This window comes from Molothrus ater, chromosome Z (assembly GCF_012460135.2).
Source record: "Molothrus ater isolate BHLD 08-10-18 breed brown headed cowbird chromosome Z, BPBGC_Mater_1.1, whole genome shotgun sequence".
NCBI classification, from domain to species: Eukaryota; Metazoa; Chordata; class Aves; order Passeriformes; family Icteridae; genus Molothrus; species Molothrus ater.
Genome location: NC_050511.2, coordinates 9,720,939 through 9,842,589, shown reverse-complemented (window position 1 = coordinate 9,842,589; position 121,651 = coordinate 9,720,939). Strand labels below are relative to the sequence as shown.

General features: G+C 54.7%; 11 protein-coding genes and 1 long non-coding RNA gene across 13 annotated transcripts; 4 read left to right on the top strand and 8 right to left on the bottom strand.

Moving 5' to 3' along the window:
- Positions 1–1,704: 1,704 nt before the first annotated feature.
- On the bottom strand, positions 1,705–36,593 carry TLN1 (talin 1). The gene is made up of 57 exons (XM_036403087.2): positions 36,554–36,593; positions 30,346–30,509; positions 28,031–28,128; positions 27,668–27,797; positions 27,283–27,435; positions 26,861–27,003; positions 26,330–26,457; positions 25,789–25,849; positions 25,414–25,518; positions 24,917–25,072; positions 24,577–24,678; positions 24,276–24,352; positions 23,947–24,127; positions 23,175–23,288; positions 22,738–22,846; positions 22,349–22,557; positions 22,133–22,231; positions 20,013–20,180; positions 19,459–19,753; positions 19,196–19,362; positions 18,706–18,834; positions 18,289–18,402; positions 17,967–18,080; positions 17,675–17,809; positions 17,404–17,532; positions 17,204–17,306; positions 16,924–17,132; positions 16,723–16,842; positions 16,367–16,564; positions 15,897–16,036; positions 15,700–15,793; positions 15,456–15,545; positions 15,163–15,285; positions 14,839–14,982; positions 14,381–14,542; positions 14,150–14,290; positions 13,738–13,919; positions 13,257–13,389; positions 13,035–13,136; positions 12,773–12,943; positions 12,459–12,608; positions 12,227–12,328; positions 12,005–12,124; positions 11,565–11,711; positions 10,657–10,823; positions 10,237–10,420; positions 9,871–9,996; positions 9,462–9,578; positions 9,197–9,382; positions 8,991–9,098; positions 5,952–6,057; positions 5,686–5,810; positions 5,267–5,392; positions 5,081–5,143; positions 4,667–4,849; positions 3,875–4,000; positions 1,705–2,931 (listed from the first exon to the last, which is right to left on the bottom strand). The coding sequence occupies exons 2-57, from the start codon at positions 30,473–30,475 to the stop codon at positions 2,800–2,802; spliced, it is 7,626 nt and encodes a 2,541-aa protein (XP_036258980.1). The 5' UTR covers positions 30,476–30,509; positions 36,554–36,593; the 3' UTR covers positions 1,705–2,799.
- Positions 36,594–36,858: 265 nt separating this feature from the next.
- CREB3 (cAMP responsive element binding protein 3) lies at positions 36,859–44,141 on the top strand. Of its 2 annotated transcripts, none has more exons than XM_036403287.2 (11): positions 36,859–37,129; positions 37,573–38,020; positions 38,638–38,848; positions 38,931–39,189; positions 39,402–39,514; positions 39,731–39,823; positions 40,328–40,434; positions 41,778–41,846; positions 42,002–42,086; positions 42,208–42,289; positions 42,704–44,141. In XM_036403287.2, exons 3-11 carry the CDS (start codon positions 38,711–38,713, stop codon positions 43,042–43,044), a joined length of 1,287 nt encoding a protein of 428 aa, XP_036259180.1. In that variant the 5' UTR covers positions 36,859–37,129; positions 37,573–38,020; positions 38,638–38,710; the 3' UTR covers positions 43,045–44,141. The 2 variants fall into 2 exon arrangements, with proteins under 2 accessions (XP_036259180.1, XP_036259179.1); XM_036403286.2 differs by having other exon boundaries at positions 36,864–37,129; positions 38,711–38,848.
- A 3,103-nt stretch (positions 44,142–47,244) lies between these two features.
- On the bottom strand, positions 47,245–48,744 carry LOC118699543 (avidin-like). Its single transcript, XM_036403607.1, has 4 exons — positions 48,673–48,744; positions 47,943–48,153; positions 47,708–47,840; positions 47,245–47,294 (listed from the first exon to the last, which is right to left on the bottom strand). The coding sequence occupies exons 1-4, from the start codon at positions 48,742–48,744 to the stop codon at positions 47,261–47,263; spliced, it is 450 nt and encodes a 149-aa protein (XP_036259500.1). The 3' UTR covers positions 47,245–47,260.
- Positions 48,745–50,682: 1,938 nt separating this feature from the next.
- On the bottom strand, positions 50,683–52,332 carry LOC118699488 (avidin-like). The gene is made up of 4 exons (XM_036403524.2): positions 52,255–52,332; positions 51,527–51,740; positions 50,992–51,112; positions 50,683–50,832 (listed from the first exon to the last, which is right to left on the bottom strand). The coding sequence occupies exons 1-4, from the start codon at positions 52,330–52,332 to the stop codon at positions 50,733–50,735; spliced, it is 513 nt and encodes a 170-aa protein (XP_036259417.1). The 3' UTR covers positions 50,683–50,732.
- Positions 52,333–57,289: 4,957 nt separating this feature from the next.
- On the bottom strand, positions 57,290–59,475 carry LOC118699494 (avidin-like). The gene is made up of 5 exons (XM_036403531.1): positions 59,368–59,475; positions 58,391–58,483; positions 58,075–58,288; positions 57,563–57,683; positions 57,290–57,472 (listed from the first exon to the last, which is right to left on the bottom strand). The coding sequence occupies exons 1-5, from the start codon at positions 59,440–59,442 to the stop codon at positions 57,439–57,441; spliced, it is 537 nt and encodes a 178-aa protein (XP_036259424.1). The 5' UTR covers positions 59,443–59,475; the 3' UTR covers positions 57,290–57,438.
- Positions 59,476–64,939: 5,464 nt separating this feature from the next.
- Positions 64,940–66,331, bottom strand: LOC118699061 (avidin-like). The gene is made up of 4 exons (XM_036402722.1): positions 66,233–66,331; positions 65,936–66,149; positions 65,409–65,529; positions 64,940–65,082 (listed from the first exon to the last, which is right to left on the bottom strand). The coding sequence occupies exons 1-4, from the start codon at positions 66,302–66,304 to the stop codon at positions 65,040–65,042; spliced, it is 450 nt and encodes a 149-aa protein (XP_036258615.1). The 5' UTR covers positions 66,305–66,331; the 3' UTR covers positions 64,940–65,039.
- A 9,816-nt stretch (positions 66,332–76,147) lies between these two features.
- LOC118699612 (non-lysosomal glucosylceramidase-like) lies at positions 76,148–77,448 on the top strand. The gene is made up of 4 exons (XM_036403711.1): positions 76,148–76,213; positions 76,367–76,756; positions 77,101–77,203; positions 77,363–77,448. The coding sequence occupies exons 1-4, from the start codon at positions 76,148–76,150 to the stop codon at positions 77,446–77,448; spliced, it is 645 nt and encodes a 214-aa protein (XP_036259604.1).
- A 9-nt stretch (positions 77,449–77,457) lies between these two features.
- On the top strand, positions 77,458–78,230 carry LOC118699062 (uncharacterized). The gene is made up of 3 exons (XR_004982019.2): positions 77,458–77,520; positions 77,623–77,807; positions 78,148–78,230. It is a non-coding gene; the product is annotated as an uncharacterized LOC118699062 (long non-coding RNA).
- A 716-nt stretch (positions 78,231–78,946) lies between these two features.
- Positions 78,947–80,912, bottom strand: LOC118699613 (avidin-related protein 7-like). Its single transcript, XM_036403712.2, has 4 exons — positions 80,823–80,912; positions 80,520–80,727; positions 80,018–80,138; positions 78,947–78,992 (listed from the first exon to the last, which is right to left on the bottom strand). Exons 1-4 carry the CDS (start codon positions 80,895–80,897, stop codon positions 78,947–78,949), a joined length of 450 nt encoding a protein of 149 aa, XP_036259605.1. The 5' UTR covers positions 80,898–80,912.
- Positions 80,913–83,093: 2,181 nt separating this feature from the next.
- On the bottom strand, positions 83,094–98,356 carry LOC118699059 (non-lysosomal glucosylceramidase-like). The gene is made up of 17 exons (XM_036402717.2): positions 98,175–98,356; positions 94,269–94,360; positions 93,946–94,061; positions 93,623–93,841; positions 92,608–92,847; positions 92,161–92,263; positions 90,736–90,889; positions 90,329–90,454; positions 90,042–90,226; positions 89,597–89,701; positions 88,842–88,949; positions 88,220–88,371; positions 87,962–88,068; positions 87,676–87,818; positions 87,265–87,380; positions 85,269–85,460; positions 83,094–85,184 (listed from the first exon to the last, which is right to left on the bottom strand). The coding sequence occupies exons 1-17, from the start codon at positions 98,327–98,329 to the stop codon at positions 84,957–84,959; spliced, it is 2,541 nt and encodes an 846-aa protein (XP_036258610.1). The 5' UTR covers positions 98,330–98,356; the 3' UTR covers positions 83,094–84,956.
- A 287-nt stretch (positions 98,357–98,643) lies between these two features.
- Positions 98,644–109,624, top strand: RGP1 (RGP1 homolog, RAB6A GEF complex partner 1). Its single transcript, XM_036402721.2, has 9 exons — positions 98,644–98,843; positions 99,483–99,622; positions 102,929–103,065; positions 103,414–103,497; positions 106,996–107,145; positions 107,225–107,371; positions 107,747–107,874; positions 108,116–108,293; positions 108,517–109,624. Exons 2-9 carry the CDS (start codon positions 99,507–99,509, stop codon positions 108,738–108,740), a joined length of 1,164 nt encoding a protein of 387 aa, XP_036258614.1. The 5' UTR covers positions 98,644–98,843; positions 99,483–99,506; the 3' UTR covers positions 108,741–109,624.
- Positions 109,625–110,496: 872 nt separating this feature from the next.
- MSMP (microseminoprotein, prostate associated) lies at positions 110,497–111,949 on the bottom strand. The gene is made up of 3 exons (XM_036403895.1): positions 111,838–111,949; positions 111,087–111,195; positions 110,497–110,686 (listed from the first exon to the last, which is right to left on the bottom strand). Exons 1-3 carry the CDS (start codon positions 111,947–111,949, stop codon positions 110,497–110,499), a joined length of 411 nt encoding a protein of 136 aa, XP_036259788.1.
- Positions 111,950–121,651: the final 9,702 nt, after the last annotated feature.

Here is a 121,651-nt window from a genome sequence, read left to right as displayed (position 1 = left end):
GGGCAAACATAATGATGGGCATGGTGCAAGCAGCAAGAAAATTGCCCTGGAACCAGGCCAGCCCTCAGACGTGCCCCCAAAAGATGCTGTTCTCCCTCTCTGCTCTCTTTGCTCCAGGCATCATAGCCATGTCTGATGGACACTGCTGGAATCATCCAGGAGCCAGGCTCCATGACTCTGCCCTTAAGCCTGACCTTTGTAGTAACTTGTGAGAGAAGAGAGTGCAGAGAGGTGTGGGTGCACCTCCCTCCCTTTGCTGCCCCATGCCCAGGCTTGTCCTGGGCTAAGATCTCCAAGGATGGCAATCCCCTCCATATTTCACACTAGGGTCACACCTCACTCCCAAGGAAAAGCTTGTCCTGACAACTAATGGGACCTTTCCAGGTGCAATCCCCCATCACCCTATCCCTGGGCTCCCAAGAAGTTGGGATGTGGTTTGCCCATTAACCTCCAACTTAGCTGAATTTGGATCCCTGTGGTGGCTTGGTACCTTATGACTGGGTCATCCCCGCTCAAACTTCTGCCTGCCAAAATAACCCTTTGATCAGTGTGTAAGACTGAGGGGTGGTGGTTAATCACACCCCCGTGTCCCTCCCCTGGTATTTATGCCACCGCCTCTTGCTTGTACCCAAGCTGGAGGACACAGCAGTGGATGTGCTTACAGCCCTGTGCAGGGGGTGCTGGAGCTCCCTTGTCCCCGGGATGCCAGGACAAGGCCAGAGCTGGTGCCATGCTGTGCCCGCTCACTGTCCTTGCTGGACACTCTGAAGGGCCCCATGTGCAAGCCTGTACCTGGGTGAGAGCCTGGGTCAGGCCAGCGCAGATTGTCAGGGGACAGCTGGGAGGACTGGGATGCCTGTGAGAGCCACAAATCCCCCCTGGAGCCTGGCCAGGGGTAAGTGTCTTAGGAGAAACAGCCCCTCCACACCCCCAGGGACGTGACCACAGGGGGATGGGGGTTGCTGTTGGGGATAGTGCAGGATGCTGTCCTTGCCACTGATGTTTGTAGCTCACAGTGCCAGAACAGCCCCAGAAGCAAAGGACACATGCCAACCTGCCCGTGCCCCTGCTGCACCCTGCAACGTCCCTGTTGCACCCCACATCACCTCCGCCTGCCCTGCCACTGCTTAGGCCCCCCAAATCCCTGCTGAGTGACAGGGTGGGAACAGGTGGGGACACGCTGGGGCAGCTGCTGCCCGCACAGGTTGGCTCTGGGGGGCTATTTCGGGGCGTGAGATCAATGCTGGCAGCCGGGAAGGCTCCGGCCACATTCCCAGACCCACACCACAACAGACTGCTGCTTCCCCACTGATGGCCCACCAGTGACTATGGGGTGTGAGTCGCCCCACCTGCACCCCTACTGCACCCTACCCAGGAGTATATATGGCTGGTAGCAGGAATGGGGCCAGGAGCTGAGCTCCAGACACAAATACCCCCTCTGCCTTCCCTGAAGCCCAAATCCCCAAGAAACAAAATCCCCAAGATCCCCTCCTGCAGTGGTGGCCCCCCGGCAGCACCTGCGAGGCCAGCACATGGCTGGCAGCGGGGGTCCGGCCTGCCGGGTGCCTGGGGCTGGACGTGCCTCAAATATTTTCCATGCTGTATAAGCACCCGTGGTACACTCCCCCCGTCCCTTTGCTGGGAGGGAAGGCGCCCAGGCCCCCCTGCCCTCCCCTTCTCCTGGAGAGGCCCTTTGATACCCAGTTGGCAAGAAAGCAGGAAAACCAGATTTTATTGATGAATGCGTCTTTCTGAGGAGACACTGGCATCCCCCACCCCACCCCGGGGTGGGAGGGAGCTGGTTTCCTTCAATCTTTAATATAGGATGCTTAAAAGTATCAAAATGGTGAGAGAAGCCTCAGCAAGTGCAAAGGGGAAGGGACGGGGGTCCCGGAGCCAAGGAGGGGTGGGATGCTGGGCTACGGGACCCCGGCGAGAGCTGGGTGTTAGTGTGCAGGGCATGAGCAGGCAGGGAAATAAATGAACTTTGGAAGCTGCAGGCTCAATACTAGAGAAATGGAAAAGTTACAAAAATACTGCAAATCTTGGAAAACAATGCAGGCACTTGGGGAGAAGGAGGAAGGCAGAGCTGGCTGGGGCCGCAGTCGGGGGGAAGCCCTGCAGGAAGGCAAAAACCAGTTCTGGGAGGGAAATCATCACATCATCCCCCATCCTGAGTGGAGGCACTGTGGCTTCCAGCCCTGCTGCCTGCTGGCCCAGAGGGGCCTGGGCTGTAAAAAGTACTCATATTCATGGGGTGGACTCAGGGTCTTCCAGGATAGCTGCAGAGGAAGATTCAGCCAGCAATAAGGCATTGGAGGTGAAAGGCAGCTCCACGTGAGAGCTCAAAGAGGGGTGGCTGCTCCCAGCATGCCATGGCACAGGAGAGGGTAAGCCACTCGTCTGTCCCATCCCGCGTGGAGGAGGGAAAAAAGGGGGCATGAGAGGGAAGGAAGAAGGCACAAGTAAATATCCCCTTGCAGTGGAGAGCTCTGTGGGCCCGCACCCCGGGGCTGGCGGGTGAGCCCTGAGCCAGTGCAGCCCCGGCTCCCACCCCAACCGAGTCCCTCCGAGTGCTCTGATTGTGCCTTGGGTGTGCATGGGAAGGTGGCTGGGCAGCGAAGCGGAGTTGCTGCTGCAGCACTGTCTTAGAGGGGCAGCTGAGTTAGTCCCGTTGCTCTGGGTGCGGGCAGAGCTCTGGTCTAGCCCAGACAGCCCTTCGCTTGTGGCGGGTCATCTTAAATAGGAGCAGGCAGGTGGGCAGGCGGCAGTCTGTGCGGTGAGCGGAGGGCGCGCGGCTCAGTTCTGCTCCTCGTCCCGCAGCTCCGAGGGCAGGAACTTGTACTGCTGCTGCCGGATCATTGCCAGCTTCTTCCGCGCCTCCTCCAGCTCCCGCTCCTTGCGCAGCATCTCCTCCTGGGCGGCGATAATCTGCCAGGAGGAGAGAGCCCCAAGGTCACAACTGCCTCCCACAGGGATGGCCAGAGCCTCTGCCACAGCAGTGCCAACGCCAGAGCTGCGTTCTCTGGCTGCTGCTGCCCTCCCATCACAGGCACTGCCTCACTGGGCATGAGGACTGTTTGTCCCTGGGGTGGGAGCATGGTACTCTGGACATAAAGCAGAACAGCACAGCTTCTGAGCTCTGCCCTATGTACTGTGTAAAGGATCTCAGCTGCAGGGAGCCAGCACTGGGACTGTGACAGCCCACACTAGGTAGATGTCATCCTCTCCCACTGCTCTGCTTTTTCCTTGTGTCACAAAGGATACTGTGGGCTCTGCACCAAGGAGAAGCCAGGGCTTTACACTCCTGGGAGCATGCACCATCACCCACTGCTACTTGTGGCAGGATAAGGTGAGGCCTCATTGTTTAACTGGTGCTCAGTGGTGTGGCAGCAGCTCTCTGGCCACAGAGCAAAACACAACTTTCCCAGGCATTGTTCTGGGAAAGTCTCTGAGAAGATCAGAGAAAAGAATGAGAAACAATTCTTAACTTGCTGCACCTCATATTGTGAACATGTGGAATGTGTTATGGAGATTTGTTTACCAAAGGGTGGTTTCTTTATTAGCCAATGGTGATGGTGTTTGGACTAAAGGACCAATCAAGTACACCTGTAGCAAACTAAGGTATAAAAGTATGGGTTTCTTAATAAAGATATATTAATCAGCCTTCTTTAATACATGGAGTCTATGCCAATTATTACCCGGCCAGGGGCCCATTGCAATGATACAGTGGGATGGACTCACAGCATTTTTGTGAGGCGCTCTCAAGACATGACCTGTACTGGTGGGTGGTAGGACACGCTTCTGAGACTGGCACACACAGGTTGTGGTGGCACCTAGAGCTGCTCCAGCCCTGAGCAGCCTCACTCCTCACCTGTGCAATTCCTCCGACCATCTTCTCCTTCACCACCACCGTTTCATCATGGTCCTGGAAAGCAGCTGCCTTCTGCGCTGCCTTCACCAGATTGTCTGATGCCCTCTTCACGGCATTTCCAGCGGCCTGCAGCGGGGAGGAGGAGAGCATCAGTGTGAGTCACAGCCCCAGAGTATGACTGCTGTCCAGGGGTGTGAAGGAACTCCTGCCCCAGGCTGGGCAGCAGGCAGGACCGGCAGCCAGGAGCGCTGGGAGCTGCAGGCAGGGATTCCTTTACATGGCTTGCTGCCTTGTCACCCGCTTATGACCATTTCAGGTGTTTCTGCTCCCAGGCAGGCTCTGGCTCCTCTCTGAGCAGCAGGGCAGGGACTGGGAGGCAGCCCTGCTGCCTCTCCCCAGCCCTTGGCCCCAGTGCTGAGACCCCATGTTAACCCCCCAACACACAGGCATTAACCTCTTGTGTGCCACAGCCTCTGAGGATTAACGGTGCTACAGAACATGCCCTCCACACATTAACCTCTTGAATATCAGTGAGGAAGTGCACCCATTTCAGATATTCCTGTGCCAGGTCGTTGTTTCTGAATGCTGTCGGGCTGAGCAGCCCAGCATCACTCACATGCCTGGCACACAGCTAGCAGTGAAAACCAAGCAACTTGGAGCCTGTGTTCCAATGAACTTCCCACTGATGGCATGCAGGCAGGGAGCATGAGCCCTGGAAAGCATCCACGTGCCCTCACGCCACTCCCAGCCACCCTTCAAACAACCGGGCTGAAGAGGCAGCCTAGGACTCACCTGGAGCCGCTTCATGGCCTCCGAGTCATGATCAGCCTTCACCTTGCAAGCCACCAGGAGCTGGGCTGTGGAAGCAGCCACCTGCTTGGCAGAGGAGATGAGCTTCTCCTCACTGGCATGGCCCTGCACTGCAGCGTTGGCGGCTTCGCACAGGTTGTTGGTGGCAGCTGCCACCATGCGTGCCTGTGGCAAGAGAGGCTGTCAGGGGAGGTACAGGAGCCCTGATCGGCTCCAGGGAGGTGGTGGGGCATGGGATGGAAAGAACCGGCTTCTACAGCATGTGGGAGAGGGAGGAAGAAACACGGCTGCTTCTTCCACTGAGGACAAGCAAAAGGGCAGAGCATCCTTGTGTTTGCAGCAGGAGTCAAGAGGAAAGTTTCCCCCTCAACCCCTCAGCATGACCTTGATACTCACGGCTGAAATGAGACCCTGGGACCACTGTCCATCATCCACTGCGTTGGCTGGGATGGCACCCACCTATGAAGAAGGAGGGGAGGAGTAAGGGTCACACCTCATGTCACAGGCATGAGGGTTACAAGCAGCCCCAGAAGAAGGAAGAACCCTTCTCTACATTTTCTTCTTCCCCTCCTATGGCCTTACTTTTCCTTGGGCCACTAATTCCCGCTGGGCTGCTGAGGCTGCCTTCACCAGGGCACTTGTGGCTGCAGCAATGGATTTGGCAGCTTCCAGGATCTGCTCCTCAAAGTTCAGGCTCTCATCTGCTTGCTGTGGGCAAAAGCAGAGTGTGAGTCCCAAGCAGGAGTTCTGGGACACATGGAGCAGAACAGGAGGATGGCTGTAGGGGGCTGAAGGCAAACATATAAAGCTGGATTAAGGGCTATGGGGTGCAGCGGGACATGGGCTAACCAAGGAAAGTACAGCTGGGGATGTGGGAGGTAGCAGGAGTACAGGAAGAGGGACCAGCTGTCAGACGGGCCTTCAAACCTAAAGCACAGACAGGGGAGCCCCAGCCCACCCCAAGCTGAGCATGAAGGTCAGACAAGGCTCAGCACTGCTACCTTGGGCTTGGCTCTTGGTTTCAGCTGCTCCAGCTTCTTGGCTGCAGCCTCAATGGCAGCTGCTGCCCCCAGCAGCTCATTCTCAGCGATGACAGTGGGGTCTTCTGGGTCAACCCACTCTGTCCCTAGGAACACCGGGAAGCCAGGCAGGTTACACCTGCATGCAGTCTCATTTCTCAGTTTCCCTGCCTCCTCCAGCAGCTGCTGAGCCCTCCACCCTAATCCCAGCCCTTGTTTACGCCCCTCTGAGCAGGATCTTTCCTTACCTTTCATGGCCTCAGCTGCCTGGATGAGCTCAGTGACAGAGCTGGCCACGCGCTTGGAGAAGCCTGCCAGCTGCTGCTTCAGCTCGTGGGTTGGCTTCTGCAGGATCTGGGGAGAAGGAGCAGATGTAAGCACCTGGAAAAGGGGAACTTCATGGGTCTGTTTGGGGTGCACTCCCCAGGGAAGTAGGGTGGGATCCCCCAGCCCCCTCCCACATGTGTACATGTCAGGCACTGTCTGAGATGCTTTCTCAAGTGAGTCTGGCTATTCTCTTTGTGCCACAGGATAGGATGAGCTTCCCTTCTGCATTACAGCTTCTGGGACATCTTACAGATACAAGACCCTCAGCACAAGCCTTTCTGCACTCAGCAGCTACCCACACCAAGATTTCTCCCCTGCAAATCACTTCAAGCTCTGTATCTCCTTTGCTGTCCCCATTTTGGAGGTTTGTTTGCAAACACAAGCTGGGCAAAGGGGCAAACCGTGGAGTGACATCCCAGCCAAGGAGGGCTGGCCCATTAGGATGAGGTGGCAGGCAGTGCCCTAAGGGTCCTCCCCTGGGGTTGGAGGGACACATGCACACACCACAGCACACGTGTGCACGCACACAGGGTCTGTATGCACAAGCAGAGCTCACTGCTGGCCCAACTTGCACCAGACAGGCAGCAGCTGCCCATCAGCTAGAGCGGGGGTGAGTACACAAACACAAACACAAGGACCCCAGGGTCCCTGTGGACACACACAAGTCCCACCCCAGCACTGGGCTGGGCACACAGACACGCCATGAGCAAGGCTCATGCTGAGGTTAGAGACCAGCAGGCACTCTAGTGTTGCCTTACTCACCGGCTGACAGAGAGGAAGGAGAAGAGAGAAAAGAAAGCAGTGAACACCCCAGCCAGAAGGAAAGGGAGGTAGGGGAGGGGAGGGGAAGGTGGGTACTTTTTGGTAAGGGGTGAAGGGCAGCCAAGAGGAGCAGTGGGAACAAAGGATCAGAGATCCTGGGGAGCTGTGCTGCCAGTATTAGCTCTTACTTCAGCCTTGCAGGGCCAGGCAAGATGAGGCACACAGGGCACCTGGATGAGGCTCCCACAGCCAGAGGAGCCACCTACACTCAGAGTAGCCATGGATCCTCTCTCCTCCTCACACCCTTTGCACCTTAGTTCTCCCCACCCTGAATTGCTTCACTGCAGTTTTGAGCCACGGAATCTCTCTGCTTTTGGTGGGAGAAACCTATTGTTACCAAATACCAAGTCCCCATGGAGGCTCAAATTCCTACCCCTCCCCAGTGAAATATGCAGGCTTTCCCACTCCTCTGCCGGGAGCCATGTTTTCCAGCCTGAGACAAGTAACCCTTATTCTTGAACCCTAACCATACTTGTTCATGCTCTGCAGAAGGCACTGGTTCCCTTGGGGACAAAGTGTACAGCAATGACCTTGCTGCTGCTGGGGAATGAGGCAGCACCTCATCTGCCATCTGCCACCTCCCCTCCCATTCCCCTAGATCCTTCCTGCTTGTGGTTTCCCAGGAACCTGCTGTCTTTTGATAAACAGGACCCGTGAGCTTCACTCCTGCCCTCACAGACCACAGTGCTGTGGAGACTGAAGTAAGTCATGGCTTTTTCCTGGCCTTGTGTTGGGCCATCCCAGCAGAGAGACCAGAGCAGCATGAGGCTCAGAGTGATGGCACAGAGTGATGGCTGGTTTGCCCTCATGAGCACATCTAGTCTAAATGCCTTATTATTAAGCCTGCTGTCTGCTCTGACAATGTGTTTAAAACTGCTAAATGATCTCTGTCTGGAGCTGGAGACACCCCGGAGGCTACAAGCTTACTAAGAGGCACCTCCAGTGAACATTTTTAAGGATGTTCCAATGTATGATAGTCAAAACATTGCAGAGCAGCAGGATGGTAACACCCAAAATACAGGGGAATGGCGTGTTCCTGCAAGTAGGCTGACCTCGGGCACTGCCACACTAAGTCATTAGCCTAATCATCTGTTAACAACAGGTCAGCCAGAGAATTTCTACTCAGCACTCCAGCCTTGGCTGCCATGATTCATGTGTGCCTGAAGCATCTTCCAGGCAGACATTTGATCTAGATGCAGAGGATGGAAAACTCACTGCTCCCCTTGGAACTGTACCCCAGTGGTTGCCTCCCTTGAATAAAACCACCCTTTGACTTCTCCTCTCCGCAGCTTCCATTTCTAGCCATCAATTCCTGCCCACCTCCCCCTGCTGCTGCCAGTGCTGGTTACCCTCTGCCAAAGGGGGCTTTCCCTGCAGGAAACCACAGTTTGGGCTCCACCACTTTGTAGCTGGTGATCCCAGACAGCAGACTGTCACTAACCAGCTTAGTGCAACCTTGACACAGAGCTGAATCACTGTCAGTCTTTGTCCTGTTTGAGAGATCTCACAGCACCAGGGGTTGAGTGTGCACATCCCCACAGTGCCCCTGACTCCACTTCTGTGGTCTTGCCAAGAATGCAAGCTGTTGGAAGGACTTCGCTGGATCTTTCCTACCATGCTAGAGGCTTAATTTACTTCTTGTAAACTAATGTTGCAGCTGAAGTCCTTGGGAGGACTCAGGCAGAGGGAGACTGGATCAAAAGGGTGCAGTGGGCGCTTCCAGTCATTATCTTTGCTATGGCAGGCACTGTTCATCTCCCACACATAGTGCTGTGAGCGTGACACTTTGTTTTCCCACTGCTTGAGGTCCATTATTCCTATCACTTTTACTGGAAGCTGTATTTTTACAAGATTATGCTACCATATTATTGATTTCCAGCCTCCATCTGTTTGCAGTCAGTTAATCTCCATCTGTTGCTAGCAAAATACCTTTCTTAGAGCCTGTTGAGCTCTCTGACATCTGCTTCCATGGCAGGGGCATGGACACACGCTGTGCCAGCACAGGCAGCAATGTGGGCTGTGCAAAGGGTTCAGTGGGAAGAGGTGAAGAGTCCAGAGGACCTTGGGGATCTGGGGAACACCCAGGCAATCCACGGTCAGCCTCTGCCCACCCTGGAAACCGGAGTGGGGACACTCACCACCAGCACGTGCTCCAGCAGCTCCAGGTAGCCATCAGCACACTCCTTGCCGAAGCGCAGCGCCCGTTGCCGCACGTCCCCGCTCACCTCCGGGTGGTAGGCTGCTTCCTGCAACCCAGACACAGGGAAACCCCTATTCACATCCAGCACCATCCCCCTCCACCCACAAATCCGCGCTAGAGATCCACCCCCACTGCCCGCCCCACCTTGCAGGAGCGCAGCATGTCTGCGATGGCCCGGCGGCTCAGGTTGGCCGTGGCGATGACATCCTCCTGCCGGCACGAGTTGCCAGCGGCCACCGCTTTGGCTGTGGCCATCGTGATGCCTTTCGTCATGCGGATGAAGTCCTCTGGGGTGGAGACCTTGGCAGGAGGCACCAGGGAGGAGAAGACCTGTGGGGCAAGAGGCAGTGGTGAGGCGCAGGGCGGCAGGCGAGCAGCGCGGCAGCCACAGCCCCGCGGCCGTACGCACCGCCAGCTCCTGGCGAATGTGCTCGATGGTGGCCTCCAGTGCCCGTGTCCCCTTCGTGGCCTCGTCCTCAACAGCCTTCACTGTCTTCAGCAAGGAAGTGACGTTTGTCACCATCACCTATGGGAGGAGAGAGAGAGAGCCAGGTGAATTCCCACACAAGCTCTGGCCCGTTGCCAGCACCTGTCCTTCCCCTGTGGATTGGTCCCAAACTGCTCCATCCCCATACTCCACTCAAACTGCCCCAAGTGCTCCTCTGCAAGCTGTGCTCCACCTTTTATTGTCCCTTCCTACCCTTTTGTCCTGACTGCACCCCAGTTGTGTTCCTGTGCCCACACAGGCAGAAAAACACCCTTCTCTTTCTCCAGCCCCACTGGCTCCTCCCCTTCTTCCCATCACAACCAGCACAGACCTTGGCAGAGTTCTTCAGCTGGTAGACAGCAGGGTCATCTCCAGCTTTGCCAGCAGCTGCTTTCGTGGCACCAATCAGGTCTCCAAGTGCCTTGGCCACATCCTTCACAGCATTGATCAGGACCACCTGGGGAGAGCAAGATCAGGGGAATGGCTGAGCTAAAGTCACACTTGGGCTGCGGGTGGTGTGGCTCAGCAGTGAGAGATTTGGGCACCACAGGGCACACAGGAGTCCAGCTCAGCTAGCACCAGCCCCCTCTCTCCCCAACTCTTGGGATCCAGCCTGAGCACCACATGACACCTGCATCCCTCAACCCCGCTAAGCAAGCTACAGCAGCCTCCACTCAGCCCACACACCCAATCACACCTGGGTTTCTGGGTCTTCAGATCCCAGGCTGGCAGCACCCAGCTTCACCACCTCTGCCAGGCGGGTGATGGTGGACACAGAGGACTGGGCTGCCTGGGCTAGCTTCTCCTGGCTGGCTGTGGCATTCTGCACCAACACCTTGGTGTCCTCCACCAGTGCCTTGGCTGTCTTCAAGATGCCCTCCCTGGAGAGAAAATGTGCGTCAGCGAGGACACAGCTCTCTACCGCACACATGGTCCTTGGGGTACAGAGAGACTGTGGATCCTGGCTTTCCCAAAACTGAAGTTTTGGCAAATTGAGCCAGCATGACCTGAGCCTGAAGCTCTCCTTGGGGCTGGTCCACAGCTCAGAAAGACCATTGGACACAGCTTGACACCCCTGTCTCTGGCTGAGCATAGGCTGGACAGGGTGCCTGGGTACCTGTGGTCAGCAAAGGTCTCAGAGTTCTCCCGGTTGAGGGTTCCTGCTGTAGCAAACATGATGGTGGTGTCAAGGTCAGCAATGATGCCGGAGACAGCGCTGGCTGCTGTGATGCAGGCTTGTGTCCCACGGTTCCCAGCCTGAAGAGCTGCCAGCACATGAGACACCTGTGGGGTATGAGTAAAGTGACTAGGGGAGCAGAGCAGGTTCAGGGAACCTTCACTGCACACACCTCCAACACCCCCAAGGGTGGCGCTGCTTCATACCAAGGAGAGGAACTGGGAATATTTTGGTCTGCACACCCCTTCTTAGCTTACAGTTATTTATTTTTACCTTGCAACTATCATGTTTGGTGGTCTAAGAGATGCTAGATTCAGCTACCTTTCAAATTAGTAAGAGTTGCAGATGCCAGGCATAACTGACAAGTGTTTACTGTTGTGTTTTTGCTGACAAGCACTGCTCTCTACCCATATCAACTAGACTTTTTAAGCCACATTTTTTCATCTGTTTTTCAGAAGTGTGCTCTTTAGATTGGCTTGATGGACAGGATGCCAGCAAAAGGTGAAGGGGAGACTGATCACTGAGCATGAGCTGCAACCATTGTTTGCAGATGCTTTGCCCAACCCTGCAAGAACTGATCTGGAGAGCCCTGGCCTGTCATCAGTGTGTAGGTCAGTTTTCCCAGGCAGGCTGCAGCACCTGGGCATCACACTCACCCACCAGCTGCTGTTATAGTGTCTGCAGAGGGGGATCAATCCTCCACCCCATCAGCTGGGCAGGGGGAGTGTGGCCAAGAGAGCCAACAGATTCCAACAGGACCAGGAAACCACCCTTGGAGTGGTGGCTCCAAGGGCACATGGCTGAATCCAGTATCCCTCCCACTTCACCACTGACCTCTCAACACCTACCTTCTCAGAAACCTTGCGTGCACTCTCTATCAGCTCCTTCTTGGTGTAGGCATCGCTGGGGCTGCACTGCAGGGCTCCAGCCTTGGTGACCAGGGCAGCACAGCCATCACCCAGCTCCTGCACCCGGCGCTTGATGTGGGAGCCGATCTGCAGAGGAATGTGTGTGTGACAGAGTCAGCAGGGAACTAAGCCCTGCATCTGTGACACCCGCTGGGAAACACCCGCCACCCGGCTCCTCTTTCCCAATCCTCCCACTCAGGGGAAGGAAAAAGGAAACACAGCTTTGCTCCTTGTTTCTATGTCATGTTTCAGGGGAGGTGTGAAAGCTGCCTGTCCCCAGCTCCAATGGGAGGTTCAAATGTCCCTGTCCTCTGTTCTCACGCCCCAACAGCCCCTGCTCTGCCCCACATCCCACTCCAGCACTTCCCCCGGGCTCGCACCTCCTCGTTCTCGGCAGTGAGGGCAGCTGGCTTGGCCTCTTGTGCCAGCTGCCCATAGTCATGGGTGAGTTGGTTGGCCAGTATGCCCAGCTCATCTGGGTTGGTGGTGGATTTGGTGACCTGTTGATGGAAGAAGAACAGGAGTTGGACAGGTAAGGAGGGCAGTAGCCTGACTCAGTGGCAGGCAGTGCATTCTAGAGTGACAGGCTTGCTTGCACCCACCATTTCCTGCACAGTCACTGCAATAGCCTTGGCTGTCTTCACCATCGTGGTCTGGTAATCCACAAAGGTACCTTCTGGCTCACCCATGGGCCCCTCGTCCAGCTGCAAGAGACCACCAGGAGATTCTGGCTCTAGCTCTGACCCACAAGGTCTTTAGCTTGTAGGGTTTGACCCTGACTCTCCCTCTCTCCCACATCCAGCTCTGTCCAGGTCCTCTCCTTGCTCCCCTCACCTGGTTGATGGCTTGGGTGATGGAGTCCACCATGCCCCCCACGACACCTGCAGCACTGGCTGCCTCATTCAGGGTGGTGGTCAGGTCATCCACAGCTTCCTTCATCATTTGCACGGCCTCTTCCAGAGCTTCCTGGGTGTGGGCAGCTTGCTGCAAGGAGAAGCCAGAGTGAGGGAAGACAGGTGGTGGCTCCCCTCCCAACAGGGATGCTGCACACTGACTCTGGGTTTTCCATGTCTGGCTCACGTGTGTGCACCATGCAGCACCCACATGCAAAGGAGGGCAGGCCACTGACACGTGCCCCTCCTGCTCACCTTGGGATTCCCACCAGCCTCCTTGGCTGTGTACAGCATCTGCAAGGCGGATTCAGCCAGTGTTTTGGTCTGGTCCAGGAGGTTCATCTGCTGCTGGTGGTTGGATGTTTTGGAGGCAGCACCAACAGCTGCCATAATGAGTGGCTCGAAATACTGAGCCATCTGGGACACCTAGGGAAGAGCAGTGTCAGCACCAGCAGCTCCCAGCCCCAGCTGCATTGTACCTCTCCTCCCCAGGCACCAAGTGCCACACCCCCATTACCTTATGCCCCAGCTGTGAGGCCTCAGCCCGTGCCGCAGCAGCCACAGGCTCGATCAGGTTGCTGATCTCCTGGACAGCTGTGATCATCTGATTGTGCAATGCCTGTAAAAAGAGAGGGTGTTGCATGAGGCTGCAGCAGGGCTGGGGTCCCTTCATGCTGCTGAGAGTCTGAGGGAGGATGCCCAGTCCCTTAGGCTTGCCCACAGCATGTCCCTGACCCACCTCCTGGGAAATATCTTCTCGGAGGGCCAGCTGCTGACTGATGGCAGCGAGGGATGCCTGGTCCACCTCCCGCAGGCATCTGTTCAGGACCTCAATGGCCTCATCACACTCCCGCTGTCCTGGAGCTTTGTCCCTGAGTGACAGATAAATCAGCCAAGCACTGGCAGCTGCTACACCACCCCTTCACCTCCAGCCTTGACTGGTGCTGGTGACGGGCAAGATCCCTCTCCCAGGCTTTGGGGCAACCCAGTGTGATAGAGCCTGGGCACAGCAATGTGTGTTCCCATCAACCCTTGTGAGAACTGGAGAAGCAGCTTCCAGGAAGGACAAAAGGGACAGTGTCTTCCATCCTGCCCCTTGCCTGCCTGCACCAGCTGTGTCCAAGGAGATAATAGGCCAAAACATCCCCAGGAATGCTTGCTCAGGGCAGAGGTATGTGCCAGCAGGGAAAGAACCACAGCCACAGAAGGACTCTGCTCACCTCATGTTGGTGATCAGCTTCTTGATGGAGTCTGAGACTGTGCGTGAGTGGCCAGCAAGCACTGACCACTGCGGTGGGTCCTTGGGGTTGACAGCCAGAGAGCGGGCAGTCTGGATGAGGCCAGCAGAGCTCTCCAGCATGGTCTTGGCTGAAATGACAATGGGCTCCATGGCTCTGCGCCCCTGCACAGGGAGACAACAGGTGAGGCAAGGGAGTGTGCATGGGAAGTTTCTCCCTCCACTAAGACCCTTACCCTGGAGCAGCCCCTTGAAGCCCAAGGCTTGCTGTCACCTCCCCATCACAGCCCCTCAGTGCAGGCCCCCCAGGCTCAGGGAAGGCACACCTTCTCTCCACCCCAGAGCAAAGCCTGTCACAGCCAGGCTCCATCCTCCCTGTCCCAGCAGCATCCCACCTCTGGGCTGATCTGAGCAGGAACGGTGGCAAACTCCGGGTTGGAAGCGAAGGCTGTCAGGTTATCCACAGCCTCTATGAGAGGGGCGGTGGCAGCACGGCACCGCTCCCGGTTCTCTTCGTTGAACTCGCCATCCAGGGCCTGGTGTGGAGAGACCAGAGCAGTTACCCAACCCCCACTGCACACCCCAAAATCCATCACCACCGCACTGCCTCAGAAGGGACTCCGCACCTTGATGGTCTTCACCAGGTTGGCAGTGCTGTTGGCCACCTCCTTGGCCGACTGGACGAACTGGCGCTTGGCCACAGGATTGGCGGTGCGGGAGGACGCCAGACGGCACGTGTTGCACAGGGCTGAGGTGTGCTTTGCTACGATGGTGGCTGCTGACAGCACCTGCAGGGGAAAGCAGAGTAAGGCAGGATTCACGCGCTATTCCTACAGCTCTCCCTTCTCACCACCCTGTGCAGGGCACCAGTGACCACAGGCATCCCGATCACCAAGATCCTGCATGCCCTGTCTGGACTGCCACCACTGCACCAAAGCTGCCAGCTGGTTCCCAGTGCAGCTGATGGGGCCTGATGAGACATTAGCCATCATCTTGGCCAATTCTTGGGATGCAGCACTTCCAACTAGCTTCATTCCTTTTGATGCAATCAAATGCCTGTAATGGAACCCCACCCCACACTCACCTGTGACTGAGTACACGCAGGGTCCACCAGGTTCTGGCAGGCCATCTGGATGGCTTGGTTAGCTCTAGCAAACTGAGTGGGATCCACCAAGCCCTGCTGTCCGGCCTGGCTGTTGGGGTCTGAGACCCCCACAAGGTAGGCAGCCTAGGAACATGGGAGATGTGGTGAGAGAGAGCCTGCACACTGCAGGGAGTCTGACAGAGAGCACGGGCTGCTGAGGAGTCTGGCAGCATTTTCCACTGATTTGGAAAGGCAGGGGTGGAGGTGCATGCAACAACTATGTCCCTGGGGTAAGGCTCAGGGCTGGGACTGAGTGCATCTCACCTGGGCAGCTGCCTCTGTCAGCCCACAGAGAGCTTTGGAGGCGGCACTGATGGACTCGCCAAACTCAGGCAGCTTGCTGTTCTTGGCATTCTGGGAGATGCCAGCCATGGACTCTCCCAGCACCTGCAGGACACACCACACGCTGATTATGGAGACCGCCTCCAATTTCCACAGTGCTCCCAGGATCAGAGTTCACTGTGTTTCATTGGTAGGGGAGGAATCACCTTTCCCTTTGTTCATATATCCTTCCCAAGCCCTCCCTGTTCTTCCCTAAACCTCCATTCAGGGCTTACCTTGGAGTTCTCCATGACACTGTCAAGGCAGTTGAAGTAGGACATGTCATTGACAGTCTGGGTGGGGTTCTCCAACAATTCCTTCACTGTCTGCAGGGACACAGGTGTCACACCCAGAGGAAAGTTCTGCATCCTCCACCTGCAGCTCCTCTTCATTCCCTCCTAGTCCTTGCAGTGGGGTGCAGCTTCCCCCATACCCAACATCTCAACCCCTCCAGTGCCTTGTCAATATGTGGCTTCTTACCTCCAGCTCTCGCAGGGCATTGTCACACTCCTTTTGGCCTGGGGCCTGCTGGGTGCACATGGTGATCAGCTGGTTAATGCTGTCAGTCACAGCCCTGCCAGGGACACGGGAGAAAGATCCACAGATCAATGCATGCCCCACCACCCAGCCCCACTACTGTCTATGGCCAGCAGCTCTCAAGGAGCAGCTCCTCTTACCGTGCTGCTGCTGCCAGCTGATTTTTGAGGTTGGGGGCAGCAGGGTCAGCTGAGAGAGCCTTTGCAGCCAGCAGCAGCTTGCTGGAGGACATGGAAATGCTCTTCAAGTTCGACACTACCTGTGCCTGGTCCTCTTTATTCTGCAATAAGCCAAAATGAGTTTTCTGCAGCACCTTTTAAAGTCTACACCCACCCTGGGTCTTCTCTGGGGATTTTCAAGCTGAGCTAGTTCCCTTCATCCAACTTGTCCGCCAACAGCAAGGAAACATGAATTCTTGCTGAACTAACCTAAGCCACCTTCTCCCTGTTGCTGTGGTTTTGCACAGCTCCAGTCCTCATCTCCCTGGCTGCATTGGCCACAGCCACCCTAACCACCACTGTCTGGCCACTCTGTCTTTGATCAGCTACCTTCTCAGATATCCCAAATCTCTCCCTTCATTTAGGATACCCCAACAAGCATTTCCTCTCACCGGGGACTGGCTGGCCATCTCCACTCCTGCCTGCAGGAATTCATTGAAGTCATGTCCGAATTTGCCAGAGGACTTGGCCAGGTCTTGAGGGGTGCCACGCGACGCCTGAACCAGCTCATTGGCAGACTGATTGAGCCCTGCTGCTGCCTGGTTCAGCTGGCTCTGCGCCTCCTGGAAGCTCTTGGTGCTGGGAGGGAACTGGAAGGAAGGAGAGAGATTAGGAGAGGCAGAGATATGAGTGGAGATGGCAGATGAAAGTCTGGCACATGCTTGGGGATATGCAAGAGTGACCCGGCAGTTGGACCAGCCTGCATCGCCAGATTTTCCCCTTCCCCTCCTGCCCCAGCTCAGCTCACCGAATCTGAGAGCAGCCTCTTGCTGGCCTCTCCCACCATGCGGATGGCAGCGTCCACGTCCCGCTGCCCTGGCAGGCAGTTAACACAGCGGTTCAGGGCCTGCGACACTGCCTTGGCCACCTGCAGGGAAGCAAAGAGAGGTCACCACCTCCCAGCCAGACCCACACCCTTCCCACAGCCTGGGGTACCCCCTGTCCCCACCTGGGCCAGGCGCTGCTGGCTCTCTGGGTCCCCAGGTTTGGCCACTGCTTTCCGGGCCTCTTCAATGAGGTTGTTGGCTTTGTCCATGACATCACTGGCACACTCCAGCATGGCACTCTGTGCCTGCGGGTCGGAGGTGTTGGCTGCCACACCACGGGCAGCCTGGCTGAGTGAGCGCAGGGCCTGGGCCACTTCCCGGGCAGCAATTCCTGGGGGGATGGAGAGGTCAATGCCTGTCAGCTCAGTGCCCCTTCCCCCAGCCCTGTTGTGAGGCCAGTACCTGTGTAGTTCTCATTGCCCTGGGCCACTTCTCCCAAGAGGTGAGCAATGGCAGAGCTGACAGCTTTGGTGCTGTTCCCCAGGTCCTGGGCACACTTCTCCATCTGCAGGGGGCCAAGTTGGGACATGCTGGTGAGCTGCACCTTTGGCAACTCCACTGTCCCAGAGTCCACCCTGAGCCACCCTTCCCTGCACCCTCACCGTCTCTCCTGGAAGAGGCTTGAGTTTGCCATCACGGGCAGCAGCCTTGGCTTCCTGCAAGTCCCTCTCCAGGCTCTGCACCAGACCCAGTGCAGAGTCTATCTCCAGAGGTCCACACGCCTCCTGAGCCTGTGACAGAGCAGAAGGGAAGGTGAGCAGGTGACCACTGAGCCCACCTGGGCTGCAGCAGAGACCAGAACCTGCCACCAGGCTGTCCCCACCAGCTCTGCACAGCTGGTGTCTCACTGCAGGATGGGACTCAGCCTCTCACCTTCTGGGCTGCTGTGCGGAGCTCAGCCAGAGCTGCAGCCAAGTTCTTGGCACACTGGCTGAGCTGCATAGCAGAGGCTTGGTCCGTTATGGTGGGGACAGTGGCCTTGGCTGCAGCTACCATCTTCCCACCGGGCTGTTGGGCCAGAAAAAAAAGCAGTGAGAAGGGAACAAATAGGCAGCAACTCAGCTGCCTGTGTGCAGAAGATCTCCCAGTGTCTTAAAAGGGACAGGCACAGTAGGAAAGCTGTAATGCCAGAGCTGGCATGGGAGGCTCTGGGCAGCACAGGTACCTGCAGGAAGTTCTGGCTGGCAGCAATGAGAGCCAGCTGGGCACTGGGGCTATCAGGCTGGGACTGGCTTCCTCGCACACCTTGCACCAGCATCGGGATCTGCTCTGCCACCACCTGCCAGAGAATAGGGTCACTGGAGAGGATCACACATGGATTCAACCCAGGACCAGTGATCAAAAGACCAGCTCCTAGAGGACCTAAGTCAGAACCCCAGGGTCCAGTCTGACCACTGTGGTGGAGCAGGAAACACCAGCATAGCTAACGAGAGATGAGACAGGGAGAGGGAGCACAGGAGATGCTGGGATCAGGCCCAGGCCCTTACCTTGCAGCTCTGCACCAGCTGCTGCTGAGCAGCGGGGTTCTTGTTGGAGGAGGAGGCGTGCTGCGCGGCGGCGATGGTCTGCGTGGCCGAGGCGGCGGCCTGCTTGGCTGCGTGCTGGCACAGGGAGGCACAGGTTAACAATGGCAGTCTGTATTGAGCCCCCCCACCATGATCAGGGCCCAGATCCCCCAAACAACTTCTCCTGTGCCTACTCCTGTGGCACCCAAGCATTCCCAGTACCCCAAAACAACACAGTGCACACAATGGAAGAGAGATCTCTCTGTGATGCGGCATGGACACTGTACTTGAAAAGGACTTTAGCCCTCTGAAAAGAGGAGTTGTATGGGGGCTCCTGGACAGGCCTTGCTCACTGACTGTGCTTGCTTGCCCTTTGCAGATCTTTGCCCAGCATCTCACCTCCAGCTTGTGCACAAGCTTCTTCTTGATGGCGTTCTGGGCTGCAGCATTGGTTGCCATGCGGAGCCCTTCTGCTGCCTCACGCAGCCGCTGCTGCTGCTCCTCGCTGTCTGGGTGGGCTGCAGCTCCCTGGAGAAAACAGAAAACCCATCACACCTCTCATGGACCACAGAGTCACTTCTCCTCCTGGAGCAGCACCTCTGCTCTGGCCCCCACAAGACAGCCCTGTTTATAGTACTTGGGAGATGTTCACAGTCTCTCTGGAAGAGTCCAGCAGCAGGAGCAATAACAGCTCCTCTGCTATCACCCACAGCTTTCTGAAGCTCCTTCACAGGAGGAGCGCACACCACAGGTCCCTGGCTCGATGCAAGACCTTGCTCTGGGAGCTGCTGCTCAACCAGGGGCTGCTCGTCCCCTACACAGCACTGAGCCAATAACCCTGGACAGGGCTGAGGCCAAAGCCAGCATCTACCCTTCCCCACACACTGACCTTTGCAGCCTCCACCATCTTGGCAGTGGCATCAGCCAGGATCTTGGCTGCACTCAGAAGCTTGCGTGAATTCTCCAGGTCTGTCTCTCCCTCAGCATCAGCTTTGATAGCATTGACAAGGTCAGAGGTGGCCTGGGCCAGAATACGAGCCTGACGCACCATTTCCCCTGGAACAGAATGGAAGTGTGGCCTGTTAGGAAGTCCCAAGGGCTCTCTGATACCTCCCTACCCATTGTTCTCTGCCCTGGGTGTCACACTCTCACCTGCATCGCCCATGGAGCTGAATATATTCTCAGTGACGTTGAGGATGGTGTCAGTGGCCTGGTCGTAGCGCCCGATGGGCTGCCCACCCAAGGCATGCTGCTTGATGTGCTGCAGCAGGTCATTCAGGGCCTGGGTGACAGCCGTGGCTGCCACCCCCACCTGCTTCAGGAGCTGGTCATCACTGGTGGCTGCCTTAGAGGCCTCCACACAACCCTCAGCCGATTTGGCCACCAACTTGCCAGCCTCAATCAGCTGCTCCTGGCAAACTGGGGAGCTAATTGTGGGAGCCACAACCTGGAAGGGAGAACAAAGGCTGGGCAGCAAGGATTGTATGCTCCATGGAGGAGCTATCCCAAACTTCTGGTCCTCAAAGTAGATCATCATTGCCTGGGCACAGCGGCAGGGCCTCCAACAAGAGGCAGCCCACACTTCCTGTGCCAGATTCCCAATGCCCTGCCTTAGGACACGTGGTCCTGGCACACCTAGGACCCCACTGCAAAGCTGCCCCCCAGCTCACACCCATGCTAAGGCAGGGGTTAACCTTGCTGCTTACCTTGGTGCAGGCCACCAGCTGGGAGGTGGAGAGGGCGCACTGGGTGGCCGCTGCGATCACCTGTGTCTGCAGCGCGGCATCCTCTGTTTTCTGAGCCACATTCTTGGCTTTGAGCACCAGCGCAGCAGCAGCGTTGGCCACCGCCTTTGCCAGCTGCATAAGCATGTCCTGGGAGGGGACAGAAAGGGTCAACGAGGCAGCCATGGCAGTGGGAGCAGCCGCAGCCATCTGCAAGGCTCTCGTGAAATATTCAGATGGGAAATGTGAGCCCTCAGGGCCCTTTCATCCACTCTGTCCCAGCACCAGCAGCACTGAATAGCTGGAAAGGCTGGCAGCACCTTGATACCATCTCCACTGTTTTCTACAGCTGGCAGTGAGGCCGTAGCCTGGCCTTGAGCTGCAGCCTGCACTGCCATGAACACCACCCATAGGAGCTTGGGCAATACTCAGCATCACTGCAGTACCCGTTCCCCAGACAACCACCTGTCCCCAATTGTACCACAGCAAGAACCAGCTGCAAGGCACTGCTGGTACTTCCTGGATTTGATTGGGTTTGCAAACATTTAAACACAGTGAAAAGATGACAAACCCTTCCGGCCAAACAGCAGGCACAAGCCAGCCTTGGCACACCCACACCATGGGCAGCTGCCAGCAAGAGGCAAGTGGGACATGCTCCCATGCTGGCCACCTGCATTGCAGGTATGCCAGCTATTTTTATTTTCAATTCTAACTTGTTGGCTGACAAGACAGAATTCATCTCTGCTGTTATTCCTGAAGCTAAAAGAGAGGTGTGACAAGGCAACCAGCCTCCTCTCTCCTGGGTGGCAGGTATACAACTGTTGCCAGAGGCAACAGACAGGGATCAGCACACGGTGAACTGCTTTCCTGCAGGGCACCAGATATGACAGCATGCTGCAGCCTTCAGGATTAGCCCCTGTGGCACACTGCTGGTGAAAACTGGTAGCACCACTCCTAAATAGCAAAAATCCTGGTAGGCAGGGCAGGGCTCTCTGCCTACTGCAACTGCCAACCTCCTGCTGTGTGTGTGATCACAGCAAGCAGTGCTGCACCCCACAACAAGTAGCCACCAAACCAGAAGAGTCACAGCAACCCCTCGCCTCCTGCAAGCCAAGACTACTCCAACTGCAATCCATCACCTTGTGCGACAGGAGGAAAGACAGAGTGCATGCATCCAATTCAAGAGTCCCCAGACCACTGCATCTGAGCCCATCAAAGGAAGTACATACACTCGGGTCTGACAACTGTGAGGCAGAACATCCTGCTGCTTGACTGCAAATTGTCTTCCAGGTCCAAAATCTGACCTTTGGGAATATTCTATCCTGGCACTGCTGCATGGCCAAACATGGCTTTTTGCCCTGCTCCTAGCTTTTCTGCTCCCCTCGGATCTTTCAAGGCCTCTCTACTCAATTGAATCTGTGTGGCTGCCATGAACAGAAACCCCTTCTTTCTGGAGCATTTTGGTCTCTAATATGTCTGGATTGTCCTCCCCAGCACAGTGCTACCTCCTTTGTGCTGGCAGGAGCAATCATGCCAGCATGAAAGCCAGCTGGCAGTCAGCTCATCTAAAAAAAACTGCCATACAAGGCTCCACCCATACTGGGTCTCTGATGGGGACAGGCAGGCAGCTCCCACAGGCAGGGAGCAGCACGCAGGAACTGAGGTGGCTGCAAGGTGATCTCCAGAGCAGCACTTGCTCCAGCAGCAACCCGAGTGCATGGACTTCTGAGATCCAACCACCAGAAAAGCAGAATTTTGCAAGAGCCCCTCTCCAAAGATTTCAGATTATAGTTCCCAGAGGAGCCCCCTTCACACTGGAGATGGCAGGGACCACCAAGCCAAGCCAGGCCTGTTTTACCGTCTTTGGTTCAGAGGAAGGCAGGATCCAAGCACACTGGTTTTCTGGGATCTACATAGAATCCACAAGATAAGAGTTGTTATATCACTCTAGAGACAGAGATGGGCAATGGTCTGTCCCCTCCCTCACAAAGTCACCACTGGGCACTGGCGAACGTTCAGCTTGGGCTCCTCCTGTGAGGTCCTGTGCAAAGGCCAATAGTTTTACAGAGTGGCTGTCCTTGGTTGCTGCTGGGTGCACTCACCTGGAACCGGGGGTCAGTGTCACTCTCCCCTATCTGCTGCAGCAGCTCCCCGCTGGTTTGCCCCACCAGGCCAGCAGCCTGCAGGAGATTCTGGCGAGGCTGCAAGGAACAAGGCAAAACCGACACAAGGCTCATGAGCAAGCCTTAAAACTTCACTCAGTGGTTTCCCTTGGTTTCCCCCTTCCTCTCAGCCCCACAGCCCCCCCAGCTCCCCACCTCAGCGCTGGCAGGCTGTGCTGTTTTCAGCAGGTCTGAGACGGCGCTTGCCAGGTTCTTGGCTGCCTGCAGAAGCTGCCGCCCGTTCCCTCCCTCGTCCTCCATCAGCGCAGCCAGCAGCTTCACACCCTTAGACATCTCCGTCAGGTTGGAAGAGATGGTGGTGACAGCGCAGCCCACGGCGGTGTAGTCCGTGTCTGCTGGATCCCCTGCACAGGGAAGAGAGGAGTCAGGATGGGATGTGCTCCAAGTGATGCTACAAGAGCATCCCCACATCTGTCACTGATGTGGTTTTCCTTTCTGGGAGCAGAAGGAGTCTTTCAGCCAGACAAGAGAGACCAAACATTTTACTGAACTGGGGTATCCCTCTACCCCAACTCTCCATATACCTGCAGTGAGGTTGACGACTGAGGCCGTGCCAGCAGTGATGGCATCCACTTGGGAGTGGATTTCATGCTTTGACTCATCCATCTTGTTTTTGCGCCATGCTTTTGATGCCTGAGTGGGGAGAACAGGATCAGGAGAAGGTGGTAGAAGTGGTCAGTAGCTGCACACATGCTCATATAGAGAGATGCAAGGAAGAGGATAAAAAGAAAATAGTGGGAAGACTTGTAACCATCCAAATTCTCTAGACCACCCTGACCAAACAACATGACCAAGTATCCCCTCCATGTCTGCCCATAGAGTGGGATACAACCCCATCTCTTTTCAGGCAGCAGGTCTTCCCAGGAGCTGGTAACACTTCTTCTGGGAATGTCGCCAGCCTCACCCAGCCCAGCTTCCAGCAAGGCCCACCCCCAGCACCCCACCTTCACCCAGCACTCACAGCATCCTGCCCAAGAGGTGGCAAGGTCTCAAAGTCGTCCAGTGTGGCCTGGGCTGCATGCACAGCCTGCATGCTGGAGTTGATAGTGCCAGTCAGGGCTTGCTGGGCCGAGGTCTGCAACACAAAAGACAGAATGAGTGAGATATGCCAAAGGTTTGGAATCTAGGATTACATATTTGGCTCAAATGCTCTTCTGCAATATGCTGCTGATGGCACCGCTCTAGGTAGGTCTCCACAAAGCGGGGTGGACTTAGCAAAAAGGGAGTTTCCCCTCTGCAACTCCCACTGGAAAATGCCTCATCCCACCACGGTTACAACTAAGTCTCACAGTTAAGCAGCTCTCGGGGAGTGGGGAGAAGATGCTGTGAGATCCCACAAGGCTTTCACAGCAAGTGCCCACAACAGACTGCATGGGGTAAAAGAAATCGGCCTCCTCATGACCTTTTCCGAGTGTTCCTCCAACTGCATAGGAGTTGGGGGCACCAAAACATGGCGTTGGGCTCTGCTTCAAACCACAGACCTAGTGAGGCTGAAATGAGAGGCTGCAGTCCCTAGCCAGACTAAAGCGCTGGGATGTAGCTCAAGTTTGCAGAGGAGGTGCAGGTGGACACTGGCTCAGCCAGCCCAGCAAGCACACAAAGCCAGTGGCACAAAGCTCCTGCCCTTCACAGCAAGACAATTCTTGGTCATGGACCCAAACAGATTGGTCTACACGAGCCTGACAGTCACCTTTCAGAGTCTGTGCCCTATGGTGAGCACAAGAAGAGCTTACCAGGGGAGGCATGTGCCCTCGGTGCATCTGGCCACTGGTGATTTGCAGCTGAGGCTGTGGCATTGTGCCCACCTGGAAGTTTTCTGGCCCCCCAGCCCCTGTCCGCATGATGGCTGGCAGGGCCACTAAGCCCACCTCTGCCTTGCCTACATGGTTAAACTGCTGCTGCAGGAGTGTCGACCTGAAATGGAGAGAAATACCAGGTAAAGGAATGCCTACAGGCTCTGCGAGCATGGCAGCTCCTCCTCCTTGCTGTGCTGCAAGCTTTGCTGGAGCACACTCTCCATTCAACTTGTGTTTGGCAGCTGCCTTGCTCCTGGGAGACTTACTTCTTTGGAGACACAGAGTCTTCCAGCATGGTGGACTCCTCATCACCCTCCAGTCCAAAGTGGTCTTTGCTCTTTTTCTGCAAAGGGAAAGAGAAAATGATACCCCCAAGCCCTCCCCTTCTCCTGCAGCCCAGACACCATACCAGCTCACAAAAGGTGACCCAGGGCAGGGTCCCCCTGCCCTGTCTCCAGCTTTCCCAGCAGTACCATCAGCCAATGGCTGTTTGGAGGCAGCTGGAAGGCACATTCTGTATGCCTCTCTGGAGAGGGGCTATCAGTGCCCTTCTCAGCACAGCCTCACCTTTTTGAGGATGATATCGATGTAGCCAGCAATCAGCTGGGCAATCTGTTCCCCTTCTGTCGTCTGCACTGAGTAGTAACCATCCTGGTAATCTCCAAAATCCTGCAACAGCAGGGCACAGGGTAGCACTGGAGCAGGGCACTGGCAGCCATCCTGAGCCCCTCTGGTATGCACTAAGCACCTGAGCACCAGCCATCAAAGCAAGCACTGGGAGAGGCACCAGAGGAGGGCAAGGCTGTGCCACCATGGAGCAACAGCTGAGAGAGGGGCTGGAGTGAGAGCACTCCCCTACAGGGGTACCAGCGGGAAGGAGGCATGGGAGACCAGTGCTGGTCCTTACCAGGGTGAAGCTCTTGGGTGAGGCTGCCCAACGCTTGATGTTGGTCAGGCTCCACTCCTGAATCACTTCCTTGGTCTTCTCGTCCACGCGCATCACGCACTCCTTGGTGATCCCCAGCAGCCGTGGCACCAGCTTGTTCTTCCCCTTCATCTTCTCCTGCGGGCCATAACAGAAGGTCTGTGGCTATCCCCAGGATGGATCCACAAAGGCAGAGATATCTGAGGTCTGCCATAGCTACCAAAACACCTGCAAGGCCACACTTTCTAGTGGTGACAATTATCACAACTTGACGATGTTGAATATAACTTGACAATGAGAAAAAGCATGAACCAAGGAGTAGGAAGGCAGTGCACAGGGAAATGCAACAGGGGAGATGCAAAAAAAAAAACCCTGGAGCAACATAGGTTGAGGGGAAGCAGCTGGAGATACAACAGATGGATGCTGAAGAAGCAGAATTTTGGTGAGTCTGAAGTGGGACCAGGAGGCTGCTGCTGTACCTTGACCAAGAAGAAGGAGACCCCATAAGTCTTGAGGGAACGGGCAAGTTTCACATAGCGAACTTTGGCTTCGATCTCACTTATGTTCTGACATTGCTTGTGGGCCTGCAACAGCAAGACAGAACATTGCACCAGATCCACAGTCCTGCTTTACACCACTGCACAGCCCCTCCGAGCTCTCCCCACCCCACCAGCATCCCCTGCACCAGCTCTGATCTCTGAGACCTCAGGAGCTGCCTTGTCTGCCCACCTACAGCTCCTGCTCCTGTTTCTCACCCACCAGACCAGTGTGTGCTGCCTCCTCAGACAGGAGTGCCTCAGCCTTTAGTGAGGAGGAACAAAAAGTCCAGATCTCAACCTCCCCACTGCACATACCATGAAAATCTTGCGTTCTCCTTTCTGCTTGATGTACTCCTTGGGCAGGAAATCCTTGAGCCTGCCAAAAGACAGCCGAGTGAGTTGTTAGCAGCAGAGCCCAAAGCCAGTGTCTGTCCTTGATTATGAACAAGTCCAACTGAAAGCCACAGACAAGGGCATAAGCTGAAGTTTTTGGAAGCAGTAAGAATGTGGGAGAGATTGCTGCAGTTATGAAAGCTGTCCTTGGATTTTCCCTAGTTAAGAGTGGGGTAAAGGTGCTGATAATGCAGCCCTTTGTGTGGCATCAAGGCAGGCCAGGGGTTGGCTGTGGCCACCCCCACAGCAGCTGACTGCATGGCCCTATAGGGCTACCAGAGGATGGGGGGCTGGCAGCCCTCATAGCTGGTGTGGATCCCTATGCTTGGGCACTGTGCTGTGGGGGAGGAGAGGGGTTGCACCAGGGGGACTCCCAGAGCCCCACAAGGCAGTGTGGCACTGGGTGCTGCCAAGCTGCCTCAGCTGCCTCAAGACAAGCCCAGGGGCTCCTCAGGACACTCACTCCAGAAAGCCTGGCTTGTGCTTCTGCTCGTTGTATGGCCCAAACTGGATCTGGCACTGGTAGCCAGCAAACTCACAGGCTTTGTCAAAGGAGACAGGGTGGGAACCGTTCAGAATGTCGTCACGAGCCTGTTTGGGAACAGAAGACACCATTGTGGGCTGGGCAGCCACACAGTCCTGTCACTGCTCTCCTCCATATCAAGCACGACATGTTTTACAGACTTAAAAGAAGTGGTTCTGAAAAACAGGTGTATGTAGGACCAGGCTGTTCCCTACAGGCATCAAGTCTGGGAAAGGAACAGCAGCAGGATTTCAGGATAGTTCCTACCAGACAGAGCTGACATGGGATTCCCTGGGGAGCTCTGAAGTACACAAAGGACAGGGCTGGGATTGCCAGTGTTGGCTCTTAGCCAGGACATAGCTGGGTATCCCAAAGTACCTCCCTATCATGGCTCCTGACAAAACCTTCAGCCACCAGACTTGTCAGGGGCTGGCAGGAGGCAGTGGAACCAGGTGCTCTGGGAAGCTGTACCTGCACATAGAGCAGGTTGAGCTGCACAGGATCTCTCGAGTCCACGTTCTGATCAGAGTAGAAGAACTTGCGCCGCAGCAGCAGTGTTTCATTGTCATCGATGCCTTGTTCACGCAGGGTCCGGCCGTGATCCAGCCAGTTCACTGCAGACAATGCCAGGGTGTGAGCAGGGACAGGCACCAAGGCACAGCTGGTCCTGGCCCCGGGGCTGCTTATGCTGAATGAGGAATGGATGTCTGCCTGATGCATCCCAGCTCTCACCCATCTGCCCTGGGCCCACAGGCAGGAGATGTTCTAGGAAGTGTGGACACATGTTCCTTCATCCACATGTTTCTCTTCACACCCTCTTCCCCTCACAGGGGTCCCTACTCCACTCCCCCAAGGCCGTCGGAACAGGCTGACCCCATTCCCAGTACACCTACACTCATCATCTGTGTGCAACTTCTGTTTGAGCTTTTCCATCTTCTTCTCATCTCGCAGCAAGGTCTTGTCCTTCTTGAGGGTGCCAGTAACCTCTTCTTTCTTCTCTTCCATGATCTCCCGTACAAGTGAGTACTCATCATAGTTGGTGATGCCTGCAGGAGAGCAGAGAACCAAACTCAGAAGGACTGTTCTGCCAAACAGAGAGCATGGAGCAACGCAGGGGTGCAGAGCAGTATCCCCACCCTAGTGTCACACACCCCTCAGATACCCTGCTGCCAGGCCATCTGCCACAGAGCTGCTGCTGCTTCTCCCCCAGAAGCCCGTCAGATTCTGCCATTCTTTCCCCACCTCCCTTCTTCCCCCCTGTCACTGTCCTCTCCTCACCAATCCGGGCACATATTGTCATGAGCATGTCCGTGACAGTTTTGGAGTCATCCACCATCACCGTTTTCACTGTCCCATCCAGCATGCGGATCTTCAGGGGCCGCTGCTTCTTCTTGTACTCCATGGTATCCTGCAGGCACAGCGGAGCACAGCTACCAGCAGTGGCACCAGTGCAGGGCACCCACACCCCACAGTCAGGCAAACAGCTCCCCCCTGCCTGGTGCAATAGTGGGCTGACAGGGCGTGCTGTAGGGCACAACACAAGGCAGCACAGCACGCACCCACACCACCTCCCTGCCGTGAGCAAGACATCCAGCCACGGAGCGAAGGATGCAGCTGGAAGGATGTGGGATGGATACCTACCCCATTGCGAAGCATGTAATAGTCCAGAGCCTTCCCAGCCTCCAGCCAGATCCCTTTCTTTGGGTCTTCATCCGAGAGGAAGAGCCCAAAATCATTGGCTGAAAAACAGGTACAGTCTCTAACAGGGTAGTCCTGAGCAGCATAATGGCCACCATAATGTCACTCTGTGCCCAGGGATATGCACTGGTGCAAGCCAGTGTGTGAAGCACAGCAGCCCTGTGAAGGCTGGAGCTCAAACCTAATGACAAACAAACAAAGCTGGCACACAAAACCTCTGAGGTTTTACCACAGTTATCTGTGGAAAAAATCATCTACAGCATGCCTACGCAACATTGAACTTGGAACTGACAGACACAACAGAAGGAAGAGCTTGCAGTTGGGGCTGACAGCTCTCTGAAATCTTCAGTGCAATGTGTAGTAGTAGTGAAAGCAAGGTAGTAAAATGCTGGGGCATCACCAGGAAGGGTGCTGGGAACTGGTCTATAAAATCTAGGCAATCCACATTTAAGAGTACTCTCTGATGGTAGGGTCTGCATCTCCTCAGGACACAGTACAGTTTGAAAAGATACAGAGAGACAACCTGAATGATGGAACTTAGAGGAGCTGGGACTCCTTTTTTTGCTGAACAAGAACCAGCTCAAGGCTTACAAGGTCTCAGAGGTGGTGAGTAAATATCATTCACCAAATCCTGCTCCCTGAGGGTGGAGTGCCTGGTGAAAGGGCTGCTGCTGGAGCCTGGCCAGTGACTCCCCAGCTCAGACCTACAAGGACAGACCCGTTTTTATGTAGCAAGAGGCCAGGACCACGCCTGCCTTTGCCCTGGAAAGGTCCTTCTCCACCTCTGCAACAATCCTGCGCCGCAGGCTGTCTTGGTTGGCTATGTTTATAACTCGTCATCTTGTTGGCAGCTCTCTTTGGGGAGGGACAAATTCCTGAGCCGCCCTGCGCCTGCCTGGCTAACACTGCTGTTAAGATCCTACTTAACAGGGAGCAAAAAAAAATCATGAAAGCTTGCCATTTTATTTTTGAAGTAAAAAAAGAACAACAAAAAACCAAACTGTTTTCAAACCAAATTCCAAGAGGATAAATCCAAAGCACTGAAAACTGAGCAGCTTGCCCCAGATCCATGGGTTGGGTGGGGAGAGGCACTTCCTGAGACAGAGCAAGAGCAGAGCTGGAAACTTACACCAAAGCTCTCCCAGCCCAAAGGTGACAAAAAAACAGGGCAGCTCAATAAAGGAGCACGAGTGCCGCTGTGTAAGGACAGCAAAGAGAAGTAAAAGCTGCAAGGAACACATAGGAAAAGAAAGGCTGTGAGCAACTGAAAAGGAACGCAGGAATAAGAAGTTCCCTTTAAGGCCTTCCCCTTGCTGCTTTTTTTATAAACAGGCTGGCTCACACCCAGGAGCAGGAAATGCAATGCTCCTTCCAACACCACTATAGCCCTGCATATCCAAAGACATCCAGTCCCTTGCTGAAGCTAAAAGCCATAGTTTGCTGGACTGCTGACCAGCCGGGCATGGTGTAAGAAGGCATTTCCTTTCAACCTCAAGGAATGTGCTGCTCCCAGATGTCGCTGCACTCCCCCTCCTCTTCCCACGACTCTTGACCTCCACTTTGCTGTCTTTTCTCCATGGCACAGCCGCTTCTGGGGGTTGCAGGGACTCAGGAGAGCCCGTGAGACAGCGTCCCAGAGCTCCGACCCCCCATCCATGATGGGGACAGGCCACATCCGCGTGGGTGTGAGTCACATCATGAGCTCATGAGCCATAGACTAAATTGTGAGCCTAGCGGCAGCAAGAAAATACTGGAGCTGAGGCAGCCTAGAAAGGTAATGGAGCACCAGCAGAGGTCTGGCAGAGAGAGCTGCCAGTGGGATACAGACCCAGGGGAGATTATATATAGCCCAAGAAATCAAAAATTAACTCAAATGGTTTATTAATGTTTGCTATGACCCCTGCAACTGTTTAAACCCACATAGCCCTAGCTAGTGGTGATGAATGTAAGTAGGACAGAAGAGCAGAGACAGAAAGGGCAGGGGACTCAAACTACTTAAAGAGTTATTTAACTTCTCAATGTGGTTTCCTAACTTCTAAACACACAAACTTTCTTCTGGGCATTGAGGAGGGAGTCTGAGAAACTCAGACCCTCACATCAACTGGGCAAGAGGACTTGGACCCCACTCCCCCCACCCCACCACTTCTCTGGCAAAGTGCCAGAGAGGCACAGACAGAAAAGAAAAGGGAGACGAGAGAAATGCCAGGAGCTAAGCCAAGGCAGTCCTGGCATGGCAGCCAGTCCCACCATGGACTTACACTGTCCTAACTGTGCCTCAGGCACCCGCTCACGGATCATGCGGCAGGCGTCGTACACCATGGTGGAGGGCTCAAACTGCATCGTCTTCACCACATTGCCGATGCTGATCTTCAGCGAGAGGGCAACCATGGTGGCGGCTGGGCTGTCCCCACTCCGGCGTCACCTGCCAGAGGAGACAGACAGTGAGCTCTGACTGCTGGCCCCAAACAGTGTGCAGCGTGCTTGCTCCCTCCTCCTTTGGCAGCACCTGAAAGCCAGGATCCAGCTTCCAGTGGCAAGGAAGGGCTGCAGCCTGTGCCGGCGAGCCTGTGAGAGGTCCCACCTTCCAGACCCTGGGACCTGAGACCAGCACTGGGACCCCTACCTCCTTGTCCTAAGGTCCTAAAGCCAATTTTACTTGCCCTGTGGGAATGACAGCAGCTGGTACCCAAGAAAGATACTGCCAGAGAAAGGAAGTGACCATGAGGGAGCACACTAGATAAGCTGTGAGAGCATGATGGAAGGCGTTATAATTAAACCTGCCATGACACAGAAGCCACAAGAGGAAAACCAAGCTTTCACCCAGAGCAGGCAGGGCCCGGCCCCAGCTATCAGGACCCCTCGTGTCACCAGCAGACAGTGCTGAGCTGGTAGCCTGAGCACAGAGGGATGGAAAAGCCTGAAGCTGCACAGGGAGGCAAGATAAGGGCACCAGGCATTGAATTCACACATTAAATGCAATTACTCGGGAAAAGCACCACTCACACCCAAGATGTGCTCATGAGATCAGGGTCTGTGGCAGCAGATACCAACCCAAGGCACAGGACGATGCACAGGAGGGCAAGGGACCACCTGTGACAGGTATCACTGCATGGGCATACAAGAGCCACACCATGACATCTGAAAAAGGACTCAAGCAGGGTCCAGCTTGAAGGATCAGCTTCATAGAACAGAATCACAGAATCATCAGGGTTGGAAGATCACCTAGTCCAACCACTCACGTAGCACTACCACAGTAACCCCTAAATCATTAGATCATATCACCTAGCACCAGATCCAGATGCCTCTTAAACACCTCCAGGGATGGTGACTCCACCACCTCCCTGGGCAACCTACTCCAATGCCTCATCACCTTAACAGTGATTTTTTAAAATTTTTTTTTTGATATCTAATCTGAACCTTCCCTGTCTCAACTTAGGGCTATTTCCTCTTGTCCTCTCACTGCAGGCATGGCAGGAGAGACTGGCCCCCATCTCACTACAACCTCCTTTCAGGTAGTTGCAGAGCTCAGACTTAAAGGATTGCACAGAGCAACTTCTGAGGAAGCCTTCCTCAACAGAGCTCCAATACACCAGAGCTTTAATAACACCTAATCAGAACTGCAATATCTTTATTGCAGAGTAAAAGCTGAAAGAAGTAACTGAAGTAAAAGGTTACACCATACATAAGTGCCCCACTTGCCTGATGCAGCTTGTAAGGGCCTTTCCCTTCACAGATCTACTGTGAAACAGCTTTCAGCGCTTTCCTAGGTTGCCAAATGCCTCAGAGTCCCTCCCAAGTCCTTTGCTCCTGCCCCACTGCTCCATGCCCTCCTCAGAATTCCCTGTCCCTATCTGGCCCCAACCCAATGCTCTCCAGCAGGGACATGCCTTTTCCCCTCCCTGAGTGCCTGCTCATACAGAGCGAGTCCTCTGTTCTGCTGACCCAGGCTGCCTTGTCCTTAAACTCCAGTGATGGGAGGATGCAAGAGCACTGGTGGGATGCACATCTGCTTATTCTCTTTTAGATTCATTTGCTCCTACCAGACTTCCTATTATGGCTGTCAGGGAAAGCTGATCTTGCATCCTCAGCCTGGCCTGGGAAGGTTCTTGGGTAAAATCTGCTGGCAGCCTTCCTCGCAGTGCAGCAGCACTTGGTGAGTCTGTGCATCCCTGCCTGGCACTGCCAGCTCCAGTCCCCCTGGGAGGGGGTACACCAGCAGCAGGCTGCTCTCAAACACAGACCTGAGCAGCCTAGGGGCAGGATCCGTGTCCAGTTTTGGCCAGGAGCAAGTCACAGGGCAAGGGCTCTGCTCCTGCAGAGCCATAAAGCCACGCTGGTGGTGCAGGGTGGGAGGCAGGGACCAAGGAGCGTGCCGCCTCCGCCAGCACATGGAGCGGCTCCAGCTCTGCATTCCTGAGCCGTTCTGCAATGTTTCTGTGGAGGCCCGTGGCCCCCACTGTCTCCGCTGCTGAGGAATGAAATGCACTTCAGCGACGGAGCGACGGAGCCCATCGGCGGAGGGAAGGAGGTGGCAGAGGCACCCGCCCCTGCCATTGCCATCTATCCGGAAGCACTAGCAAAGCTGTGGAGCTGAACAAATGAGGAACACCCTGTCATGGAAAGGGTTTTCCAAGTATTTTATATGCAGGGCGGGCTGCTGCGGTCACCAGGCCAACTTCTCTACATCTAAAAATATTCTCAAATTGAGCATAAAGCTGCTTTCCATCCCTCTGCAGGAAAAGGAGAACATGCCACTGACAAGACAAGGTCAGAGACCACAGAGGAAAGAGTGGAGGACGTCAGACAGTAGAGAGGAACTGAGAGGAGCCAGGACATCTGCCACTAGTTCTGCATCCTCTTCTTGCCCTCACAAAGCCACCCAAAACCAGGCGTGCACCAGAGGCACCCCTTAGCACATCCTTCACAGGGGTCATTGTGCTTCCCAAGACCCCACAAGAAGATGACTGCTCAAACCTTCCCACTCCCAAACACAAAAAAATTACAGAGCTCAGAAGGGAAGATGCTGATGACATCAAGGAAAACCTCAGAAAAAAGGGAGATGGTTCACTTCAATTTCCATATTCTATGGAAAAAGTCAAGGCTCTAGCAGCTGAACTTTGTTCACAGCAGTGTCTAGAGTAGAAACATCCTCTGCTGCAAAAGGACACCTTCTCAAACTGGGGTGAGGTTTGCCAGCAAAACGTGGCAACTAATCACACAAGGTTTGCAAATCTGCTGCCCAGTGCGAGGGCATCAATGCAGGGCTTGGCCCCTATAGATCTCTCCACTCTGTGAACCATGTGGAGAGAGAAAAGCTGGACTGGATGTAACAAATGAGACAGCGTGGGAGCCTGGCACTGCAAACCAGAAAAAAAAAGGACAGTGAAACTCAAGCTGTCCCCCTAGAAAGAAGAAAAACAAAAAACCCAAACAAACCAAGTCTTGATGAACACACACCAAATTTTTTGCTGGCTCACCTCCAGAGAAAGCAAACCCGTTCTCAGTCAAACCTATTCTCAATCACGTTGTCAGTATGCAAAAACAGATAAGGCACCAAAACAGCCGGGTTAACACACTTCTGCATTTTATAGCAAGTTGTGTGCAACCCTTTTTGAACCACGGGCACACTTCTGAGCCAATCCCAAGATGATGACGGGGAGGGGTTAACCTTGGTGGGGTCCGACCACTTCCCCTGGGAGCTGCTGCAGCTTCCTCCATCGCACCCCACGCAAGGTGAGCAAAACCGAGATGGCAGCAGAGGCCTCCAGGCTCTGCCTGAGGGCAGAGTCAGAGCAGGCAGGGCTGCGGGCAGACGGGACCTGTGTGGCCCAAGGAACCACCGTGACATTGCCAGGGACACTGACAGTGGGTTTTTGCTCACGTGATGGAATTACTGTATTTTTGTCGGAGGAGTTCACTGCTGCAATAACGGTTACATGGAAGGGTTTGTGTCCTAAAAGACAAAAAATCACGCAAAATTCAACTGCGGACAGCTGGAACGCTTGTGATGAGTTTCCAGAAAAAGCTGCAAATCTTCAGATGCAACAGTTCTGCCATTTTTATTACGTTCTTTCTTAAGGGATACTCCGAAAGAAGTTTTGTAATGAGGTTTGGTTTTTTCCTTCTTTTTTTATGGCAATACCAAATTTCACCTGGGAAAAGCCCCACTGCAGGAAGCTTTATCAGCTGCAAACCATCCCAGTGCTGGGGTTTTCCACAGGCACAGTCAAGTCAGTACAGCCACTAGCACAGCTAGGAAGATACCAGGCCACCAAAACACAATGTCTGCAGCAGCGACTTGGCCATCATGTCAGCATCTTCACTCCAGCAGCATCAACAGGGTCAAAAATTAAGCTGATAAGAAGCCAGACTAGACTCTGGCTGGGTTCTCCAGTGCAGGACCAGCACACACAGCCACAGCAGGCACTGAGGTAGACAGGGCTCAGCCCTGCACCAATGGGAAGGCTGAGCCAGCAGCCCCAGCTGGTTTAGTGTCACACGCTGCTGAGACCGTTCAGCCCAGTTCCTCTTTCCCAGCTGCATGTCCACGTCAGATGGGAGGACAGTTTCTTCCAGCTGAGGCTGAGCTTGCTCCTGGGGAGCATAAGTGGCTGTCAAGGCCAGACACAGCACCCCTGTGACCACTCCACTGTTACCCACGGCTAGGACAGGAGCATCCTCTCACTCCTGCAGGGAGGGCAGCCCTGCTCTGCACGGGAAATGGGCAGGGGCCAGGCAGCTGGGCTGGAGGATCGCAGCCGCAGCCTGCCTGCCTGCTCACATGCACTGAGCTGAAGTAGCTCCAGCTATTGACTGCCAACATTTCGCACACATCTCACATCCTGTCTGCTCCTGCTGGGCATCCCTTGACCTCCAAAGGAATGGAGCACAAATCGTGGCACCTCTAGACTGCCCATGACGAAGGCAGGCACGGGGACCAGTGGGACTCCAGCCGCAGCCTCTCCTGCATCCTTAGCAAGCTGGTCCTCTAGCACAGGACCCCAAGAGCAGGGGTTGAGGTGCAGTTCATGCTGTTATGACCTCTGGAAAGCACTGGGTCCCCTGATCCAGGCACCCATGGTTCCCACAACAAGTAACTTGCCCAGCACTGTGCTGCTGCGCAGGCAGAAAGGTGAAAGAAAGAGGAGAGCATGGCTGCATTCTGGGGTCATTTCACCCAGCAGCCAGCAAAGCTCAGTTCTGAAAAGAAGGGCACCCCACAGGACCCTCTTCCCCTTTCCTCAGCGTTCCCACTCCCCCTTCTCTAAATCTAATGGGATGTGTCACTTTGGGAAGCACCAGATTCCTGCTGCTGCCATTCAGCAAGGGAACAGAGTGCTTGACTGGTGCTTCCCATGCACCATCACAGATTCACTTAGCACTTGGGCGCTTTCACCCTATGACCCAGGGACAGGCAGGTGGTCTGAATCCTCCACTGGGCAACTCACAGCTTTTGGCAAAACTAAAGATCTCAAAAATATGTGCCCTCCCCTTCTCAGCAGTGAGGCTCGGAGAGAGAGAAGGGAGTAAACAATTATCGCTACCAAATATGGGTCTAACAGCCAGCGATGAAGCCACGGCAGAAGCATGTAGACATCCTGCCGGCAGATTCAAAGGGATGGGGAATTTGCAGGGGCTGGGGCAGGATCCGGCAGGGAACAAACAGCCAGAGGATGGGGCAGTGTTTCCCCCTGCTTGGTCAGTTGCTTCGGCCGGGACAAGGGGGGGACCCACGCCTTCCCCGACTGGGGCCAGTCCCACCCTGCCTGGGAACCACCCCAGCGCCCCATCCCGGGGCCTATGGCCAGCTGTGTGTCCTGGTGGGAACTGTTGCGGTGACCACCCCGGCTTCGCTGTGGCCATGAGAAGCGCTGTGCCCTCGTATCCCACCCAAAACCACGCAGCAGGACACAGACACCCTTGCCACTCGCTCTTCCCCACGTCCCGGCAGGGTGAGCGGAGCGCCTGGCCTGCCCCAAAGTCCCCACGGACCGCGGACCCTCGGCCACGGCCAGGCTCGTCCAGTTCGGTCCCCAGGAACCCCCGAGGTGAGGATGCTGGCCCGGGCCTCGCCACGGTGGACTCCAGGCCCGAGCCTGGTGAGGCAGGGCAAGGGCAGCGCCGGGGATAACGTGGCCGCGCCATTCCCTGCTGCCCCGGAGCCTCCGGGTGGCGCTGGCCCCACGGGCGATCTGGGCATGCCAGAGTGAACCCCGGAAGCCCTCGGGTCACCGCAGCCCCGCGGACAAGCCCCGGTTGGAGCAGGGAAACCCCGGTAACCGGAAAGCTGCTTCCTCCCTGCCTCCCCGCCATTTACCGGGCGGGGTGCAGGGAAGGGTCCCCGGGACATCCGTTTCCGGCAGCCTCCCGAGAGCCAGGACGCTGCCAGTCCGCAGCACCCCACTTTGCAGCCCCCCCTCCCCGGTTACCGGGACACCGTGTGTCCTCCGTCCCCCGTCCCCGTACCTTTGCGCGGGCAGGAGCAGCGCGGCGGCCCCGCGACGCTGAGGGGAGCTGAGCAGGCGGCACCGCCCGCTTCCCGCCCCCCCCCCCGCTGCGCATGCGCCAGAACACGGCGCGCTGCCGGGTGACACGGCGCGGCAGTGCACGGTGTCCCGAGGCTACGCTCCATCCGGACACCGCGCCACGGGCATCCCACTCCCACGGACAGCGCTGCTCTGTGCCCGCGGGGCCCGGCCCGACGCCCCGGGGCTGGGCACGATTCCGCGCCCGCGCACCGTGGCCGTACTCCACCCGCTGCTCGCACCGCACCCCCGGGCGCCCACCCGCCCCAGGACACCCCTGGGGCGTCGCATGACCCCTCTACCCGTCTCTCCCATCCCCTCCTCTCCCCTCCTTTCCCCGCCCGCCCGCGCTCCCACCGCCCCCGCGCGCTCCCGGCCCCCCTCCCCCCCTCTCCTCCCCCAACCAATGAGCGACCGGGGCGTCAGCGCGAGAGGGGGAGGGACGGTGCGCGCTGGCGCTCCTTGAGACCGGCTGACGTCACCGCCCTGCGTTGGGTGCGGCGAGGCTGAGGCTGAGGTGAGGGGCGGAGGGGCGCCGGGCTCGGCCGCGGCTGGGGGCTCCACTGCTGGGAGGGTCCAGGAGGCCCGGCCGGGGCTGAGATGGGCTACTTGGTTCTTCTCGGGTGGGTGTCCCGGCCCCTGCGCTCCTTCTGCCGCACCTGCTCCTCCTGTTCCTGTGCTGGCCCTGCTGCCTGCCCGGCGCACACTCCCTGGGGGGGAAGCTGCTCCTGTAGAAGCCATCGGCCCTTGCCTGGATTTGCCCGGCTCCTCTTCGTCTTGTTGCTGAACTTTCTGCTGACAGCTCTTCCCTCAATCAGCTGGCGCAGCCGCCCTGGCTGGGCACTACCCTGACCTTCTCGTTTTGGGCGGGGTTTCAGGTGGTTTTGGTGGTATTCTATTTTTTATGGGTTTTTTTTTTTTTTTTTTTTTTTTTTTTTTTTTTTTTTTTTTTTTCCCCAGACCGTGACACTTGACAGCTAGATGTGAAAGCTTAGCAGTGCTGATGGAGAGGTGCGATGGATGCCTGCGCTCTGACAGCCTGAGCGGTGCCGGGGCTCAGGCACCGCCCACGAGCCGGCCGGGCTGATCCCGGTGAGAGCCATGCGGGGCCGCATCTCCTCAGGGACCGAGGCTCCTGGGCCATGTCTTGTCAGGACCTAACAGCAGCAGCCCGAGCTGGGACCAGACAGAGCTAAAGCTGCCACAGCCACACAGGTGCACAAGGGCCAGGCAGGGTTTGGCTGCAAGTCCCTCACTCTGCCCTCCGAGTACCTGTGGCCGCCTCCAGCCGCTGAGCTCTGCTGCTCTCCTGCAGCCAGGCCCTGACGTCCCTGGCAGCAGGAACAGCTCTCCAGGTCACTCCTCAGGACTGAGAGACACTTTACCAGTGTCTGATCTCTACAGCGAGGTAAGGAGTATTTTACTTTCAGCCTAAAGGTATATTGTGTGCTAATGACATTATTATATATCCATCTATTTATTTATTACAATATCCACTTATTTATTACAAGTGTGTTAACAATGTTTTACAGCTGTCTGAATTGCTAAGTTGTCATCTAAGTCTGTCAGATCACTCATTAATCACTGTTCAGTGATCACTTAAACACCGTTTGATTGCCATTTGCTTTTTGTTCAGTCATTGATTACTTAGCATTTTATCATAATTTAATCATTAACAGAATCCCTTTAGTTAAAACCTCAACAATGACTGTTCTTAATTTTCATGGGACGGAAAGCTCTCCCTGCTGGCTGCACACCAGGGGTTATGGCACCTTCAGGCTTCTGTGGAACAACAGAATCTTGCATGCTCTCCACACCATTAAGCCTGGGATTGTTTCACTTTTCCTCTCCTTCCTGCAGCTTTTATGCTCTGGGTGGATGGAGCGTGGCTCCTGTGGCTGGGTCCCAATAATCTTGTGGGGAAAATGCTGTATTGTTGTCACTGGTGGTGCTGTAATAGCCTGGCTGGAGAAGTGAACTGGCCATCCCTGCTGTTGACATTGCATGGTGATACTTTGTCTATAGGGTCTGAGGGACACCTTAAAGCAAGGCTGGTGTCTCCCGTTGTGCCTGTGCTCACTTTGGGTGTCATGCTCAGATGTCGTGCCCAGAGGAACTGGATGCCCTGGCAGATGTGGATCTGCTTGACTTTCTTTTGAAGGATGATGCTCCCTGCCCTGAAATCCCAGGGGGGCAGAATTGTCTGCTGGAAGACTGGGGCCTGCCAATGCCTGAGGTGAGTTCTTTGTGAGGAATTGCTGCTGAGCTGAGGTTTAGGAGGTTTGTCTCCCTGCTGAGTAACAGCTGTTCCTCTGCAGCTCCTGGACAAGGAGATGGATGACTTCATCAGCTCACTGCTGAGCCCTTTAGAAGATGAACCAGACAGGCTCAGTTATTTGCCTGCCAACAATGACAACAGCATTTCTGAGGATCAGCATCTCTCCCGTTGCCTTGGTAACAATTTTGCCAGCCAAGACATTGTGCTGGTTGATCATAACTACTCCCTTCACCAGGACTGGCCTGCACTGGAAAGTGTGAGGTCTGACATGACCGAAGGAGATGTTACCATTGAGCTAGGTGAGTGATGTGTATGGACTCTTTCTGCCCTGGCTGCAGGCAGAAAAGAGAAAAGCAGTCCCATACTGGTTTGTTTTGGTGGGCAGAGATGGAGGGAGCTAAGAGTAGAGGCTTTCTGCTGTTGTAAAATTGCTATTTCATGCCACTCAAAGCTGGCTCGTCAGGTGCTGCCTCAGTGGGGCCCGGCATTTGACTTGTCTTTCCTTCCCCAGGGGCATGGGTGGGTTTGGAAGGCACAAGTCAGGCACTGGAACAGAGCACCACTTCCCCCGTTGCTGTTGCTGTGGAAGATGAACCCCAGCTTGTGCCTGGATCCATGGTACAGGTACTGACTCCCATGCCTGTGGACCCCAGCCTTTGCTTCTCACATCTCTCCTTCTCTTCTGACTTGACTCCTATGAGGGGTATTGCTGAGGGAAAGCATGACATTACTTTGGGAGAGCTGATTCCAGTTCTTTGTGTTTGCTGCATGCCCTTGCTGGCCCAGGATGGACTCCCTGTATTATACATTCTCAGTAGGCTTTTTTTTGCTGTTTTCTAGTCTGACTTCCCAGAGCTGGTCCTGACAGAGGAGGAGAAGCAGCTTCTGGAGAAAGAAGGTGTTATATTACCAACCTGTCTGCCACTGACCAAAGTGAGTCCTCACTGGGACAAAACAGACCACTCAAATGTATCGGGTAGTGTAGGGGTTTGAAACTGCAGGACAGTGCCTTGATGAGAATATTGGTGTCCAGGTGCTGCATTCAGGGTAGTGTTCATCTGGGCTTGCTGTCCTTTTTCTTCTTTTGAGTCCAGGGTTTCATCCATGTGCACAGCAGCTTCTGGCTGCTGTCAGTCTCCCTACTCATGGCTGTTTGCAGGAGGCAGTTACACCACAAGTGCCTCCAGCTATTTTTTTCCTGCTTGCCTAGTGGCTTGTGGTCTGTGTGCTTTTCATTTTCCTTAGGTACACCTCACTTTTGCTAAGTCATGGAAGCTGCTGGCTGCATCAGCAGGCCAGGGTTTGCCTTGCTGTTTATTCAGTAGTGTGGGAAGGACAGAGGACATGAGCACTAGGGCTGTGCTATATTTGAGGGTGGTCTGAGAGGGTGGGATTGCCAGCACCCTGGCATTGCTGTTAATGAGGTGATCCTTGCAGGCTGAGGAGCGAGTTCTGAGGAAAGTGCGTCGTAAGATTCGGAACAAGCAGGCAGCTCAGGATAGTCGTCGCCGGAGGAAGATCTATGTGGATGGCCTGGAAAACAGGTATGCTCACACAGCAGTGTCGTCCAACCCTGAGGGGACCCATATGTTCTTTTATGGATCCTTGGCAGAATGATGATGGCACTAAATTGTCATTTCAGCCAGAACCTTGTTTTCCTATCACGTTACAATTAGTATAGCAGACGATTTGTGATTAGAGTGGCAGAGTTTTTCTACAAGCAGAATCAATGTAGTACAGTCTATAACCACTGTAATACAGGATCTATCATACAACTTAACTTAAAATTTCTAATCACCTTCATTCTAATACCTCTTAACTTAAAATTTCTAGTCACCCAGGCCCCCTGCAGATTGGATCTGATCTTAGTAGATGGTTCTGTGTATTAATATAATGATCATAATGTAGATTCAAAAATGATACAAATAATACAAGTCTCTCCCTCAGTCATGGGAGGAAGCAGGCATTGGTAGATGTGTCCTTGAGCAGAGGGATCCTGAGCTGTCCAGCAGAAATTCTACTCCCAAGGTGCCCTTAGGACTTTCTAATTGCTTGATTTTATGGACAGTGCACTCTGTGCTGTTGTGCTTCCCTGCTCTGTGATAGGGCTCTCTGCAACACAGAGCTGGCTGTGTGCCTGTGACCTTCAAGACTGGTAAGGGAAGGGCCTGTGCCCAGGGACTTTCAGGCTGGCAAGGAGAGGAAGAAGAAATCTGTTTGCTTTGGTACTTGTTGCACAGGACCTTCAGTGCCTGATAACAAGGGTCAGGGAATGAATACGTGACTTGTTGGGTCACAGAATAGCTGCTCCCCACCTGCATGGCCTTAGTTGTGCTGACCACTTTGCCAGGTCTGGGATCAGGGGGTGCCTGTCACAAGCTGCTGTGCTGTTCAGCTGCTGGGCTCCTGTCACCCTGAGCAAAAAGTGAGGCTAGCCCTGTGGGGCAAGAGCTCCCTGCAGAGGGTTCAGAACATCAGGGTGAAGCCTGTTCGGTGCTCTTGTGCTTGGAGATGGCCAAGAGCTTGCTCTGTTCAAGCCAGGTAGCTGACCTGCAAGGACGAATGTGTTTTCAATTCAGGCTAGTTAGTAATACAGCCTGATGTCACAGATCTGCAGGGCTGGTGTGCTGCTAGGAGGGAGCATCCATAGGGGTTAATCAACTGGATTCAATCAATCTTGCTTCTCTGCAAGACTGGCAGGCTTCATTCCTGCCCATATCTGATATGAAGTGGTGCTCTCTGGGCTTTGCTGCACATGATACCAGGTGGACCCCAGGACCAATTTTGTCTGCCCAGCCACCCAGAGGTGGTGACTGATGTAAAATCTGCACTTTGACCAACAAAATCTCTCTGGTTTTCCCCCACACCTCTCATCTTTCATGGGAAGGGTGGCAGCCTGCACAGCTGAAAACCATGAACTGGAGAAGAAGGTGCAGCAACTGCAGAAGCAGAACATGTGAGTTTGTCTTGTTGAGTTTGGCAGGAGAAGTGGTGGGGAAGGCTGTTCCTGTTCTCAGGACTGTGTCCTGTCCCTGGCTGCAGAGGGTGGAGGGAAATGTGCAGGTGTAGGTCCACCTGCTGTGCTAACCTGCATTTCGTGCTCTGCTGCAGGTCACTGCTCAGGCAGTTGCAGAAACTGCAGGCCTTGGTGAGACGGTCTGCCCCCAAAACTACCAGAAGAAAAACCTGTACCATGGTAAGTGGCTTCTGTGGAGGATTCCCTGCTGTCCTCACAAGTTTGGGAGAGAGGTATTTATTGCATTTAGTGATGCCTGTCCATCTCCTTTGCTGAGATGTGCTGATCTTTCTGTTTCCAGATCCTGGTTCTGTCCTTCTGCCTTGTTCTGTCCCCCAGCATCCGCTTACCTGGGAGCGTAGAGCCACAGCAGGAGCTCAAGGGTGAGTGAGTGGTCCAGGCTGGGGCTGAGGTGTGGCTCCAGGTGAAGTGCTGCCTTCCCCAGAGACAGCCTGAACTGTGGGGGCGCTTCCAGCTCAGCATCCCCTTCCCTGGGGTGACCACTAGGTTTGTCTTGCCCCAGCTCTGGACTCTTCCTCAGCCCTGCTGCAGAGGCCTGCCTGAAAGCAGGGCCCTGTGCCAGGGGCGGTGCAAGGACAGGAGAGTTCCGGTCCCTCTTGGAGCACAAACTGTGCTTGTGCCTGGCAGCTGTGCAGCATCCTCTCCCCGCCTCCCCTGGGAAGAGGAAGTCCTGGTTAAACAGTTTGTCCTCTCTCCTGGGCTCTGTGGTAGCTCCATGCTTAGCACAGGAGGGTGGGAGGCTGGAAATGACAGGGTTGGTTCTACCTCTCTTACAGTGCTGTCACGGCAGATCCGCGAGTTTCCGAACCAGGGAGCACCTGATGTGCAGCATGACACTGAGCTGGAGGGCTTCAGCCCAGATCCTGGAGGCTCCTTGCTGTTGGGCAACCTCAGTCAATCATGGGAAGAGAGGCAGGGTCCACTTAACTCCAGTTCTAGATCTTTCAACAGCAACTCATCCTCTGATCTTCCAGGAGCAGCAGGCTCCAAGCCAGGCTCACCCCAGAGTGATCCTTTGCCGGCAGCAGTGTTGGTGCCATGGAAATCCAAGGGTCAGGAGTGGGTAGAACACCCTGACAGAGTTCTCATCCAGCAGCACCATGCCAATGAGATGTGACCAGTGCTGCATCCTGCTCCTTGGGATGATACTGGGCATCCCGTGGAGCAGGGACAGATCTGCAGTAACAGATTATCTATCCAAGCAGTTTCTTCTGAATACTCTCCTCATTGCCAGTGACTCAGAGGGTTTACCAGGAAGGAATTGATCTGACATTTTTTATCCGACTCCATCTGAGATGGGACAGGAAATTCTGAGAATTTCACTATGGCTGCTGATGTGGCTTGCAGCCCAGAGTGCATCTGGTGGCTTGTAGGGATGAGCTGTGGCAGGGAGAGTGGAGGCAGTTGGACTGAGGTGCCAGTACTTGGTCTGACTGGATGCAGCTGGCAGTGGAGGCTGCTGCCCTGCTTCTTCACTGCCCAGCTGGAGATGAAGGCACTTCCTAGTCTGTGTTGTGACCCCAAACATATGTTCCGTGTCAGTGCCCCTTAATCCTGCAGTGCTGCCTGATTTCTAAGGTGTGAGGTAGCAATTTGACCTTCAGTGCTCTCACAGTAGTAGTCCTGCCTGCTGCTGCAACAGACCCAGCATGTCGCCTGTTCCTGCTAGCTTTTGAGCCATGGCCACAGCTCCCAGCCTGGCTAGAGGAGGTAATGTGGAGTCCTTCCTGAGTCATGTGTGCTGTTTGCCTACTGTTAGGGCTGAGCCTTTCATCTGCAGGCTTTTGGGTTTCAGGGAGCAAGCATGCCTTGAGCCAGACTGCTGAGGCAGCACGTTCAGAGAGCAGTAGAGCTGCTTGCTTTTTTGAAGGCATTCCTGGCCACAGGACAGTTTCAAAGCCATGTCCTTGTGTGCCCAAGCCTTGCTGTGCTGGCTGGTGATGCAGTCAATGGTTCTGGGTTGAACAGAAACACTTTGAGCTGGTGAGCAGTGTCTTTGCCAGAGTGCAGCTTAGTGGTACCTGTAGACATCTCCTTGTCCTACTGCAGAACATTCCACAGAGTCATATAGAATGGTTTGGATTGGAAGGGGCCTCTAAAGGTCATCTAGTCCGGTTCTCCGTGCAATGAGCAGGGATAGCTTCAAATTGGATCAGAATAATAATGACTAGCTTCCTTATTAATAGAGTCTAAATAAATATTGATGGTGTGTGACTGCGTCCTCTCTGGTTGTTTTGGCAGGGTGCTGGGCTGCTGGGGGCTCTACCTGGGGCTGGGAGCCTTGTGGGAGAAACCCAGGGGAGGTTCGGGGGCAGTCCCTCTCAGAGCGATGCAGGGGAAGTCCGCCTGGCTGTGGCTCTGCACAAGGGCTTGTTGAGGCACAGTGTGGGTTTGCAGGGCTGCTGCTTTGCTCTCACCCCGCTTCAAAGGTGCAAAAGCACTCTTGGAGAAAAGTGTATGTGGTGAGCAGCCAGCACCCACCACGCACACGCAAGCCTCCAGCGCTGCGGAAGCAGCAGCTTCCCCTGGAGGAAGCGTGAGGAGCCGGTGTCAGCCCCGCCGCTGCTTTCGTAATGGGAGCTGCACAATCGCAGGAAGTGGAGCAGGGCCAGGGTGCTGCAACAGCCACAGCGTGGGCCTTGCCTGCTGCGGGGTTACTAAATTCAGGATTGTCCCTGGGTCTGGTTGGGGTCACTGGGTCCACAAGAGGCCCTGGCAGACCCTGAGCTCAGGCTGCAGAGCCCAATGTAGGATGTGGGGGCACAGGAGTTCAGCAAGGCAGGGAGTGCAGGAAGCTTCACACTCGCATCTCACCCAGGGAGCAAAACCAAGCAAGATATGAGACAGTGTTGTGTCCGCAGGGGAGACAGCCAAGGAGAGGCTCATCCAGGGCCTCTGCCTCAGCATGCTCCCAACAGGGCTGGGTCACAGCTCTACCCTGGCCAGGACTGACAGCCCTTGAGCATCACCAGGGAACCACTGGAACGCTTTCCCCAGGAGGCATGCATGGCATCTGGAAGGTCTAGGACCCCGTCCACACTTCAGTTTAATTTTCTGCAGTCTGAGGACAGGATGTGTAATGCCCCTCAGCACTTTAGTTTCATTTTTTTGCAGTTCGAAGCCAAGGTACGTAATGTTCTGTTCCCATCCTACTTTCATTTTTGCAGTTCAGGGTCAGTGTGTGTAATGGTCTGTTCCCCCTTTAGTTTCATTTTTTGCAGCTGAAGGCCAGAGTGTGTAGTGTCACAGATGTTACACAGTGTCTCTGACCCTGCAGTAATCAATTATCAAATGAACCAGCTGAAGTAATACATGGTGGCGTTGCCAGGAAACCTGGGAGCAGCCATGTGAGCTGGTGTTTGCCTGGGTATGATGGGGTCAGTATTGCTCTTTGTAGCTGTCTGGCTTGCTTGGCCAGATGTCAGGAAGGGAGATAACTCTGGGAGAGCAGGCAGGGAGCCAGGAGCTGGGAGTTTTGGGGAGGACTGCTCTATGGTCTCAGCTCATAATGGCCCAAGTCTGCTGTATTACATTGCTTCCTGTGTTCCTGTGCCAGTCCCACAGCAACCAGCTCTGGAGACACAAATGAAGCTCAGCCTGGACCTCATGCCTTGAGTTAAAGGACAGCAATGATTAAAGAGCTCATAATGAGTCTTTTGGCTGAGGACTTGATTATATCAAGCAGAGGGGCAGGAGCCAACTGATATTCTTGCCACCCTCCTTGTCTTCTTTGCTGCAGATCCCTGCTCTTTTTCCTAGCATGCTGTGGTGTCAGAACATGGTCTGCATGTGCACTGGGGCTGCTTGGATGCACACAGAGCCCCACACTCTGCCTTAGGTCAGTGTTTTGGTCCCAGCTTGTGTCCCCACCTTGTTCCCTCTGTTATGCCCAAGGTCGACCTGTCTCTCCCCTGTGCCCCAGCAAATGCCTTTGTCAGTGTCATGGGACTATGATGGCAGACTGGAAGTATGAGCTTTTCAGGGCAAAATATCCTGGACAGTCCTTGGCAAGTCCCAGATGGGTGTTGCCAGATGGAAACAGAATCTTTTCTGCTTGGTGACTCCTTAAGTATCAGAGTATCTTCTCCTTTCCGTGATAGTGATGTATTGAAAATTGTGAAAACGTAAAATGAAATTTGCTTTCTATTGCTAAGGAAGTCCTAGGCCATGTAAGCAATGCAAAACATTTCCTGATCGTGGCTTTAAACTAATCAGGTTTGCCCTTTAAAAAAAAATATTAATTAGGGTTTCTCAGAGAGATGGAAAATTCAGTCAGTAGCAGAAACAAGATATATCCACCTCTTCAAGGGAAATCTAAATCCTGTGTCATCATCCATCCTATTTTTATCCACTAGCACCAGCTGCTGGATATTGGTGGAATCAGAGAAACTAACATCTGAAAACTGGTTTAAAAAGCAGCTGGAAATACAGTGATGGAGCCACTGCCTCCTTCCAGCTCTCACAGCTGGGCACCTCATCCCTGGGCCTGCTGAACCCCCAGGAGTCATGTTAGGAGCACTTTGGCAAAGTGTCTAAGGCAGAAGGCAGAGAGGTCGGGCTGTGATGCCTAAAAAAGTCCAGCCAGTGCCAGATGTGCCCTTCCCCTGTTCTCTTTCCTTGGCCATGTCTGGACATCTTGGCTGGAGACACACCCCCACGCATTCCTCGGGGGACACAGCCGAGGGATGTCCCGAAGGGACTCTCGGGGCGGGGTATTAGGGAGCTTTCCCCGGGCCTGGGATGGGAGGGCAGCTGGCAGCCGGCCAGGGCTGCGCATCCACCGGGGCTGGGAACCGGAGGCTGGCGGCTCTGCAAGGGTCGTTTGCAGCGCCCCGTTCGCGCACCCAAGAGCTTCCCGTGCTCCCGCGGGGAAGGTTCTGCGGTGTTCCTTCTGCCTGGCCACAGCCCGGTTTGTCCCCCATCTCTAGGGACATCTGGGAGTGACCCCTAGGGATGTGTTACCCAGAGCATAGCATCAGGTTTGCAGGCACAATCCTGCTGCACACTGCCAGGGAGGGGAGCTGGGACAGTCGCCATCCCTAGGGACTCTGCTGGCCTCAGCCTTGTCTTTTTCAGTCTCAGTGCAGCATGAAACCTCCCTCTGGGAGGGTGGCTGCTGGGTGAGACAAACCCCACAAGTTTGAGTTAGGGCAGAAGACAGAGCCAAGCCCCGCATCCCCACAGAAACTCTTTATTTTGCATCTGGTGAACTTGCCTAAGAAAGCATGAACCTCTGGGCTGAGGTTGCACCTCAAGTGCAGCATGCTGGTGTGGGCAAAGTCTGCCTAGGCACTCCTTGCAATCCTGAGCCCGCTGGATTTTCCCACTTGCTGTCATTTTATCCGTGTGAAGGTGCTGGTGCCAATCCTGCAGAAAACACCAAATCAGATGGGGTCATGCCTGCTTTGGAGAGTAGAGAGGAAGCCCAGGGGGAGCATTGTGTGGCTGACTGAGGTACTACAGGTTCCAACAGCCTATGGCAAAAGCTGTGCTAGGTGCTAACATCTTTTCCTTCTCTTCCTGCTGTGGAGAGTGGAAAGAAGGCCCCAGAGAGGGCTCTCTGTGGCCAGAGCCCATCCAGGGATCCCCCACCTTGAGGCACATCTGGCATGCAGGGGTGGATCATGTTACACAGATGCTCTGTAGCCCTTGCATATCACTGGTGACAAACCCATTCCACCCTCATGGTCCTCCCATGCTTCACCCTGTGGGATTTCTCCCTTCTCCAGCCTGAGTTGCAGAAGACCCTGGCAGAGCAATGGCTGGGACCCAGCACTCACCGGGTGCCTTTCCAGTCCTCTGCAGGACTGTCGGCTGCCTCTCGCAGGAGCCACAGGGCATGCAGGGTCTCCTCCCCCTTGGGGTCCACATAGCACTGGCCCAGGAAGACACTTGTCTGGGCAGTCTCTGAGTCTGGAAGCGTTTAAGGTGATGTGAGTCAGGTAGAGAGGCACAAGGTCACCCTGTGTCCTGCTGGCATCCCCGCCCGCAGGATGATGTCCCCCTGCTGCCTACCTTGGAGCCTCCAGTTCACAGTGAAGGAGAAGGTGGGCTGTGGGACCAGCTCTGTATCTTGTTGGGACCCCTCCAGTGGTGAGGTGAGGAGTTCTGAGTAGCCAGCAGCAGGTCCCGGCAGGTAAAAACCGGAGAATCTATTGTCCTTGTCCAAGGTGGACACAACCATCCGGCAGCTGGTGTCACTCCGCCACGACCCGGAGAGAAGGCACTGCAAGGCCGGTGTGCTGGGTTGGAGGGAGGGACAGGGGGGAGCAACCTGCTCCCACCCCTTCACCCTGGCTCTGCCCAGAGATGTCTGCAGCAGTGGGTGGTGTGCCACGGACCTGATGTGCCACTGGCATCACCATCTCAGTGTGAGCATCATGCCTGAGCTGTAATCCAGCTCAGCCACTGTCCAGGATGGTTTCACCCACCAAGGGAGAGTGAGACCCCCATGCTGAAGCACCAGGTGTGCTGCTTTCCCTACACTCTGGGGGGGAAAACAGGAGCTGTCTGGGGTATGGTTGTTTGCCTTCCTCTGAACGACTTCTGCAGCAAGAAGCATCCTTGCAGGAGCAGTCCCTTCCTCCCAGCCTCATTGCAGCTTCCCTCAGTGCAGCACAGTGCTGTTCCCACCAGCTCCAGCAGCCCAGCCCTGGCTCCCTGCTAAGCTATGGTGCCCAAGCAGCAGACTTTGGAGTCTAGCAGGATGTCAGCCCCACATCCCCACTGCCATCTGTCCCCATACCTTCCTCTCCACAGAGGCCACACACACTGCCAGGGCAAGGGCGAGGACCAGGGCAAAGGCACTTCTCCCCATGGCTGCAAGGCTGCTAAGAGCTCCTCCCAGCCCTACAGCCTGGCACCCTTTATAGGGCTGTAACTGGAGCCCCACCAGCACCAGGATGGCAGCTGTGAGATGAATGGCTTGATGTCAGGGTGCCCGGGACAGGCGAGGGAGGTGGGCAGGTCTGCATGACCTGGTCAGGGCTGAAGGAACGCAGGAATAAGCACGGCTGGGCAGAGGAGTGGGGACACAAGTTTTTTATAAGGCCCTATAGTGACCTGCAAAGCATCAATACCTTCTTTGGGAATCTACCTCCCATGCACAAAGGCTAGAAACTACCACCTATTTCAACATGTACCCCCTCCCAGCTTTGCTGCTGCTACTGCCTGACCAGGATGCTGCAGCACTGCAAAGAAGGGAAAGTTTACTCATTTAAAAGCGGTAACATTTCTCCAGCCTTTTCTGGATGTCAGTTGCTGGTTCTGATGCTTTTGCTTTTACTTTTGTGAGAGTTAGAGGAAGAAGTAACCGCAGCAGAGTTACTGAGGTCCCAGCAAGTGTGTTGGCTAAACACACGGAGTGTGATAACCAGCATTTCATTCACACTTCTTCCTCGTATTGGCTGCTATAAAGGACCTTTGATGTGAAAAATGCAGCGTGCACTGCCCCTGTCTTCCTGAGCCATGCCTTTGCTGTGATGCCTGGAGCAGGCATTTGGCTGTGGCAGCTGAAAATTCAGGTGGGACTCAGCTGAATCAAGACCTGTTGTGTTCAAGACAACAGTGTTTGGGGCAGGGCATGGCAACAGGGCTGCAGTGTGCAAAGTGGGGGAGGAGCACTGCCCCTTTGGGGTGGCACCTCTCAGTGCCCACTGCTAGCCCTGGCACATCCTGGCACCTTGTGCTCAGCACATCTCTCTCTCATTTAGGTAACCTGAAAAGCTGGGCTGAGTGGAAAACACACCTCACACGTCCCTCCTCCTTTTTGTCTTTGTCAGTCCTAAACTCATGGCCTATCACAGGTACTCATAGAAATTCCCCCTGGGGAGTCTTTTGCTGTTGTTCTGGATGCCACACTCTGTTCTCTTGGCCTGACACCAGCTCCTGCCTTTCTGTGATGTTTGGCAGGGACAAACCACTTTGTTAGAGATCCCAGGATGGTGCCAGGTTTCTCCCCACTTCATGGCACCATGCTGCAGCTTTGCTAGTGCTGGGCCAGGCTTAATGGACTGTGCAGCTGCAGTGCTGTCATCCCTGGGGCTGGGGTGTTTTTGTAACACTTCTGCAAGAGGCTTTCTCTTCACCCACGGACCTGCCAAAAGCTTTGTGCCAAAAGAGCTGACTAAGTTTGGCAGGTGTCCACAGAGGGAAATAGAGAGCCACTGCCAAAATGCAATAGTGGAGAAGGGGAAAATCCCTGAGTGCAACCCAGGGGGATGGGATGGGATGGGATGGGATGGGATGGGATGGGATGGGATGGGATGGGATGGGATGGGATGGGATGGGATGGGATGGGATGGGATGGGATGGGATGGGTCTTTAACTTGTGCACATTTTACTTGAGGTGCCATACAGCACAACATTAATCAGCATCTCAAATCTACTGATAATGCTGCCTCCATTGCCCAATCCAACAGAGCATGGATTCCCAGTGCTGGAAAGGATCTGGTGGGAATGGATATGAAGGCATTGCAAGGAAGTGAGCTGAATTCAGCTAGCTGCTGCTAGCCCTGCCACCATCAGGCAGGTGGGGAATGACACAGGAGGGAAGTTTGGGTTTAGATGAGATGGGAAATGAGCCTAGGGAGGCAGATGGGCGGGATCAGGGAGCGATGCAGATGTCCCTGCAGAAGGGCAGTGGTGAGACCTCACCTCAGCAGGGGCATCTTTGGGGACAGAAGGTGTAGCAAGGACAGATTCTAAGAAAAGGCAGCAACAGCTGATGATTTTAAAATTTTATTCTCAGCTGGGAGGCAGATTTTTCTTTCTTGTAGGGGGTTGGGCTGCAGCCAGACCATCCCATCACGGGCCTGGTGAAGACACAGCCTCACAGGGAAGGGACAGGTTCGACAGGATCTTTCCTTTTGTGGTGCGTTTGCGTGTGAAGACATTTCTGCCCACCCTGTGAGAAGATGTGAGTTTCTGTAGGATGACCCACAGACACTGCCCACTCTGAGCTGCCAGTGCTTGCAGCAGTGATGGGGTGTCCCTGAATTCCCCCCAAGTTTCCTCAAGTGAGGACCCCTCTGTGGGATTAGTGTTGCCCATATCCCCCCACTACCTCGTGGCTTTCCAGTCCTCCTCAAGGGACCCGACAGCTTCACGCAGCAGCCACATGGTGCTCAGCATCTCCTTTCCACCTGCATCCACAAAGCATTGCCCCACGAAGGCGGTGGTGGCATCTGGGGGGAAGCACTTATTGGGAGATCCGTGGGGAAACTGGCTTCTTCCCCTCCCCCATATCCTCCCAGACACAGCTGTGTTCCTGCTCCAGTGGCCACAGAACCACCAAACCTATGCTGGGGGGGTCCTGCCCTTCCCTGTGGCTCCCTCAGGTAAGGCAGGATTTGCAGCACAACATCCCAGTTGTGCTAACAGGGTCTGGACCCACCGTGGATGCCCCAAGGATGCTGGGTGAGGAGAGGCTCCCCTGTTCAAGCCCAGCATTGCCCTTAGCTCCATGCTGCGCAGCTGTTGCTGCTTAGCTGCACCAGAGCATCACCCAGCTGAATTCCTGGCGAAAGAAAATTCCTGCTGGCTGCAAGTGTCGCTTCCATTGACACTGCCGTGCCATCCCCAGGTGTCCCAGCACTTACTGGAGAACTTGTCCCAGCGCACAGTGAAGGCAAAGGTGGGCCAGCCCTCCTCTCCAAGCTGCTGCTGGGCACCCCTCAGCGGGGAGACTTGGGCACAGCCCCCGGAGAGGGTGACTCGTGTGAGGTATTGTCCATGGAAGTCCCCGTTGTCCCTCAGCACTGAAATCTCCATCAGTGAGTCCTGGTCATTCCTCCACAGTCCGCTGAGCTGGCACTGAAGGAACACAGCCACATCCTCTCTGTGCCCCCACATGCAGAGGGACCCCATCCCTGCTGCTGCCCCACACCAGGGGAGCCAAAGCCCTGCTGTGAGTGCAGCTGCAGGGCATTGGCTGTCCCTAATCCCACTTTGGGGAAATGCTGCCCCAGGGTGCTGCTGAGGGCATGGTGGAGCAAGGCCAGAATATCCCAGCCCTGCAGCACGCAGGGTACACCCAGACCCAGACCCAGACATCGCGGGGATGCCACAGGCATGGTGCTCCCAGACACAAACCCCAGGGGAAGGAATGCCCTGTGCATCGCTCCCTTGTGGGAACAAATCCTTCTGGAGGTGACACCAGGTGGCTGAGGGGGATCCAGGGATACCTTGCCCTCTGCCTGGACTTGGCTCTTGCAAGGCTCTCCTGCTTGTCTAAGCCTAAAATGGCATTTAAGGGAGAGCTCCTGGCTGCCCACACTGCATCCCCTTGCCACGTCTGCCACGCTCCCATTGTCACCCATGCCCGTACCTTCCTCTCTGCAGGAGCAGCACTCTGTGCCAGGGCCACGGCGAGGGCGAGGACCAGGATGAAGGCGCCGCCCCCCATGGCTGCAGGGCTGCGAAATGCCCGGCCCAGCTGCCTCCCTGCCTGCATCCCAAACCCCTTTATAGAGCTGTAACCGGAGCCGCGGCGGCTGGCAGCTGCGGCTTGAGTGTCCCGATGTCAGCGTGCCCGGGCCAGGGGAGGTGACGAGGTCTGCCTGACCTGGGCAGCGCCGGAGGAACGCGGGGATGAGCACGGCTGTGCATGGCGCTGGGGATGCAGGGATGATTTACACAGCCGCTGTCCAAGAGGCTCTCCCGACCCCGTTCCTTGCTCAGTGCCGGAGCCCTGGGGGCGGGCACGGCCTGACACTGTCCCACTGCCACCGAGCCAGTGCTGCCCCCGAGCCAGCGCTGCCACCTGCGCTGGCTGCGGAATGCCCGCAGGGCTCATCCCTGGGAATGCCAGCAGGGCTCATCCCTGTCACCATCCCCTCCTGCATTGTGAGCGTCTGCTGCTCCTTCTAAACTGTTTTTCCCCCTGGCTGTGCTGGGCTTTCCTCGGGTTTGGGACCTAAGACTGTCACTGCAGCAGGAACTCTTGAATCAGCTGTTCTTGTAAGTGCAGAAGGGTTTTCCTGGAAGAAATGTAGATGTTAAAATTCACTTATTCGTGTGGGAGGGTGTGTTCTGTGCACAGTGCCTCCCTAGACACCATGGGAGGCAATGCCATATGCATGGTGCTCTGAGGCTGGGCAGGGTCCTGTCTGACCCTTCCCAAGGAGTTCCTGATGGTGCAAGACTGTAATGGGGGTGCTCAGACTGCCTGGCATTTGCACAGGGACATATCCCCTGAGACACCACTCTGACCAGGTGAACGTGTCACTGCATACATGGAAGAAAGGAGTGGCATCTGGCTGTGTCCGGATCATGTGGTGCCTCTCTGGCCCCTGCTCAAGCACAAGGGGTGAGATCTGCTTTGACAATCCTTCTCATCAATCCTGGGCCTGAAGACAAGGAAACCCACTCTCCTCTTCCTCAGGGAGCAGGATCCCATGTTCAAATTGCACTTTGCTTTTAATGAAAAAATTATAGGGCTGTGTTCAACTCCCATCCTGGGGAGTTGCTGCAAAAGCACTTGGGGTCTTGACACTGCTCTCCCTTGCTCGCTGCCCAGCTGGCTCCCCGCACCCAGGACTTGGCACTCCCCTGTGGGCTTCATGCAACACCCACAGGGGCAGCACCAGCACAAAGCAAGGATGGACAAGTGCCCTGCAGCCCACCCACTAGCTTTGCAGTCATCCTCGAGCAGGTCAGCCTCATCTTGCATGATCCATGTGGTCCCTCAGTATTTCCTTTCTCTCCTCATCTGTGAAGCTTTGGCCCATGGAGGTGGTGATGGAGTCTGGGATGGGATGGGATGGGGCTGTCCCTCTTGGGCACCCAGTTTGCCAGTGGGAAAGGCTCCTTGTTGGTGGGTGATGTTTCCCTCCCCAGCCTCCTGTCCTGTGGGACCTTGAACAGGCATGGGATATGCAGAGCATGGCGGCATGAGCCCTGCTGAACTGGACATCGCAGGAAGGGCAGGGATACTCCAAGGTCATCCAGTGGACACTAGAGGAGCTCTGAGAGTACAAGAGGGAGGCTGGGAAAGGAGAAGCTCCCGAAAAGCTCCAGTTGACAGCTGGAGGTGGGCTGGCTCTTCTGGTTCATGGAGCGTGTCACCTGCAGCGGTGACACCCAGGCCTCGTTCATGCTGTGTGGCAGCAGCCAGTGAGGTTGCCTTTTCTGCTCACAGCCAAGGTGGTTATGTGAAAAATGCGTATTTTATGGTTGGCTTTTCGCAAATATGGAAATGAATATTATATGTGTTGTGTTAGAAAGTAATGCTGTATTAATTCTCTTAAGTAGTGTGTTAAATATAGTTTTAAGTTATAACAAAATGTTAAAATAGAAACTATGCTATGTAGGATACTTTTTTTAAAGAAAGGACTTGCAGCAAAATAGCAACCACAGGACACCTAAATCTTTCAGAGAAAAAGAATTTATGGCCCTCTCATCAGAAGAAACAAACTTCTTCCCGCCTTGAAGGTGCTGCTAGGATTCAGAGGAAGAAGTTGATGATGACCAGACAGAATCCTGTATTTGAATGGAATTTATGCATCATGTGTGAAGTATATGACTATGCAACAGGCTATTGTTTTAAGGGTTTATCCTTTGTTACCAGGTGTCCTTTTTCGGGCTTGTGCCGCCCAGAAAAAGGTACCCGGATGTCCGTAACTCTTTGTCTCTATTGTCTCATATTGTCCTAATTCAAACTGTCTGAATTATTATTACTCTAATTGTATTACTATTTTTATAACCATTTTATTACTATTAAAGTTTTAAAATTTTAAAAACAAGTGATTGGCGTTTTTCACAGTTACATTGGAGCTGAGGTCAGTCACTGCCTGGTCAGGGTGCCGTGCGGTGGAGGGGACTCAGCCCTGGTGCCACAGCACAGCCTGGGTGGGGCAGGAGTGAGTGACCCTCCAAACCATGTAGGGCAAGCTGGACGAGCTGCAGGTTCCTCATCCACACAAAGGGTTATACTGACACATTTGATGAGCTCATCTATAGGATGGGGAGGCAAAACACACCTGGGAGGGTGCCCTGGTTCCAAACCAGACCCAGGAAGGGCTGAGAACATAACTAAGGAGCTCCTCCATTCTCTCAGGGTGGGTGTCTGTGGCTGGCAAGGCTACAGCTGGAACAGGGCCATGGAGGGAGGCAGAAGAGCAGAGAGCAATGTGTGGTCCTGAGCAGAGGACTATGTAGAAATAGTGGAGGAGATGGGAGCTATGTGTCTCCACTCATCAGTGAAGTTATGGCTTGAAAATCAAATTTACTCCTTTGTCATTGATGCAGAGTGGAGGGTACCAGGTTCTGGTACACCCAAACCCACCAACAGTGCAGTCCCTTGAACAACCTGGGAATTCCCTGCATCCTTCTGCTTAGGTGGGTCAACAGCTGCCCTGGGAGATGTTGGGCACCAAGAATTTCAGCGCTGAGACGTTTATAAACGGCCGACAGGAGCAGTCCCCGCAGAAATGGTTGCGCAGGACAGTTTCCCACTGTGGTTAAGACACATCGGTGCTGGGGGACCCCTGCAGTTGAGGCTCCTTCTCCATTCTAACAGTGACTTCAGTGCTTGAAGGGATTTGATCCTTATGCAAGCATCACGCCATGCCAAGATCATAATAAATTTGTTTTTAGGGTTTTTTTTTAACTGATACACTATGTGTGTGAACAGCTGTGCCACACAGCCATGCCCATGTGATTTCGCTGCCTCCACCGGGTCCCCCTGCCCCTGGGGGCACCCACAATGTGTGAATGACCCTGATCAAGGCTTGCCATGCAGCAGAAACAGTGGGTTTTCCTGCAGTGAGGCTGAAGGGGAAGCCCTGCTCTCATATGCCTTGCTGATGAGGCCGTGCTAGAAGGAAACAAACAGTGCTGGGTTTGCAGATCAACACTGTGAGCAGGTTTGCAGCTGAACAAAACTCAGAGCTGAGGGGTGCCAAATGTCCACGGAGAAACATCCCCATCCTTAGCCACTCCCAGGCACCCCCAGGTCCAATCAGCTGTCACCCCAAACCTGAGGTGTGCCAGGGATGTGTTGCAGCCAGGCTGGGTGCCCTGATGTAGGGACTGGCCTTGGAAATAGCTGTGCCAGCTCATGCCCGCTGTGTTCCTCACAGCACTGTGGCTGCCTGCTGGGGTTTGCAGGATGCTCCAGCTGTGGTCAGCAGTGCTGCCTTGCTGAAGCTCTCTGGCAGTGCTGCACAGCCTCGGGAGAGCCCTGCCTTGGGCAAATGCTGGCATGAAGGCAATAATGAGGACAGGAGGATGCATGCAGTGAGGCTGGAGGCTTAGCAGGCACCTCACTGCTGAGCTGGTCACGCTTTGGGTGAGAGCAGAGTCCTGTGGTGCCTCTGCCTCCCACTTTCCCGCTTCTCAGACGCCTCTAAAAGCAGGGAAAAAGCTGTGCAGATACACAAATGCATAGCAGAGGGCTGGTGTAAAGACATTCTGGTCAGAAATGCTGTAAGGGAATGGAAAAAGCTGGAGAAATGCCAGCGAGGCATGGAGAAGGGAACAGCAGCACTGCTCTGGAAGCAGAAGATGAGCCCCAGGGAGAGAGAGGTGAGAAGCAAACCACATGTGAGTTTGCAACAAGGCAGCTGAAAACAGAGAGCAGCCAAACTTGCTAAAGCCACAGATGCTGTTAGCAAAGCTCTCCCACCCACAGCACTTGTGGCAGAAAAGCCAGGGGAGCAGAGGGGTGGCAGCCCCAGCAGCCCAGTCCTACTTTTAAATTCATCAAATCCCAGGCAGTATGCCAGCTCAGGGCATGCAGCACTGTCTCAAGTTATTTTGAGAATCAAAGACACAAGGACTAAGTTTCATATTCAGACCAAGAGCTGATTTCCTGGAAATCATTTTCTTTGGCTCAGAGGGGTGCCTAAGGCAGCACAGGCGCTTCCTGTTTTGGTCAGTCACACAGTCCATTGGGCACAGATTTGAGAGGCTGTATTTGCTGGCCATTAGCTTTTCAGTAAATCACATTTCCCAGAAAGAGTTTTGGGCTGGGTGTACTCAGCTACTGGGCCTGTGTGGCTGGTACAGAGCAGCCCTTGGCACTTTTCAGGAGGGTGGATGCAGCCAAGGCCCCTCACCTGCCTGCTTAGGGGCTGTGTCAGAGCCAGAGGCCTCCCAGCCAGGTTTTTGGGATGCAGAAGAGCTGCCCAGCTTACCCTCCCATCACACTCACCAGGCTTTCAGCAGGAAAGAGTGAGTGCTGGTCACAGTTAGTGTCAGAGGATTACTTTGGAGATGCACCATCCTGTTTGGGCTGGAAAAGGGGCTTTCTTGGGGCCAGTCTATTCCCAGGATAAGAGAATGAGAGTTTCATCCTACATCCACATTCCACTGTGTTTTAGCCCAGCTTTTCCAGGACATATTCACAGACTGCACAAGGCTGTGCTTAAATATCTTTAATTTTATTTCTTGTTTTTTTGGGATATCTTCCTCCACAGCTGGAAACATCACAGCATGCTGGTACACACTGATCCTGCTGAGGGGGCTTCAGTCTCCCAGGTGCGGCCAGGATGAGATGCTGCTCCCTCTTTCAGCCCGTTCGAGTGAAGGTGTTGCGCCCAGTCCTGTGGGGAAGCAGACTCTTATTGGTGCCCAGCCAGCAGCAGGGCAGGGATCCCAGGGATCCCACATGGACTGGGGGTTCCTTGGCTCACCTGGTGGCTTTCCAGTCATCCGGCTCCGAGTCGACTTTCTCGCGCAGCAGCCAGGAGGTGTGCAGGACCTCCTTCCCATCATCCCCATTGAAGCACTGGCCCACAAAGACAGCTGTGGAGTCTAAAGCAGTGGTGGCTGTCAGCATCCCAACAGGACCCCAGCTGGTTTTGGAGCTTCACAGGCATCAGTGAGTTTAGTGCTCATGGAGCCTGAGTGGATCCCGATATTTGCAGGGAAATGGTGTGTGGCAGAGGTGTTGTCAAAGCAACCCTTGGTGCTGCCTCACCCAGACCTTGTTTTGGGAGGTGTACTGTCTGCAGACACCATCCACAGTGGGGAGAGGTCAGGGAAGGAGAGACAGGGGACAGCAGAGAGAACAGAGGAATTGGGATGAGCACTGGGAACTGCCTGTCGGTGCCCATCCCCGTCCTTGCTCCTGGTGTGCATCTCCATCCATCCCTCCATCCACCCAACCACTCTATCCAACAACATCCATCATGCAACCACAGACCTGAGAACTTCTTCCAGTTGACAGTGAAGCCAAAGGTGCACTGTCCATCCTCATCCAGGTGCTGGGAGCCGGTCAGTGGGGACGGCTGGATGGGTTTCTCAGCGCTTGACACGGCGGTGTGGTACTCGCCAGAGAAGGTTCCGTCCTTGCCAACCTTGAACACTTGCATCTTGGAGCCCAGGTCATTCTCCCACCAGCCGGTCAGGTTGCATGGCTGGGGACAAGCAGACGTGTCCCTGGGGGCTGCCTGTACACAGCCCATACAGGCTGAGCCCCTGCCCACACCCCCTGATGCCCACGGGGTGCTGGCACTCACCTTGATATGCCTTCTGCTCTTCCCCATGGTCGCCTTTTCCTCCTTCTTGCTGGCCTTTTTCTCCCCAGGGTGCTCAATTCCCTGGCAGAGGATCTTGGAAAAGAACACAAGCACAGGTCAGGCTGTAGATGGTGGCACAGCAGAGTGTTTCTGGAGTCCTGAGAGTGCTCGAGCGTTCATTTTTAAAATACTTGATTCGTAAAGTTGCTGCTATTTAGCTACATCAAGAGGGCCAAAAGCTGGGGTAAGCCAAGCAAAGGGGAGAGGTGAAGAGGAAAAGTAAAAAGTGGGAGCCTTGGACAGGCAGGAACATGGGAGGGACCCCTGCTGTAGCCCTGGCAGGTGAGCTGTGTGAGTCCAGGCACGTCTGCCTGTGTTTGTGGGTACCTGTGCTGTGCTCAGCACACGTGTAGCAGGGCAGGGAAGCTCTCTGGGGTGGGCATAGCCCTCAGGTCCACAGTGGGCTCCATCTCAGGCAGAACCCTGCACATCCCACCTGCAGTTGTAAGCCCTGCCTGCTCTCTGCTGCCCTGCACCGTCCGAGACAGGGGCAAGTCACCCCCGGGGGCAGGGTCCCCATGCTTCCCCTGCCCCAATTCCCCTCCAAGTCCCTGGGAGAGAAGTGGGGGATTTCCATATCCATGGCTCCTGCAACAGGGAAGGAATCTCCATGCACATCCCTCCCGGGCACACGGACTACCCTGGAGCATCACTTCCCTCATCTCCCTCGGGAGCGTTTCCCATCTGGGTACCCGCTGGAGCAGGGGATCCTCCTGTTGCCGAGTATTCCCCCCGCAGATGGCTCTTCCACGCGTGTCCCACCCCGAGCAAGCGCTGCAGCTCCCATATCATGTTCCACCTATCCGGCGAGTGTCCCACTCGTGTCCCTCCCCGAACACCCGGATCCCCAGGTGCGCTCCCACCCAGACTTCCCCGGAGCCGAGTTTCCCACGCTGGCTCCTGGCAGGGGCTCCCACCTGGAAGCCCGCCGCAGCCGCGGCCACGGACACCCCTGCGGGCAGGGCGAGAGCGGAGAGGATGCGGCGGCTCATCGGGATGCAGCTCGGGATGCAGCTCGGGATGCAGCGGCGGCAGGGAACCGCGCCGTGCCCGTGAGTCACAGACTTATTTATATTCGGCTCCGCCGCTGCTTTCCGAGAAAGCCCTGGGTGGTACCTGAGGGAGGAACCGATACTAGCACAAGGAAGGGAAAGGAGACAGGGAGGGCAAGAGTTGTGGGGACAAGGACAGGAGCAAGGACAGGGATGGGCACAGGGCTGGGGATGAAGACAGGAAGAGGTTGTGGTGGGATGGGAACGGGAACTGGGGTGGGGAGGGGGGCAAGGATGAGGGATGAGGATGTGCACATGGATGTGCACATGGGGATGGGAACAGGGGCAGGGATGGGGAGGGGAACAAGGGTGGGAGGGATGGGGACGGGGCAGGGATTAGAGGCAGGGATGGAGATAGGCATCCGGACTGGAACAGGGATGGACACAGGAATGGGTATGGGCAGAACAGGGATGCAGGAGGGGTTGTGTGGATCTGCCCACTGACATCACCCAGCCTGGGGGTCTTTAGCTCCATGTCTGCTGGTTGAGGGCTTGACCTAAGTTTCCATCCTGCCCTGCTGGAGCTCTTGTGTCCCAAAGCACCCTCTGGTCATCGCAGGCAACGGACAGAAGGACAGAGATTCATGAGGACTGGGCAAGGCATGTGTGCAGGGACAGCAGGTGATCTGCAGTGGGTCCAAGGAACTGGGAGGTGAATGAAACAAACTGGCCCCAGCAGCAGTAGGAAAACTTCTGAGTAGGGCATTGAGGCTGGAGGTGAGCAGCCCAGTTTGCACATACCAGGCAAGAGAAAAAGGAAAATGAAATGTCAATAAAAGGACAGGATCATACCAAGGTCAGGGACAGGATGTGAGATACAGCTGATGAACACAGATTGTGACACAGAGGGGGTGGCGCCCCCAGTGCTGATTTCTCCTAAAGCTCTACAGTTTTACTTTCAGTTTTCTTATTAAGCAAGCACAATCATTCTCTGTCCCACTGGCTGCCTTCTTGGGAGGAACCAGGAGCCAGGGAATTTGCAGTTGTTGAGGTAATGAAATGACAGAAATTAAATTAAATTAAATCTTGTGTCCTGGGCCAACATGGTTGTCAGTGGCGTTGTGTTTCTCTATGCAGGGCTCCCAGCCTCATCCCACACTCACACTGGGGTCCCAAGGCTTTAACCTCACAGACCACTCAGAGAAGTCTTTGGGTGCTTATGGTGCTGGTGACAGCCACAGTGGGTGTTTGGGGAGGGGAAGCAGGAGAACGACCCCAGCACAACCAGGGCAGTGCTAAGGATCAGTGGGGATGAACTGAGGGCTCTGTGCAGAATGCAGGCATGAGGATGAGGGCACAGGGGTGAGGATGAGGATGCACGATGGCTTTTGACCAGAAGCTGAACCACCAGGCACATCAACCAGTGGTCAGTCAGTACAAGCTTACCCTGCAGAGCCTCAGGTCTGTGTGCTCTGTGTGCAGCCCCAGAACCCAGCAGGGACTGAGGGAAAAGAGCAAAGGCTGAGGAAGGCTGGGGAAGGACAGGCATACTGTGAGAGGAAGAGGAGGGCAGACAGGCACGTACACTTTCTCAGGGCACTGTGTGCTTTCTGCCCCTTCCATCATTCTCTTGCCCCAGCAGCTCTGCAGCTGCCAGGCAGCATTGTTCCTCACACCCTTTGCACCCCTCCCTGCCCACACAGCTTCTCCCCGTGGTGCTCAGGAGCAGCAGTTTTGAGCTGTGCATCGTGGATTATGTAACTAATGAGCTGGAAACTTCATGAGCTGCTGAAATGATGGATTAGTGAATTGTAGTGTCAGACCGGTGCAAAGGGCATCAGCCCCTTGTTTGATTTGTTTCCTTTCCTAAGGAGCTGATAAAGTTTAATGTTCAGATAACATCCTGTGAACATGAACACCAGAAAGGATCCGTATCCTGTTCCACTCCCAGCTGATCAGGTGGCAGCCAGTCAGTGGGAAGTACATTATGTCCGCATTCATACAGCAGGCACACCTGCAGTACCTGGCTGCAGCCACCCGCCCTGCCCTGCAGCTCCCCCTGGAGTCCCAGGCCTCTCTCCCGATCCCCCCAGCATCCAGCCTGGATTTTGGACCGCCCCAACACCCTGGATTTCCCTCTGTGAGGGCTGGCACCCAGATGTCCCCCATATGTGCATGCAGCACCGAGACTCCCAAGCGGAGCAGTGGCTGGAATTGGAATTTGATGGGAGGATGGGGCAGAGAGGGGTGCAGAGACAGCAGATGAGGCCAGGGGAGAGTGCTGGCTAGCCTGCATGCGGCTTTCACCCCTACCCTCAGCTGTGCCTTGTCCTGCTGCCCCACACTGGGGGCGCTCCCTGGAGCCACCCAGCCCTGTGAATGTCCCAAATGGGTGCACAGGCCCGAAGGCCCCTGCTGAGGCCTGAAGCCATGGTTAGGAAGCAGAATTACTGTCCCCCAAGCCCATCTATCCCATGCCCTCCAAAACACTTCCCTGTTGTCCCCCTGCCAGCACCTTTCTCTCCCCGTGGCCACAGATGGGGAGACACCCACACAGGGCTGCTTGTACGCTAGGGATGCGAGGGACACGCTCTCTGCTCTGTGGGGAAAGGTTTATCTGGCTCCATGAGGGAGGGCAGCAAGTGTGGGAACGGGGACCCTCACCAACAGGCGGCTGGGAGGCACAGGGAAGAAGCAGGGCAAAGTGAGGGTGTGTTCCTTGCTAAGAGCCCAGCTTGGGACTGGGACAGTGGGGAGACCTGGGGATGCAGAAGGACAGCAGGGTGCAGGCAGCACTGGTCCCTATTCCCATCAGTTGATGTGGGTGAAGAAGGAAGTGCTGAGTCTGCAGGGAAGCTGTGTCAGCAGGGTGGGAGGCAGGGCCGTGGGGTGAGATGGCAGGGACAGAGCCAAACCTTGTGGCTTTCCAGGTGTCCCTGTGTCACAGGATCTCTTCCTGCAGAGCCATGTGCTCTCCAGTGTCTCCTTCCCTTGGTGATCCATGAGGCCCACAGAGGCAGTGCTGGAGTCTGGCGAGGTTTGAGAGAGGCAGAGCAGGGTCAGAGCCTGCACCTCAAGACAGGGAAGCCTGGGCCACCTACTCCTGGCAGACAGACAGACGAACATGCCCTGGACAGAGAGATGGACTTCCCTGCCACACTGGCCAGGTGGACTGCTTCCACATCACTGGACAGAGAGCTGGGCATCAGCCCTGCCCCTGGACAGACAGATGGACACTCCCATCACCTCTTCCAGACAGCCCTGAAACCCACCACAGACAAGCTCTCCCACCACCACTTCCCAAGGCAGGAATGTGTGCATGTGGTCAATCTGTGCCCACAGCCAGGGCTCCTCTGGGTGCCACAGGGGATTTGGGCACCAGACGGGGGGGGTCCCCACTCCCAGCATGGGCAGAGGGTCAGTGTCACTGCTCTAGCTGAGAGCTGCCACTGCACAGTGGATCCAAAGGTGGGGTGTCTCTTGGCGCTGAGATGCTGCTGGACCCCTTGCAAGGCTGACACCAGGATCTGCTTGTTGGTGGCTGCCACTGCAGTGTGGCAGGAGCCCGAGAAGGTCCCAGCTCTGTTCATGGCCAAGATGGTCATATTGGAGCCCAGCTCATTTCTCCACTGCCCCTGCAGGTCACACTGGGGACTGGGGGTTGTGTGGGTGGCTTGGGCAGTGCTGAGCCACAGTTCCTCCTTCCCACACCAGCAGTGACACGTGTGTCGCATGGCATGGCCCCTCTGTGTGACAACTGAGACCAGCACATGGGCACCAGCTGGGACAGCACCTCTCCCTCCCTGGGCAGGGCAGGGCAGGGCTGGAGGTACTGGGTACCCCCCTATAGCAGGGACAGGAGACCCACAGTGCCCCAAGCACAGCACAGCCAGAGCTGGCAGCCTCCTTGGTCATGGACACTGCGCTGTGGTGTGGCATGGCACAGCCAGACACAGGGGGAGGAGAGAAACACTGAGTGCTGGAGTGTCACAGGACAGCACAGCATGGCATGGGAGAAACATGCAACCCAGTCAGCCCTGCACACTGTGCCCCAGGGGTGGCACAGCATGGCAGAGCAGTCTGTGGCACAGCACAGAGTGGCACAGCACGGCAGGGCATGGCATGGCACCAGAAAGCACAGCAGGAGCAGGCAGCCCTCTGGTCATTCCTGGCGCACCACAGGGATGGCACATGGATGTGTGCCACATCCATGGATGGCACAGCCAGGGCATGCAGCCCCTCGTCCCCCACCCAGCACCCGGGACAGCACAGCACAGCACAGCACAGCACAGCACAGCACAGCACGGCCAGACTGCCCCAGGGCTGCTCTCCCCTCCCTGGATGCAGCACCACGGGCCGTGAGCAGGGCCAGGGCGAGCAGCAGCAGCAGCCCCGGGTGCCCATGGTGCTGGTGGCCATGTGTGGTGCCCTTTTACGGCAGAGGGGGCTGTGGCTGGGCAGCGGCTGCTGAAACCAAAGAGCCTCCTGCCAAAGGATACCCGTGGGACATGGGCAGCCGGGCTCTGCTCCAGGCTGAACAGGCTCCTGATCCCCTGGGCTGGGGCAGGTGGTCCCCAAGGGCCATGGTGGGGTGGGCAGGCTGCAAAGGAGGGCTCTGTGCCATGGAGAGTCACAGCAGGGGACACGCATGAGGCCTCAGGTGTGGGGACAGAAGGGACAGTAAGGCTCCATGGAGGGTATTGGGAGTGTGTGTGCTGAGCCATGATGGAGTTGTCCAGAAAAATTGCATTTGTTACCTGGTGCATAACAAGGCACACACCCAAGAGAGACATTGATTTTTTGTTTTAGTTCCACAAGCCTGAGTACTTAGTGTTATTCCAAATATCAAGCACACCAACTATCAAAATATTTTGCTATTTACACATCTAGCAAACAAAGGCATTAATGTTCATTGGCAACAAGTTATTTAGTTCTCTTATTAACTACTACTCTCTCTCCTATTGGTTAAGAATTCTCTTGCATCTGATGCTAATTATTTTGTAGGCTCAGCCTTTCTCTTCTCTTGGGTTGGTGGGTTTCTTGACTCAGTGGGCCATAAGCCATGATCTACCCCTGCCACAATTTACTTTCTACCCAGTCAGAGCTGCTTCAGCACTGAGTTTTTCCTGATCCAGTAGTCTTTATTAGTTTTTTATCTTGGGGGTTCTGCCAAGAGTCTTGTAGATTCTGCACTCTTTGTTTCCATTACCAGTTGTATATTGTTCATCCCAAGTTTTGTAACATGCACCCAGGTCTGAGATCATTAAAGCCCATCAAGATCTAAACCTTAACAAGGCAATTCTACCAAGTAAGATCTCTTTCTAACACCTTCGCATAGCTTAGAGCTTGTTTGCTGCTCTCTGTTTCACAGGCTAAATGTCCTTTCTTGTCGATTACCCTTGAAAGCATAAAAAACCTCAAACACCAAAGAACAAACCTTTTAAAGAAACATTTTACTTATCCCACATTTTGCAACAGCATGACAGGAAACTGTGGGTGTTTTGCAGCAAAACTTTATTGGGAGAAGCAGGTGGTGCTGCAGGAGCAGGGGCACACCCCTGGCACTGCTGCCAGCCCGGGCAGCCCCCGCTGCCCCCTCACTCCTGTGACTGCAGGCGGGTGAAGATGTTGGTGCCCACCCTGCGGGGACACAGAGGGGGAGATGTGAGGGAGGGATGTGACAGTGTCCAAACACGCACCCAGCCCTGTGTAACCACACCACATCTGCACCTTGGCAGGACCCCAGGAGATGGCATTTTTCCTTTCTGTGTTTTACCCATGCACAAAGCAATCAAGTGAATCTTGCCATCAAGATTTGTTAAGCTGTGCTTTTAAAACAGATAGTAAACCTGCTTTTGCCAACACCTGTGAGAGTGGCTCTGCAAGCAACCTAGAGCACTCCCTTGTGACAGCCCAAACCCGGAGGTGCACAGGGGACATGTGCAGGGCAGGGACAGGGGGCTTACCTGGTGGCCTTCCAGTCATTTTTTATGTTCTCCACACGTGACCTCAGCAGCCACATGGTCTTCAAAATCTCCTTTCCAACCTCATCCACAAAGCACTGGCCCGTGAAAACAGTGATGGAGTCTGTGGGGACAAGACAGGAGAGGAGGGGAGCGTGGCGGAGGTGGCAGGTCAGTGGCTGCCCCAGCACAGGGGACAGTAGAGCCCTGCTGTCCCCGGCCTCTGGGGACAGCGGGGATGGGGAAAGCAGCAGGAGGGCTCAGGGCTGGGGTGTCACACGGACATGGGCAGGCAGTGCAGGCTCCAGCCCCTGCTGCCTTTCCTGCAGCCTGGGACTGGGAGCTGACAGCAACCGAGGAGCTCCAGGGACAGGGATGGGGGAGCTCCAGGGAGGGAGAGCAGTGGGGATAGTGCAGGGGAAGGCAGGGAATCAGCAAGGGCACTCCAGGGAGGGCAGAAAAATTTCAAGAGCAGAAGAGGGAGGGCAGGGGAGGTCCAGGATACCATAAGGAGGCTGGGAAAGAAGTACCTGAAAAGCTCCAGTTGACGGTGAAGCCAAAGGTGGGCTGGCCCTTCTGGTTAGGGCTCTTCTGCATGGATCCCTGCAGTGGTGACACCTTGATCTCATTGGAGGTGGCTGTCACAGCCGTGTGGTAGGAGCCAGCAAAGGCACCATTTGCGTTCACCGTCAAGATGGTCATGTTGGAGCCCAGGTCATTGACCCAGCGCCCGGTCAGGGAGCACTGGAGAGCAGGGAATTCAGCACTGGTGCCTGCAGCCACAGCCCCCTGCCCACCCCACCCTGTGCATCCCACCCTCACTGTACCTTTTTCACAGCGAGGCCCTGAGCCCCCAGGGCCAGGAAGAGCACGAGGAGCAAGGGAGTTGCTTGCACCATCTCTGCAGCAGGCAGACAGCTGATGGACCTGGGGATGTGCTCCTTGCAGGTCTCTGCTGATGCTCCTGCTCCCTCTCCTTTTTATTGGTGCCAGGTCTGTGGGTGGCACCTCTGGCTAAGGTATTGTGTAATCTGGGTGTTTCCTAATCTGTGGTTCCCAGCCATAAGAGGAGGTAATTGCAGCAAACATTCCCAGAAATGAGAGCTGAAGTACTGAAAATGTCCATTCCTGCTCCCCTGGCACCTTGCAGGGAGGCCCTGGCTCCTGCTGATCAGTGACTGCTGGGAAATGGTTGGTGGGGAAAACCCCTCTCTGGAGCTGTTGTCCATTGTGTCACTCATTTGCCACATCAGTTCTGTACCCAGGGTTTGAGGTTCCCTTAAGCCTGGTGACCTCAGGACTGGCTGCAGTGCACAGCTCACCCTGCTCTTCCTCACCAGGCATGCCCATGTGCACTCACCCACCACCCAGATTCTTTTGGGACTCAGATTTCCCATCTCCCCCACCCCCAGAGTGATGAGTCTAGGAAGGTCTGATGTGCATGTTAAGCTGTTGTTTTCACAAATTGGTTTGTGTTGGAAGGGAATTATTTACTTAATGAGAAGCCAACATTCACTGAATATCTGGGACATTGGATCTTAATAGTGACAGAAGTTGTATTTGCACAAGGATTCTTAGACATTAGACAAGACTGTAAGAACAAATTTTCATCATTCCCCTTATGTTGTACTTGTTGCTGGCCAAGGAAGCTGAAGTGAATGGATTCAACCCAGAGTTTCTCACCCATTTCTAAATGGTTTTCAAGGCAGTTTCCTAAAATACATGTTTTCATTCCCCAAGTCATCATAGCAAAAGCTGATGGAGCTTACTCACCAGAAAATAATACTTTTTGTAAACTGGAGACAAGGCAGTTCTTTGCAATGTCTCAAAAATAAACAATATTTATTTTTATTTTTCTCAGTCTTTGCTTACTCTTAAATTTCACATTTGAGCCCTGGTTTCTCTCTGACAGCAAAACTCATTGCTACCCCAGCTGGAGAGCATCATGTTTCTGCTGCTGGCATCTCCACGGCCCCCTCTCCTCCCTACAGGAGCCCTACAGCCCTCTTGCCCCCTGCCTGCAAGAAATCCCTGGTGAGAGAGCTGGCTGGCTGCTGCCCATTCCTGCCCCAGTGTTTTCTGTCGCAGAAATCAATTGCATAACAAGGTGTGTTTTCCCACAAAGCTGCCATTTGCTCTGACAGTTTTTTGGCAAGCAGGTGCTGCCCAGAGCATTGCCAGTGTTTGGGATAACGAGTAAGGTCAATCTGGGAAGGCTGTGGGGGCCAGGAGGGACAGACATCATCCCTTCTCCATCAGCCCCCTCTCCATCACCCCCTCTCCATCACCATGGTTCAGGGGGCTCCTGCAGGAACCCTGTGGATGGACAACACAAAGTCTCCGTGCTGCTGATGGCAGCCCACAGCTCCTTCACAGGTGTAGGTTTATTTTAGCATCACACAGACAATATTGTTTATTTGTTCATATAATCTTTATTTTTCCTGTACTTAACAATCCCTTTGGCTCATCTCGCAGGGTCAGGGGGCAGCTCAGTGCTCAAGCAGGCAGATTTCTTGAGTGACCCCAGCTGAGTGCTGAGGTGTCTCCGTGGGGTTTGCACCCTCCAAAGATCAAAGAGTAAAGTGGCTTGGAGCTGGCAATCATCAGAAGGATTAAGTTCTGCAATGCCATGCCTGAGCTCTGGCACAGCAGGAAGTGAGGGCAACTGGCAGGCAGGGAAGAAATCCAAAGCAGGAAGCACTGAAGAAGTTAAAAGTCATCAGGGCTGTGGTTTAAAACCCATGTACGTTCAGGGTGTTGTGAAAAATAAGTGCTGGTGGATAATAATAAGAAACGGTTAATGAACGATTTAACTGGCTGCTCAAACTGGGGTTGAGTCAGCCTTGAAAAACAGTGGAGCAGGCAAAATGTCTGTGACCAAGGACTGTCCTCTGAGCCCTCAGCTCCATTCATGCAGAAGCTGACAAAAGCTGAGCCTATCAGATACAAAACTAATTGAGGTGATACAGCCCAGAGTGAAAGAGAAATCAGAAATATCCCTTTATACAGACTGAACCCCAACCTTTGGAATGCACGTTGCCTGGGGTTAAGGAACAGTATTGATGCATCAAAGCAATACCAGTCCAGCCAGAAGCTGTGCTGTCTTCAGTGCCTGCTCCTGTTCCTTGCCAGCTGGATCAGGACATCACTGCTATTGTTGGAAGCTGCCAACAGGATACAAATGGAGGTGGGAACCCCAGGTGCTCCTCACTGTTGTGCTGGCACCCTGTCCAACCAACCTTGCCACGGTGACCCTAAGGGACTGCATCTCCATCCCTTTCCATTGTCTGTGGGCTTTCCCATGTAAGGATGACACCGGCTGTTCTGGGGGTGCTGCATCCAGGACAACCTGTCCTTCCTGGGTATTGTTACTTGTCTGCCTATGTGGTTGCAGGAACACTCCCCTGGGGAATGAAGAAAAGGCCATTTGTCACCCAGTGACAGCTCTGGGCCACCACAGCGATCCCTTGCCTGCAGCAGCTCCCGAGGCAGAAAAGTGGGGGAAGAATGCTCACAGCAAGTAGGACAGGCTGCTTCCCACCCCAGCCCTAAAGGCTGCTAGGGACTTAGGGAACACTAAGCTCTGAAGACAGAAAGAGCTGATAGTCTTCCCTGTGGTGTCCTCAGGGCCCTCCTGCCCTTCACTGTGATGTCCTCAGAGATGCCCTGTCCTACCTGTGGTGTTCACAGAGCTCCACTGTGATGTCCTTCATGCTCTTTTTCTGTCCAGCTCTGAGATCACGTGAGCTCCCTGTCCCTGCCTTGCACAGGTCCCCTGTGCATCCCCGGAGAGGACAGGGCTGTCCTACCCCATGGGTGTCCCTTGGCAGGAGGCTCAGCCCCTCTGCTATAAAAAAGGGGCCGAGTGGGCGTGGGGCAGCAGCACAGGCAGAGCCCAGGCACCAGGCACAGCCACCACTGCCATGGGGACCCCAGGCTGCTGCTGCTGCTGCTCGCCCTGGCCCTGTGATGCTGCATCCAGGGAGGTGAGGGCAGCCCTGGGGCAGAACCTGGCCGTGCCAAGCTGAGCCGTGCTGTGCTGTCCCAGGTGCAGGGTGAGAGGCTGCAGCCCTGGCTGTGCTGTGCCATGCTGCCTGCTCTTGTTGTGCCCTGCAATGCCACCCAGTGCCATCCCACTCCATCCCACCCCGTTCCAGTGCCATCCCATGATGCAGTGTCCATGACCATGGGAATTTCCAGCTCTGGCTGTGCTGTCTCTGTGGGTACTGTTGGTGACTTACCCCTGGTATAGGGGAGTACCCAGCACTCTGAGCTCTGTCCTGCTCTGCCTGAGGAGGGAGAGGTGCTGTCCCAGCTGGTGTTCATGCCACAGCTCCCTGGTGCCACAAAAAGGGGCCATGCTGGCCCTGCACATGCAGGACCCATGTCCCACTCTTTAGGGAGGCTGGAGCAGTGGCTATGACTCAGCAGTGAACAAGACATCCATCAAAACTCACCATTCCCAGCATTGTCTGGGAACACAACAGGAAGGGCAGCAGACCTCCCTAATCCCCGTGCCTCCCTAACCAGGTTGGTGCAACCTTCAAAGGCTGAGCTGGCACAGAAAGGAGGAAAAGGAAGCAAGGTGCCCAGCCCTGGGCAGAAGGGCACAGGGTTTGGTTAACCGGCTCAGCTGCTCCCCACAGAGGTATTTTCTGGCTCCTGGCCTTACCTTGTCTTGCAGGCAGCAGAAAAGAAAGCAAGGATCAGGTCTTTTGTGCCATTACGTGTGGAGAAGTGGATAAGGAGGTACATCCCTGCTCCCTTCAGCAATGCTCCACAAGAGCCAGACACCACTGGGACTTGTCCCCTCTCTGCCCCCTAGCCCTAGACCAGGAAGATAAAGGGGAATTGCAAGAGCTCCCTCTTCCAGTTTGATCCTGTGCCAAAGAAGACACCAAAGAAGAACAAGAGTAGACAGCTGGATAGATTTATTAAGAACTGAAGTGATTTATCCCCTTTCATGTGCTCCACTGCCTGCCCCCGGCACCAGCAGGGAGGGGGCCATGGTACCAGACCAGGACCTGCTTCTTGGGCTCAGATTGTCACTGTCCAGGGAGCCGGGTCTCCCCTGGGGATTGTATCTGCCACAGGCCCTGCTGGGGCAGAGCCAGTCAGAATGTGCAGTGTCACCCCAGGACAACTACAGCATCCATGTGCCTGAGTGCACCACTCCAATATCTCACACACACATTCACCCACACCCTTTTCTTTCCCTGCAGGACAGCTGCCCACCTCACCCAGCCCAATGCCTGCAGGAGAGAGGTCTCCTGTGCCTCTGGGCAAGGTACCAGCTGCAGTTTGGGATGGCTGGGGAGCCTGCAGGCTGTCAGAGCCCCAAGTGCACAGAGATGGGGGCTTTGGGCTTGATGCTCATGTGGACCCCTTGTGCTCAGTCCAGAGCAGGAATAAATTTTCCATGAGGAAAAAGGCAACACTGCTTGCCGGGTCAGTTGTCCCTAAATAGCACCTCAGGAAAATTACAAGAGGAAGTGGAAGAAAAACTTTCTCCAAAAAGCTTTTGAAAAATTCTGCTTGGTAGAATGATGTTGAACTACATTCCACCTTCCTCCTGGGGAGGCTGGCAGCTCATCCAGCTAGGGCATCTCCAAAAACAGCTTCTCTCCCACAGTCACCGGTTAAAGCTCTCCCAGCTTTGGAAATTTTCCTTTGGGGACCTGGCCAACCAGACCACCCTCAACAAGTTTTTGGTTACCAGTGCTTGTTCCTTAGGATAAGGACTGTTTGAGGACTGCACTTTCTCCTTCACTGCACTGTTCTCTCAGCCTCTGCACCAGCTACGGGGAGCAAAAGGTGGGATCCTGGCTAAAGGTGGACAAAGGACTGTCCAGGACTAGCTGGAGGGTTTTTTTCTGCCAAAGGCAAAAGTGATGGCCAAGCCAGTCTGGCAACACCAGAATTGCCCTTGCAGCTGCAAAGTCCATGTTGTGGATAATGTTCAGGTTTTTGTGTAACTGCTGGGAATTTCGGGGAAAGGAATTACAAGAAAAATTCAGCTCCAGGTCAAGGAAAAAACAAAAACAGCTTAGTCTGAGTGAGTTCCAAAAGTACTCTAATCCTTTCAGTTTTGCAATTGGATCGTGATGCAAAGGGTTGTGACTGAGAGTGGGCAGCTTGGAGAGAGAGAAGAGGCAGCCTGGGGATGAAGAAGTCAGACTGAGGTACACATGACCCCTGGTGGTTTTCTGTGTCTGGTTGCAGGTACCTGAAACTTTTCTCTCAAGGGAAACTTAAAGACTTCTCAAAGGTCAGCTGTGCTTGCTGGATAAGCATTTCTTTCAGGAGATTATCAGGAAAAAGTAAAAAATTCTCTCTGTCTATAAGGAAAAAAAAATCATCCAAAAACTGGGGAAAGAATTAAAAATATTTACCAGAATAGACTGAGCAAGCTATTGTCAAAACAGAAAAAGAGAACAAAGAAACACAAGGTAAACAAAAAGAAAGCTGCAAACAAAAAGAAAACAAAACCAACCATCCGGCTCCTGAGCATGGAAACAACCTGTCAGCTCAGCAAAAAGCAGCAGAGTAGTGGCACAGTGAGGAGTACAATGAGATTAAAATCCCTTGCACACAGCTGCAAATAAATACAGCATTTGCAACAATTTCGTTACTGCCAATAAAACAGGAAATGTCACTGCAGAAGTCGTGGAGTAACCACAGCATCAAACGGCAAGAGAGACAAGAGCCATGGGGCTCATCAGCACAGCCCAGGGACATGTCAGACACTTATTGTCAGTCTGGTGACACCAGAGCCAGGGGAAGCAGAGGCTGGGATGACACCAGACACGACCTTGCCAGGGAAGGCTGGGCAGTCAAAGCAAAAGCAGCAAATCCCTCCTCTCTATGCTCAAGCCAAGCATCCCTGCAGACATTTTTCCCCACTGTGGCTCTGGAGATAAGCCCAGGGGATGCTGTGGGAATCAGTGAAGGGCTGAGGTGCCCTTCTCTGGCAGAAGCTTTTGGGCACACTCTCTTCAAGACTGGATCACACACAGTTCTTACATCTCATTTCTGATTTGTTCACTGCTGACTTGTGCACACACCAAGGCCACATCAATGAGCTCACAGACAGGAGTGATGCCAGCCAGGCAATGGAGCAAAATACATGGAAAAAAATCAATGAAATGTCATAGTAACAGAGGAATTCAGCTCAGAGCTCACCAGAGAGCAAGGACAAGTGCCACCTTCAGCAGCACCACGCTGAGGCTGGGGAGAGGCAGGCCACATTCTGGACTGCACCAAATCTACTGTTTCCTCCCCAAAAGGAGCTGCAGGAGGGATTTACTGCAGGAGGGCTGGGCCAGACCCTGCCTGGAGCCCCAGGCACAGCCCCAGCCCCACACTGGGTGTCTTGGTTTGGAAAGACTGAAATGGAGAAAATAACCTCCCCCTCCCCCCCCCAAAATTGCCATAAATTTTAAATTAAGGGTCTCTCAGGCATCAAAAATTATGGGAGCAGGAAATAACAGTTCTTTAATAGGGAAAAAAACTAAAATGATAAAATAAACAATGCAGTAAACTAAAACAATACTGACAGAGTCAGAACACAACCTGACACTCTGTTGGTCAGGGTGTTGGTAGCAGTCCAATTGGAAATGTGGCTGCAGTCCTCCTGGAGTGTCAGGTGTGGTTCTGCTGGAGCAGGGATCCTGTTGGAAAGGGTGTAGTTTTCCTCTGACGATCCAGTGGAAGAAGAGGCAGCTGCTGATCCTCTGGGAAATCTAATGGAGAAGCTGTGCTGGTATTCCAGAATCTCCAGATTATATCTGGGTAGCAATGCTTGGCTCCTCCCTCTGGGCGGAGCCTCTCACAAAGGGATGCTCTAGCTCTTATCAGTCATGCAGTGACATTCAGTAGCTGTTATCAGCAGATGTCCCTTCTGCTGATTGTCCCTTCCCACAATCCCTATCAGCAGATGTGAGGAGTGATTGTGATCGCTCAGAGAGAGATAAGGCAAACTGCCCACTTGACAAAAGGCAACTGCCATACAGAGGGTAATAGAATACATCTTGCCTTGCAGTCTGGAACAGTGGGTTAAACACAGGAGGGAATGAGCAGACAAAGTCACCTGAAGCTCCCCTCTGATTTCCCAACACACAGTGAAGTGGTTTGTCACCCTCCCAAAGAAAAAGCCACTCCTCCCTTCACTCAGCTGAGGCCTTGGAAAGCTTTGCTGAAGCTTTGCTGTGACAGCAGCCCATGGGGTATAAATAACCCAAGGGTTCTGCACTGCCCCTCTCTCTTTAGGGTGTTGCAGCACCAGTGGCTGCTCTGAGCAGCCCAGCAGACATGAGGAGGCTGCAGCCAATTCTTCTCTTGCAACTGAAGAGCAACAGCCATGAAATTACTGAACAAGTCTTAGCTGCCTTACCTATTCATATAGGCCTTTTTAAGACAGCAAATAACACGTGTAAAGTTAAAGCAATCTCTGAAAAACGCCAATCACTTGTTTTTAAAATTTTTGAAGTTTAATAGTAATAAAATGGTTATAAAAATAGTAATACAATTAGAGTAATAATAATTTGGACAATTTGAATTAGGACAATATGAGACAATAGAGACAAAGAGTTATGGATGTCCAGGTGTGGGAACTCAGCACATCCCTTTGGATGCCCAGAGTTGCCGAGAACCCCGTCAGGGGGCTCAGAGACCCTGGCATGCTGCCCAGAACACCTGGAGATTTGATTTTGACCCTTGCAGCGAATTGCCAGCTTTGTGTGGGGACATGAAAGACAGGTTTGAACAGTATAATAATAAAGTATTCACGGGGTGAAAATGTAGATTTTAGGACTTTTGGTATGGGGGTTATGGGGACAAGATGGAGGAATCAGGGCGTGTCTAGCCTTTCTTCTTCTTCTTCTTCTTGTTCTCCATTTTCTGCAGTGATGTTGGCACTTTGGGATTGGTTTAGAGTAGAGGTGCAGTGTCTAACATAGGTGATAGGTATTGGGAATTAAGAGTAAATATGTTATACATAGTTTGTAGTATAAAAAGACAACACTGCCTCGGGGGTGGTCAGAGTGCTCATGGCTGCCCTGCTGAGCAGATCTCAGCTGGGCAGAAAGAAAATTTTATAGATAAGGATTAATAAACAACCTCAAGACCGAAAAGCGAAGAGTCCAGACTCGTTCTTCAGTTACGTGGGCTGAAGCAGAGACATCCCACGCATCTCAGGGCAGAGAATATCAACAGCCGACCCGAGATCCAGGCACCTTTTTCTGGGCAGCACAAATCTGAAAAAGGACCCCCGTTAACAGAGGATTAACCCTTAAAAACAATAGCTTGTTACATATTCATACACTTCATACATGATGTTATAAACAAAAAATCTGCCAAATTTTTTGGGAAGGAAAAGAGCTGCAAAACCAGTTGGACTAGTTGTTGCCAAGGGGGAGTTCTACCTGTTATTGTAATCACTGGTCGTTGTAGCTAATTGCTCCTTTTGTATCAGTAAGGCTCTCCTGGGGCTAAGTTAATGGCTCTTCTCCCCAGACAGTGGGTGGAGGGTTCATGGGGGGGGCATCAGAGAAGATACAAAACAGCTTCGAGACCAGCATGCCATGGGAAGGAACATCATCAAACTTACCAAAAAGACCCCCAAAACAATGAGCCAATACAGAATTAAGAGATTAGAGTGACGTCTGGATATGAGGAACAGAGTGCTGAGCCTGCAGAGATGCTGAGAACCTTGGTTGCCCCTCACGCTGAGCAGAGACATCATCTGGAACAGGACCACGAGCCAGTGAGCCACTCATAAGTTGGGAAATGTGGGGCTGTGTTCACTGCTTTCCAGGGGACGTGATCCTTAGCTTGGCTCCTGGGGGCCAAAGCTGTGCATTTCTTCTTCTCCAACTCATTCTCGGAGTGGCAACAGCATACTGCAGAACTGTTAAGCTTCCCAACCTTGAGCTGGTCACTTTTAAAAATCTCTTGCTCTATTTATTTCACATGATGCATCAATTCCATTCAAATACAGAATTCTGTCTGGTCATCACTAACTTTTTCCTCTGAATCCTAACAGCACCTTCAAGGCGGGAAGAAGTTTGTTTCTTCTGATGAGAGGGCCATAAATTCTTTTTCTCTGAAAGATTTAGGTGTCCTGTAGCTGCTATTTTGCTGCAAGTCCTTTCTTTAAAAAAAGTATCCTACATAGCATAGTTTCTATTTTAATATTTTTTATAACCCAAAACTATATTTGACACACTACTTAAGAGAAATAATACAGCATTACTTTGTAACACAACACATATAATATACATTTCCATATTTGCGGAAATGACTATAAGGTAAGGCGGTGACGGCACCCCCGAGGGCAGAGCTGCTTGTTCGCGCCTTTTCCAGCATTTCCATGCTCCCGAGGGCAGAGATGCTTCTTAGTGCCTTTTCCAGCGTTTCCCCGCTCCCGAGGGCAGAGCTGCTTCTTAGTGCCTTTTCCAGCGTTTCCATGCACCCGAGGGCAGAGATGCTTGTTAGCGCCTTTTCCAGCATTTCCATGCACCCGAGGTGCTTCCTCGCTGCCGCTTTCCCAGCGTTTCCCCGCTCCCGAGGGCAGAGCTCCTTGCTCGCCGCTTTCCCAGCGTTTCCCCACGGCCGCTCTCAGCAGCGCTGCGGGCGGGGGCAGCCCCGCAGCCGTGCCGGAGCTCGGCACTGCAGCAAGGGATGGCTCAGCGCTGCCCGTGCCGGCTGCCAGCCCCAGGCGAGGGTGGCAGCTGTGCTGGGACATGTCTGACCTTCCTCTTACCCCGGCATTGCAGCAGCCCGTGAGCCTGTATCAGCCTGCCCAGCAGGTGAGCGATGAGACGCCCTTTAGGCTGAGCCCTAAAGGCCTCTTTCTGTCCCTCTGCTGCCCGGCGTGCTGCTTGCCAGCCCATGGCTGCTCCTCTTTGGAATTTTGTCTTGCCTGCCTCCCAAATTCCTCTGCTCCTGCTGCTGCTCCTCAGCTTGACAAGAGACTCCAAGTCCAAGTTATCATTGTCGGTGCTCTTGCTGCCGCTGCATCCTGCGTGGTGTCCCGTGCCGGGGGGAAAGGATGCTGGGGCAGCTGCCTGTGGAGCAGCAGCCCTGGAGGCAGCATTGTGCATCTCCGCCAGGACTCCAGCTTGCCAGTGGGAGTGTTCATCTGGGAGGTGGAGAACGGGAGGGATGAGGACGTGGAGGTGTCCATCATGTTCAGCCTGCAGAACGGCCCGGGAGCGGCGGAGGCCGGGAGCGGCGGGCACTGGAACGAGCCCTTCACCTTCCACAAGGATGGCCAGCGGGTTGCTGGGGTCCTGCTGCACCACTGCCCGCCCGTGAACCCCTTCACCCTGGCCATCTCTGCCCGGGAGAAGGTAAAGGGCTGGCCCTGCTGCTGGGGCTCCTGCTGGGGAGGGTGTGCAGCCCTGCTGCATGTGGGGCAGCTGCCTGCAGGCAGCTGGCAAAGGATGGCAGTGCAAGGCCTTGGGGTTAGCAGTGTTCCTCAGCGCTTGCCTGACACCAGGAGAGGGGACATGACGTTCCTGAGGGCACCGTCTTTGGGGATGGTGTCAGGAGAGCGGCTGAGGCAACGAGTTGCGAGTTGCTGGGCAGCCCATGAGAAGTGAGTGTCACGTCCTGCTGGTGGTACTGGGGAGGGGAGAGCATGAATCTTCTCCTCCAAAGGAGCAGCCCCTGATGATGCTCTTCCCTTGTTCAGGCTGGCACGGGAGTCACCCATGTGACGGCATTCAATCCCACGGGATTGGGTAGAGAGGTGTGGCAGGACCTCCTGCAGGATGGCAGGCTGGATTCACCCCCTGGTGAGTGCCTCCATCCTCTGTGGGACGGGTGCAGGGGGAGCAGGGCAAGTGGGTGGCCGTGCTGCTTCTGGGCACCCCAGCCAGGGCAGAGCTCTTTCCTCCAGCCTCCTTGGCTGTTCAAAATTTCCCCAGGATGCTGTGGCTTGTTCCCCAATTTAGGCTGTATCCAGACTTCCTACTGCTTGTCCTTGCTGTGGTTCTCCAAAAGCTGTTCATACCACTTTGGGGATGTTTCTAACAATTAGGGATACCCTGACACACTACGAGGAGTGGGAGAGGAAGATCGAAGCGTGGCAGGATCCCATCCTGGAGAACAGGTAGGGCAGATGGGAGCACCTTCCCAGTGGCCTCCTGGGCTTGGCTGCCACAGGTTCATCACCACCTCAGCCTCCGAGGCTGAGCTTCCCTCTTTCCCGCAGCCAGCTGCCTTCCTGGTACAAGTCAGCCCTGTTCAATGAGCTCTACTTCCTGACGGATGGAGGGACCATCTGGATGGAGGTGCCCCCTGATTGCCGTGCCGAGGAGCTGCAGGGGCCGGCGGGGGCGGGGCTCTCCCACCTCCTCCCTGTCCTGCGGGAGTACGGAAGGTTTGCTTATTTGGAAGGTAACTCACAAGGATGTGAGGCACTCTCCAGCCTCAAGCCCTCCTCCCATTATCTGTGGCCATGTGTTTTGAACTTGCCATGGGGTTGTTTTTCACACTCCAGTGGGTAGGGGGCAGTGCTATTCCCAGGAAAAGCCCTTGCAGCCCTGAAGGATAGGGCATGGAGTGTTCTGCACATGCCTGGTGCTCTGGGTAGAGAATGAAACCCTCTTGGAACGGGAGCCCCTGTCCGTGCTGGGAAAGATGCCCCTGTCCAGGGCCCTGTGGAGGGAGGAGCTTTGCCCCTTGTCCCCTGCCCATGGCAGTCTCCTTTGCCTCACCACCTGCCCTGTCCTGCCAGGCCAGGAGTACCGGATGTACAACACCTACGATGTCCATTTCTACGCCTCCTTCGCTCTCATCATGCTGTGGCCCAAGCTGCAGATCAGCCTGCAGTATGACATTGGTGAGTGTCCCCAGAGCCCTGCCTTGCTGCCTGCTCAGGGCTTCACCTGGGGAGGGGACAGAGCCTTGGGCACAGCTGCTGCTGCTGCTGCAGAGATGTGTGCCTTGGAGCCAGCAGCCCCCTCTGGCCGCTCTGCTGTGCCCAGCGCTTGCAGCCCTGGAATGTTGCTGCCCCAGCAGCTCTGTGCCCAGCACTGGGGGCACCTTCTTGCCATGCTGGGGGTGCCCAGCTGGCTCTGCCTGCCCTGGGGGAGCCCCTGGTTTTCCCAGCTCTGTCCTTGCCTCTTCCATGGAGCTGTTTGCAGACTCCCAATGGGAGATGGGCCACAGGCCATCGCTCCAGGCTGAGCGGGGCCCTGCTGCCCTGCAGCAGCTGGGGTCCCAAGGAGCTCCATGTGATGGGTGGTCTGACAAAGAAGAGCCCAAGCCAGGGAGGGTCACAGCTGGGGTCACAGCTGGGGTCACACAATGGCCTTCACTGGCAAGCGAGGCCACTACTGAGGAAAGGGAACAGGGACACTGATCTGTGAAAGAGAGGAGACAGTGTGTGTTTGCAGAAAAGCTTTATTGGGAGAATAAAGTTGCTGAAGGTGCTGAAGGAGATGCTGAAGCAGGTGCTGAAGGAGATGCTGAACAGGAGGAAGGGCTACAACTTGGCATTGCCTCTTTTCTGGGAGTTCCAGTGCTACCAGCCCTCAATCCATGAGCTCCTTCTTCCTCCAGAATATGTTGTAGCCAACCCTGAGGGGACACCAGCAGAGGAAATGTCAGGGTGGGACATGGGCCCAGTGCCCACCCAGCCCTGTATCCTCCCAAAACATTTGCACCTTGTCAGCACACCCAGGGAAGGTGCACACAAGCACCCTGTCCTCCCTCACTTTCACACTGGCAGCAGCTCTGCCAAATGCTGAGCACCACAGGCTGGGAGCACCACCCTTCATCCCCACCATGGGGCCATTCAGGATTCCTTCCTAGGCCTTTGGCTTTGGAAATGCCTCTCAGGTGGTGAAGCTTCCCTTGAGCTTCTCACAGAAACTTTGCACACCAAGTCCTTCTGTTGCCTTATCAAGGAAACCAATACTCCAAAAGCCTTGGGGAATTACTTGCCTGAATCACAGCCCAAGTGGAACAATGTTATCATTACTGGAACTGTGAAAAATTCCTGTAATTACCCTCTCAAACTACATCCAGGATGAAGACTGGCTGATGACTAAATTCAATCATCCCAGGACTTTACCACAGTATTCCTAAGTGAGGCCCCTCATTGCTGGCCTGGATCTATAATTAAATCTCTGCTCTAATTGCGGTAAACCCTCCCAAATCACCTTATAAATGTTAAATTAGTCAATGGTTAAGTGCTGCCACGCCCTGTAGACAGAAACCATTGAGCAGGTCTGAGACTGAGAGTGGAACCAGCCCCAGCAGGGACCCATCAGTAGTTTAGAAATCAGTGGGCACCTTCCTGAACTTTGTGATTCATTTTAATATTCTCACTTCTCCTTGTCTATCTCCAGCTTCCATGTAAATCATTCTAGATTGATTCTAACCCATTTTTTCATTCCTATGTTTTACCCCTGCCCAAAGCGATCAAGTGAACCTTGCCATGGAGCTTTGCTAAGTCCTGTTTTTGCAAACAGATACTAAACCTCCTTTTGCCAACGCCTGTGAGAGTGACTCCTAAGTGACCTAAAAAACTCATTTGTGACAGCCCCAACCCCTCGGGAGTGCACAGGGGACGTGCGCAGGGTGGGGGACAGAGAGCTCACAAGGTGGCTTTCCAGTCGTCTGCAAGTTTCTTTGAGTGTAACCTCAGCAGCCACATGGTCTTCAAAATCTCCTTTCCAACCTCATCCACAAAGCACTGGCCCGTGAAAACACTGATGGAGTCTGTGGGGATAAGACAGGAGAGGAGGGGAGCGTGGCGGAGGTGGCAGGTCAGTGGCTGCCCCAGCACAGGGGACAGTAGAGCCCTGCTGTCCCCGGCCTCTGGGGACAGCGGGGATGGGGAAAGCAGCAGGAGGGCTCAGGGCTGGGGTGTCACACGGACATGGGCAGGCAGTGCAGGCTCCAGCCCCTGCTGCCTTTCCTGCAGCCTGGGACTGGGAGCTGACAGCAACCGAGGAGCTCCAGGGACAGGGATGGGGGAGCTCCAGGGAGGGAGAGCAGTGGGGATAGTGCAGGGGAAGGCAGGGAATCAGCAAGGGCACTGCAGGGAGGGCAGAAGGGAGTCTGGGGACACAACAAGGATGCTAAGAAAAGGCTGATTACCTGAAAAGTTCCAGTGGACAGTGAAACCAAAGGTGGGCTGGCTCCGATATGGGAGCTGCTGGGACCCCAGCAGAGGTGATTCCACAATCTTTAACGGGGAGACTGCCACAGCTGTGATGTACTTGCCAGTGAAGTCACCATTTTCCTTTACTTCATAAATGGTCATGTTGGAGCCCAGGTCATTCTGCCAGTGTCCAGTCAGCTTACACTGGAGAGGAAAGAACTCAGCCCTTGTGGCACAGCACAGCCTGCAGCCACAGCTCCCTGCCCACCCCACCCCGTGTATCCCACCCCTGATGGTACCTGCTGTGTAGCTTGGAGGCCCTGAGCCCTCAGGGCCAGGAAGAGCGCAAGGAGCAAGGGAGTTGCTTGCACCATCTCTGCAGCAGGCAGACAGCTGATGGACCTGGGGATGTGCTCCTTGCAGGTCTCTGCTGATGCTCCTGCTCCCTCTCCTTTTTATTGGTGCCAGATGGGTGCGTGGCAGCTCTGGCCAGGACATTGTGCAATCTGGGTGTTTCCCCAATTTTATCAGCTATCAGAGCGGCTTGTGACAGCTGATCTTCCCAGAATGCCTTTGTTCCAAGATAAATGCAGGTGGACAGCCCAGGTGAGATGCTCCAGTATTGTGGTGCCACAGTACCCCTCCAGCCTCCTTCAGTGACCCCAAGGGAGAGCTTCTTTGCATCTTTGTCCCTCTCCATTTGCTGTGGGCTCTGACATGGGAAGATACCAGCGGGTGCAGGGGGGGCACATATGGGAGCTTGCTCTTGCCATGTAACATTATTCCTCTGCCCAGAAATTCTCCCCTGGGAGCAAAAAAAGGGCATTTGTCACCAATGGCAGCACTGGGGCAGCATAATGGAGAGGAGAGGAGAGGAGAGGAGAGGAGAGGAGAGGAGAGGAGAGGAGAGGAGAGGAGAGGAGAGGAGAGGAGAGGAGAGGAGAGGAGAGGAGAGGAGAGGAGAGGAGAGGAGAGGAGAGGAGAGGAGAGGAGAGGAGAGGAGAGGAGAGGAGAGGAGAGGGAGAGGAGAGAGGCTACTTCATATCTGCCAGCCCTGATAGCTGTTGAGTATTAAGGATGCACTTTGCCACTAAAGAAGTCCTGCCATGGCCAGAAAGAGATAATAGCCCTTCTTGTGGTGTCCCCAGAACTCCTCCACCCTTTCTGTGGTGTCCCAGAGATCCAATGTGTTTCCTGTGGTGTCCTCAAAGCTCCCACACCCTGCCTGGGGTATCTTTAATGCTCTTCTCACCTGCTGCCCTCGCTGTGCTCCCTACCAGCTCACTCAGTGTCCCCCCCAGACTCCATCACTGTCCAGAGGGATCGGGGCTCTCCTATCTCATGGGTGTCCCTTGGCAGGAGGCTCAGCCCCCTCTGATATAAAAGGAGCAGAGTCTGACACCACACATGGCCACCAGCACCATGGGCACCCAGGGCTGCTGCTGCTGCTCGCCCTGGCCCTGCTCATGGCCCGTGGTGCTGCATCCAGGGAGGGGAGAGCAGCCCTGGGGCAGTCTGGCCGTGCTGAGCTGTGCTGTGCTGTGCTGTCCTGGGTGCAGGGTGGGGGACGAGGGGCTGCATACCCTGGCTGTGCCATCCCCGTGGTGTGTGTTTTCTCTGTGCCATACTCTGCCACCACAGCACACAAAGGTTTTGCCTGAGGGGCTGCAGGTTCTGGGTGCACCGTCCTGTACCATGCCGGGCCACAGTGCAGTGTCCATGACCAAGGAGGCTGCCAGCTCTGGCTGTGCTTCCTTGGGGCTGCTGTGGGTCACCTCCGCCTGCCACAGGGTACCTCCAGCTCTGCTGCCCTGCCCAGAGACTGAGGGTTGCTCTCCGGACTGATGCCCATGCGCTGGTGACAGCTGCCAGGGCGAGGGGCTGTGCCATGGGGCACACATCTCCTGCTCAGCCAGGCTGAACATGGGACTGAGCCTGGGCACTGACTGAGCCACCCACACAAGCCCCAGGGTCACCTGCAGGGCCTGTGGAGAAACGAGCTGGGCTCTTACATGACCCTTTTGGCCCTGAACACAGCTGGGACCGCCTTGGGCTCCTGGCACAGCGCAGCAGCAGCCACCAACAAGCAGACCCTGCTGTCACCCCTGCAAGGAGCCCAGCAGCCAAGAGCTAACCCAGCTTCAGCTTCACTGTGCAGTGGCAGCTCCCAGGTACAGCAGTGAGAGCACCCCCTGCCCATGCTGGGAGTCCCCTGGCTGGCACTCCAGTCCCTTGTGCACCCAGAGGAGCCCTGGCTGTGGGCACAGAACTGGCCCACACATCTGCCCCTGCCTGGGGAGATGGAGGGGATGCAGGACATGGGATTGTGGGGGCGTCTGTCTGGGACAGTGCCACAGGCAGAGTGGGAGCTTCAGAAAATGTTTATTAAATAAGCCCTCCCTCCTGCTGAATCACAAGGCTCAGAAAGCACTCTCTTGCATTCTAGAATCCTGCCCACTGAAGAGTTTGGGCAGAGCTGGATCCAGCTTAGCCCCAGATTCTGTCAATGGATTATGTCTAAAGGATTATACAGGTGCAACAGAAATTTTATACAACATAGTACCACAGCATTGAGGATGGCAAATCAAATATATTTATATAAAAACAAATAATTTATTAGGATTATTAGACAAAAATATCTTTATAAGAATTATTTACTACAGATTAGAAGCTATAACAATTTCTATAGTATGATGCAATATTTTGAAGCAGTATTCATTATATTAAAGCTAGCTAGCAAGGCCCATTACAAAGTAGACCCTGAAGTTTCCCATACCAGTAATTGTGGGCAAATCACTCTGGTTCAGCCTCAAGAAGGGGGTATCTCCATGCAAGGGAGGAATCTCCACACACACTCTGGGAAGGAGGGTTTTAGAAGACTTGACCTTAGAACTGGGGGCAAGCTTTTACAGCATAATGTGACTTGGCTATCATCAGGATGTCAGCTGTGGCAGCTCAGCAGCTTCAGATACATTATCAATAGTATCACTTGCTGGTTTCCTTTCTTGGTTCTTTGCCAGTTCTATCACACATACACATCGCTGTTCAGGATGTTGAACTTCAGGGACTGATGAGTCAGACTCATTTCAGCATTATTCAATACTAAAAGCAGCATGACACCCCTTTCTCCATTCCCCCCTGCAAATAGTGGATTGCAAATATTTGCAAAGAGGGAATTGTTCAAGTTATTTCACCCCCACTGCAGGCACAGCATCCTGATACAGAAAGGGGACTGGGGTGTCCCTCTCTCTGTCCTAGGGATGTAGTGCCTATCTGTCCAGGAGATCTGTGTTTCTGTGGGCACAACAGGAGCTCCCTCCTTTCTATCCCTCCCACACCAGGATTGCACAGCCTTCAACTGCTGCAGTGGCAGAGAAAGAAGGAGAAGGGTGCCCAGCCCTGGGCAGAAGGGACTCGATGTAGTCGAGGGCCTGCAGCCCTGTGGCTCAGTTGCTGCCCACAGAGGCCTTCCCAGGAGGAATGCTCTCTCCTCTGCTGCTGGCAAGGCAGGGCAGAGCCAGGAGCCAAGCAAGAAGCAGGTCTTACCTGCTGCTATTGCATCTGGAGAAGTGAGTAAAGTGCACATCCCTGCTCCCTTCAGCAATGCTCCACAAGAGCCAGACACCACTGGGACTTGTCCCCTCTCTGCCCCCTAGCCCTCCAGCCTATATCCAGGAAGATAAAGGGGAATTGCAAGAGTTCCCTCTTCCAATTTGGTCCTGTGCCAAAGAAGACACCAAAGAAGAACAAGAGTAGACAGCTGGATAGATTTATTAAGAACTGAAGTGATTTATCCCCTTTCATGTGCTCCACTGCCTGCCCCCGGCACCAGCAGGGAGGGGGCCATGGTACCAGACCAGGACCTGCTTCTTGGGCTCAGATTGTCACTGTCCAGGGAGCCGGGTCTCCCCTGGGGATTGTATCTGCCACAGGCCCTGCTGGGGCAGAGCCAGTCAGAATGTGCAGTGTCACCCCAGGACAACTACAGCATCCGTGTGCCTGAGTGCACCACTCCAATATCTCACACACACATTCACCCACACCCTTTTCTTTCCCTGCAGAACAGCTGCCCACCTCACCCAGCCCAATGCCTGCAGGAGAGAGGTCTCCTGTGCCTCTGGGCAAGGTACCAGCTGCAGTTTGGGATGGCTGGGGAGCCTGCAGGCTGTCAGAGCCCTGAGCGATAGGGAAGGGGAGGCACAGGCTCCAGCAGCAACCCCTTAAGCCACCACACTCTGAGGATATATCCCCCACACCTCTGGTCCCCCCTTGTGCTCAGCACCAGCAGCTGGAAGCCCTCTGAGGTCAAGGGCACGTAGTGGAGGTAGGGAAGGAAAACAGCAATGTGAGTACTAGCACAGAGAGAGAGGGGAGGGTCCCTGCCTGCCATCTGCACCCCCCAACCCGTGGTGCCCTGCCCAGTGCCACGAGGCTCAAGGGTGGCTGTGGCCCTGGGCGAGCTGTGCCAGTGCCTGTGCCCGGCCAGCCCGGCGCTCCAGGGCCAGCTGCATGCTCCAGATGCTGAGGGGCCGCATGTAGGCCAGCGAGCGGTACACCTTCTTCTCCCGGTAGGCCTCCGGCGTCTGGAAGGCCATGCCCAGCCGCTCCCACACGGTCCGGTAGCAGCCCTCCGCCGTACGGAAGCCTTCCTCCACCATGCCCTGCACGAGAGGGAACAGCACCATCAGCTCGCCCACAGAGCACACCCTGGTGAGCACAGCAGCAGCAGCATCCTCCCTGCTCACCTCCTGGATCATGGTGGCAGCCAGGGAGTAGACCACGCCGACCCAGACCTCGTTGGACTGCACGCTGGAGGTGTCGGGCACGCCGTCGGGTCTCATGCCGTTCACGGCGCCCATGGTGCCGCCCGCAAAGCCCAGCACGTTCTTCTCGAAGATGGTCTTGAGCGCGCTGAGGACGTGGCTCTTGGGGAAAACCTGGGCGGACAGAGACGGGCTTGGTGCTCACGTGGACCCCTCAGGCTGGGGCTGGAGCAGGATTGAATTTTCCATGAGGAAAAGGGCAACACAGTTCACTGGGTCAACAGACACAAATGCCCACCTCAAAAAATAACAGGAGGAAGTGAAACATCTCTTTCCCCAAAAGGTTTAAAAAGCCCCTAAAATACTTTAGAGACATGCTGAACCACATTCCACGTTGCTCAAGAGGACGTTGACAGTTCATCTAACTAGCTGATCTCCAGAAACAGCTTCTCACCCACAATCACTGGCCAAGCCCCTTCCCCATCGCTTGTGGGTTTGCTCTGGGGGCCTGGCCAACCACACCATCCTCATCTACTTTATGGTTGTCACTTGCAAGGGAGACAAGAGCCATGGGGCTCATCAGCACAGCCCAAGGACATGTCAGACACTTATTGTCAGTCTGGTGACACCAGAGCCAGGGGAAGCAGAGGCTGGGATGACACCAGACACGACCTTGCCAGGGAAGGCTGGGCAGTCCAAAGCAAAAGCAGCAAATCCCTTCTCTCTATGCTCAAGCCAAGCATCCCTGCAGACATTTTTCCCCACTGTGGCTCTGGAGATAAGCCCAGGGGATGCTGTGGGAATCAGTGAAGGGCTGAGGTGCCCTTCTCTGGCAGAAGCTTTTGGGCACACTCTCTTCAAGACTGGATCACAGACAGTTCTTACATCTCATTTCTGACTTGTTCACTGCTGACTTGTGCACACAAGGCCACACACCAAGGCCACGTCAATGAGCTCACAGACAGGAGTGATGCCAGCCAGGCAATGGAGCAAAATACATGGAAAAAAATCAATGAAATGTCATAGTAACAGAGGAATTCAGCAGTCCCACCTGCAGTCAGCTCAGAGCTCACCAGAGAGCAAGGACAAGTGCCACCTTCAGCAGCACCACGCTGAGGCTGGGGAGAGGCAGGCCACATTCTGGACTGCACCAAATCTACTGTTTCCTCCCCAAAAGGAGCTGCAGGAGGGATTTACTGCAGGAGGGCTGGGCCAGACCCTGCCTGGAGCCCCAGGCACAGCCCCAGCCCCACACTGGGTTAAACACAGGAGGGAATGAGCAGCTAAAGTCACCTGAAGCTCCCCTCTGATTTCCCAATGCACAGTGAAGTGGTTTGTCACCCTCCCAAAGACAAAGCCACTCCTCCCTTCACTCAGCTGAGGCCTTGGCCTGCTGCCCATGGCCACCAGAAAGCTTTGCTGTGACAGCAGCCATGGGGTATAAATAACCCAAGGGTTCTGCACTGCCCCTCTCTCTTTAGGGTGTTGCAGCTCTGAGCTGTGGCTCAGTGGCTGCTCTGAGCATCCCAGCAGACATGAGGAGGCTGCAGCCAATTCTTCTCTTGCAACTGAAGAGCAACTTATTCCAAGCCTTCAGGACTTGGAATAAGCCATGGATCCTTCTGATATTAATTTTGGACTTTTCAGGGCAGCAAATAATGTGGAAAGTTTCATATACTTTTTTCTACCGTTTTAAAACAAATAGCACCTTGCCCACAGCAAACCCCACTGGGGCCAAAGCTAGCTGCAGTTACACATCCCTGCTTGCATGGCCTCTCTCTGAGAGGGTTCTGGTCTAAGATGGATTCCACTGTACCCATCCAACAGCCTCCACTATGGTGTGCAGTGTGAGAGCCGGCAGGTGCCTGCCACATTAGCCCTAAAGTGTAACCCCCAGCATGTGCCAGCCCTGCTGCTGCTTCCCTCATGCCACAGGTCCCATCTCGCCACAACCACACCAGGCAGCCCCTTCTCTTACCTCAAACTCCCCTTGGTCCAGACCACAAGCTCCAAGAAACCACTGCCCAGCACACTGGTCTGACATGATGCTGATGGACGTGTCACTTCCACTGCTATCATAGTTGTAGTATTTTCCTAGAAAAGGCAAGAAACAGTTTAAAAACAATAGATTAAGATACTGGCTCATGTGAGCTGTCCCTACACACCTCCCTGTGTGGCAGGAGCACAGCTGCTTTTTCCACAAGACTCTTCTCCCTTTCCCACACCTATCCCTTCCTAGACACCAGCTCCTTCCCCTCCCAGCTTGCAGGGACAGTATCGCCCCTTCCTTCCCCCATTCCCCACAAGGCTCCATGATGCAGGGAGGAGACACTCCCTCCCAAGGGACACACGGCCAGCTGAGCGTGGTTCCCCACTGCTGAACACCCACCATTCCAGAGCATCCTCTCAAACGCCTCCTTGCCCTTGTTCAGGATGCCCAGGTATTTCTGCTGGATCTCAGTATCCCCAAGCACCTCTGCCATCTTGCACATCATGCAGACTGCAGCCAGCCACAGTCCGCCACAGTAGGCACTGCCAGAGCCAAACGAGAGGAGCATCAGCAATGTGGGACACCTCAAGGGTTCAGTGACAAATGGGATACAAGGGCCCAGCTCTGAGCTATGTCCCCTCCCCACAGACCCCCTCTCCAACCCCCATGTGCCTCTCTTGCTCACCTGGCTCCGTGCACCACCCACGCGTCGTACGTCTGGTCAGCAAAGCCTCCGTTTTCAATGAGCCCGTCGTTATCCGTGTCAAACTTCAGCTCCGACTCCATCACAGCCTGTGGGAGAGGCAGGACATGGTCACGCAGTCCTCACATCCTGGAAGCTCCTCACACTCTGCTCGGGAGCATCCATCCTCTCAGGAAGCTGCTTGGCTCCTGAAGTGGGAAGTGGGGAAGGGTGACAGCCCACAGTCTGATCTCCCAGTACCTGGCACACTGGCCACATGTCCCGCAGGTACAGGGAGTCATGGGTCAGGTAGTAGTCACGGTACACCTGCAGCACAAACTTGAGGTTGAGGTCCTTCCAGTCAGCAGTGTCGTGCATCAGGTAGGCATTGACACGCTGCCATGGCTCGTCACCTAAACCAGGACAGAGCAGATGCAGCAGGGCAGCAAGCAACAAACATCCCTCCTCCTACATGGGAGCGAGGACCCAAGGGTGCTGTGATCAAACAGCACTGAAATATTTGTTGTAGCCTGTGCCATCTCCAGTGAGAACAGCCCTCTGGCTACTTCCCTCTGTCTCCCTTGTAAAAGATTAATGCAGCACGGTCTTCATCACCACCCCACATCATCCAGGTTTCCATTCCCAGAAAACATAGAATCACACAATCATTTAAGTTGGAAAAGACCTCTCAGCACTGCTAAGTCCACTACTGAACCACATCCCTAAGTGCCACATCTACGCTTTTAAATACACCATGGATGGTGGCACCACAACTTCCCAGGCAGCCAGTTCCAATGCTTGACAACAATAAACAGTGTATTTCACGCACTATACCCATTTCCCACAGCTTGGCATCCCCTCTGCTCCCCCACAGACCCCTCACCTGGGTCCCCAATGTCGTGTGGCACCACATTCTTCATTTTCACCTGGGCTGTCTGACCACACATCAGGTACTGCCGGGGCTGGACATCCTCGTTCACCACAGTGACAGCTGCAGAGGACACAATGCAGGACAAGTAAGAATGAGAGCAAAAACAGCTGCAGAAAGGACCAAGCATAAGCACAGGCAGAGCCACCAGCACCAGCACATCAGGCTGCCCTTTGGAGCTCCAAGATCACAGCCCTCTGCAAAAGGCTGAGGGGACAGGCTGCTCTCCATCCCGCACTCAGCAGGGGATATGAAAATGTCACTACCCCCTTAAGGGAGGGCTGGGAAGGGTACCCAGTGGGCTCAGCCCTACCAGAGCCCAGCAAAGGGCTGTGCTCCACACCCCTACTCAGGCCACCGCCAAGCAGCCACTAAACACAGCCAGAGCACTGGGAGTCTGCAAACAGCTCCATGTCTCCTCTGCAAGGGGTAAGGACAGAGCTGGGAAAACCAGGGGCTCCCCCAGGGCAGGCAGAGCCAGCTGGGCACCCCCAGCATGGCAAGAAGGTGCCCCCAGTGCTGGGCACAGAGCTGCTGGGGCAGCAACATTCCAGGGCTGCAAGAGCTGGGCACAGCAGAGCGGCCGGAGGGGGCTGCTGGCTCCAAGGCACACATCTCTGCAGCAGCAGCAGCAGCTGTGCCCAAGGCTCTGTCCCCTCCCCAGGTGAAGCCCTGAGCAGGCAGCAAGGCAGGGCTCTGGGGACACTCACCAATGTCATACTGCAGGCTGATCTGCAGCTTGGGCCACAGCATGATGAGAGCGAAGGAGGCGTAGAAATGGACATCGTAGGTGTTGTACATCCGGTACTCCTGGCCTGGCAGGACAGGGCAGGTGGTGAGGCAAAGGAGACTGCCATGGGCAGGGGACAAGGGGCAAAGCTCCTCCCTCCACAGGGCCCTGGACAGGGGCATCTTTCCCAGCACGGACAGGAGCTCCCGTTCCAAGAGGGTTTCATTCTCTACCCAGAGCACCAGGCATGTGCAGAACACTCCATGCCCTATCCTTCAGGGCTGCAAGGGCTTTTCCTGGGAATAGCACTGCCCCCTACCCACTGGAGTGTGAAAAACACCCCCATGGCAAGTTCAAAACACATGGCCACAGATAATGGGAGGAGGGCTTGAGGCTGGAGAGTGCCTCACGTCCTTGTGAGTTACCTTCCAAATAAGCAAACCTTCCGTACTCCCGCAGGACAGGGAGGAGGTGGGAGAGCCCCGCCCCCGCCGGCCCCTGCAGCTCCTCGGCACGGCAATCAGGGGGCACCTCCATCCAGATGGTCCCTCCATCCGTCAGGAAGTAGAGCTCATTGAACAGGGCTGACTTGTACCAGGAAGGCAGCTGGCTGCGGGAAAGAGGGAAGCTCAGCCTCGGAGGCTGAGGTGGTGATGAACCTGTGGCAGCCAAGCCCAGGAGGCCACTGGGAAGGTGCTCCCATCTGCCCTACCTGTTCTCCAGGATGGGATCCTGCCACGCTTCGATCTTCCTCTCCCACTCCTCGTAGTGTGTCAGGGCGTAGTGGGACAGGGCAGGAGCAGCATCGCCGTTGCTGCCAAAAAACCGGGTGTACCGCCTGCCAAGGAAGGGTTTGGTCAGCACCCTGTGGGCTCCACCTGGGAAACCCCCACAGACACCACAGAGGGACAGTGGACTGCAGAGAACAGCAGAACTCAGCTGCTACTGCAGGGGCACTGGGGAGCAGGGGCTGGACACAGGGTCCTCTCCCTGAGGTGGCAGGGCCACAGCCACCACGAGTGCGTGGCAAAAGGTCCCCTCATAGTACACAAGTCAGGGAGGAGGGAAAACAGAGCTCTGGGGGCATGAGCCAAACACCAGTGGAGAGAATACACCTACCTGAGGTGCAGCTTCTCCTTGGAGCCAAAGTGAACACAGGGCATGTCCCAAGCCAGGGCAAACTCCAGCGTTTTGTGCCCATGGGCAGGCACCCTACAGCTGGCACACACTGCTGCTGCTGTCACCTCCCCCTTCTCTGTCGGCCTGCTTTTACCTGCCAGGAAAAATTAAGATATTCTTAAGCAACCAAGGAAGACCAAAGGGAGGGTAACTGAGGTTCACACACACCTTGAGGGAGATGAGAGTGGGCATACCAAAGCTCCTGTACAACCTGGAAGGTACAGCCCAGGGTTTTAAGGGATGATGTCACCGCAGGGGAAAAAAACCTTCCATGGGAGGAGTGGTTAAAAGGATTCAGTCATCCAAGAACAGGAACAGATCAGGCAGGAAAAGCCACCAGGCATGAATGGAAGCTACAGAGTATCCCATGACTCTGTATCTGCACTGCAGTCAGAGACATTGTGACTTTCTAGGGATAGTCATCGTTTCCAGCTTTCCGCAGGGCGTTTGAGACACTCTGATATTTAAGAAAAGCCCTTAGGTGGCTGGATAATTATATGCTGGTTCTGACATGTGTACAAGGTAAACTCATTAGAGCAACATAAGCACAGATCCAGACTATGATAATGTCTGGCATGCATGAAGAAAAACCACATCCCAATAACCTGGAGAGCTCTGAGTGCATCTAGACAGGAAGCTTATTTTTCTGGAAAAATTTATATAGTAAAAACTTCATTTATGTAATTTAAGCCTCAAGAAATCTTACAAAGACCCAGCATCACTAGTTTGTCAGCATCATCCTTGTTTAAAAACTGACAGACATTAGGGAAATGGTCACCTTTTATGGCAATAGGAGGTGAGTACCAAAGGCTGGAGATGCCACCCTGCTTCAAGGCTCCTCCCAAGGGAGTGAGCAGAGACCTGAGGATGGATGCAGAATGATCAGAAGAGACGTTCAGAGAACTGTTACAGTAGGAAGAGGACAGACAGTGATGGCAGTACTAAACCCCAAGCACTCTTAAACGCTGGTGGTAACAATTCCGACAGGACACAGCTACAGCTCATTTTATCTGGAAACAGGAGCTATGGGAAGGGGGCTGGGCAGCACGCTGGCTTCCTAGCAGAAATCTCAATTCAGTGTGCAACCACACACAGAATAATGAGATACTGGCGTGTGTAACCAATACCCAAGAACAGCCCCAATGTGGTATGAACAGCATTTGGAGAACCACAGCAAGGACAAGCAGTAGGAAGTCTGGATACAGCCTAAATTGGGGAACAAGCCACAGCATCCTGGGGAGATTTTGAACAGCCAAGGAGGCTGGAGGAAAGAGCTCTGCCCTGGCTGGGGTGCCCAGAAGCAGCACGGCCACCCACTTGCCCTGCTCCCCCTGCACCCGTCCCACGGAGGATGGAGGCACTCACCAGGGGGTGAATCCAGCCTGCCATCCTGCAGGAGGTCCTGCCACACCTCTCTACCCAATCCCGTGGGATTGAATGCCGTCACATGGGTGACTCCCGTGCCAGCCTGAACAAGGGAAGAGCATCATCAGGGGCTGCTCCTTTGGAGGAGAAGATTCATGCTCTCCCCTCCCCAGTACCACCAGCAGGACGTGACACTCACTTCTCATGGGCTGCCCAGCAACTCGCAACTCGTTGCCTCAGCCGCTCTCCTGACACCATCCCCAAAGACGGTGCCCTCAGGAACGTCATGTCCCCTCTCCTGGTGTCAGGCAAGCGCTGAGGAACGCTGCTAACCCCAAGGCCTTGCACCGCCATCCTTTGCCAGCTGCCTGCAGGCAGCTGCCCCACATGCAGCAGGGCTGCACACCCTCCCCAGCAGGAGCCCCAGCAGCAGGGCCAGCCCTTTACCTTCTCCCGGGCAGAGATGGCCAGGGTGAAGGGGTTCACGGGCGGGCAGTGGTGCAGCAGGACCCCAGCAACCCGCTGGCCATCCTTGTGGAAGGTGAAGGGCTCGTTCCAGTGCCCGCCGCTCCCGGCCTCCGCCGCTCCCGGGCCGTTCTGCAGGCTGAACATGATGGACACCTCCACGTCCTCATCCCTCCCGTTCTCCACCTCCCAGATGAACACTCCCACTGGCAAGCTGGAGTCCTGGCGGAGATGCACAATGCTGCCTCCAGGGCTGCTGCTCCACAGGCAGCTGCCCCAGCATCCTTTCCCCCCGGCACGGGACACCACGCAGGATGCAGCGGCAGCAAGAGCACCGGCAATGATAACTTGGACTTGGAGTCTCTTGCCAAGCTGAGGAGCAGCAGCAGGAGCAGAGGAATTTGGGAGGCAGGCAAGACAAAATTCCAAAGAGGAGCAGCCCTGGGCTGGCAAGCAGCACGCCGGGCAGCAGAGGGACAGAAAGAGGCCTTTAGGGCTCAGCCTAAAGGGCGTCTCATCGCTCACCTGCTGGGCAGGCTGATACAGGCTCACGGGCTGCTGCAATGCCGGGGTAAGAGGAAGGTCAGACGTGTCCCAGCACAGCTGCCACCCTCGCCTGGGGCTGGCAGCCGGCACGGGCAGCGCTGAGCCATCCCTTGCTGCAGTGCCGAGCTCCGGCACGGCTGTGGGGCTGCCCCCGCCCGCAGCGCTGCTGAGAGCGGCCGTGGGGAAACGCTGGGAAAGCGGCGAGCAAGGAGCTCTGCCCTCGGGAGCGGGGAAACGCTGGGAAAGTGGGGAAACGCTTGGAAAGCGGCAGCGAGGAAGCACCTCGGGTGCATGGAAATGCTGGAAAAGGCGCTAACAAGCATCTCTGCCCTCGGGAGGGGGGAAACGCTGGAAAAGGCACTAAGAAGCAGCTCTGCCCTCTGGAGCATGGAAATGCTGGGAAAGGCGCTAACAAGCAGCTCTGCCCTCGGGGGTGCCGTCACCGCCTTACCTTATAGTCATGGGGGATGACGGGCGAGACCTGCCGGCAGGTGAGCACCACCTGCTGCCCCGGCAGCTCGTAGACCAGCCAGGCACGGGGGTACAGGGCATGGTAAAAGGCGTAGTGGCCGCAGTAGCCCCAGTTCCAGCCCTGCAGGCTGCTGGGTCTCTCCACGGACAAGACCTGCTGGTAAATGGTCTGCCCCTTGCACCGCAGGCACACTGTGAACTGTGGAGGAGAGGAGCACGTTCAGGGCATGAGAGGAGCCCTGTGGCAGATGTCCCAACCGCCCAGGCTGCTGCAGTGACTGTCACTCCCCTAACAGACCCTACCTGGTTGGCGATGACCGTTTCGTAGTGGTAAAGGCCAGGGTTCAGCTGCCAGCGGCAGAACTCTCCCCGCCAGCCGCGGGTGATGGTGCCTCCCCCGATCCCGCCCAGCGGGCACCCTGGCAAAGACACCAAGAGTTAGCAACCCCATTCCTCCCCCAGGTGGCACCTGGCTCAAGAACTCTCCTCCTGCATCTCTGCAAGGCAGAGTCACTCAATATCGCCCAAATCACAAAAGCTCCTTGACTCACTCGTTCCATCTAGCACCCTGACAGCCCTGTGTGAACCCCTGCCCACCCCAGTGCCCAGAGCGGATGGAGGCTGACCATAGATCTGCTGCAGAGGAACAGCACACAAGAGGTCAATGAAGGCCTTTTTCTTCTCTATCCGGGTCTTCTTGACCCACCACCTGAAGTACCTGTGAGGGAAAGAGAAGTATTGAAGAAGTGAGGAGCAGGCAACACCATCCTTTCATTGTCACTGGGCAGGATGAGCACAGGTTGAGCTTTCCCTCCTTTTAGAGGTGTACAAGAGGAACCCATGCCCCATGCCCATGGCACAAGGAGGAATAAGGCTCCATTACCCATCTGGAGCATGCATCACTCAACAAGCACAAGCAGGCAGAGTTCAGGCAGCTCAGGAATGACTGCAAGGGCAACTCAAGAGCAGGACTCCCAGCTCATTTAGCACAGGCTTTCCCAGACATTCATGGAGAAGTGGGAATGCACACAAGGGCCACCACCACGCACATGCCTGGTACACAATGTCCTGCTAAGGAAGGCCTGCAAGCAGAGGTGCAAGCCCAGTGGAGATACACACTGCCCCAGGGACACGAGCCTTGCTGTTCCACCTCCACTTCCCCATTGCCACACACCACCACTTCATCAGGGGCAGAGGGCACAGGGCAGCCCTGCCCTGGAAGTGGTGATGGTTGCTGTCTGCAGCTGGCAGGATCCTGGGGACTTGCCTCCATCCACACACCAACTGCACAGACCAGCACTGCCCATCAGATAATTTCTCACCCAAAGGTCTGGGAATCAAGACACCCAAACAGGGGCACAGCTGCAGCTGGGTGTGCCAGCACCACTGCAGGCAAGAGGAGCAGGGCCAGGCTCCGAGTCAATGCTTGTAAAGTACTGGCTTTGGCTAATAAACTGGCCCAAGTTAAGCCTCCTATACAGACACAATTAGCACATGGAAACCAGCTACCGGACCAGAAGCTGCTGAACCTTGCCCAGCAAGCAGTCAGGTAGGACCCAGCTGGCAGCTCCATGGCCCTGGGTGCCAGGTGAGCAGGGGGGACACAGGAGCCCCCACAGTGAGCAGTGTCCCTGAGCTATCTGCAGACATCCATTCCATATTGCTGAGCAGAAAACCAGCCCAGCCAGGAGCACTCAGCCTGTCCTGCCCCTGGTTGCGCAGGATGCAGAGCACAGGCGATGGGCAACAAGCAATAATTCCCTGGGGACATGCACACCCAGGAGCAAGGGGGAGAGGCTCTCCCATGACACCTGTAGTACTACTCTTCCCAAACTGAAACAACCCACAGTTGACTTTTTGGCTGCTCATTGGGCATTCACCTTTATTCACCAACATCTAAGGTCCCCAAATCCCTCTCAGGGTGAGATTTTCTGGGCTGTAATCGCACAGAACCTAACTGCAGCCTGCTTTCCACTCCTACAGACCCAGCTTTGTGTTTGACTGTCTGTGGATGTTTTGCTTACAGGGGTTCAGGACATGATGAGAACCAGCCTGTCCTGCTTGACTGCCCTGAACCAGGGCCTGCCACTATCTTCCAGCTATATCTGCTGCAACTGCTCTTCTCCAGACAGGACAGTCCCAGCCTTACCCCGCCAAGGCGAGGTTTTGGCAGTGCTCTCTCTCTCTCTCTCAAGGAAATGATTATTATTCTTTTCCAACCCAGCGTCAGGGAACCAACCCAGCTGCTTCCCCAGCAGGCTTCTGGCAACAGGAAATAAGGTGCCCAGGCAGAGTGGCTGCAGCACAGCCTAGCAGGGCATCCTGACTTCTTGGAAAGGAGGCAGGAGATGGGTTTCAGGAAGCAGTTTTTACAGGAGAACACAGTGGAATGACTTTGGGTTTTATTGCCACTGCCAAAGTCATTTTACCATCTCAATATGCAAACTCTTCTCCTGCCAGCTTCTCCCAAAATCATGCAAGCCAGGAGGAGAAGCCCAGTGATCGATGCCCAATTGCTGGCTATTAACAGCTCTGCCAGGGCTGCAGAATAACAAGGAGAAAGACTTTGCATTCTGCAGCACCAAAAGCCCTGCCAGGGCTGGAGGGCATTTTCTTCTCCTTCAAATTGGCAGTGGAGTTAAAACCTAGCTGAACATTACTCAGCTGATCTGGATTCATGGCATGACCCCTCTCAGGACACATGAGCCACCTCTGCAGAAACCTGCCTGCACCTCTTCTCCTGCCTTGCCAGCCCCAGCTGAGCACTCTGTGCAGCCCTTTCTTTCCAGACACACGTCCCCCACAGTTACCCTGATTAACAAAAAAATCCTGCACCAGAGCTGTCAACACCCCCAGCCACATCACCTGCACCTAGCACTGGTGCTGCAGAAGAGGGCACCCTTCATCATGTTTAATTCAATGCAACTATGTCAACCCAGGATGTTGTGGCTCCTCTGGACCAGGATGTTGTGGCTCCTCTGCTGAGCTCCTCTGGACCTCCTGAGCCCAAGCAGTGACCCCAAGGTGCTCCCAGTGGCTACAAGCACCTGCACCAGGTGACTTTGCACTTGATGCACCAAGCCATGCCAAGTTTTGAGAACATCCCTGGCACAGAGGTCACTCAGGAAAGGGCAGGCCAATCTGCAGGGCTTCACAGATCCCTGCACCATGACACAGAACTGAACTCCAGGTTTCTCTTGCAGCACCAGCACCCAGGTTTCCATGAGCTGGCTGCCCCAGCCTGGCAGCTGCTGAGATGCCCACCGATGCCTGGAGCATGCAGCCTTCCATATATCCTCGCATCCCTGAATGGGCTGCCCTTTCAGCCAACAATGTTGGCCTTGGGGTTTAAATCAAAACCACGCAGGTATTTCTCATGACCCTAGCACGTTGTCTCCTCTGCTCTTGAGGCTGGAATCTCCTCGCAAGGAAGCTCTTGCCGTGGCAAATGTACTTTGAGAAAACAACCAAATTACTTCCTGAACTTGAACAGGAGAAGAGGCAGTAGTTTGACGTCAAGCTTCCTGCTTTCAAAGACCTTTTCCTAGGACTGATACAAGGCTCTTCCAGACTTCAATGAGAACAAGGCCAGGATCACCTCTCCTCCCTGCTCACCCCACCAGAACTTCACGCTTTCCCAAATGCTCAGCTCATCCCAACCTGCTGCAGCAGCTTTTCCAGCAGCCTTTATCTCCGGTGCATGACCCATGCTCTCCCTTTCCGGGTGCCCAGGCTCGCACCGGGGCGTCTCAGGTCAGACCAGCATGCCATGCACCCCGAAGCGATCCAGAATCTGCCCTTTCATCCAGCTTTGCAGGAACCAGCTTGGCAAGTGGCAGCCTCCAAGGACACCAGCAGAAAATGGAGGCAGGAGTCATAAATCCAGCACAAGGAAATAAGCGATGCCGTGGCAGGTCTCCGCGTTCAGCGTGGCGGGGGCACAAACACTGCCAGCACCCGGACTCCGGCGTTAAAGGCTAAAACGACACTCTGGCTTTACAGGCGTGCTCCCCGTCGCTACCTCCAGCTCACCCCGACGCAAAGCCCAGAGAGGTGGCCCGCTCCCGAACCTGCCACGGCACACAGCGTTCCAAGCCCCTCCCAGCTGGCCCCGGTTTAACCTCCAGCTGCCAGCACTGGGGAGTGTGCCGGGGAGGATGCGGCAGCGATGAGCCCCAGGTGTGGGAAACGGGGGTCCCCATCCCCAAGCGATGCCCCCAATCCTCCCAGCTCCCCCGTGCTGAGGAGCCCAAGCGCCGGGTGCTGCCCCTTCAGCACCAATTACTCCCGGTGCCGGCGCCAGGAAGGCTGGAGACTGCCGGCGCCTCAGGGCAGGAGGAGGGCGGCTCCCGCCAGCCCGGGGCCTTCCGTGATCCGCCGGACTCTGCCTCTCCGTACACCGGGACATCCCCGGTGCCTCCCCGGGGCGAGGCCCCCGCGGCACCGAGCGGCTCCAGCGCAACGCCGCGTCCCCCGCGGGACGCCCTCCCTCGTCCCGGTGCGTTCCCGGCCCCCTCCATCCCCCGCCGTACCGCAAGGCGAGGCCGACGTGCCGCAGGACATCGCGGAGCGGCACGTCCCCGGCGCCGTAGGGCTGCCGCAGCTCCTCGAAGCTGTGTGCCAGGCAGACGCGCCAGCCGTCCGCCGCCACGCCGCGGCCCTGCGCTGCCCCCTCGTAGCGCCGCATCAGCGGCCACTCCACCGTCTCCTCCGCCGCCGCCGCCATCGCCGCCCCCCGCCCCGCGCGCGCCCTCTTCTTCACCGCCCCGCCCCGCCCCGCCCGCGCCCCCGGGGCACGGCGGAAGCACGGACCCGCCCCGCCGCCGGTCCCCGGGGCTGCCCAGCCGAGCGCGGCCGAGCGCCGCCGAGCAGATTCCGAGAGTAGCCGAGCGCTGAGCGAGCTCTGCTGAGGGGCGTGCGAGAATTGCCGAGCGCAGTCAGGGAGCTGCCCGTGAGCCGACCGAGGGTGCCCGAGTTGTGACCGAGTGTTGCCGAGTGTTCCCGAGCGCTGCCCGAGCCTTGCCGAACTAGGCCCGAGCTTTGCCGAACTAAGTCCGAGCCCTGCCGAACTAGACTCGAGTCTTGCCGAACTCTGCCCGAGCGCTGCCGAACTCTGCCCGAGCGCTGCCGATCCCCGCCGAGCGGCGGGGGGGAGCCGGGCCTGCAGTGGTGGCGGACGGCGAGCGCGGCCTGTGCGGGTGGTGAGTGGGCCCGAGGCGGGAGCTGCGGAAAGGTTGCGGCACTGTGTCCCTGATCCCTCGGGTAGAGCTGTCCGTGTATGGGTTTACGTTCGGGACTGCAGGGCTGGGGTGTCAGGGCTGTCCTTCTCACCGTCGCGGTGTGTCCTGACCGCACTTCCTTGCCTGTGTGGACCTGGGAGGAAGATGTGTGTGTTTGTAAAGACGGGGCTGTGCGTGTTTCCCCCCACACCTCCTGTGTGTGTGTGTGTCTGTGTGTGTCTGTGTGCCCATTCCCCCTCAGTTACATGGCCCAGCCCTCTCTCTGTGTTTCTGTGACGGCATAAGGGGGAATGGCTTTAAACTGAAAATAGATTAAATATTTAGATTAAATATTAAGAAGAAATTCTTTTCTGTGACGGTGGTGAGGCACTGGCACAGGCTGCCCAGACAAACTGTGGTTGTTTTATCCCTGGAAATAATGCCAGGCAGGATGGGGTCTTGAGCAGTCTGTTCTGGTGGGAGTGGTGGGAGGTGTCTCTGCCCATGGCAGGGGAGCTGGAACAAGATGGTCTTTAAGGACTCTTCCACCCCAAACCATTTGGTAATTCCTTGAATCTATGATTCTGTGATAACGTGCCCAATGTTGGCTTTTTTTGGCAGGTGTGCAGCAGGACTGTCCAAGCCATGATTGAAGTGGTGGCCAAGCTGGGCCGTGGGCCCGTGTTCCTGGCAGGGGAGGTGCTGGAGTGTGTGATCACCTTCACCAACCCATTGTCGGCCTCGTCCACCTCTGCCAGCAGGTACAGGAGCCTGTGCCAGTCCGTGCACAGAGCCTCCAAGTGTTGGAGCTGTCTGGGTCCCTCCAGAGGGAACAGCCCCCTCTCCTCTCTCTAGAGTAGTAGTCATGGCTGCATTGTAGGGCAATGGTGCCAGCTCAGCCCCTTGTGATTTCCCTACTCAAGGCACTCCCTTAAGGAAGCCTTGCATCATCTCTCAATTTTGGGGGCGAAGCTGAGGTGATTATGCTGGTTTTGTGCCCCCAAGAAGTAGACAAGGAAGGAGGTATGCAGTTAGAGATTCTCTGTTGCTCAGGTGAGCCCTCAGTGACAGTGACTGGCAGAAAATGAAGCCAAACTGGCTGTCAAAGTGGGCTATCTGGTCACACCAGGGTGACAGTCCCACACAGCAGCATCCAGGCAGCATCATTATTTCCTGCATTTGTGGAAGGAGCGCTCTTTTATCCAGCAGTGCTGGACAGATCAATGTGATCCCTGCCTCCAGAGGTGGCAGACAAAGGGTTGGGTCTGAAAGGGGCACCTTCTGCAGCCACATTTTCTGCAGTGGCCCAGCCCTTGAGCACTGCATCTCCCCTTCTCAGTGCTGAGGAAATGTGAGAAGATGGGAGCTTCCCATATTGGCTCACAGGGGGTGACTCTGTGTCACAAGTAATCACCCAAAGCCTTCGTGTCCGCTGAGTGTGCGGCCTTGTCTGATTCCTTAGGGAGTGGAGAGTGCTTTCTCATCTTGAGTCCTTCCTGGGAAGTGCCTGTTTCCAGCCCAGTCAGGTTCAGCATGTTTTCATCACCAGGATGATGTTCACATGTGATTGTTTTGCTGGGCCCACTCACAGTGCCTGCAGTCTCAGCAGCAGAGGGCTTCTGTATTTATTGCCTTCCTTAACTTTCCATCTTTTCTTCCTGTTTCCTTTTGGCTGCTGAGATCAGGTTTCAAATTCAGCTGTGGCAGAATCATCCAGCTTGCCAGAGTTCTGTCCTCTGTGATGACAAGATGTCCTGTGTTTTGTCTGCTTCTGAAACATGTGGGACTGCAAGGGTACCAGGTGGCATGGTTTGGGGGGGGTTTCAGTGTACTCATGAGAGCTTCATTTAAAACTTCAGATGTGTTGTGATCTGTAGAAGACTGCCTCTTGAAAAAGAAAAGTTTTTAAAATAATAAAAAAAGCCCCAGGTGATCAATGGGGCAAGACCTGGCTAAGTCAAACGAGTGGTAGCAGTGAATAGATTGGTGGTTTGGAAAATGAAGCTGTGGGTTGTGTAAAGGCAGAAGCCAGATCAAAGCAACGGGCAGAGAGACCTGTCAGAGCCTGGGAGGTTTTGGGGCTGACAGGTGGAGGGACAGCAAGGCCTCCTATTGAAAACAGGGGCAGGAAATTAATTTAATTAATTTGACGTGGAGTACAAGAAAAAAATCTCTTCTACCAGAGGTTGCATGGAGCGTGTCCCGTGTAGGCTGCAGGAGTTGTTGGGGAAGGTGAGACTGTAAGGAAGTGACCTCAGCACCAGTGCAGGATCCTCCACTGCTGAACAAGCACTAGCTGAGCAAGTCAGCTCTGCTGGCAGGAAGGGACATGCAAATTTTGTTGGGACATCTGGCTAGAAAAAATGAAAACAATCCAGTGGCATGTTGTAAAGCTATACTGAAATAGAAAGAAAAAATACTGAAAATATGGTGTTTGAAGGTATTGTAATCAAGCTAAGCTCTAAGCTTATATAAAATTAGCAAACATTGCCTCAAGCAAGAGCAGTTCTCTGCTTCCAAACAACAGATACTTTACAAGAAAAAAACATATGGCAGCCCTATGTCAGTTGTTACCAGAAAAAGCCATGCTGGTACTTTTGAAAATGCAGAACTACAGCTGTAGGGCTCAAAGCAACTAGGTATAGTAACTGAGGTGTGCTTGGGTAAGGGCAGCCAGCACATACAAGAGATCAAATGGCACATCATTAGTCAGCTGACACAAATACAGCACACCTTTTTCCCTAGTTCATCTAGACCTTTAACTGCTCTGATGTGTCACATGGAGGGACATTCGTGTGCCACAAAAAATCCCTGTGCCGCCTAGAGCTCTGTTGTTGGTGCTTACTAATCAGATTGTGATGTTAGAAAACACCAGAGGAACTATTCACTGGCTAAACTATAGAGACCACTATTGAAAAAATAAATAGAGGAGTGATTTGGAAACTGAAAGGTGTCACTAGTACCATGGGAAGTGCCCTATGGAATGGCTGATGTCACAGCAGAGTCCAAAACATGAGTCTGTTTTTTGTGCTGGATGCGTGGCCCTACATTAATTGCTGGGGCTGTACTGAGGGGGGTCAAAATGACACCTTTGCCTCCCCTATTGCCGTCAGCAAGGTCCTTGCATAAGGACGTGTGAGTAGGTCCTAATGAAAGACCCAGGAGCATCCTCCTTTGGTCTGGCACAAACAGCAGCTGATGTTCTTGTTGGAGATGGTGCTGTGGGACCAGAGAAAGCATGTCTGTGCCTACCTGCTCTGAGGAGTGTTGGGCTTGGGGCATCTCTGTGCTGTGGGCAGGGACATCTGAGCCCAGGCTGCAGGAATTTGTTGCTTTAGAATTTACCCACTTCCCTAATGATTGTGTTGTCACCAGAGTGCTGATCTGTGCAAGAGCACAGAGGGATTTGTGGCTTGGGATTTAACTCCTCATGGCTGAGAGTCCTGTGCCAGGGTCCACGTGCAGCAGCTTGAGGTGTCCTCCCAAGAGTGCATGAGTGGCCAGTTTTAATCTGTGGGTGATGCAAAAGATGAACAAATGAGTAAGGCTTTGGACTGGATCTTGAAACAGTTGATCTCAGCATGTTGGCTGAAAGATCCCCGTGAAGTTTTGCACAAGCCCCCTGGTCTCTGGTCGTCATAGAAGGGGACAGGGGCTCCTGACCTCTGCTGCCTGTTGTCCTCTGCCATGAGTGTACAGCACGTTTCTTGGAGCAGATATGTTTTATCATGCCATGTCAGTGCTATGCTGATGGTGTTGTGGCTCAGATTGCAATTATTGCTGCTTAAAAAGAGTCCTTGGGCTGCAGAGCCAGGCTTTGGGTGAAGCTGTTGTCAGCAGCTGGGGAGGAAGTGGCTTTGAGTCAGCTTCCCAGCTTGAGCTTACTCCCAAGGCTTGTTTGGAAGGGGACTGTGAGGGTAGCTTCAGTGACAGTGAAGCAACACCTTCTTCCTTCCAGACAAGCAGTCCTGCATGGAGCTGAGCTGACAGCGTTGCTCTTCTCCCAGTTCCTGCCTGCTGTAATTGAGGTTTAAAGCAGAGATATGAGTGTTGCTCTTTGCTTTCAGTGAGATGCTGGCATGGGCCAGCGCCCAGATCCACTGCCAATTTCACGCCAGCGAGAACCGGGTGGCACTCCCTCCCTCTGATGGCAGCAAGCATGATGTGCAGGCAGAGAATGAGACTGTCTTTGTCCCCAACAGAGGTGAGTGCCACTCCTGCCTGTCACCCGGGTAGGGACAGTGAGAGCACAGTGAGCAGGAATCAAGCAGACCACTATGTGTGTCTCTTGATGCAGCATGCATCAGGAGTACAAAGTTGTGTTGCTTTCTTGGTGATAGATGTTATGGGACATTACATTTATGTTAATACTGAAATCACAGTGACAGTTGTTTGTCCAGCTGTAGTGGCAACGTCTCATAATATGACCAGAGCAAGAGATGCTTCCTCTCTGGCTCTCTTCTCCCTGTTCCTCCTCATGGGGATAAAGCTTGACTGACCTGGACACAGCCTGAGGTTGTGCAGCATTCATGTGTTTCTTATTCTCTTCCAGGAGAGCGGGGTCAGTGTATCCTGTCAACACCACCGAAGATCCTCTTCTGTGACTTGCGACTGGATCCTGGGGAGTCCAAGTCCTGTGAGTCCTGTCTCCTCTTCCCCTGCTCACAGAGCTCATGTCTGGGGAGCTCTGCTTTCAAAACTGGCTTTGCAGACCTGAGTGCTGCAAGTGTGAGGTCCTGGTCCTCACAAAACGTGGGGTGCTTTGGTTGGAGCATGAGTGCTGAGGAGCTGCTGCATCATCCAGAGTCTGTTCTCTGCTGTGCTAGGGCTGTGTACTGCAGTGTGTCCCCTGGCCTGGGGCCTTTGCTGCAGGTCCACTGTGTAGCTGCAAGGCATTAAACTTTTGAAATACCTAGTTGCAGCAGAAGGAATGGCTACACACACTTGCATTTCCTTGCCTTTATTTCTTCAGTCACACTGGTGTATTCTTGGAATTTAGGCTGGTGTCCTCCAAAGGGTTGTGCTTCCTCTTCAGGTTGTGGCTGTCCTGGAAATAAGTGTCTTCTAGTTTTCCTGCTGTGAAAGTGAGCACTCCTCATCTTCTCTGGTCAGAGCTCTCCATGTTTGAGTAGATAGCTGTGGAAAGAGCTGAGTATGTGCTGTTCTCTCTTGGTTGGTGGCTGTGTGACCCAGCCTGTTCGGGTCATGTCAGATCTCCTTTGCATTCCAGTGGCCTGTGATTAGCAGCAGTGATGTTAGGCCTCTCAGGCTGTGCATGGAGAGCTTTGCTATTTTCCCAGGGATCTGCTGGGAACGGTTGATGGAGACCTCTCACACTGCAGAGCACAGGGAGAGGATAGACAGTGCTGGGGTGGGCTCTGCTGGATCACTGAGCTCTCCAGAGCTGGAGGTGAACCTGCAAGTGAGACCAGGCAGCCGCAGGGTTGGGACATGCTGGTTTTGAAGCTGTGTCTCCTGCCTTTCTCGCTTTGGAGGGGCCTGACTGGAGGGAAAGGTGGACCTGGTGAAACCAGGCTGGCTTGCCTTGGTGGTTAGTGGGGTGGGGCAGTGCCATCGTGGGGCTGTGCCCCTAAACTGCAAAGCCTGTTGTCTGAAGATGTTTAGTTATTCACTTATTATTGTACAGCAGCATGTTGGGGAAAGGTGGTGCCACACCAGCAGGAAGGAGGAGGCAGAAACCTTATCTGGCCCGAGGCTCACCTGGATTCTTCTGTGTTCCTTGCTGCTTGCAGGTTTGGTGCTGGAGCATCCATTCCCTGGGAGCAGAGAGAAGTCCCTTTTCCTGGTATACTTTAGGCAGGTTGGGCAGTTTCTGGGATAACAGATCAGTGACGACAGCCCAAGTTCCAGGTGGCTGGGATGGATTGAGGGATTGACTGTGCACTGGCTTAACAGGCAGAAGCTGTTCAACCCCCAGCCAAGCTAGGGATTTTCTACCCTTTCCAATGACGTCGTGATGTGTGTGTGCCCTCTTGCCTCTGGGTGGCACTGGCACAAGCAGCCTGCATCTGCCTGGTGCTTGGGCACAGCTCCTCTGGAAGGACACAAACTCTCCTATTCTTTGAGGTTCCTTGGCTGCACAGTCCAGCCTTTCCCCTTTGCTGTGTGATTCACCTGTTTCATGTATCACATGTGATGTGGCTGCATGTGGCGCTGCTTTTTTAGCACTGAAGTCCCAGGCTGTATCACAGCCCTGGTCTCGTTCCTGCCAGGCTGTTCAACACCGGGCCCATCAGCCTGTGGTGCTGCTGCTGTCACGTGAGACTGCAGCTGGCACACTTGCAGACCATTCCTGGGGTCTCCTGCCAGCTCCATGGAGGGAGAGCTAAGGCTGTGTGGGTGTGTGTCTTAATTCTTCATTTCCTGTTTTTCAGAAGTTTTGAGTTTTGCTACGCAGTTTGGGAAGGGGGAAAGAAAAACCAAACCAGAAAACCCAAGAAATCTTAATTCTGCTTCAGCAATGTACCGTGTTATTAAACTGCAGCCAGAGCTGGCACATACAGCTGAGGTTGTGTCAGACTGTCTCTTGATAAAAGGACTTGTTTTCATTTGCTGACCAACTTATTCCCCAATACCTTACTCTTGTTATGGTGGCTATATGTTGAGGTTGACTCATATCCCAGCCCTTTGACACGTGGCCCAGGCTGAACTCTTTAAGTTTGTCACCATGAAGCTTTTTCTCAAGTCCTCAAATAATCTCTGTGGCTGTTTTGCCTCCACTCTGGTTTTGTAATACCTTTAAAAATTTGGTAGATCACAGAGAGGGGAGGAAATGGAAGCAGCCTGGACACAGGCCAGAAGGCCAGCCAGAGGGCGCAGCAGGTGGGTAAGGAAGGCATTTGTAGTGCAGGAATGTGCTTCCTTCTGGGATATGCACGGAAGCTGGGACTTCCTGAGTCTTGACATTGCTGAGCCAGGTAGCAAACTGTCCATTCTTCTCTGACTGTGGTGGTCTCTGCTCAGATTATCCTCACTGTGCAGGAAGGTCTTTGTGAGCCCTCTTGTTGAGGGTATGGGGGTTACAGAAGTCTGCTTCTTTCCTTGGAAATGTCTGATTTTCTTCCCTGTCAGGGTAGTTCTCTGTTTTATCTGCACCCTTGTCCAGAAAGAGAGACTTGTGTTTTAAGGTGTGACATCCTGTCGCCACTACACACTAGCACAGGCTTTTTTCTTCCTTCCAGTCCTGTTATTTGAAATCCAGAAGTTATATTTAAAATGTAACCCTAACTTTTAATCTAAGCCTCAACATTCAGTGTGTGCCAGACATGGGAAGGATCTGTGGTTTCAGAGCAGGATGCTGCCCTTCCTCTGGCAGGGCGTATCTGCATTACGGTGGGCAAGCCAGAGGGGTGGAGACTTTCCACAGTTCACTGTTTGTGTCTTTCTTGTTTTACAGCATGTGGTTTGGGAAAGCTTCAGAAGTGTTCACACTGTGTCAAGAGGCATTGGGGTTTGTGTGGTGGCCAAGGAGCTCTAGGAGGGCTGAATGTGGTGAAAGTACCCAGAGCCCTCAAAGTCAGAGACTTTGTGATCTAAGTCATCAGCTTGTCAAGGGGGACAAACCACAGGTTGATGTGAAGGTTTCAGGAATTGTTTGTTGATCATTTAGCTGCAGTCCTTCAAAGGAAAACACAGGAGGAAACTTATTTGTTGCATTGTTTGAGGGTTTGTGTAAAGCAAAAGCAAAAGAGGCATGAAGTGCTGATCAATACCTGCATGGGACAGGACCTGGAGGAGGCTGTGCTGTGAGAGAGCTGGAGTGCACAGAGGCAAATTTGGGTTGAACTCATGATGAGTAAGTTTAGCTCTCGTGGTTGTATTCCTGGATTTTACGTCTTTCACATTCTTTGGAGACAAAGTTTGTGTGTGTGGTTGTATGTGCTGGAAGCAGTATCTGGATGATGGTGCATGTGATGTGGGGAGCAGTGTGCCTGGTGCAGGGGAGCTGGATTGTGCTTGGCTGCTGGAGGAAAGAGGAGACAGCAGAAAGCACCAGGCTCTGTCTCTAGCTCAGCACTGCTGGTCATAACACTTGGTGCAGGGAGCCTGCACACAACAGTCTGCAGGATCTTCCTTCTGGCTTTGGAAAGCAAATTTTCTGCCCTCATTGCAGATTCATACTGTGAGACCCTGCCTGTGGATGGCCCGCCCTCGTTCCGGGGGCAGTCGGTGAAGTACGTGTACAAGCTGACCATCGGCTGCCAGCGCGTCAACTCCCCCATCAAGCTCCTGCGCGTGCCCTTCCGCGTCCTTGTGCTGCACGGTAAGGCCACGCACTGCCCTCCCTGCACAGGCAGCCCGGGCTGCACCCTGCCCTGCTGATGCTCTCACCTCCTTCCCAGGGCTCAAGGATTACCAGTTCCCACAGGATGAGGCTGTTGCACCCTCAAACCCCTTCCTGGAGGAGGAGGAGGGCTTGAAGAAAGACTCTCGCCTGGCAGACCTAGCGACAGAGCTGCTCATGGTGGCCACCTCCCGACGCAGCCTGCGTAGGTCATACTCCCTGCTCAAACCTGCTGTCCTTCCTAAGAGGCTGGTCATGGAGAACATCTCAGGGCCAGCTGCAAAATATTTCTCACTGACAAAGTTCCAACTATAGCTGTGTAGCAGCTCTATCAGGGCCTGCTTGGGTCAGAGCCTCCTAGCCAGTCTCAGGCTGTTCCTACTTCAGACTGAGAGACCCTCTGCCCATGGCACATGGCAGCCAGTGTGAGGTTTGCCCGTGCTCACTGCAGAAATTTCCCAAAGGATATACCACTCTAGGGACCTGAACAGGAGGCATGAGGTCATGTCATTAACCCAGGGCACTGCACAGAGCAGAGCCTTGTGCTGCCACAACGCTTTTCCCTCTTCTTCCTCTACAGACCTGTATAACATCAGCAACACTCGTGGGAAGGTGGGGACGTTCTGCATCTTTAAGACTGTGTATAAGATTGGAGAGGATGTCATTGGGACCTTCAACTTCTCAGAAGGAGATATTCCATGTCTGCAGGTCATTGCTGTGTCCGGGATTACTGGGGAGAGGCAGGGGTTTAACGGTGAGGGATGTGGAGAAGGGTTTGGGGTGGCACTGGGCTGTGAGGGTTTCTAGTGGGACCCAGCTGGCGTCTCCTTGTAGTCTGAGGAGGACAGTGGTCCAACCCCAAGCTCATTTGGAAAATGGACCCCCCCAAGCCTTTGCATGAGGTGTGTATGAGGTTGTGAGAGCAAGCACCCTGCCAATTGCCCTGCAGTTCTCAGTGAGCCTGCAGACAGAGGAGAGCATCCAGGAGGAGTTCCAGCGCCGGCGGGGGCAGCCTGTCTCCTTCACCGTGCACGCCCGCCATCAGGAGTCCTGCCTGCACACAGCACAGAGCAGCTTCAGCCTGCCCATCCCCCTCAGCTCAACCCCAGGATTCACCACCAACATCGGTTAGTACCCACCAGGGAAGGGACACACCCCTGCTTGTCTCTACAGGAGGACTGTGATGTCCCCAGCCCTGGCCTTGCTCAGCAGAGCTCTGTCCCTTGGGAGGGAGCCGGCCTGTGTGAGTGGGGTCATTTGCTGTCCCCTTTGCCAAGGCAGACTGTGCTGAGACAGTTGCTGTCCCTGGCACTTGTGGGTGTTATGTGCTGACTGCCCTCTTGCCCACAGTGTCCCTGAAGTGGAGGCTACACTTTGAGTTTGTGACTTCTGGGGAGTCAGCGGGGACTTGCTTGGTTCGTGGGAGCCAATCGGAGGCTGTCACCTGGACTGGGGTAGAGCAGATGGAAGTGGACACCTTCAGCTGGGACTTGCCCATCAAAGTTCTTCCCACCAACCCCATCCTGGCTTCCTACGTATCTCAGTTCTCCAGCACTAACTCCATCACCATCTGACTTAGGAGAGGTTGTTGGCTTGCAGAGTTGCAAGCGCGTGCCACCAGTGGGAATGGCAGGCAGGGCTGTCACCAGTGTGCTGTGGTGCACGCATCCCAGTGTTCCCTTGGATCCATCTGTGATGGCCAGGTGGGCACCAGACATATCTGTCCTGTCCATCGTTGGAAAAATGCTGCTTGATGCAGTGTCTTGTGCTGCAGCCCCCAGCTGGAGCTGGACCCTTCCTGCCTGGGTGAAGGTGCAAGTCCCAGCACTCAGCAAAAAGAAATCTGTCTTCCCAGGGAACCGCTGATGTGCCTTGGTCTCGTATGGGGCTTCCAAGAAGAGAAAGGCCCATCCCAGGGAGGGGAGAGGGGAGCTCTTCCAATGAAGCTTCATACCACACTTGGGTGAAGGCTGTCCCCTTACAGAGACCCTACAAGCAGAGGTCTGGCATCCAGGTGAAGCACAGTGGCCACCTGGGCTGGGTGAGACCCTTCTCTCCTGCCCTGGCATGTGTCCTGCCTCTTGGAGAGTTGTCCTACACATGGAATCCAGTGCTCCAGCCACCCCCACCTGGAGGAGGCAGGTGGTGGCAGGCCAGCCTGTGCTCCTGGCATGTGCTGGTGAGCAGGATGCATGCCTGTGCTGGGTCAGTACAATTGTGATTATTCAAAACTGGGCAGCACTGAGCCCCTGGGCTGTTGTCTGCCTGGGCTCCTGGTGTGCGCTCCAGCATCCTGCTGGTCTTTGGATCCTTGGGGTGCTGCAAGGAATGCATGCTGTGCATCCAAGAGCTGGCACAGAGATCTCCCTGCTCAACAGCCAGCTCCCCATTTTTACTGAACTTTCCAATGAACTTTCCTCTTTGCATGGAAATGTAATAAATATCTGAATGTGCAAAACTCGGCTTTCCCAAGAGCCTTATTCCTACATTGTTCCCGGTGCTGAACGCATCCCACCTTCTACAGCAATCACAGGCTGGAGACCTCTTTGTTCAGTACCTTTATTGCAAGAACAGAAACATCTACACAAGGCTCTGCACAACACAGGCATGGCACCAGCTGGGGCAGCTGCCAGGGTGGCTGCCTCCACCCTGGCACTTGGATTGCTTCTGCTTCTCCTGAATCCTCCCCACCCTGCTCCCCTGCCAGTGGGGATGGGGCTCTCCCCTGGGGACATCCTGTTCTGCCCCCCACCCTGGGCTGGCTCTGTTGCAGCGTTGCCCAGGGCTGGCCTACAGTGCCAGGGACCCCAGGAGCTTTTGGAGCAGGGGCATTAGTGGTTCCAGAGGTGGGTTGTGCCCCTTGCACTCCAGGAGCAGAGAAGGGGCTGGACAGGGTGTGGGGATCCTGCACAAGGTGCTGTGGTGACCCCAGGGAGCTGCCCACAGCTGCTGTGCAGAGGAGTGCAGGTCTGGGAGGGAGTAGGGAGCTGCTCTGCTTGGGGCTGGGTATGGGAATGCAGGACTGCCATGGAGCGGGCTGATTTAGTCCTGTAGCCTTATTTTAGTCACTGAAGGTTTTCTGCCCACCTGGAGGAGATCCTGTAGAATCTGCATTTCCACGGTGTGCAGAACACCTCACAGGGAGGACGCCCTGGTTCAGGAAGCTGAAGGCAGAAGCAAGGCTTGGTACCATGGTGTGTGGATAGTGGTTTCCTTCGGAGGTGCGGGCGGTGATGCCTCTACAGGGTGGGTGGGGCAGGTCTGGAGCATGCGGGCGGTGTGCTCTGGAGGGGAGGGCGGCGCTGAGGAATGCGGGGCGCTGCCGAGACTCTATCTGCTGAGCCCCGCACCCAGCACCTTGTTCACCAGCGGCTCGGGGGTGCTGGCCGAGCCCCACTCGTGCTCCACGCTCTTCACGCACGGCAGGCTGGGGTTGGCTCTCTGCACTACCGAGATCTGGCAGGTCTGTGAGTCGTAGTGGGCCTCGCACCAGTCAGGGAAGTCGATCGGGTGCTGGGTGCTGTGGGAGAGGGCACGGTGCCGTCAGGACCCCTGATTAGTGCCAGGGGGCTGCTAACAGCGCTGGGTGGCTTCCTGTTGCCAGCCCCCTGCACAGGGTGTCTTCCAGACCAGCTCAGGCAGGCTGGGACACGGCTCCTGGCCCATCTGGGCATCTTGCTGTGCCAAAACATCCTTTCCAACTGCCCCAACTCACCCCACCTCCCTCAATGCCCTGGTGGGGTCCTGCCCACCTCTGCCTCTTGTTCACCAGGACCTCGGGCCCGCAGCCCTCCCAAGGCTCTGATACCAGCTGCATTTGCAGCCATCAGCTGCATTTGCAGCCACCAGACACCTGCTGCTGCAGGGGCAGGGTGCTGTGGTGGGAGGTGACAGCCCGCCCAGCCCGGCCCCTCACTCACGTCTCACAGCAGCCCACGCCAATGGGGTGCAGGCAGGTGCAGAGCAGGCAGTTGGTGCTCAGCCACGATTCCCCAATGGAGAACTGTTTCCCTTCGTACTCACAGGGAGCTGCAAAGGAAACAGTGATCATGAGAACACATGGGCCTGTGCTGAGGGCGAGTGGAAGCCTCCTCGACACCCCTGTGCCCTGGACAGGGACAGAAGTACTATGAACCTCTCACCCACCTTGTGCTATGGAAGATATATGGTGGTCTATCCACCATCCTCCAGGTATGGAATGCCCTGTCATCTCTCATGGGTGATATACCCATCCATCCTCTCCTGGCCCTGCCTTGTGGCTCTCACCACTACCCCATGGTCTAGAGCAAGAAGCAAGTGGCTCTTGCTTCCCTGGAGAGGACAAATCCAACACCCCTCAGGGTCTGGGCATTTCCGGAGCCCTGGGAGGAGACAACAGAGGGATGATGAGCTGCCCTTGTCCCTTTGCTGCTAGTCCCACACATTCAGCCCCAGCCAGGCACCTGCCAGGAGCCTTCATGGCCCACAAAGCTGTTTCTCAGCCAAAGCCCTAGGGAGCTGTTCTGTGGTTTATAGACTGCTCCTTCCACTCACCACTGGCCCATGATCCCATTCCTGAGCTCAGCACAGTCCCTTCCATACTTCTCAGGCATAGGGAAGAGCCCTGCCATGCTGGGAAAGCTGAGGCCTCCTCTTCCCATCAGCCTCTTCCCATCTCACCTCCCCACTTACCTTTAGCCTGGAAGTAGCATTTGGCCTGGGAGCCCGGCAGCTGGAGGAGGAGGGAAAGAAGCAGGCAAAGCCTGCCCCAAGCACATCTCATCTTCTGTGCTTGCATGGCCATAGATGGTTGAGCTGGACTTGTTCGCTTTGCTTCTCTATTGCCTTTGCTCCTTTGCCTTCTCTTTCTCTTTCTCCCTCTCTGCCTTTTTAATGCTCTCTTCCCCTGATCCCAATGAGAGATATTTATAAAGTTCAGCTTTACGACGCTGGCCACCAGCTGTGCCCCACTGGAAAAGTTGTAAAACTCATTTCCTGATTTGAAAGGCATGAAAACAAGAGGTAGGATCAAGATTTTTAACAAGCTGTGAAAAGCTGATTCATGCCCTCCAGAAATTTCTCCAGTTGGAAGCCCCTGTGGGTGCAAGGCTCCAGAGCAAAGGGAGATCCAAAGGTCCCCAGCAGCGTTGCCCTCTGCAGTGTGGTGAGCACGTAAGCAGCAAGCACGGGAGACCCTGGCTCCTGACCAGAAGAGCTCCGGGCTCCCCTCTGGTCATGCTGAGCCGTCACTGCTCCTTCAGAGCAAGCCAAGGTTTTGGGAGCATCCCATCTCACAGTGACCAGAGCAGCACAAGCATTCTGCTAACAGTGTGGGATGCAAAGGGCACCATCCTCATTTGGGGATGGAGGTGCTTGCACCCACTCCTGAGTACCACATCATGGACCTTTCACCCCAGCCTGGGCTGCAGCTGTGCTAGGTTCATAGCCATGCATGGGCTGGGGATGGGGACAGCAGGTTTAAAATCACAGAATCACAGAATCATAGAATCACAGAATCATAGAATCATAGAGTCGTAGAATATGCTGAGTCAGAAGGGGCCCATCAGGATCACCATGTCCAACTCCTGGCCCTGTGCAGGACAACCAAGAATCCCAGAATGTGTCTGAGAGTGTTGTTCAAACACTTAACTGAACTCTGACATATTTGGTGCTGTGACCAGAGCAGACAGTACAGCAGCTACAACTGGTGCAGAACCAGGGCTCATCTGAGCAGTGCCCATGAAAGGGGACTGTGCCTGTGCACCTGGAGTACCCACAAGGTACTGGGGCTGAGCATCCTCTTCCAGGGGCTGCAGACTGGCCCCAACAGAAGCAGGAAACAGGAGAGATAAAATTAGGAGGCAGAAGTGCTTTTGGGTAACAGGTAACATGAGATGTAAACGAGGGACTTGGCTGGAAGCAAGGACCTGTGGGAACGTGCCACATTACCCAGGGTTGTGCCTGTGGACCTCAGAGACCCTCACCCAGAGGGGATGCCTCTGTGTAGAAGTGATAAGGCTGTTATCAGCTGGCAAAGTGAGCTGAAGTGCAAGAGGGAGGAGGTCAGAGCCCTGGGAGCCACATGGCCCCGGAGAGCTACCAGCAAAGGGCTGACTTGCCAAAAGAAATTCGCAGCCCTTGTCAGAGGTGCTGCCAGCAGCAGGAAACAGGGCTCTGGGGATGGTCCAGCCAGGGGCTCAGCCAGCACAGGGCCATGCTGGCAGTGAGGCAGCATCAGCAGCAGTGGCATATGTGGGTCATCTGCCCCTGCATTAAGCTCCCTGTTCCTGAGAGTTTGGGATAAATTTACACCTTGATGCGTGAGGCTTAATATCCCTTCCAGAATTTGTATTGGCATTCACTATTATAGCTGGATATTTTTCTTATCCCTATAAGTGCCCAATCCCTCATTGAATCTTGCTAGATTTTGGCCTGAGCATTTTCCTGTGGCAGTCTAATTAAGCACAGAGTGAGAAAGAAAAATGCTTTCTTTTATCCGCTTTATCCGCTTTGGATTCACCACCTTCGGATTTGAAGGCATAGTCCCTTCCCTTTGGTGCTCTGGGCCCCTTTACCATCCCATTGCATCCATCTCCTGCAGCTTGTGCTCTCACTGCTGAGGGAGAAGCTTTGCATCCCTTCTTCCCCCTAGAGAATTGCCCCAGCTCTGTTGTAGTGCCACGGGTGATGCTGTGTCCCTCGGTGGGGTGGCTGGGTGGCATTGAGTGTGGGATCTGTTAGGAAAGGCTGATAACAAATCAGAGAAATGCTGGGCATGCCCTGCTGACCGCTGGGCCATGAGCCAGGATGGTGGAGTGTATCAGTGACAAATGGAACTTGCCCTTTGGTGCAGAGTTGTTACTATATAAGGAGGATAAAAGTGTTCGTCGTCAGAGCAGTTAATTAATATTCCTATTGTGTGTTTGGAAAAAGAAGTCTGGCACGCTAGTAACTGCAATGAAATAATCCATCATTGTTTCATCAACAAGAACAGCAAATGTTACAAAAAAGAAATGGTGGGTTTCACTCAGAGGCCCACAGGATTTGGACAGGCTTCCAGAAGAGTGCTCAAAGGGGAAACAGCATCTCTTGGGGAAGGGCATTGCCCCTGCTCCATCAGGGATGTGGAGAGGCATTCGCAGGATTTCTGCAGCCATTACAGTTCATTAAATAGAGAGTTAAAGCTATGAGTCCGTTCATGGCCATTGGGTTTTCTATCAAAGTGTTTTGCTGGGAAAATGCAGAGAAATAGAGAAGCGTCAGGACATCTCTTGGCACACTGCAGAGGGAGCAGGGCAGTGGAGCACCATCCACACTGTGTCTGTGCATAAAGAAAGGGGCTGGTGGTCCCCCATAGCCTGTTGATCCTGCTATTCCCCCTCCTGACCACTTTCCTTCCCCCGCTTCTGCATTCCTGGGCACCCACCTGTCCCCAGCACACACAACCCCATGGGTGATCCAGAGCATTTTGGTCCAGGTTGTACAGGAGGGAGCTCATAATTTGGAAAGCAATAATTGCAATTGGGCTTGGTATTTCAGAGCTTCTGCCTGGGCTCTTGAGGGTACTGTGGCAGGAGGAGCTGACACCTTCTCCTGCTGTGCCAGCCTGGAGGAGGCTTTGCTGCAGAGACTGAAAGAAAGCAGCTGCTTTTGGTCTCACATCTTGGGGAGCAGCTGAGACCCAGGGAAGAACCACAGAGAAGATAAAGGGGCTGGAAGAAGTGCCTCTCTAGAAGTTCAGTCCCTTTGATTTACCAGGCAGAGCCCAACAGAAGGGATCACTGCCTGTCTACGTGTGGGCCAGTGAGGAGCAGTCACCACCTTTGAGTATCCCAGGATCCCGCAGAAGGTCACATCCGTGTCTCAGCATCCTCCCAGCAGGACCCAGCTCTCCTGCCTGGCCTGGGTCTCAGATTGTAGCTGTGTCTGAGAAAAGCTGGGTGCTGCACCCCACTAGGGACACAGCTTTGCTGGCGTCCTCTCCCAGCAATGCCTCTGCCGAGTGACAGAATGCCCAGGGCCAGGGATGGGACCCTATGGATGGGGAAGGGTGAGCACCCAAGCCAGTGGTGCTGGGATGAGGTGACAACAGCCCACCCCATCACCACAGGAGGCTCGGGGAGTAATAATTGATGCTGGACCGGTTGCCATCAGCAGAATCCAGGAGGGTTATAAAACCTGAATCTCCTGAGCCTTCAGCTGGAGCTGCAGCTGCAGAGCAGGAAGCAAACAGGATCCCGGCTGGCATTGTGAAAGCAAACACCATAAATCCAAGGAAGTGCTGTGATTGCTGTTTTAGGCACTGGGGAGCTTGGCTCCTGGTCCCCAAAGCTATTTTATTTTCTCTCTGAACAAAAAAAAAAAAAAACCAAAAAAAAACAAAAAAAAAACCAAACCAACAAAAAAAAACCCCAAAAAACCCCAAAACAAACCAAAAAAAACCAAACAAAAAACCCCAAAACAAACAAAAAATCCACAACCCCAGTTTATCATTGGACCAAACTGCATTGATGCTGCTGTGGACCCTAAAGCAGCTCTTCAGGGGATGTGGGCACCTTTCCTTGCCCAGCACCTTGAGGATGTTTCAAGCACCAGAGTACCCAGGGCACCAGGGCAGGTGCAGGTAGATGCTGGCTCTGAGTGATTCATGAATGCTCACTGCTCACTGGCATGGCCAGAGCCTGGGGATGGGTGAGCAGAGGGGTGAGGAAGAGATGGGCAATCAGGAGCTGGGAAGGGAAGACAAAAGGCTAGCCAGGCTAAACTGGCTCACAGCATCCTTCATCCCACAGCTGGCAGGCCAGATGGGACAGCTCACAGAGGCTGGAGTACTGCCCCACCAGCAATGGGACTGTTGCTCCAAAAAGGGGACAAAATAGAGGAGATGTGAGAAAAAATTGCTGTCACCTTACTCTGCAGACTGTCTGCCTGGTGGATGAAGCTGGATGCAGGTGGAGAAGCATGGGCTGCAAGGCATGCTGGCATGCCTTGTGTCTTCCATGGATGTCCCTGGCCTCAGCACCCTGACCCTCCTTGCAGGAAGAGGTGTTCTGACCATAGAGGCTAGGCACAGCATTTCACAGGGGCTCTGCAACCCTGGCTGGAGGGGGTGTGTGTTCCCTGCCATGGGACAGGACCTGCTGTGGGATGTTGTCTGCATGTCCCCAGTCATGGTCTGGGCTCTTTGTCCTGGGCTGTCCCACGCTGGGGCTCACTGGGGCTCTCGTGCTCTCCTGCCCTCTCTCACATGGTCTCATCCTCCCTTGCTCATTGCTCATGCCCATGTTCCATTCCCTTGGGACTTTCCCAGGTCATTTATCATAGCTGTGCCTGCTCTGCACCAGGCCAGGTTTTGGTATCAGTGGGTTGGCCACACATTCCTGCTGCCCTCAGCCCTGGCAGGGTGCTGGCACCCACCCTGGCCCTCCAGCACCCTGGATATCCCAGCACGGGTGTGCTGCAGCCCGTGGCTCTGCCTGGGCTCCCCTCAAAGAAACGTGCCAGGAGGTCACGGGGTGTTTAGGAAAACAGGCCTTGGCACTTGCTGGCCATACCAGGAAAATAAAAACATCCGGGCAGGCAGCCGCACAGTGCCTGCGAGAGGCCGGCACTCCATAAATCCCCTGGAGCAGGTGCTTTGTAGTCGGCACAAGGAAATGAGCATATTATTCAGCTTGGCTTAAACCCCGAAATGTTTCCTGTCCTGTGAGTCAGAAATAACCGTAGGAGATCATTCCTAGGCCATGCAGAAACCACACCAGCCAAAAAATGCCAGGCACTTGTTGGCCTGAGGACTTGCCGGGGAGGTCAATGGTCCAAGCCCCTCATTTTGGAGGAGACTTTGCTGTGGCAATGTCATGCCACCAGCACTGACCTCAGCATATAAATGGCCTGGAACATGATGAGGATCCACGGGGGACTCCCAGCCTGGTCCTGGGCATATTGCTTCATTGGGATTCAGGGACAGGGAGAGCCCTAGGAGACCCTGAGGCTTTCTGTGTCCCCGGTGGATCCTGCAGATCTCTGGCTCACTGTGGTAATCTGAAAGAGGGATCCCCCTGCACAGTGCATTGGCACCAGCAGGGCCATGCTGGGGTGATACCCTAGGGACACTCTGCAGGAAAAGCCATGAATGGCTGGTGACTTCATGGTGGAAGAGATTACATAGGCATGGGATTGAGACTCACATACTCAGCCTGGGGATCCCAGAGAAGTTGGAGGGGAAAGCACTGTAGGAGCCGTCTCTGGCTTGCACAGGCAGCACCCACCTGAAGGGGTTAATGGATGACACTTCCTATCCTAGTGCCCTGAAAGGACACTCCTAGAGTCCCACCATGGGTCTGGGGCACAGAGAGGTGTGGCTTCCAGGGGCTCCCTCCACAGACACCCCTTGTCCTAAACCAGGGAGGTGACACAGATGCCACATTCATCCGCAATTTTCCCTTTAAAATATTTGCCTTTGCTCTTTTTTTTCCATTACTGGCACACAAACTTCAAATCCGAACAAGGAGCCCTTCAGACTCCCTGGACAGGAGAAGCACAGGAAGATCATATGTGGAAAGGTCACCCCATATATCTGCACCAGTCCTGGGTGCTCTGTGCCCACCTGGTCAAAGCCTCTCTGACCTTCTGAAGGTGCTACCCTCCCATTTGGGATGGTGGCAACGTGAGCACTGGCAATAGACATCCCAGCAGAAGCCTGACCCACACTCGAGTAGAAATGTGAGTCCCCAGTGGTGCCTTCTCCATCCCTGCTCTCTTTCCACGCAGCCTCCAGCAGGAAGGGGCTGCTGCCATCCATGCCATCCATGCCAGCCCTCGCTGTGACCCAGTGCTGTTTGCGCCCTGGCACAGCAGTGTCTGCACGGCTCCTCCTGGCCCTGGCAGTGAGGACCGTGCTGCAGGCACTCACTCGTGGTGCCTGCCACGCTCTTTACAGCCACCTCCTGAGGCTGGCAGGTTTCTGGCTCCACTTTCAGCATGGAGGTGAAGGAGCTTGGCAAGGCCCATGGCCTTGTGCTGCTGCACGCCAGGAGGTGGAAAAACAATTGTCATCTCTGGGGACCAGGGGCTTGGTTATGCTTGCCAGGGGAACGTGGAAAAGAAGACTGGAATCTCAGGGGTGTGAGCCCCCCAGGGCAGACAAGTATAGCTGTGCCCTCGGTGCCCATCATGATCTGGAGCAGTCCTAGGACCAGCATGTGTGTCACTACACAACAACTGTTTGAGATCACTTCAAAAATCACTGACAAGGGTATCAGCAAAAACTAGATTTAATATTAAGTGGCAGCACAACAATGTTCATTGGCAAGATTCACTTACTAGACAGTTACAGCACATTGAGGAGAAGAAAAGGAACAACAAACAAAATCCAGGCAATCAAAAAAGACATGAACCAAGGGCCATCTAGAGGTGTGTGTGTGGGTGTGTGTGTGGGTGTGTGTGTGACAAAAGTCCAGTGAGTGCAAGGATAAAAAGGAATATGGCCTAAAAGCTTAGCAGCACTCACACTTAACACTACTTAACTTGTAACTTAACAATTTGACAGAGGAATAACACGTAACATCATCTAACCTATGTAACTTAAAGTTAACAACTTAGCAAAAGAACACTTTAGCAGCCTTTAACTTAGCTTATAACTTATGACTTAACCTTGCTTACAGGCCTATGTTACTTAGATCTGAGGTACTTAAACACCCAAGAGAGTGGCATTTCTCCCAGATTTGCTACAGCCTGTGCACAGGGGCAGGCACACAGACAGAAAGACAGTGCGAGCAAAGTACCTGTGAGAAATTCCCCTCAGAGGGCAGTGAAATGCTCACTTTGGGTGTCTTTGCATCCCCTCAACAGGCAAAGGGCTGAGCCTCATGGAGTGAGGGTATCAGCCCAGGATCCATCATCGTTGGGTGATCCTCAAGTACAGCAGGCTTGAGTTTGCTGGCTCTGCGAGGCTCCACTTGGAGGGAAGTGCTGGCCACAGCCTGCTGCGGTCCAGGGCAGCTCAAGGGGTCTCATTTTGGACCACTGTTTACCTGCAGCAAGAGAGTAGATGGAACAAAGTTTCATCCTTGCCACAGTTTCTGCCTGCACTTTCTTTGGATATCTGAGAACAGCCATGTTCTGCCCTTTAGGGAAGAAGAAAAACAGTTGCCAGCACTGTTCATGAAAAGCCCAGGAGCTCTGTGAGACAGCAGCAGTTCCTGGAAGCAGGAACTATTAACAGGGAGTATTTCTGATAAGCTGAAGAAGAGCTGAGTCCAGGTGCTGTTTTTAAGGCTCAGGCCTAAGGAGCATTTCTCAGATCTCAGTGCAGCCTGGAAAAGGGGGGATGCATCTCCACAGTGGGGCACCATGGACCACCACAGATAGCCATGCACCACTGCAGGCACCAGGAGCAGGGTGCTGGGAGCAGCCCAGAGCAAGGGAAAATTATCATGCCAAGGTGTGGGCTGCCAGTAAAACTTAGTGTGAGACCATGGGACAGGGAATGGGCAATGGAGCTAGAAAAAACCTAAGGTATGGTAAGTCTATGGGTATGGCGTGTGTATGGTGTGGGTATGGGTTGTGTATATGCTGTGTGTATGGTGTGTGTATGGGGGGTGTATTGTGTGTGTATGGTGTGTGTATGGGATGTGTATGGGTTATGTATGGGGTGTGTATGGGTTATGTATGGTGTGTGTATAGGTTGTGTATGGTGTGTGTATGGGGTGTGTATGGGGTGTGTATGGTGTATGTATGCTGTGTGTATAGTACGTGTATGGTGTGTCTATGGTGTGTCTATGGTGTGTCTATGGTGTGTGTATAGTACGTGTATGGTGTGTGTTTGGTGTGTGTATGGGGTGTGTATGGGGTGTGTATGGGGTGTGTATGGTGTGTGTATGGTGTGTGTATGGGGTGTGTATGGTGTGTGTATGGGGTGTGTATGGGGTGTGTATGGTGTATGTATGCTGTGTGTATAGTACGTGTATGGTGTGTCTATGGTGTGTCTATGGTGTGTCTATGGTGTGTCTATGGGGTGTGTATGGTGTGTGTATAGTACGTGTATGGTGTGTGTATGGGGTGTGTATGGTGTGTGTTTGGTGTGTGTATGGGGTGTGTATGGAGTGTGTATGGTGTGTGTATGGTGTGTGTATGGTGTGTGTATAGTACGTGTATGGTGTGTGTATAGGGTGTGTATGGGGTGTGTATGGTGTATGTATGGGGTGTGTATAGTACGTGTATGGTGTGTCTATGGTGTGTCTATGGTGTGTCTATGGGGTGTGTATGGTGTGTGTATAGGGTGTGTATGGGGTGTGTATGGTGTATGTATGGTGGGTGTATAGTACGTGTATGGTGTGTCTATGGTGTGTCTATGGTGTGTCTATGGTGTGTCTATGGGGTGTGTATGGTGTGTGTATGGGGTGTGTATGGGGTGCGTGCGGTGCCGGCGCGGTGTCGGTGTGTTGTCCCCACGGTGTCCCCGCGTTGTCCCCGCGCTATCCCCGCGGCGGTGGCCGGGCCCCCTCTGGTGGCTCACACGCGCACACCCGGGGTCCCGCCGCACCCGCATTCCCCGCATCCCACCCCTCCATAACCGAATTCCCACCGGCTTCTCCCTGGTTCCCTCCACCCGCTCTGCTTTTCTCCCCCATATCTCTATTTTGTTTTAACAGAGTCGTTCCTCCCCTGGCGGCCTCCCGCCTGCCGCAGGTCCTGCGGGAGCAGCCCCACCTCCCGGAGCGCTCGCTGCGGAGGCTTTTCCCACTCAGTCTGTTGTCAGCCCCTCTGTGTCCCCTTTGCCCGCGGCCTGTGCCACCGGAACCTCAGGACAGGAGCCACAAGGCTGCTCTGGGGGCACCAGCAGGGTACAAAGTGTGCCACCATCTGTGCCCCGTGAGCAGGGGTGATTTCGCTGACACTGTGCTCTCCATGAGACCAGCACCACCCCAGCACCATGTCCAGCCCCACACTCCATGGGGAAGCTCTTCCAGATCTTTCCAGCCTCTCCTTTGTGGATGTAAGTGCTGTCGGTTGGATTTCACTGTCCTTCGGCTCAGGCTCCCCTGACAGCTCCGTACCACACCGGACCGAGATATTTATAGCCGGCAATGCAATCTCTTCGTCTCGGGTTGTGCCGAGCCGGGGGAGCCGAGCTCCGTGACCCCACGAGCATCTCTGCTGGTGGCGACACCTGCAGTGTGAAGGGTAGGGACAGCGAGAGGGACCGTGATTCCCGGCAACCCCAGAGGTGGAAGCACCCATGCCAGGGCACGCTGTGGTGCCATGCCCGCGGTGCTGCTCTGCTCTGGTGGCCTGCCCCAAAATCCCGGAGGGGACAGCGACAACCTGCCCGCCGCTCGGCGCAGCATCCCTCAGCATCTGAACCACACAGGACCCTGAAGGGCCAATGGGACCGGCAAGACCTGCGGGGCCACCGTGCACCCAGTGCGCTCCCCCGTGCTCCCACACACAAGCATCCCGCCCCACACAGCTCTGAGCCGTGGGGAAGGGGCTGGCACCACCCCCA

What these genes read in the sequence shown, in the direction of transcription:
- RGP1 (XM_036402721.2), top strand. Translation starts at nt 99,507, where the DNA reads ATGATTGAAGTGGTGGCCAAGCTGGGCCGTGGGCCCGTGTTCCTGGCA. An exon ending in TCCTGGGGAGTCCAAGTCCT is followed by an intron (nt 103,498 to 106,995) that starts GTGAGTCCTGTC and finishes CCCTCATTGCAG; the next exon opens with ATTCATACTGTGAGACCCTG. An exon ending in GAGATATTCCATGTCTGCAG is followed by an intron (nt 107,875 to 108,115) that starts GTCATTGCTGTG and finishes ATTGCCCTGCAG; the next exon opens with TTCTCAGTGAGCCTGCAGAC.
- LOC118699488 (XM_036403524.2), bottom strand. Translation starts at nt 52,332, where the DNA reads ATGGGGGGCGGCGCCTTCATCCTGGTCCTCGCCCTCGCCGTGGCCCTG. An exon ending in GCGCTGGGACAAGTTCTCCA is followed by an intron (nt 51,113 to 51,526) that starts GTAAGTGCTGGG and finishes GCTTCCCCCCAG; the next exon opens with ATGCCACCACCGCCTTCGTG. An exon ending in GAGGACTGGAAAGCCACGAG is followed by an intron (nt 50,833 to 50,991) that starts GTAGTGGGGGGA and finishes ATCTTCTCACAG; the next exon opens with GGTGGGCAGAAATGTCTTCA.
- LOC118699613 (XM_036403712.2), bottom strand. Translation starts at nt 80,897, where the DNA reads ATGGTGCAAGCAACTCCCTTGCTCCTTGCGCTCTTCCTGGCCCTGAGG. An exon ending in TGTCCACTGGAACTTTTCAG is followed by an intron (nt 80,139 to 80,519) that starts GTAATCAGCCTT and finishes TTATCCCCACAG; the next exon opens with ACTCCATCAGTGTTTTCACG. An exon ending in GACGACTGGAAAGCCACCTT is followed by an intron (nt 78,993 to 80,017) that starts GTGAGCTCTCTG and finishes GTGTCCCCTCAG; the next exon opens with GGTTGGCTACAACATATTCT.
- CREB3 (XM_036403287.2), top strand. Translation starts at nt 38,711, where the DNA reads ATGTCGTGCCCAGAGGAACTGGATGCCCTGGCAGATGTGGATCTGCTT. An exon ending in AGATGTTACCATTGAGCTAG is followed by an intron (nt 39,190 to 39,401) that starts GTGAGTGATGTG and finishes TTCCTTCCCCAG; the next exon opens with GGGCATGGGTGGGTTTGGAA. An exon ending in GCCACAGCAGGAGCTCAAGG is followed by an intron (nt 42,290 to 42,703) that starts GTGAGTGAGTGG and finishes CCTCTCTTACAG; the next exon opens with TGCTGTCACGGCAGATCCGC.
- TLN1 (XM_036403087.2), bottom strand. Translation starts at nt 30,475, where the DNA reads ATGGTTGCCCTCTCGCTGAAGATCAGCATCGGCAATGTGGTGAAGACG. An exon ending in ATTACATGCTTCGCAATGGG is followed by an intron (nt 27,798 to 28,030) that starts GTAGGTATCCAT and finishes CTGTGCCTGCAG; the next exon opens with GATACCATGGAGTACAAGAA. An exon ending in AGGCCATGAAGCGGCTCCAG is followed by an intron (nt 4,001 to 4,666) that starts GTGAGTCCTAGG and finishes TCCCCGCTGCAG; the next exon opens with GCCGCTGGAAATGCCGTGAA.
- LOC118699612 (XM_036403711.1), top strand. Translation starts at nt 76,148, where the DNA reads ATGTCTGACCTTCCTCTTACCCCGGCATTGCAGCAGCCCGTGAGCCTG. An exon ending in TGTATCAGCCTGCCCAGCAG is followed by an intron (nt 76,214 to 76,366) that starts GTGAGCGATGAG and finishes GCTGCTCCTCAG; the next exon opens with CTTGACAAGAGACTCCAAGT. An exon ending in CCATCTCTGCCCGGGAGAAG is followed by an intron (nt 76,757 to 77,100) that starts GTAAAGGGCTGG and finishes TCCCTTGTTCAG; the next exon opens with GCTGGCACGGGAGTCACCCA.
- MSMP (XM_036403895.1), bottom strand. Translation starts at nt 111,949, where the DNA reads ATGGCCATGCAAGCACAGAAGATGAGATGTGCTTGGGGCAGGCTTTGC. An exon ending in ATGCTACTTCCAGGCTAAAG is followed by an intron (nt 111,196 to 111,837) that starts GTAAGTGGGGAG and finishes TTTCCTTTGCAG; the next exon opens with CTCCCTGTGAGTACGAAGGG. An exon ending in GGCGTGGGCTGCTGTGAGAC is followed by an intron (nt 110,687 to 111,086) that starts GTGAGTGAGGGG and finishes CCTCTCCCACAG; the next exon opens with CACCCAGCACCCGATCGACT.
- LOC118699494 (XM_036403531.1), bottom strand. Translation starts at nt 59,442, where the DNA reads ATGAGCCGCCGCATCCTCTCCGCTCTCGCCCTGCCCGCAGGGGTGTCC. An exon ending in CGGCTGCGGCGGGCTTCCAG is followed by an intron (nt 58,484 to 59,367) that starts GTGGGAGCCCCT and finishes TTCTTTTCCAAG; the next exon opens with ATCCTCTGCCAGGGAATTGA. An exon ending in GATGACTGGAAAGCCACCAG is followed by an intron (nt 57,473 to 57,562) that starts GTGAGCCAAGGA and finishes GCTTCCCCACAG; the next exon opens with GACTGGGCGCAACACCTTCA.
- LOC118699059 (XM_036402717.2), bottom strand. Translation starts at nt 98,329, where the DNA reads ATGCGGCGCTACGAGGGGGCAGCGCAGGGCCGCGGCGTGGCGGCGGAC. An exon ending in TCCTCTGCAGCAGATCTATG is followed by an intron (nt 94,062 to 94,268) that starts GTCAGCCTCCAT and finishes TGTCTTTGCCAG; the next exon opens with GGTGCCCGCTGGGCGGGATC. An exon ending in ACATGTGGCCAGTGTGCCAG is followed by an intron (nt 88,069 to 88,219) that starts GTACTGGGAGAT and finishes CCTCTCCCACAG; the next exon opens with GCTGTGATGGAGTCGGAGCT.
- LOC118699543 (XM_036403607.1), bottom strand. Translation starts at nt 48,744, where the DNA reads ATGGGGAGAAGTGCCTTTGCCCTGGTCCTCGCCCTTGCCCTGGCAGTG. An exon ending in TGTGAACTGGAGGCTCCAAG is followed by an intron (nt 47,841 to 47,942) that starts GTAGGCAGCAGG and finishes AAACGCTTCCAG; the next exon opens with ACTCAGAGACTGCCCAGACA. An exon ending in GAGGACTGGAAAGGCACCCG is followed by an intron (nt 47,295 to 47,707) that starts GTGAGTGCTGGG and finishes TGTTTTCTGCAG; the next exon opens with GATTGGCACCAGCACCTTCA.
- LOC118699061 (XM_036402722.1), bottom strand. Translation starts at nt 66,304, where the DNA reads ATGGTGCAAGCAACTCCCTTGCTCCTCGTGCTCTTCCTGGCCCTGGGG. An exon ending in AGGGCCTCGCTGTGAAAAAG is followed by an intron (nt 66,150 to 66,232) that starts GTACAGTGAGGG and finishes CCTGCTCTCCAG; the next exon opens with TGCTCCCTGACCGGGCGCTG. An exon ending in AATGACTGGAAGGCCACCAG is followed by an intron (nt 65,083 to 65,408) that starts GTAAGCCCCCTG and finishes GTGTCCCCGCAG; the next exon opens with GGTGGGCACCAACATCTTCA.